Source organism: Pleurodeles waltl, chromosome 3_1 (assembly GCF_031143425.1).
Source record: "Pleurodeles waltl isolate 20211129_DDA chromosome 3_1, aPleWal1.hap1.20221129, whole genome shotgun sequence".
Lineage (NCBI taxonomy): Eukaryota > Metazoa > Chordata > Amphibia > Caudata > Salamandridae > Pleurodeles > Pleurodeles waltl.
Window position 1 is genome coordinate 2,006,297,552 of NC_090440.1, and position 132,296 is coordinate 2,006,429,847.

General features: G+C 45.0%; 1 protein-coding gene across 1 annotated transcript; it reads right to left on the reverse strand.

Annotated features, from left to right (window-relative positions):
• Nucleotides 1–24,084: 24,084 nt before the first annotated feature.
• On the reverse strand, nucleotides 24,085–116,810 carry PPM1D (protein phosphatase, Mg2+/Mn2+ dependent 1D). The gene is made up of 2 exons (XM_069226457.1): nucleotides 116,732–116,810; nucleotides 24,085–26,654 (listed from the first exon to the last, which is right to left on the reverse strand). Exons 1-2 carry the CDS (start codon nucleotides 116,741–116,743, stop codon nucleotides 26,133–26,135), a joined length of 534 nt encoding a protein of 177 aa, XP_069082558.1. The 5' UTR covers nucleotides 116,744–116,810; the 3' UTR covers nucleotides 24,085–26,132.
• Nucleotides 116,811–132,296: the final 15,486 nt, after the last annotated feature.

Sequence of the window (132,296 nt, forward strand, 5' to 3'; positions counted from 1 at the left end):
GCATCACAGAGCTCTGCCTCCATGCCAGGACTCAACCATAGGGAACAAGTTTCTTAGAAGTAGAGCAAATGTTTTAACCAGAAGATCCTTTAGCTCGTGAGTAGGATTCAATCCAACTTCTAGCCAGATTCAAGGAGAGAAATTGTTGCTCAACCAGTTTCTTTCATCGAGCCTAGGGTTGCAAGCAGCTGTAGCATGTGCCCTGAATCGGAAAAAGATTGACCCAGGATAAGGTTTTTCAGTGCCGGTCTTAGGCCCCTATTTATACTTTTTTAGCGCCGCATTTGCGCCACTTTTTGACGCAAAACAGGCACAAACTTACAAAATACAATTTGTAAGTTTACGCCTATTTTGCGTCAAAAAGCGGCGCAAATGCGGCGCTAAAAAAGTATAAATATGGGCCTTAGTTTTTAACTTACTGTACTGTTAAAAGCTACTTCTTCCACTTTGAAGCAAAGTCAAACATTGTCTACAGAATGTCACTTCTGCTTAACATAAGTGACAAGAAATTCTTCAATGACTATTTGTGATGGTAGCATCCAGCCAGCATGAAAAGGATAACTGTCACAGACTCAAGATAGACAGTACGTGTGTGGTCCACAAGCAGCAAACTGCTTGTGGCACCAGGTCCACTGCTGAAAGCCAGGCCTTTGAAGCATAAGCGTCTGAGCTGAGGAAGTAAAAAAAATAGCTACAGAAAACTATCAGAAGCACGAGAGAAGCTGGTTAAAGTTCACACTCAATTGTTGGGGGGGTAGGCATGCAAGAGAACTCGTAAAGGTGCATATGCACGTAAGGGAAGGAATATGGCAACATAAGAAGGCACACATGGTTGTCGGCGGCCCACAACTTGATAGAAAACTGCTAAGTGTATTTTGCAATCCCTCTGCCGCACATTGGAGTACTAAAATTTGTAGACAGGAGGACCAGGAAGAACAGTTCATAGTTTTATATTTTAAGTCAAAAAATCAGTACCTACTACGAACTACATTTCTTTAGCACTCTAGACCGTGTACGTCTATTTAATGGTTTAATGACAGATGCCAGGGCAATTTTGAGGAAATTACAGGAAGAGGTGATATTTTACCTAAAGTAAGTATGAGAGCATCAATGTTTTGTAAGTTAGGAGTGAGCTTATTCCTCATTATGAAAGAGTGACTATCCAATCTCCATCCACCCTTAAAATGGGTGTGTGGGAAGCCCCTGTATATGCCCATGCAGGAGATTTTAATGATCTCTGTATTGTGTAGTCTCCCAATAAAGGTAGTGAGAATAATTTCTGGAATTTGAATTGATCAAGTCCAGGGCTGATGTAGTTAAATCTTGCACACTAGCTAGGCTCTAGTTTAAAAAATGCAGGTAAATAGTTAAGGGTGGGTCTGGATTGTACACTAGAATTTAGGGAATGGCCTGAATATAGTACATCACACCTTTAGCCTTTGAGAGCATAAGGCTAGTAATGGTTTATTAGGTCGAGCATAACAGCGTGAAAGTGCTGCTTTTCTGAGGTGTTGGTATTTATCTGGGCTTTTAACCATGCCCACCGCATGCCCATCACTATCACTCGTTCATGGGCTTGCCTTTCTAAAAATCCTTTGTTAGCATTAGTAAACGCTTTACGTTAGTCCCTCCTAGGGGCGGTTTTGTTAACGCCTTGGCCATCAAACTTGTTACATGGTTAATTACTCGTTTGCTGATAACTTTGCCTGCGAGTGAACTTCTTTTTCCTTTTGTCTCCTTTGCGCTCAGGACGGCTGTGGCGCTTTGAATCGGCTCGCATATACCAACTGTTTTACCATCTATTTTCAGTTTGTATGGCAAGAAAAGTCGTTAGCAATTTACAACGCTAATTGCTGTAACTCGAGCAAACGCGAGACCTATTGCATTGCAAATGCTTGTAATGTATTATGTTCTCTCTGGCACTGTGCCCCACTGATCCTGGCTGCACGAAAGAGACACTGCAAAACGTGGCTCTCATTTGGAAGGTCAAATTCTCATTTACCATGTGGTAGCCAAAAGAGTTGTCTCTTCCTTTAACCACACCGCGCCTCGTTACATATGCAGCCGAGCTCTGTGTCAGGTGTACATCACGAGACCAACTATCTGGCAGGTAAGCAATGCTCGCAGCCCTGCGCAGCGCGTGCTCGTGGTGATCAGCGTCCTCCTTCCCTCAGTGTGGGCTGGTGAAAGGCAGATCCCATTCACCCCGCTCTCTCGAAAGTGCCTATTTTGTTTTTAAAAAAACGTCCAATCAGAAAACAGAGGCAAAGAGAGACCGAAAGGATGAGTTTTCTGTAAAATAAAATACGACGACGTGATCAATGCGACTGGAAGACCGGGCAGAACAGGAGGGGCTGTCTGGACTAGCAGCAGGGGGCGTGATGGCAGGGCGGAACAAATAGACGCATGCAAATGTATTTTGTGATAAATAGTCAGGTGCAGGTCATTTTAGTCGCGTATGGTGAGGTGTCTGTCGGATTTCAACAGGAATTTTTACACACAGAAAAAACGAACATTCACGCTCTCCCCCCTCTCCCTTTCCACTGCCTCTTAATCCCCTCTCCTGCGCTTTACTTGTCCTATCATATATTTACCATCCTGTGTCAGCGTGATTGTCGGGAAATCTGAAGCTAACCCCTCCCTCCACAAACTATATATGTATGTGCACATATATATATATACACACACACACACCTCTCTAGGATTATTACTCAATTTGAGCACAAGGTGTTCAAATGGTGTAAATTAACAGCTTTCATCCCCACTGAGTAAGCTTCCCTTCAGAACTATGGGGGGTCATTATGACCCCGGCGGTCGGTGTAAATGTGGCGGTATATACCGCCACATTATGACATAGGCAGGTTGGCTTTATTTGCCAATACACTACGACGACAGCCATGGCGGTAGCAGCCACTGGGCCAGATAATCTCCAACCTGGCAGCCGCTAATGTACCGCCAGTGGTATTTTGACCCTGCCTACTGCCATGGGAACACCACAAAAACATGGTAGTAGGTCCTACCAGTGACAGGGAATTTCCTCCCTGTCACTGGTAGGAGGCCCACCCACCCCCTTTACACTCCCCAGACACCCCCCCCTCTATCCACACTCCCCCTCTTCCAATCCCCCCACACACACACACTCGCAGGCACACACCATGCATTCATACACTCACTCACACATGCATACACATTCATTAACGCATACACACATTCATTAACGCATGCATTAATTCATGCACGTATCCATACTCACATTCATACTGACAGACACGCATTCACATTTCCATTCATACACGTATTCACACACATGCGAACACTAAACACACATTCACATTCACGCAAACACACCCCCCCCCCCCCCACACATACACACACCCACAACCTCCTCCCCCTATCGGAAACCTGACTTACCTGCATACAAGAGGTCTTCCGGCAGGGGACGGGACAGGGCACTGCTACCACCAGCAGAACACCGCCAGGCCGTATTATTTGACAAAATACGACTGGCGCGGCTGGTGGTAGCAGCGCAACCTTAACACCGTCCGCCAGTATGGCCACAGACAGATTTCCGCCCTTCTTGTGGCAGATATCAAGCTGTGGTCATATTATGGCGGACGGATGTTAGCCATGGCGGACGGATGTTAGCCGCGGCAACGGTCTTTTGGCAGCCATCGCCACGGTGTTAGGCGGCACTTAACGCCAATGTTATAGTTAGAGCCTATGTCTGGATTTCACTGTGAGTTTGACTGACACTTCCACAGACAATGCTGCAAAGCTTCATAAACCTTTCCTTAAGGAGAAGTTGCCTAGTAGGAAGATGGATAAATAGGCCACCTGTGTTATATGAAAACTATTATGACTTCCACTGCTTTATCTGAGTGCTATAACCAATCATTTATTTAATAAAATCAGAATATATATATATTTTTTGCTTTAAAATTGTGCCCATTGTGCAAAATCGACCCCCTACATATGTAAAAAGCTAGCTATGCATTTAAAAAGTCTGTCATATCTGGGGATGTCCCCCAAGTGTGCCCCTCGATCAATGTTTCCACCACTGCCGTTTTAACAGCATTGAATAGGTCGAACAAGCCTATTCAGATTGTCCACACTTTGCCAAGGTTTTAATGTTTTCATGTTGTTCATGAAACAACACACATTATTATAATCAGCACATCATAAAATTAAAAAAAATATATATACATACATACATACATATAATGTCACTTACCCAGTGTACATCTGTTCGTGGCATGTAGTGCTGCAGATTCACATGCTATGCATTATTCTGCCGTCTAGTGTTGGGGGGGTCAGAGTGTTACAAGTTGTTCTTTGAAGAAGTGTATTCGGAGTCACGGGATCGAGTGACTCCTCTTCTCGGTCATACTGTGCAAGGGCATCGAATCCGTTGTTAGATTGTTTTCCCACAAAAGGGTGTATGAAGGAGTGATAGAGTGTAATAATATAAGTGTTGTAAGTAAGAATAGATGTCCATGCAAATGTAAATGTATCTACATATGTACAAAAGAGAGAAGACTACAGGCTTCCGGGGAGGAGGGAGGGTGCATGTTAATCTGCAGTACTACATGCCATGAACAGATGTACACTGGGTAAGTGACATTTTTGTTGGATGGCACGTGTAGCTGCAGATACAAATGCTATGCATAGACTACAAAGCAGTTACTCTCCCCAAAAATTGCGGTGGCCAGCCTATAGGAGTTGGAGTTGTTTGAAATAATGTTCTTAAGACAGCTTGACCAACATTGACCTGTTGCTTTGAAAACACATCTATACAATAATGTTTTGTAAATGTATGTGGAGTAGTCCATGTGGCAGCTTTACATATGTCTGCCATTGGTATATTTCCTAAGAATGCCATAGATACACCTTTCTTCCTAGTGGAATGTGCTTTAGGTGTGATTAAAAGTTGTTTTTTTGCCTTAATGTAACATGTTTGTATACATTTAACAATCCATATTGCCAACCCTTGCTTAGAGATCGGATTCCTTTTATATGGTTGTAGAAAGGCAACCAAAAGTTGTTTTGTTTTTCTGATTTCTTTGGTTCTATCTACATAGTAAATTAGAGGTCTTTTAAGGTCAAGAATGTGAAGGGCTCTTTCTGCAATTGAATTTGGCTGTGGAAAGAAGACTGGCAAATTTCACTGTTTGGTTTATGTGAAAAGGTGATACCACTTTTGGCAGAAATTTGGGATTTGTTCTAAGTACAACTTTGTGTACTTGGAAAAAAGGTTCTTCAAGAGTGAATGCTTGCATTTCACTAACTCTTCGCAATGAAGTAATGGCCACTAGGAAGGCAACTTTCCATGTTAAGAATTGAATCTCACAAGAATGCATGGGTGCAAAACGTTGGTGAGTACAATATTTAGATTCCAAGTTGGAACAGGTGGTGTTCTAGGGGGAATAATACGTTTTATTCCTTCCATGAAGGCTTTTATAACTGGAACTCTAAAGAGAGAGGTATGTTGAATAGTTTGCAAGTATGCTGATATTGCAGTAAGATGGATTTTAATGGATGAGAAAGCTAGGTTTGACTTCTGCAAATGAAGTAGATAGCGTACAATATCTTGTATTGATGCTGTAAGTGGATCAGTATTTTTAGATTGACAGTAGTAAACAAATCTTTTCCATTTGCTAGCATAGCATTGCCTAGCTGTAGGGGTTACATGCTTGTTTGAGAACTTCCATGCATTCTTATGGAAGTTTTAGGTATCCAAATTATATGACTTCAGGAGCCAAATCGCTAAGTTGAGAGCACTGGGATTTGGATGTCCCTTGTTTTGTGTTAACAAATCCGGTCTGTTTGGAAGTTTGGAGTGAGGTACTACTGACAGGTCTAGGAGTGTTGTGTACCAATGTTGTCGTGCCCACGTTGGGGCTATGAGTATCATGGTGAGAGATGTCTGATGTAGTTTGTTGACCAGAAAGGGAAGTAGTGGGAGAGGGGGAAGAGCATAAGCAAATATCCCTGACCAGTTGATCCAGAGAGCATTGCCCTTGGATAGAGGATGTGAGTGTCTGGATGCGAAGTTTTGGCATTTTGCGTTTTCGCTTGTTGCGAATAGATCTATTTCTGGGGTTCCCTACTTTTGAAAGTACTGTTGAAGTACCTGAAAGGGAATCTCCCATTCATGTGTCTGTTGGTGTGTCCTGCTTAGGAGATCCACTAGCTGACTGGGTATTCCTGGAATGTATTCTGCTAATAGATTAATGTGATTGTAAACTGCCCATTTCCATATTGTTTGGGCTAGAAGGGACAGTCGAGATGAATGTGTTCCGCCTTGTTTCTTTAGGTAATACATGGTCGTCATATTGTCTGTTTTTATCAGAACAATTTTGTGTTTGAGAAGGGGCTGAAACGCTTTTAGGGCAAGGAACACAGCTAATAATTCGAAATGGTTTATGTGAAAATTTCGCTGTTTTGAATCCCATTCCCCTTGAATGGAAAGGTTGTTGAGATGAGCTCCCCAGCCTGTCAACGATGCATCTGTTGTTACTGTGGTCTGAGCCACAGGGTCTAGAAATTACTGCCCCTTCATTAAATTGCTGAGATTCCACCATTGAAGGGACTTGTGAGTTTGGCGTTCCAACAAAACTAGATCTTGCAATCGGCCCTGTGCTTGAGACCATTGCTTTGAGAGGCACTGTTGTATTGTCCTCATGTTTAATCTTGCATGCGGTACTATTGCTGTGCAGGATGCCATCATTCCTAATAGTTTCATGATACATCTTACAGTGTATTTTTTTAAAAACTTTATTTATTGCTTTTATAATAACACAAAAACTGCACTGTTCATATGATACACAGTAGCATATCAGCATTCCAGACCAAATTGACAATTATAGTGTCCGTAACATGTCACCAGCAAGAACTGTGGTGGCGCCCGAAGAAATACCCATACAGAAGACAGAAGATCAGACCAGTCGATGTGCCTGCAAAAAACAATTGCAGTCAGACAAGCACCAACTGAACAACGGTATGATATCTCACCAAGCACCACATGACCTGCAACATGGAGTCACGTCAGGGACAACCCAGTGTGTAATACTGTCGCTGAGGCAGTGTGAACTTGTGAGTCAGAAGGATATGAACAAACCTGGGCTAAACCTACCCCGCCTATAAAACACACCACGGAGAAACCATCCAGCCCCACAACAACTCCGAGCATCACATACAGTTGCTAACATACAGGCAGGCGGGGGGACAGGCATCTACCCTCCAGCGACAGCCTATCAGCGGAGAAAAAAAGGGTGGAGGGGAGTGGTGCAGGAGGAGGGGGGTGGGGAGTTTGGTGCGAGGGTATACCAGACCCCAAATAGCTACGAACAATCGTACAATCGATGCAAAAGTATGTCAGTCATAAAATGGTATCACCCAGTCTCAACAAACAGAAGTCGCCTCCGAGGAGTTGGAAAGCTTGTATCCTTTGTGTATTTGGATAGGCTAAGGCTCTTTGCGTATTTAAAATAGCACCTAGGTAAGGTTGCACCTGTGCTGGCTGAAGATGGGATTTTTGGTACTTAAGAGCGAACCCTAGTGTATGTAGGATCTCTATTACCTATTGAGTGTGTTGTTGGCATTGTATAAAATTGCTTGATTTTATTAGCCAATCGTCTAGATATGGAAACACATGTATGTGTTGCCTTCTTAGGTAGGGGCTGCCACTACTGCTAGACATTTGGTGAATACCCTTGGAGCTGTTATGCCGAATGGTAGAACTTTGAATTGATAATGTTTTCCTGCTATCACAAACCTTAGGTATTTTCTGTGAGCTGGATGGATGAGTATATGGAAATACCCATCTTTGAGGTCTAATGCAGTCATGTAATATTGTTTTTGTAGTAGTGGGATGACGTCCTGCAGAGTTACCATGGGAAAGTGTTCCGACAGGATATATAGATTTAGGGATCTGAGGTCTAGGATGGGCCTGAGAGAGCCATCTTTTTGGGGAATGAGGTAGTATAGGGAGTATACTCCTGTCCCTTGTTGAGAATGTGGGACCAATTCTATCGCCTGTTTTAGTAGTAGCGATTGTACTTCTTGCTGTAATAGAACAGTGTGTTCTGGGGGCAGCTTGTGGTAACGTGGAGGAATGTATTGAGGGGTAGAAATCAATTCTAGGCACTAGCCATTGCAGATAATTGACAATACTCAATGGTCTATGGTGATATTTTGTCAATGGGAGTGAAATTGCTGCAGACTGCCCGACACGAAGTGTGTGGGGTTGAGGGATGGTAAATAAGTCAGTGTTTAGATGGGGTAGTGGCTTGTTTTGAAGTCTGGAACTTGCCTCTTGTTCTAAAGTATTGGCCTCTATAAGACCCTCTAAATGCCCCTCTCTGGTACTGCAGTTGCCCTTGTTTTGCCTGGGAGGTAGAAACCTCTGTGGATTGTGGCTTGAATCTTCCTCTGAATTGTTGTCTGCGAAAGGAGCCTCTATAGCAGTGGTCTTCAAACTTTTTAAGGCCGCGCCCCCCCCCAGTTGAAAAATAAAAATCTTTGCACCCCCCCCTTAGAATTTTTCACAATTATTTTAGAAAGATAGAAAAAGGAAGAACCACAGCACATCGTAGATTCGTTGATAAGTCCGTTTATTCTTTTGCGCAAGAACAGAAAATAAATTTCATAGCCCAGTAAGACAAATGGGCGTGAGGTCAATAGGCCAGCATATTTCTCAAAATCAGGAAAAAACAGCAGACACGTGTTTCGTCACAAGTGACTTTTTCAAGGCTGTGAACATAATGGCATACAGATGGAAAGCATCAATCATATGTACTGCAAATATAGCATGTAAAAACAACTAATGCGATGTCTGTTATACAACATGGTGAGAAATGTAAGTAAGAAACAGAGGCCCGATGCCTCAAGTTGGTGAAGTGCCAAAATTGTGACATGTATAAAAGATGACAAATCATATCACTTATTAGTGAATGTGAGCAACATTCCGTAGATTAATACAAACCTATTAATAGCACCGATGTGCCAGTGCCCACATGCAAAGAATGTGGTGATAGAGAGAGACCCGTGCTTGACAAGTGCTGTAGTTAAGTATATAGGTGCGAATAGTGATACATGCTGCATGTTAAGATACCAAAAGCAACCAGTTCCAATTCAAATGAAGATATAAAAGGTTGTGAAATCAGACACGGGATGCATGTGCCTGTGGCCGGAAAGAATCACACATACCTCTAATCTTTTTGGAAGTGTTGATATTTAACCTGAAATTCCGTAGAGTACTGTATATATTCAGGTAGAGTGAAGTATGGTCCATAGACCATGATACGTCTACAAATGAAAAAGGAAAGAGTGGGCCAACGAGACACTAAAGAGGTATAATTAGAAGGTGGGCTCACAAGGTTAAAAAAAGGAAACAGGGACGGTAAACTGCCAGTTATTCACCAGTAAATGGGTGTGGGAATATGTGGAAATCTTTATCTGAAGTCGTAGTGAAAAACGGTTAATGACTAGCACTTAAACCGTCTGAGAAAAAAGACAAATTGCACTTGATGTCTACGAATAAAGAACAAAGAGACGTTACCGCTCAATACGTGTGTGAGCTATTTAATGAAATGAAGACAAACTCAATAAGTATGGAGTTTCTACCGCGAGGCATCGTAACGCACATAGTTAGCAAGGACAAAAGGTAAGTCATGCTTTGAAAACATGAATTAAGCATTGTTAAGAGAGAAATCTTCTAGTATGGAAAAAAACAAATAAGTAAAATGTCATACGGATGAGCTAGTGCATTTTGTCTCGTGTCCCAAAAAAGAAAATGAGGAAAAACGGCCCGCTGGCACGCTGGTGCGCCATTTAAGAAAATAGAAACATAACCCATTAAGGGTATTATAAGAAAGTAGGAGTATGTGGACCCACGACTAGGGAATGGGGGGTTAAATACGGATAAACAAGTGTGTTAGCGGACCTGTAACAACCGGCTGTGTCCTGAAACTACGGGATCGAATGAGTACACCAAAGGCCCGCTCGTGGAGTCAAGGGCTGTATCTAAACACTGGCAGCAATCTGCTAATGGGCGGCATGTCTCCTGGCATAAGATAGGGCATCTTACCTGTAGGGTATTAGGATGAAGTCTCCAAGAGCTGCTAAAGGTGTCGCATGGTGCCTGAAATGCGTGCCGGTAGACAGTTTCTGTTTATGTAAATGAAGGATGAAGTGAAAGAGAAAAAGGACGGACAGGGATTTCTGTGAAAGGCGGCCATATTGGGAAAGAAAGGAAGAGGGAGAGGGAGAAAAAGTAAAGAGTGCATATACCTGGAGATTTGTAAGAGAAGAACCATGCATGTGATTTGAAAAGAAGGCACAGTACGCAGGAAAAAAAAAAAAAAATTGAGCTGCACTAGTCCGCATATAGGGTTAGTAATATTCATTGATAAATAATAGGAGAATACAAACATTTTTGGTTACCAGAACAGGGTTTTGGAATACATAACATCATGTAGATGCCCCACAGTGATGTGGCACAGTATGCAATGATTGGCAGTGTAGAAATTCAGAATAGAGCAAATAGCAAGCTTTGTCCTGGTCATAGTCATGATTCTAACCTGGTAAGTTTAAGGGAAAGGGAGTTACAAGAAAGATGGCAATGTTTAAATATGTCTAAACCTATTTAAACATTGCAGTTAAATTAAATTTGTTACCTTTTTAAAACTGCAATAGCATGCTTCTGCTTAAAACAAAAGCATGTTATCTGTATAATATTTCTTTTGGCCAGAGTTTGGCGCAGGTAGCGTTGGAAGGCATTGATATTTTGAGTGCGTGGAGGATAATGGGTTAAAGAGAAAATTCTCTTCTAAGAGTTCAGTGTGCATAAGCACCCCATGGTACGCTGCTGCCCTAGAAATAACCTGCGTGTGTGCAGTAGTGTCCTCTGGTGGAGAAGGCTTAGAAGGGTCTAAGTTTGGGTCATTATCAGAATAGGATCTGGATCGTAGAGATCCCAAGGATCAACCGTATCACCATGAGAATATTGTGAATGAATTGGTGAAGGGAAAGGTGGTGGGCTAGTGGGTGGTGACGAAAAAAAAGTTGTGGTGAATGAGGAGAAGTATGGATAGGTAATGGCTTCTCCTGTTTATAAACGTTTTGCTGGTGGTGGAGCAGTGTCTAAATGTTATTGAAAGGCCAACTTTCTCTTGGTCTGAAGAGGAGGTGCAGTAATTATTCTGCCAGTGTCTTTATGGATGTGAATCCTTGATTGTCTTTCATCCATAATCTCAAGGATAGGTTGGATCTCAGTGTCCTCAGAAACATGATCAGAAGGTCTATAAGACTGTTCATCTAGGGATTTTGAGCTCTGTTTAAGATGGCTCAAAAGTCCTTCCTCTTCTGAATAAGACTTTTTCGGCTCCGAAGATGGTAGGTTTTTTGGGCCAGAAAATACAGCCAGTTGTTTCGGCTCCGAAGCAGGGCGTCGAGGTTTCGACTCAGAGGAGTGAGGACGCTTGCTCGAGTCAGAAGTTGAACTCTTGATGGACTTACTCGACTCAGATACCGACGGAGTGGCCTTTTTCAAAGCCAAACCCGAAGATTAGTCGACAAGAGTCTTTTTTCGGGTCAAACTGTGGCTCTCTGGCAGTGGTGTACCCAAGGTCTTCAAGGACTTTTTATAAGTGGGCGTAGGGGCAGACGTACTCACGTGCTGACCAGTAGTGATAGGCCTATCTTCTTCTGATTCTTCTTTGGAGTCGGTGTATGATGGAAACCGCCGTCTGCGCCTGTTCTTCCTCCATGGTGTCGGGATGTTCCATACTCTTCAACACCATTTCCAATCTTCTGGCTCTCCGATCACGCAGGGTCTTCTTGGATTGAAACGATCAACAGGCCTCGCAATTCTCTTCTTTGTGATGGGAGAAAAACACAGATTACATACAAGGTGTTGATCTGTGTAGGGAAATTGCGTGTGGCATCGGGGACAAAATCGAAATGGAGTCCGATCCATCAGGCTTCAACGCGATAGGCCCGAACAGGCCAGAGTCGGGCGCACACGCCCCAAAGGGCGAAATTTATTTGACTGTACTATCGGTTCGAGGCTAGGTGGAAACGCGATTGAAACAACACCGACGATTAAGGGAGTTTTCTAAAGTTTCCAATTCAAAATCTCAGAGCAAGAGGAAACACGTCTGAACCTGACAGTGGAAAGAAAACAATCTAACAACAGAGTCGATGCCCATGCGCAGTATGACCGAGAGGAGTCATCATTCGATCCTGTGACTCCGAAAACACTTCTTCAAAGAACAACAACTTGTAACACTCCAAGCCCAAAACTAGATGGCAGAATAATACATAGCATGTGTATCTGCAGCTACACATGCCATTGTGTATGTGTGTAGGAACCCCAGGCACCATTGTTGTGTATTGGAGGGGGGGGGGAGGAGGAGGAACAGGACACAGCAGCCATAGAAGGGGGTACTGAACGGGAAATAGGCGAGCACAGAGTGGGGCGAAGGAGGCTGCTGACAGGACATAGACAGAGAAGGGAAGATTAAGGAAAAAGAGCCCCACCTTCCGGAGGAATAAGGAGACAGTGCTGAGAGAGTATGAAGTACTTAGCCAGCAGCATCCATTCATCTCTGCACCATGCCAGTATCTTCTGCAGCACCACTTCTGAACGCAGTCCTTGAACCAGAACGACATTGGGGATAACTGTGGTCTCTCTCACTTTAGGTGAAGAATCAGGTGCCACTCTAAGGTACCAAAGCAGCTATTAGCATAAAGGTATTGCAGAGCTACAAACAACCAAAGTCCATTTCCTGCAACATCACTCCATTCACGCATCCCCATCAAACAAAACAAATTCAAATAAAAATATCAAATGTAGAGATCTTCAGCATGACTGCCTCCAAACATCTGCAAGTTCTCATCCCTATCTTGGTATTTCTGCCTTCCTTAGTCGTGCCCCAGCCATCATCGCAACAAAGCAGGGAGTAATTTCTCCGTTCAGGCTTTTGGGGCTGTTCATCTACATGCAGGTAAGCTGTCATGTGCTTCGCTACTCCCTGCCCCTTTCCATTCCTCCCAAAGTCAAACACCCCTTCAGATGTGAACACTCCTGCTAACCTCAATCACATGAACACCAATGACAGAAAAAGGCACTTCCCTTCCGTAACAATATTTCTGGTGGATACATGGTCTCTGCAGATTCTTGACCTTGTGAATACCATCCATGCACCAGAGTGGTCTGCAAAATGTTTGCCATCAATAGCTCTCTAATACAATACAATATGGATTTGTAAAGCACACGGCTGCCTCTAAAGAGTTTGTTCAGGCGCTAGCAGCTTTAAGGTGCACTAAAAGAAAGAATTGCAGCTGATGCAGAAAGCCGAACTGTCAAATATGTCTTCAGAAGTTTTCGAAAGAGTGACTCAGGGTACGAAGAGTTGAAGGCAAAGAATTTAATAGTTTGGTGGTAAGATACGAAAATGAACGACCACCTCTTCTTGCCTTGCTGACCCTTGAAACCTGAAGATTTTGTCCATTGGAGCGAAGTGCTCCTTCCTGATGGTAGGGAAACACTCTTTTCTGGTCACATGCTCAGTAAGCAATGTTATGACTTTGAATTTAATACGGCAAGCAATGGGCAACCAATGAAGACTGCACAAAGAAGCTGTGACAGAGGCACGGGCTGGAATCTTCAGAATCAGCCAAGCACCCGCGTTCTGAATAATCTGGAGGCAGTGAAGCAAATAAAATGGTAGACCTAAATACAGGCTATTTGCATAATCTAGTTTTGATGTGACCAGAGCGTGAATGACAGATTTGTGGTTTTCCTCCAGGACCAAGTGGATCATCTTCTAGACCAATTTCAACGTCAGAAAACAGCTGAAAGACACAGCTGTAACCTGGGGTTCAAAGGATAGATTAGCATCAAATTTGACCAAGGTTCCTCACCACCGATGCTGTGAAAGTAGGTGGAAGGCTAGCTCAGAGGGTCACTAGTTGCAGGTGTCTGGGTGGCAGTCAATGCCGAAAAAAAGAGTCTCTGTTTTATCAGAGTTTAATTTGAGGCAGCTTGCGCTCATCCATTCTCAGACAGCCCACCAAGAACCCTTAAACCCAGCCTATCCACTCACCTCCTTTTCCTGAAATGTGATCAACTGCGTGTCATCTTTATAAGAGATTAACTCCGTTCCCCATGCCTCCACTAGCTTCGCCAAAGGGGCCAAGTAAATATTAAGAAGCGTTGGGCTCAAGGCAGAGCCCTTAGGTACCGCGCAATCAAGAGGTTTAGCTGTGGGAGAACCCCTTTGTGAACAGTCCTCCAGATACGAGGATACCCACATCCCATATTCTATCTAAGAGAATGGAGTGGGAGACTATTGAAGGGCGCTGACAAATCAAGGACAGCCATTGCTACAGAGCCCTGATCGAGATTGACATTAATGAATTCAGCAACCTCCAGAAAAGCAAAGTTTGTGCTGTAACCCGCATGGAAGCCAGACTGAGTGTCATATAGAAGGTTATTTTCCCAAATAAAAAATCTGGAGATTTGATAGCTGACCCACTTCTCCAACATTTTGACGACAGTCGATAGCAAGGAGATAGGCCAGAAATGACTATGCACTTTGGGGTCCACATTAGCTTTCTTCAGCAGTGGTAGAAGCATAGCCTGCTTCCAACTCAGTGCCACTATGGCTGCCTCGAGCACCGCATTCATCTGCTTATTAAAAATGGGGTTAATTATTGGAGCTGCCAGCTTGAGACTATCTGGGGGCAACGGGTCTACTGGGAGCGCAGATTTACAGCTGACCCGTAGGCTGGAAGAATACTTAAGCATGAGGGGATCTATATTGGATAAGTGATACGAAATGGGACATACTGTCCGCAGTGGGGACTGGAGACGCTTGCGGGGAAAACTTGTCATAAGTTATTGGATTTACTATATAAATAGTCTGAAAGTTCCTTGCACATTGTAGCTGACAAATCAAAATGTTTTGTGAAGCACTTGGTGACAGAAAAGAGTTCACCACTTTAAAAAGTTCACATGGTTTCTTGGTGGCGACGAGAATAGGGGATAAAAGTTTTACATGCCTTGTACACTGCACTATGCAAATTAACCACTTTTTTGTAAGTTGCTTTTGCGTCAGCCTCATAAGCTTTCCTCCAACTACATTCAAGGATTTTAGAGCGTGATCTCTCTCCTTTTTTTTTTTTTTTTAAACTGGCCAGTAAACCAGGGAGCAGACAAAGTTAATCTCTGTTGGGTTACTGCTTTTAGAGGAGCAATACAACCAAAGGCGCAGTACATCCAGTTAACAACAAAGGCCTATCAGGGCATATTGCCCATGCAAGTTCAAGCGGCTTTGCCTGTAGTGCCTTCAAGAACACAGAATTAAGAGATTTGTTTCCACAACCTGGAGGTTTCTGCAGAGGGAGCGTTTTCCTAGGGCAGACCATTTTAAAAGGCACTAAGAAGTGATCCAACCATGTTAACTTAAGGATCAGGACCATCTGAATATTCAAGGAGCGCGAGAAAAGAAAGTCAAGTGTGTGACTGACTTTATGGGTCAGTCCTATCACATGTTGCTTGAGGTTAAATCCCTCTAAAGTGACAAGGAAATGCTTGGCCCAGGAGCAATTGAAATCATCGATGTGAAGGTTTTAGTCGCCGAGCACCAGAAAATTTGAGCAGAGGATGGAAAGTTGACCTATCAAGTCTGTTAGTCTGAATAAAGAGTCGGCGATTCCAACCTCTAGAGCCCGACCTAACAAAAATGCCACCTCTGTGGTGCAATCACGTATGTGTCAAGTACACCCCCCTTACCCACAAATTGCACAAGTCCTAAAGATTCAAAAGTAAAAAGTTTTTAGCTGCTACCAAATTCTAGAACCCAGATTACAAATTCATACGGTCACTAAAAGATTCTAAAATGCACAATTTCTAGGCAATTTAAAAACAGCAGTTTAGGCATCTCGCACTTTTTATCTGAATAAGGAGCCCAAGATTCCAACCACTAGAGCACGAGCTGACAAAAATGGCACCTCTGTGGTGGAATCACATATAAGTCAAGTAATGCTCACCCAAAGTTGTACAAGCCTCAAAGGTTAAAAAAAAAAAAGTTTTTAGGTGCTCCCAAATTCCAAAACACAAATTACAAATTCATAGTCATTAAAAGATTCTAAAATGCACAGTTTGTAGGCAATTTAAAAACAGCAATTTACATGCAGAAAAGAGCTGCTAACTAACATCAGTAGATGGAGGAGAAGCTCCTCCATTAGAGAAGGGGGAACGTCGCTCCACTAATATAAATGCCCCGACCTGAAAAATAAAAAGGTAATAAATTTAATTTATCACCATTTTATTTTTCACTAACCCGAGTCAAGTCACGGGGTAAGGTGGGGCCACTGCTGCTGAGTGGCAGCAGCAGGGAGGTGTGGTGGACTGGGCACTTAAGTTTAAAGTGCACATTTCACCTTGGCCGGATGTCTTGTGACAGCCAGCCAGGCGTGCGCGCTCTAAACCGCTTCAGTGAAGCTGTCTTAGAAAGCTGGCTGGGGGGCAAGCATAGGCCTCCCAGTGTCCTTAGGAGCACTGAGAGAGCCTGCTGCATCCAAACCAGGCACTTCTCGGATGCTGGTTAACATAAGAGCAGCACCAGTATTAGTCAGGGGAGATGGCTGGGACCCGCGCTGGACAAAAGAAAAACAGTCCGACCCGGAGCTACAACGTGCAAGCAAGGTAAGTGAATATTTTATTTTACTTTTTAAATGTATTTAATGTGCACTAAATCGCCGACATGCATTACATTACTGTTTCAATGTTAAACATTTTAACTTTAGAACAATGATGTAATGAATGCATGCCAGCAATTTAGTTAATGTAATTGCATGCATGCACCCACCCATTTGTGGTTGCAGTTGCCATTGAGTAGATGGTGTTATGCGGCTCTAGTTGTGGCCCAGCCCACCAGGTGTGACTACATAAGAGAGCAGTAGGTGCCAGCAGGTATGCTGGCAATAGTTCCCAGTACTTTGTTAGTGCTACATTGAGGCCTGCGGAGAGGAACCCCAAAGAGTATCAGTGACGGCAAAAATAACAGTACATAACGTGTGCATACCTGGAACCGTTTTAATCCTGGCCCCGACTTAAGAGGAGTACCGTTTTCTGCTGATGGATATTGATAGCTACCTGCCTTAGATAGATAGGTAGATTTCCAGTTTCCAAATTTAAGGTAATTAGCTAGCCTTCGGCTTAAAAGCAGCTAATCGATGCACCAGTCATGAATTGTGAGAAAGAAGTTAAAATGGGCCAAGTGTCCCTGAGTTCAAGTTGTGTTAGAGCAGACTCAACATTTCGAACCTATTAGTTAGATGCAGATGGATCCCTTTGTTTTATGCACCTCCAAATACGCTGCTTCATTTTCATGTGGGGGATGCTGCACACTAAGTATTCTTTTAAGAAGCCAAATTAAGGGAGGCAGAATGGTGACGGAGTAGGTATCAGCTTCCCCCGTCCCTCCATCTGATGCCTTGAGAAAAGGCCTGCGACCCATGTGGAACTGCGGGGTTTCTGGATACACACTTCTCCTGTCGACTGAATGACGGCCTGGTTTTGTGTCGTTCCACAGGGAAAGAAAGATGCAGTCAAATTAAAGAGGCGTCATGAGAAGGCCACAAATGGAGAACAGCAGTTGGAAAAAGATGGACAGAGAAGAGGCTGGCTCTGTGGCTCACCTAGCGTGTGGTACACATACGTTTTGGGCCTCTGTGGAGGGGTGCCCCTCCTTGAACAGCAGAACTACAGAGCCCCATTGATAAAGATAAGACAGTGGAGCAGAATGGTCTTTTTTTGCTGCCACTCAGAGGTGGGGAGGCATGAGGGAGAAGTCTTGGTGACCAATTCACTGCATCTCTACTGGATGACCTCAACAGTGGTTGGAGCACCGCATAGTTTTGGGGAGCACCAAAATGTACACCCAGCAATGGGGACACAGGGCCTAAGAGGAACCAAGGCGAAGGGCCCTCATAGGGGAAAACTGAAGAGGGCTGAGGATTATCTAGTGACGTTCTCATCATCACTGGATAAACCAAGGTCTTTAATCAACACCTGTGTCATCTGAGTGCTCGGCATTATATAGTGCCCTAGTCTGTCAGCATTGTACCCTTAAGTGTCTTTGGTACAAACTAGGCACAGGCATCGCAGTCCTTGTAGCCTTTTAGCAGACAAAGGTTGCAGACCTGGGGGGTGGGGTCACTTTTCAAAAACTTGTGATGGCAGTTGGGGCAGAACTTAAAAGGACTTTTTCCATGACCCTCTTCTGCCTCTCCTCTTCATTCTGCGGCCATGTGGATGGTATCAGCAGTGTCGCATGTCGGGATTATAAACAATCTGTCATGTCTTTCGAGGTTTTCCTGTAAATCTCGGATTACTCATCTCTGCTCAAAAATTCTTCAGAGCTCCTCCATCATGCTTTCAGGCACAACAGCAGGAAAAAGAATCTGAAGATGGCTACTACACATAGGAAGTTCCAGGGCATCATCTGTCGTCACAAAGGGGACGCACTTGCCCCACCACAAACAATGGTCGACAATACCCACACAAAAAAAAAAAAGAACAAGCGTCTGCAATGCAATGAGTCTCTTGTTTGCTCGAGTTAGAGCCATTTGCGATGTAAATTCCTAACTGGACGTTTCTTGCCACACATTGAAAATGAAAAGTAAAACAGCTGACATAAGCAAGTCAATTCAAAGCACCACAGGCGCCGTGAGCGCAAAGCAGAGACGAGACACAAAATGAAAAAGAAGGGGGTCGGTCCCCAAGGTTGTAACAAAACCGTCCCAAGGCGGGAAAAACAAAGCATTTACCAATCTCAAAGGAATTTTTAAAGGAAAGCCCACAAACGAGTGAAAGTGATGGATGTGAGGTGGACGTGGTTAAAAACGCTCAAAGATACCAGCACGTCAGAAAAGCAGCACATCAGAAAAGCAGTACTTGTGCGCTGCTATGCTCAACCTAAAAAAGAAAAACAGTTTATGAACCCAACCATTAGATGGCGGAATAATGCACAGCATGCAAATCCAGAAGAGAGTTCATGCTGCAAAACTTTATTTGTGGACACCTGTTTCACCAAACCTTCAGGTGCAGGAAAATCAGGATAAGGTGGGTCTATGTCATCTGGCCACAAGTCAACTGACAGACTAGAGCACAGCTTTGAAAGCGTCTGTGAAGAGCTGCCAGAGTAGCAATAGCAGCTCAGAAGAGGAAGGACCGGATTGTAGATCATTAAATATTTACCTTCATTTCAACAGCAAGCAATTGCAAATCTAGCATTGCTGCCTTTCGCACAACTACCGTGAAAGAGGCACTTTCTTCTGTTGGCAGCCCTTTTAGTGAATCCAGCTCAGTTTCTGGAGATCTAGTTTAGTGCATTTTGAAAATCTAGATATAGTCCATCATCAGTATGATGCAGAGAAAGTAGGCTTTCTGCCTCCTTACCAGGGTTGTGTCAAACATTTTGCTTACCCTGAACTGCATCGGGGTCAGATCCAAAGAAGCCCTTAGCTTCTGATAAGCAAGGCAGTGACCTAGGTTTAGAGTCTGCTTGCAGACTAGCTGCATGATTTTTTAAATCTTGTAGCACGACACAGGCCTGTAGATGGCAAACATCATCTCTGGGTCAGACTGCTGTTTGAGTTGGGTCCGGGCTTTGTGCAGTGGAGGTCATATCAGTGCCAGCATGAAACTAACAGATATGCACCCCAAGGACAGGGTGAAAGTGTGAACCAGTGTTGTTACATTATGTGTATTTGTGAAAGCGCACAGACTCTTGAGTGTATCATGGCACTGGGTAAATGTGTGACTTGCTCTGTGTAAGATAGGTTGGTTAATTGAAAACCCAGGTCTTTGGCTTCTTGCAGGATAAGAGGAAGCTCTGATGTGGAGTGGGAGGCGCTCCACACTTCAAACGCAAGGTAAAAGAATGTGTCTTAATATGGTTCTGTGTACACAAGAGATATATGCGAGTAGGAGTGCTCTGGAGGTGTCTAGGTGGGGGGCACAAGGAGGTGCAACTGCTCAGGCAGATGGGGCCTAAGTTGTGTAGTGCCTTGATTGTCTGTGCATGTGTAAGGAGTCTGATATGAGTTTGGGAAGGAGGATGTTGATTTTTCTGCGGATGACTTGTCAGAGATAAGGTATGCGTTGAAGAGGGTGTGGCTGAGTGATTAACCTTGAGGAACTCTGCAGATGAATTTGCAGGCTTCACAGTAGTAAAGTGGCAGGCTGACAAGCTTGTGTTCTATCCGCTAAGGATCAAATCCAGCATAGAGTAGGTCCTTGGATACCAATTTTGTGCACGTCCCTTTGAGGAAGATGGGGTGTCAGACATTGCAAATGCTGCAGAGTTGTCGAGGAGGAGGGCCGCCACACCTCGTCTCAAAAATCATGCAAATGCAGTCCCTGTTACTGAGTGCTGTTTCTGTATTGTGGACCTGAATCTTGAGTGTGTGGTGTCGAATATAAGGTTGCTTCTGTGGGGTGGGGGAGTCAGTGAAGCTTTTGCAGATTAGTTTGTCTAAGAACTTGGCCAAGTATGGTAAGAGGGACATTGGTTTGTAGTTGGAAAGCGCAGCCGAGTCAGCTAATGGTTTTGTGAGCAGAGGTGTGACAGTGGCATGTTTCCAGGTGTCCCGGAAAGTGACTGAGTTGATGGAGGCGTTGAGAATCTGTGATCGTGCTTCACTGATTAGAGTCCTTTGGTGAAACGGTGGTTGGAGCAAGGGTCAGACAGGATCCTCTCCTCCAAGTAAGTGGTCTCCACTGTAGCAGTGATTTTGACAGTGGTGGTGATGGGCCACAAGGTCAGAGTTAATTTGTCAGCTATGATGGGAAGTTGAGTTGCAACAGTGATGGGGTTCAGTTTAAGTTGCTATACATGGAGGTGATCGAGAGCTGTTGTAAAGGTCTTGCAAGGGCGTTGAGGAGCGTGCATTGCATGGGTGGTGGTTGGTCTGTGTGAACGTATGGCTGGTTTGAGTGAGTGGAGTGCTGTTGATGTGGTAGAGTGCAGGAGAACTTGCAGGAGGTGTACGTAATGAACACTTCTGTGCAGTGTGGTAGGAGCACTGCGAGTGGGGACCAGGTTTGAGAGGAGAACAGCAGAGTAGCGGTGTGTAACAAGAGGACCAGAGTTACTGGCACTGGGCAGTGTGCAGAACGAGGATTGATATCCTGCTTTTAAAGACCGTTGTGGCTGGAAACCAGTGGTCACTTCCTGCACAGAAAGATGATGGGAAATTCAGTGGTCCGTTCCTGCGCAGATGGATAATAATAAATTAAGCCCTCTTGCTTGGCTTCTTTTGAAGAACATGTCCAGGTATGGGCCCCCGACATGGTAAATTGGCATTGTGTGAGGGATCCACATCAGAAATCCAACTGAATCCCTTAGCATTTCTCTTGAGGCATGAAAGCATGAAGAGCTGCAGCATGCCCTCCTTGAAGGACACTACTTACTGTAGGGTTGACGAGAGCCTGTGGATTTTGGGCCAGGCTGGAACCAGACGTGGTAACAGATTTTAATCAGAAGACTCTTGCTAGGTATGATTTTGATTGCCACTCATGCATCTTCTCACTTGATTTCCAGCGGGAGTGGGGGCTGGAGATTAGTCCTGCTTACATTTTATGCACTTAGGGCGTGCCTTCCTCTTACCAGAAGACAGAGAAGGAATGGAACGTAAAAAAAAAAAAAAAACAGCTTCATGAGCAAGACTGCTAGCAGCACCACAATTTGGAGTGGGATCCATGTTTCTACTGTAAACTCTTTTTATGTTTGGCAACACAAACTGCCATGCCCAGATTGCCCTCTGGTGCAAGAGGGCATATTTATCACACAACTTTGAGTTGTGACAGGAACTCAAGCATATTGTGTGGACACTGTGTGGGTCCGTGACAGACATCTACTTCTTGCACTCTGAGCACTACTTGAATCCTGTCATTTTTGGGGGAAGACCCTGGCAAACTGAGGTGAAGCCTTTAATCATCAGAAATCCGAAAACGAAGATCTAAGACCCAATCATCGGAGAAAAAGCGGTGAAATGTTGTCAGTGATGAACTGAGTATGTGCCGGACGTCTATTAATGAGGCACAATAAATCAGAAACTGATGCTTGTCCATAAGTCTAGTTACTTTGATGATGTTACATCCAGTGGGCAGAGTCGTGGCTGAAGCGCTACTGCTGTGGAAAAGTTTAAACATGCTTGGAGTATATTCACAAAATGAGGAATCTGCACAATAATGTAGCCATCAGAACTGGTCCACCTCTCAGTCCCGTTGTAAACAAAACACATCTCACACCAAATTTAGGTGTAGAGCACAGGAATCTTGCCACTCTCCTATGATACTCATCTGAATGCTTCTCAGGTGGTCTCATTCTTCCTTCACTAACTTCACAAGCTGACAGAGCCCTGACATTTCACAATTCCTGGATAACTAGTCCAATCTCATTTTTCATGCACCCATCTCCAACACGGACAACACCTAGCTTAGTGGTTTCACCTTCCCTGACTCATGAAAAAACTAGATTTGATTTCTGCCAGGTCCCACCAATTGGGAACACAAGAATCTCCAGCCGGGTTTCTGCATCATTAGGCTAGATATGAATCCTGTGCCAACAGTGCCATATGGCTGAAGCTATATCACCCCAACAAGTCATGAGCAGGCCCAAACCTGTGTGGAATTATTTGTATTCCTGCCTGGAAGAAATCAAGCTTGGGAACTTCGGCAGGTCTGTTCCTACTTGAACAGGATCAAAACTGGTATGGATATAATTGATCTTGGTACAGAGAGGCATATGGTGGGAATAACTATGGACTGGAATGCTGCCTAGAGCGATCACCAATGGCAGAGATTAATTTAACCATTCCTTCCATCACCATGTTTATTGCAGTGATCTCCTTCAAAGAGCATTGAAAAACAAAAGAAGGAGATGCTTTGCTGGCAAAGCAGCCTCAGACACAACCCTTTCCTCAAGTCCACATATTCTAGTCTAGTTGTACTAACCACTACTCACCCCTCTAAATGTCAGTTTCAATCAAGCTGACTGCTGCATCACTAGACCGTGCAAAATTCAGACAGATTTTCTTTAGGAACTACACAGGCTGATGAAATATTACATTTAAATCACTAAGTCAGTGACATGGCCAATTGCACAAACAAGCAGAATACTTGGCCGGCAATCTAGAATTTTCTGGCCACATTTATGCATAAACCTGATAGCACTGGAGAAAATAAACCCCAAACCAAATATGATTTTTTCTTCTTTAGCCCATTCCAAGTGGAATCATCGCCTACCAGGACTGCCCTTGGTCACTTTTTTTATAAGCCCATTTACCATTCACCTTCCCCTTCTGCCAACAGCTCCAAACTTTTATGAACTGTTCATCCTGAATTATGGATGTCCCAGCATATCTAGGTAATGTTATGCCTCTAGATAACCAATACTATGTGAAATAATCCCAGTTACTGTCAGTAGTATGCCTTGACGTGCGAGTCTTACATGATGGTTCTCTAATACTAAGCCCCTAATTCCCTGTTTTAACATTTTCTGTTCTGCCGCCCAAAGTTTTACACCATATAAATTGTCCATATAAAAAAAAAAAAAAGAATGTACAACTTCATTTATGTTCATGTGCTAGATGTACTTCAGCTGGCCAAACCACATTGATGTCACCAGTTATATGGTGCATATTTTGTGAACTAGCACTTTGATAACAGACCCAGACCTGGACCTAGAAACTTGTCACTAACAACCAGTGATAGCCAAATTCAATGTTGATAAATTCCAGCAAATAAAACCTGTTTTCTTCCAAGACGTAATTAATGAGTAAGCAGGTCAGTTTCAGGTTTCTTTTTGTGACCCATGGGCCTGCTTGCCTTCAGAATAAGTGCACTCTGTTACATTTATTCTTTTTACAGACGTATGCTCAAACTGTGGCTGCAGTCCATTTGAAGCTGTAAAAGACGGTATCCAAAGTGCATAAAAGATAGTGGGAAGCAGTGGAGAAAAATCACCCATTTCGTAGTTTTAGACCAATGAAGAGGAAAGAAAAAACAAGAGTTTACCAGTTTTATTTAGGTGAACAAACTTAATAGAAGGTCCACAAACTCGTAATGCTATTTCAAATATAAAATAATTTAAGAAATTATAGTGGTAAAAATTAGCAGCACCATGTCTCTATTGTAATCTAATAAAACAAGATCGTGATGCTTCTAAACTAATAAAAGTAAAATAAATAAAAAAAACACAAGTCCAAGAGTTAATGTGTTTCAATCCCAATGTTTTGAATGCCCTGGTTAACTTCTGGATGCTGGACAACACGAATATGACATTAGCAGGAACAGACTGGTGGCAGATTAAACAATTAATTTTTAGATCCAACTAGCACATTACTCCAGCTATGCTTACATCAAGCTATGTATACAGAAGTGTATGACTGAGGTAACAATGAACTGTTGATTTCCACCAAGTTTTCATGCTTCATCCACACTAACAATTTAACGTAATCTAACTTAATCCGTAATGCCTACCTAGGACACTGATTAGTACCTACCCTCGTGACATCTCTAATGTGAAAAGACAGTGATTTCCATGAGTGAATTGACGGCAGTGATAGGAAAGGCTTTCCGGGTATTTGGACATTAAAATATGTTGCACTAAAAAAACAGAAACTGTTCACCCACTGACAGATCAAAATCCAGATTTTACTTGCATTTTTTAGAAGAAGAAAAAAAAAAAAAAAAAGAAGTCGAGGGTAAAGAAAAAGAGAAGCTCGGGAGCCCTCCGCTATCACTTGAAATTAATGTATATTATACTAAAGTGTTTAAACACTTTCACAGTAACGGAGGGAGGGAAAAAAAGAGAAAAAATATACACTTGATATACATAATGGGTGATTCGTCAAGACTATTGAACCATAAGTTCTGATGAAGCATACAGTATGCTCTTCGATCTCAGGCATAAATATGTATTACTTTGGATGGATCTATTAGGTGAAGGGAGAACAATAAGCCCTCCTAAAAGAGGGAACACATTCAGGCATGGGCCTCTTCATGAAAACGAAATATTAGAAGTGTTAAAGATTAAGAGGTCTATTGTGGCCAAAATGAAAATTATGTGGCTCATGGTCAGGCAGATTCCTCAAGTAAGCAAGAAACAAGGATTCGCAAATTAAACTCTACAGTGCATAAAACATTTTTATAATTTCTGTCCCAACATACTAAGGGAGGTTCTGCAGCCAAAAAATATGCAGTATTAATTTTAACATTAAAAGAAAACCACCATCACAAGGGTGACCTTTTTTGCATTTATTTAAATGCAGATGTTGGGTGGTGAGACTTCGTTAAGAGATCAAGAAAGCTATGTATGTGCATATCCTTTCGAATACAAAATTCAGAATTTCACACAAAATATTTGCAAGTAAACCGTTTGTGAGGGGAATGGCAGAAGAGTTAATCTCAACAAAGGCCTGTTTTTTTCTTTAAATCCAGATATCTTTCTTGGTAATCGTGCCACAGTTTACTTAAAGGGAATCCCACTGAAACATGATGGCTAAGCGGTCATTAAAGGACAACTGTAGTATCAAATGGAAAAAACTACTATGAATGTTGAACATCCCAACTTCTGTGTTTGCCGGAATATTAGAACATAGCTGAGAAAAACTAAATGCAGATGGTGTGGTCTTAAAATCGACAGTAGCTCCATTCTTCTAGTTTGTTTTACTATGAAAATACATCCCATCATCTGTTCAATAATTTAAATAAAACGTTAGATTCAGCTGCCAAGCAAATACGAATTAATAAATTCATGTATAACACTAAAATAGCGCAAAGATTTGCAATGGAGAACGAATAAAATGTTTAGCTCAATTGTGACATTTACACAATAAAAGGTGTTCAAATTTGTACACATTTTTACAAATAATGTACCCTAGGTCTATAAAATTCACAGTTATAATACACAAATAAACCTGATGAGTATGTTTTATCACCCCACCTCATTCCATGTCACCAGAGTAAAATATTCCCTACATTAAAACAGTTTTGAGACGACCGCAACAAATCCAAATGTATGTCACCAAGAGAGTGGTTTTATTGCCACTGCCTAGCAAACACAAATAGTTTTCCTGTGCTGCTGTATCAACGGGTTCTCCAATTTCTTCTGCCCCCTTAGGCTGCGCCTCATTATAAGCTTGCCCGAGGTTCTTCGTTTTGGTGTGACTGATAGGTTTCTGGATTGTTCAGTGCTTGTTCTGCTGGGACTGCGTTTAGGCTTCTTAACGAGAGGTGCAGAGTTGGACTCTTCCAACGTCCTTTTGAAGCTGCGTGTTGGTGTCCGCTCCACTTCAGCTGTAGAATTCTTTAGGCTTTTTGGGTCAGCAGTAGCGTTTATGGTACCAGAAGGCGAGATGCCAACTGACAATCCACAGCTAATAGGGCTATACGTTCGTGTAGCTTTGCTGTTATCAAACAAGTCTGACTCAAGTGAGAAGGTGGAAGGCATGGTACCACTTTTGCTCATCTCCCCAAAGCAACGTACGTTTCTTTCAGAGTAAGCATTTCTACGGACAAGAGAAGGAACTGGTTCAGAGCAAGAAAATCTTTGCCAGGGATCCTCATCAAGAATCTAAAAAGAAAGAGAAAACGATTATACAAATACAGCTTTACAAATAACAAAAACGTTTAAAACATGGACTGGTCTTCTGCACACAAATAAGTCCAACTAAAATGTGAGAAAAATATAATTAAGTTAAAACCCTAGAAGTTCAGTATCTTCTTCATGCAGATAGGTTTGGAATTGAAGCGCACACAATTGCACCAAACTGCATGCACTGGAAAGTTATTAGCAAAGACTTCCATCAAACAGAAACAAGGCCCGAGGCAAGGGGAATTACTTGGTTAGAGAGCCCAGGCTTGACAAGGCAATAGAGCTGGGAATGACAGATGAGCCAGTTCCATCTGTACAGACTTCTGAACACACCAGGCTGTGGGAAGGCCTAACAAGTTAGTTAAAGTGCTGCATTCAAATTTTGAATCAAAGGAATATTCTTTGATAGTGTTATTACAATATGACAATGTATCCTGCACGATATGATCAAGCCCTACCATTTTGAATGTTTTGCTTCCTGAGTAAGCAAGGTCAAGGTTCGAACAAATCCTCTCCACGCCCAAACCCTCCTGGGAATGAAATACCTGGAACAACATTTACTAGAACACTGAATAGGGGGCTATCTTTTGACAGAATTTGTCTTCAAAATAATGATCTTAACTAACAACCTTTGTGCGAGCTTGAGGGTACAGAGGACGGGTGGAAGCTTTCTGCATAGTGGCTGTAGTACGTGAATTTTATGGTCCAAAGGACCCTTCACTAACAGAAATATCACTCAAACAGCCATCAAAAATTCAGGGATTACACACTGATTTTTTTTTCTTTTGTCTGCCACTGTTGCAGCTATCTTCCTTTAATCTACCTTCTGTTGTAGTACTGCGTATTTCTGTTTGAGTTGCAGCTGTCACGGATGTCAATCGATGAAAATCTAGACAACTGCATCCCATGAACTTACATGAGTGCCAATATAGCTGCTTCATTGGTACCCATACAGTCCATCTTTCCAAATTTACTATCTGGGAAGGTACAACAGTAATTTGCTAGGTGTATTCTTCAAAGAAATTGAGGCCATGATAACGCCAATCTGTGCTTGTCTAAGGTAGTGTGGCAGCAAAGGATTATTTTACCTACCCTGTAAGCATATGTTCATATTCACATGCTCTGCATTCTCCTGCCATCTAGTGTTGGGGCAGCATATGCACAAGTAGTATTTCTCTGAAGAAGCTTTTCGAGTCACGAGGCAAAATGACTCCTCCTCACGTTGATATTGCACATGGGCATCAACTCCACTGTTAGACAGTCAGGTGAGAATGCAGTATAAGTGTTTGTAACAGATGTCCATGCATATGTCTACAATAAAAATACTGCAATAGACTCAATTGGGATGAGGGCGGATGCATGTGAATTTACAGCACTACATCCCATGAACTGACGCTTACAGGTCAAGTAACTTAATCCGTTCAATGGCACATATAGCTGTAGATACACATGCTCTGCATAGACAGTAAAGCAGTGCTCTCCAGAAAACGGTGGCTAACCTGTAGGTGTTGGAGTGGTCTGAAAAAGGGTACATAACTGTGCTTGTTCTACACTTAGTTGCTGTTGTGCTAAGACATCCACATAGCAGTGTTTATTGAAAGTGTGGGGAGTGGACAATGTAGCTGCTTTGCAAAATCCAGCTATTGGTATATTGCCCAGGAAAGCCACAGATGCTCTCATCTTACGTGTACAATGTGCTCCAGGATGCGAAGGTAAAGTTTTTAGCTTTTGCAAAACAAGCCTGAATGCATTTGACTATCCATCTTGAGATGCCAGATTTAGTTATAGGCTGCTGTGTGTGTGGTGAAAAAGCAGTAAGTTGTTTGGTTTTTACGAAATAGATTGGCTTGGTCAATATACATTAATGCTCTTTTTACGTCAAATGTATGTAGGGCACTTTCCGCAAGTTTATCAGGTTGTGGAAAGAAGACTTGTAGTTCAACTGATTGATTTAGGTGGAAAGCTGAAACTACCTTTGGGAGAAATTTTGGTTAAGAACATAGGACTACCCTATCTTTGTGAAGTTGGAAGAAAGTTTCTTCCAAGATTAGTGCCTGAAGCTCACTAACATGTCTAAGTGAAGTGATTGCAACTAAAAAAAGGCTACTTTCCAGGATAAAAACTACAAGGGCCAGTTATGCATAGGTTCAAATGGTGGGGCCATAAGTCTGATGAGTACTATGTTTAGATTCCAAACTGGTGCAGGAGAAATCCTGCGTGGAATTACCCTTCCATAAATACCTTGATTACTGGTACTTTATTGATAAGTATTGGCAGTTTTGTAGCTAGGCAGCAACTGCGGCAAAGTGCAGCCTTACTGAAGTATACAATAGACCACAGGTGTGCAAAAGAATTAAGTAGCAAACAATACATTGAACAGTTGCACTGAAAGGGTCAATGTGTTTGTCACAGCAGTAGAACACATATTTTCCACTTAGCTGCATAACACGCTCTGGCTGTAGGTTTATGTGCCTCCTTGAAAATGGTCATACATTCTTTGTGGGAGGTGGAAATAACTAAGCTCTATGACCTCAGGAGCCAAATCGTAAAGCTGAGTTACTTTGTATTTGGGTGCCTGATTTCACCATGGTTCTGAGTGAGAAGCCCTGGGTTGAGGGAATGCTTCTTGTGTGGCATTACTGAGCTCAAGTAGAGTGGTGAACCATGGTTGTCGAGCATAAGTATGAGCTACTATAATGTGGGTGAGAGATGTTTACCGGAGCTTCCAAACCCCAAATGGAAGAAGAGGGAGAGGTGGAAAAGCAGAGGCAAATATCCCTGACAAGTTCATCCATAGAACATTGCCCTTCGATAGGGCTTGTGGGTGCCTGGCAGTGAAGTTTGGGCATTCTGCATTGTTTGCAGTGGCAAACAGCTTTGTGTGTGAAAACCCCATTTGTGGATGTATGAGAGGAGGAATCAGGGGGTGGAGTTCTCATTCATGGACTTGCTGCCACATCCTCCTGAGAAGGTCAGCAAGGCTGCTGTCCATGCCTGGGAGGTGTTCCCCTAATATGTTAAAATGTTGTGACGTATTGCCCAATGCCAAATTTTGAGACATGCGTGATAACTGTGGATTTGCCCGCCCCGTGTTTGTAGATAAAACAAGGCTGTTGTGTTGTCCATCCGGACAATTACACCTAATACAACTTTGCCTGTTAGAAAAGCTTTCAATGCCATACGAATGGCTTGAAGCTCCAAGTTGATGTGTAGGATACAACAAACAAGAGGTGGTAAATGCCATAAGCTCGCACATCCAATCGTGTATACAGTATTCTGGGACTAAGTCGTGTGTTGCTGGGTGCCAACCTGGTGCAACAACCAACTACCAAGGATGTTAGAAATGCTCACTAGAATAGTCAGTAATGATAATTGTCAATGTAGACCAGGGCACACCAAAAAGTAGTTCGGCATAGTTCATCCAAGTGGAAAACAACTGAAAGTCCAAAGCCACGTAGTTGGTGAGGATAAAGTTTATTCTTATCAAGAAGGAATAGGTCCAATACATGTTTTGTCACATTGACTTTATCAACGCTAATGTAGATTAGGTCATCAAAAAAGATGTCTAGTAGTACAGGACAATCTACATATTCACAATTGATGTGTAGATCGGTATTTAAGCCATCTTGGGGCAAATAGAGTCTGTAAAGACAAACCAATGAGGTCAATGATGATTTCGAAGTATATATCTTGGATAAATGGCCATGGTAAGCCTTATTGTGTAGTTAACCGTGCTCCAAAGCGTTGGTTCAGATCGTATCTTGATAAAGTCAATGTGACGAGAAACAGTTTTCCACTTGGATGAACTATGCTGGACTACTTTTTGGTGTGCCCTGGTCTACCTTGACAAGTTGATGTGTAGGCTTTGATGTTTGGAATCCTAGAGTCCCTGGATTGTGAGATTCTGCAAGTGAGCACCCCAATCTGTAAGGGATGCGTCCGGTGTGAAAATGATCTGGGGAACAAAGCAGAGAAATGACTGATCATTGGATAGGTTTTGTGTGGTTTCACCATTGCAGAGAGCGGTAAGTGAGGCTGCTTACCAACACTACCTCTTGGAACTGACCCTACCACTACGACCATCGAGTCGCCATACATTCTTGCAGTGGACTCGTATGTAGTGTGGCACGTGGTACTACTGCCATCAGATCTAGGAGTCACTGAACTGTTCTGACTTGTGCACTGATTGGGATTAATCTGTTTCATTAATGTTATGTTCTGAATTCTGACCAAATTTGGATAATCTAACCCCAGCTGTGTGTTGATAGCCCCTAGGTACGGCTGAATCCGTGAAGGGGGACAGTGAGACATCTATAAGTTGATTGTGAACCCCAACTAACTGAGAGGAAGAGTTGTCTGTGTGTTGGAAACGTACTGACTTTGATAAGCCAGTCGTTAGGTATGGGAAGACATGAATGGTCTGTCTGCAGAGATGTGCTGTGACTACTGCCAGGCATTTCGTGAACAATCAAGGTGCTGTAGTGACCCCGGAAAGAAGCACTTTGAACTAGTAATGTATACCCTGTATGATGAACCTGAGGTTTTAGTGGTGAGTTGGATGGATTGGAATGTGACAATAGGCATCCTTTAAGTCTAGTGCAGACAAAGTTGCTCTGTTGTAACAGAGGGATCACATCTTTGAGGATTACCATATGAAAAAGTTGTTGAAGAAAGTAATGATTTAGCAGTCAGATCTAGGATAGGTAGAAGTGATCAATCTTTTTTGGGAATGAGGGAGTATAGACATCAGTGGCGGCTTGTGGGTGAGAAAAGGGGTGAGGTGGCGCGTGGCAGGGGAGGAGGCAGAAATAAAAAAATTACCTTAGTTCCATGCCGCACTGCTCCGCTCCTCCGTCCTCAAATGGACTGCAGCAGGCACAGGCTCACAGCCTGCCCTGCAGCCAATCCTGGGAGATCCCAGGCAGACTAGGAGCCTCTGCATGCTTTTCCAGCCCGGCAACAGTGCGGGCTGCGGAGAGCACACTGCGCACATCGGCCCAAGAGGGCGGGCCAAACATGTGCTCTGAGGAGAATGCACAGTGCACTCCACTCAGTGCTCGTTACAGTCTGTGGTCCTCCCCTTTTAATATAAAACGATAAACAGTTTATCGTTTCCGATTAAAGGGTATGCAGCTGCTGCTTCTGGCAGGAGTATTGGGGTGGTGGTGGTGGGGGAATGGAGCTGCCCCAGATAGACTGTATACTTCTATGCCCGGTCACAGGTTCTATAGCTCCTTTTTGAAAGAGCCTGCACTTCCTCTTTCAGGAAAGTTAAATGTTCTATGGAAAGTTTGAGTTTGCGTGGTGGGATGTTTGGAAGTGTTTTGATGAGCTGCAGACAATAACCATGTTGGATAATATACAGCTGTTATGTTTTTCCAAGTGGTAACAATTGTTGTAGACATCCCCCAACAGGCGTTAGATGGTCGGGGGGAATGGGAAGAGTCATTGCTGAGAGGTGGAGGGAGTGGCAACTGTTTACTCTATATGTGCCTCTGTGTAAAAAAAAAAAAAAAATACACACCCTTGAAGGGGAGGCTGCTGTATAAAAGAAGTGGAGACATCTGATGATTTTGCTTTGGTTCCGGTTTGTACATGGAGTGTGAAAGGAGCTGCGAAGAGTGGGAGTTTGAAATGCCCCCATAGACTTGGCAACTTCATTATCTTTTTTTAAATTTTTTCTAGAGTCTGGTCCACTTGTGGGCCAAATAAAAGTTTCTGGTCAAATCGAACATTTAGAAGTGTTTGTTGCACTTCTGCCTTAAAGCCAGATATATGTAACTAGCCAAGTCTACGTAATAAAATGCTTGTATTAACACTCCTAGCCACTGTGTCTGCTGCGTCATGGGCACATTTAATGGAATTGTTGGAGATTAATTTACCCTCCTGAACAATCTGCTGACCTTTTTTTTCCTATACTCCTCAGGGAGATGCAGTAGGAATTCCTTCTTCCCAATGGACTCTGTCATACATAGCCAACAGCCCTTTGGTATTATATTAGCTATGTGCCAATAACAGGATGCTTGTGCTGCAAAAAGATGCATCACTCAACTTAGATTCTTTATCAGGTGGAGGGGCATCTGCTGATGTGTGGGAGTTAGTTCTTTCCCTCGCAATTGATACTACTAAAGAATCTGGAGGAAGTTGGCCCTTAGTCCGAGGGTGCAGCATTATATTTCTTGTCCACCCTTGGTGTTATAATGCATGCATGTACAGGATCTTTAAACATCTCTTCTGCATGACGTGCCATCTTTTAACATAGGCAGATGTTGACATGCCCTTGTGGTAGAAGATAATGTCTGAAAAAGAAAGTCATCCTTTATATGATCTTTATGCAATGGGACCTGGTGGTATGTCACTGCACCCTAGTTATAAGTTCTTGGAATGATGCTGCATCATTCGCGGGTGAGAGCTTAACTGGGCAGAGGTGTGGATCCTCAAGAGGGTCAATAGTGCCCAATGGATCTGTGGCTGCTGTTTGTTAACCCCTTCTTCCTGGTGACCTATGTAATATTGTGGGGAGCCTAGGGGAGTAACATCACCTAGGTCAGTAAAAGAGTGATGTGGTGGTGGTTGTGAGGGAGGAAGTGGAGATGGTGGAGAAGCAGGCAAAGGTGGATGTAGAGGACTAGTGGCAATGATTTCTTTTGTCTTTTTAGGAGGTATAGGCAGTTCAATGGCCTCAATGAAATTAAGCTGGCGCTTTGATGGAGTAGGCACTGACTGAACTGCCTTTGCCATAATGCGTCCAGTAGAAAGCTGCATGTGTATTTTCTTTTGGGTCGATCTTCTCTGCAAGTCTCTAGGATCGGATCCAGTCCAGAGTCTGTAGTTTTCTGTACCTAGATTGGACTGTGTTTCGGTACTGAGGTGGTCGGGCCGAAGTGTTGTCAGTTGGATTGATAGGAGCAGGAGGTTGATGGTCGGCTCGGCACAAAGATTGGTCAACTCAGTACAACAGAGGTGTGGTTTTCGTTGTTGGGTCCCAGGGTGGGGCATCCTTAGCTGATATTCATGCCTTCCATGGCCTGTTGGCAGTGGTAGCCTCGAAGCCATTATTTCGGTCGGAACAGAATGTTTTTTAGTCAGCTGGACAGCGGCATTTGTACTCCCTGCACGCTGTCCCGGCCCAAGATCTTGGGCCTGCATAACGAACTCTAATTTGGAGTGATTCAGAGTCCAGGATAGAAAGGGCTTCCTCTTCTGCTGCTGAGTCCTTGTGCAGTTCCTCTTCCTGTTTGATGTGATGGAGAACAAATATGTTGAGGGGTTTCCGAGGTCTTTACGCCGCATCTCCTTTCGCTGAGCTCTGCGTCCCACGTTGTCATCTTCGATTGAAAAGATAGACAGGCCTCTCAGTTCTCCGTCGTGGTCGGGAGACAGGGACAGGTTACAAACCTGATGGTCTGTGTGTGGATATTTTGTGTGGCAGCTGGGACAGAACCGAAATGGAGTCCGTTCCATTAGCAGAGCATCTTAGGACGAGTCCAATGAGAAAGAAGAAGGGTGAGGTCTGAAGGCCGCAAGTATAAAACATCGATTTGATGAGTGACTGTTTCCTTGTATTTTTCCAAGACGGAGATGGGAACACAAACAAAAAACACATTTGGTAATCAGTATGCAAAACGAACTGAAGCCTGGGGGGAAAAAAAAAAGTCCAAACCCAATGGCGGCAAAAAAACAATCTAACAATGGAGTTGATGCCCATGCACAATATCACCGAGAGGAGTCACTCTGCCTTGTGACATGAGAAGTTTCTTGAAAGAAAAACAACTTGCACACATCCAGACCCAGCACTAGATGGCATGTGTATGCAGAGCATGTGTATCTACAGCCACACGTGCCATCAAACACATAGTTTCTGCCATACTAATAGAACAGAATCTATGAGGGCCACATTAAAAGACAGCAGGTAAACTACTGTTTACTCAAAAGGCAGACAATTTTCGTTTTTTTCTGTGCAACAAAGCTGTCATTCTAGGTTTGGTAAGCTTTAACTCCTGCAAGGTGTTGATTCTACAGGAATTAAAATTAAGATGCAGATTTGTCAGTCTCCATCTTAAAGAAAAACATGAAAATTGCAGGTAAGACCAAGACCTACAACCTCTGGTATTTCGGTGCTGTGAACACCTTCGTACTATGCTACTCATCCGAGTTTAGTCCAATCACTCATTCTGTCAGTTTTCAAAATGAGAACAGCAATTGGTTTTAAAGAAAGCAGCAGGACCAAGCTCTGTAGAGTTGAAGCTACCACTCATGATACACCTGATGCTAGTCCATTTCTAAGGGGAACATCACAAAGGACTGGACTTCAATTCAACTGCAGTCAAGGAGCTGACGATGTGGCTGGAATATATACAAAGTTGCTATAAGTGCACAGAGGTGGTATTACGACCACAGATGATAAACAAAGGGCTTTATATATGGCAGTGTACAACGCCTCCATCTGCATGTAAAGTCGAGGTGTTGTGAGCATTGTTAGCTGGATTTGCAATGTTTGAAGGAAGTTGAGTTCCTATGCCCTGACCAATGATGGGACAACTCGTCTCAAAGAGGTGATTAACTCCAAAAAAAAAAAAAGTCTCAGGTGGCCTATGAAAGAGGAGTGTAGCTTGGTGGCACTGAGTGAGAGTGAAGCTTCTGACTGCTATGCATTACAAAAGTGCAGAACGCATCATTCTCTGTTTGTTTTAGACATAGCCTACTTACCAACTGCACTTGGCTTAAGCCAGAAGCCTTCAAAGGGCAAAACAAAATACATTTGAAAAAGGTGTGCAAAACATTTAATGAACACACCCAGAAATTGTTTGGGTACTGGCATCTTTGATGCAAGAAAAAAATGAAGTAATACGGCAGGGCAGAATGCCATTAATTAAGTGAACATCATGCTGATGATGCTGCTTTGATGAACTGCAGCAAACATTCATATGAAGTTCTATGCCCAAAAATAAGAAATACGTGGGCAAAACATTTAATTATAAAATAGTAAATAATTTCAATGTTATCAACTAGGGCCTATCCATCACGGCTCCACAGACCAGCAAAACATATGTTTGACCCTGTGTCATCCTGGGGTCGCACAATAACAATAGTCCGTCAACTCCACAAAATATCCAATTCGATTTCAGAGCTCAAGTTAAACCAATTTATGAATTCCCTGCCTCAGTAAAGACTGAGAGCGTGGCCAACACAACTATCACTTTAAAAATCAATCTGTCTCTCTCTGATTTATCAGTCCATTTTACAACTTTGCGGTGGGACGGAAATCCTCTTACCGAATGTTTGAGAAGAGATCCTAACTTCCCTAATCAGTGTTACAGACACACCTCTATTCGATGGGTCCCTTTGGTGGCTTTTGATACCACAGCATTGTGCTTGGCTTGTTAGCAAAGGCCATGAAAACCAGAGAAACAGTCCTAACCTGCCTCACTACATTCATAACAAAATACACTAAAGTACAACTGAATGTATTCTTATACAAGTATACCACACAAATCAACTATTTGATCCTACTGGCCTACATCACAGAAGGCTGTACAACTGACTATCAAATGCGTCCTGATTCAATGAGTGTTCGTAGAACTACCATCAAATGGCCGGCACTGGATTCAGCATCAAATCAGCACCTCAATGATGAAAATACAAATTACATACCTTCAGTAACCCCAGGCATTGTCTAGATCTGGGGATTTTTCTTGAGCAGTACCCCTGCTCGCCGTTAGGTGGCGTCAATCAGCTCTGCATCCGTCGTTAGTGTCGTGCGCATCGGATAGGACATTGTGGGTCCTAAATAGGGTCTTCCCTGGCAGGCTGACTTCAGTTTCTTTTCAAAAACTTTCAGACCAGAAGGTCTGAACCAAGAACACGGACCACTGGTGCATCAAAACTAGAGCCATGAAAGGGAAGTCCCTGTCCCTAGAAATCAGTTTGCAGAACAGAGAGGATGGTTGGGTCAGTAAGGAATCTGCAACTAGATATTTTCTCTACCAGATAAGGTGTTACCGAAGGTAAGTAACTTGTTCAAATAACAGAGACAGCTAGTTGCAGATTCTTTACCTTCAAATAGATTCCCAAATAATACTATCCCCGGAGGTGGGTCTGCGAATCACGATCACACCAGAAAGCCCTGCAGGACTGAACGGGCAAAGTGCCCGCCCTTATGGACCTGACTGTCCAGGCAGTAGTGTTTGGTAAATGTGTGCAGAGATGCCCACGTTGCCACCTGACAGATGTCCAGGAGTGGAATTCCAGGTGCTAATGCAGTGGTTGCAGCTTTTCCCCTGGTGGAATGAGCATGCAAACCCTCCAGGGGTTGCTTTTTTAGGCAATACCTAGCACATTTTAATGCAGAGTATGACCCATCTGGAGATGGTTCTCTTCTGCACTGCCTGACTTTTCTTCACAACCACATAACCAACAATGAGTTGATCATCCACCCGGTATTCTTTGGTATGAGCAAGGTAGAAAGACAATGCTCTTTTTGGGTTCAGGCAGTGGAGTCTCTCCTCTTTCTTAGAAGGATGTGGAGGTGCATAAAAAGTAGGCAAGGGAATGGATTGGCCTGCATTCAAGGGCATAACCACTTTCTGAAGAAAGAAGGCCCATGTCCAAAGCACCACTTTGTCAGGAAACACGGAAAAAATAGGCAGCTAGAGGACAATGCCTGCAGCTCAATCACCCTGCAGGCAGATGTAATGGCCAGAAGCAAGGCTGTATTAAAAGTGAGAAGCCTGAGAGGACAATTGAGGGCTTGAAAGGAGCACACATCAGGAACATTCGAACCATATTCAAAGTCACATTGGGACACAATGAATGTGGATGGAAGAAACATGAGTAAGGCCTTTATGGAACCTATTTACAACACAGGATTTAAACAAAAAAGGTTGATCAGGCAGCCTCCAAAGAGCAGAGATTGCAAACAAATAACCTTCAAGAGTGCCAATGTAGAGGTCTGTTGGGCCAAAAACGAGGGGCAGAAAGAAAGGGGTAGAAGGGGGAAGAAGAGGGTCAGTCTTCTCTGTGCATCCTGCCATGATTTATTCGAATGGTAGGTGTACACCGTTTTGGAGGAGGGACGCCTGGCTGGCAAGATTCCATTACAGACTTTTGGGGAGGGGGGTATCAAAAGCTGTCCATTGCCGCCGCCCAATCTCCCCGCAAGAAGGCATAGACTGGACAGGTTTGATTGGAGTAACCTCCCCTGCGACAGAAGATCCTCCCAAAGGGGCAGTCTTATCGGAGGACCGATGGCCATGCTTAAAAGCTCAGGAACCCAGACTCTTTGTCCCCAGAATGGAGCCACAAGGATTATCTGGGAAGATAGTTCTTGATCTTCATGAGAACTCTGGGGAGCAATGGTATGGTGGAAAGGTGCACAGGAAGCCTGAGCTCCACTCCAGACGAAAAGCATCATAGTAACTGTCGCCTTGGAAACTCTAGTACGCAAAACTGCTGTCAAGGCGAACAGATCTAACCAAGGCGAACAGATCTAACCAAGGCGAACAGATCTAACCAAGGCGAACAGATCTAACCAAGGCGAACAGATCTAACCAAGGCGAACAGATCTAACCAAGGCTCTCCCACTGCTGAAAGAGACCTTGTGTCACCTCCGGATGGAGACACCATTCGTGATCGACTAAGCATTGTCAGCAGAGTTTCTCTGCTCTGACATTCAGAGCCAGCCAGATGTTGAACCGCCAGGGAAATGCCCTGCTGTTCCAGCCACATCCAGAGGCGCAGAGCCTCTTGAAAGAGAAGTCACAACCAGACTCTGCCCTGCTTGTTGCACTATCTCATGGCGGTAGTGTTGTCCGTGAACACCTGCACTACTTCTCTTTGAAAGAGGGAAGAAATGCTTTCAATGCTAGTCTGATTGCACAGAGCTCCAACAGACTGATATGGAGTCTAGACTTTTCTGGAGACCAGATGCCTCTGATGTCCGCCTCTCCCACGTGGCTGCTCCATCCCAGAAGCAATGCATCTGTCACTACTGTTAGATTAGATTGTGGAAGGGAGAGGGATCTGCCTCGGATCCAATTGCAGTTCCTAGCCACCACTGTAGATCTTGTGCAGTTCCCTCAGAGATCTGGACCATGTTGGAGATTCCCCTGACAACGCGCCCACTGGAACTTCAGGTCCCATTGCAGAGCCCGCATATGCCATCTGGCATGTGTCACCAGCAGGATGCAGGAGGCCATGAGGCCCAGCAGCCTCAGAGACATTCTCATCGAAAACCAGGCTAGAGGTTGAAACATCTGTATCATAGTCGGAATATCTTGGACTCGTCACTTGGGAGCGTAAGCCCAAAACTGCACTGTGTCCAGAACAGCTTTGATGAAAGGGAAACGTCTGAGGGAGTCAGGTGTGACTTTGGCACGTTTATAGAGAACCCCAGCAAAGTCCACCATAGTCTGGAGGTGGGAGATGACAGCTTGGGGTGAGTCCACAGTCAACAGCCAGTCATCGACATACAGGAAGACTGGAACCCCTCATCTGCGCAGATGAGCTGTGACCACAGCCATCACCTGGGTGAACACCTGAGTGTCACATGTAAGGCCAAAGGGGAGCACTGAACTGAAAGTGCTCATGGCCCACAGTGAACCACAAGTAACATCTGTGGGCAGGCAGGACAGGAATGTGTAAGTAAGCATCCTCAAAGTCAAACGCTACCATTCAGTCTGCTGGGTCCAGGGCAGACAGAACCTGTGCCAGAGCAAGCACTTTGAACTTCTTGAGGACGGGATTGAGGGACAAAGGTCTAGGATAGGGTGAGGCCCTTGTTCTTTTTGGGCACCAGAAAGTAGTGGGAATAAAAACTACGACCTACATCTGGCACAGGCACCCTTTCTATGGCTCCGCTGGCCAGGAGTGCCGTAACCACCTCGCGGAGAAGTGTCAAGTGCTCCTCCGTCATCTGATTGTGGATGGTGGGATGGATGGATGGAGGGGTAGTGTAGGAAGTTGGCTCTGTATGTGCTATTTCAAAGTAAGGAATAGCATGCACAGAGTCCAAGGGTTCCCCTTAGAGGTAAAATAGTGGTAAAAGAGATAATACTAATGCTCTATTTTGTGGTAGTGTGGTCGAGCAGTAGGCTTATCCAAGGAGTAGTGTTAAGCATTTGTTGTACATACACATAGACAATAAATGAGGTACACACACAGAGACAAATCCAGCCAATAGGTTTTGTTATAGAAAAATATCTTTTCTTAGTTTATTTTAGGAACCACAGGTTCAAATTTAACATGTAATATCTTGTTTGAAAGGTATTGCAGGTAAGTACATTAGGAACTTTGAATCATTTCAATTGCATGTATACTTTTCAAGTTATTGACAAATAGCTACTTTAAAAGTGGACACTTAGTGCAATTTTCACAGTTCCTGGGGGAGGTAAGTTTTTGTTAGTTTTACCAGGTAAGTAAGACACTTACAGGGTTCAGTTCTTGGTCCAAGGTAGCCCACCGTTGGGGGTTCAGAGCAACCCCAAAGTCACCACACCAGCAGCTCAGGGCCGGTCAGGTGCAGAGTTCAAAGTGGTGCCCAAAACGCATAGGCTAGAATGGAGAGAAGGGGGTGCCCCGGTTCCGGTCTGCTTGCAGGTAAGTACCCGCGTCTTCGGAGGGCAGACCAGGGGGGTTTTGTAGGGCACCGGGGGGGACACAAGCCCACACAGAAATTTCACCCTCAGCAGCGCGGGGGCGGCCGGGTGCAGTGTAGGAACAAGCGTCGGGTTCGCAATGTTAGTCTATGAGAGATCAACGGATCTCTTCAGCGCTGCAGGCAGACAAGGGGGGGCTTCCTCGGGGAAACCTCCACTTGGGCAAGGGAGAGGGACTCCTGGGGGTCACTTCTCCTAGTGAAAGTCCGGTCCTTCAGGTCCTGGGGGCTGCGGGTGCAGGGTCTTTTCCAGGCGTCGGGACTTAGGTTTCAGAGAGTCGCGGTCAGGGGAAGCCTCGGGATTCCCTCTGCAGGCGGCGCTGTGGGGGCTCAGGGGGGACAGGTTTTGGTACTCACAGTCGGAGAGTAGTCCGGGGGTCCTCCCTGAGGTGTTGGTTCTCCACCAGCCGAGTCGGGGTCGCCGGGTGCAGTGTTGCAAGTCTCACGCTTCTTGCGGGGAGATTGCAGGGTCTTTAAAGCTGCTCCTCGAAACAAAGTTGCAGTCTTTTTGGAGCAGGTCCGCTGTCCTCGGGAGTTTCTTGTCTTTTTCGAAGCAGGGCAGTCCTCAGAGGATTCAGAGGTCGCTGGTCCCTTGGAAGGCGTCGCTGGAGCAGAGTTCTTTGGAAGGCAGGAGACAGGCCGGTGAGTTTCTGGAGCCAAGGCAGTTGTCGTCTTCTGGTCTTCCTCTGCAGGGGTTTTCAGCTAGGCAGTCCTTCTTCTTGTAGTTTGCAGGAATCTAATTTTCTAGGGTTCAGGGTAGCCCTTAAATACTAAATTTAAGGGCGTGTTTAGGTCTGGGGGGTTAGTAGCCAATGGCTACTAGCCCTGAGGGTGGGTACACCCTCTTTGTGCCTCCTCCCAAGGGGAGGGGGTCACAATCCTAACCCTATTGGGGGAATCCTCCATCTGCAAGATGGAGGATTTCTAAAAGTTAGAGTCACCTCAGCTCAGGACACCTTAGGGGCTGTCCTGACTGGCCAGTGACTCCTCCTTGTTATTCTCATTATTTTCTCCGGCCTTGCCGCCAAAAGTGGGGGCCGGGCCGGAGGGGGCGGGCAACTCCACTAGCTGGAGTGTCCTGCGGTGCTGTGACAAAGGGTTGAGCCTTTGAGGCTCACCGCCAGGTGTTACAGCTCCTGCCTGGGGGAGGTGTTAGCATCTCCACCCAGTGCAGGCTTTGTTACTGGCCTCAGAGTGACAAAGGCACTCTCCCCATGGGGCCAGCAACATGTCTCTAGTGTGGCAGGCTGCTGGAACTAGTCAGCCTACACAGATAGTCGGTTAAGTTTCAGGGGGCACCTCTAAGGTGCCCTCTGGGGTGTATTTTGCAATAAAATGTACACTGGCATCAGTGTGCATTTATTGTGCTGAGAAGTTTGATACCAAACTTCCCAGTTTTCAGTGCAGCCATTATGGTGCTGTGGAGTTCGTGTTTGACAGACTCCTAGACCATATACTCTTATGGCTACCCTGCACTTACAATGTCTAAGGTTTTGTTTAGACACTGTAGGGGTACCATGCTCATGCACTGGTACCCTCACCTATGGTATAGTGCACCCTGCTTTAGGGCTGTAAGGCCTGCTAGAGGGGTGTCTTACTTATACTGCATAGGCAGTGAGAGGCTGGCATGGCACCCTGAGGGGAGTGCCATGTCGACTTACTCGTTTTGTCCTCACTAGCACACACAAGCTGGCAAGCAGTGTGTCTGTGCTGAGTGAGAGGTCTCCAGGGTGGCATAAGACATGCTGCAGCCCTTAGAGACCTTCCTTGGCATCAGGGCCCTTGGTACTAGAAGTACCAGTTACAAGGGACTTATCTGGATGCCAGGGTCTGCCAATTGTGGATACAAAAGTACAGGTTAGGGAAAGAACACTGGTGCTGGGGCCTGGTTAGCAGGCCTCAGCACACTTTCAATTGTAAACATAGCATCAGCAAAGGCAAAAAGTCAGGGGGCAACCATGCCAAGGAGGCATTTCCTTACAGGTAGTTTCAATGGGAAGAGCATAGCCCCTTCAGACGATCTGCAAAGCCCACCTCTGACGTAATGGACTGCCAGCAGAGCACGTGAAGGCCAATCCTGCCTCCAACTGGTCCCTGGTGGGGAATCGTCAGACTAGGTAGGTTTGGAGGCTGCTACAGAGAGGGCTGGGCTGGCCGGACCATCGACTCCCTGCTCCATGAAAATAATGGCTCCCACGTCCACGCAGAGGCTGGACAGCATGAGCAGCACAGTGGCTGGAAGGGAAAGGACATGGTGGGATGCCCCTCCTGTAGCCACAAAAGGGGCGAAAAGCTGAGGTGCACGAGAGGCCATCGCAAAGCCCAAGGGCCTGGCCGTAGAATAAGAATCCTTGAAGCGCTCTAATGCAGAGTCTGCTTGCTCTCCATTGAGATGGGTGCCATCAAACGGGCATGTCCAGAAGGTTGGCTAGGACATTCCCTAAAAAGCCAGATGTCCTTATCTAGGCACAAGTGTATCCCACAGTGTGTGGGAATAACTGCCCAAAAGGCATGGTGTCCACAGACTACAATGCCAGGCTGGCGGAAGAAAACAGTCTTCCCAAGTTGGCCCTGCCTTTTGGATTTCCTATCTAGGGGTGCGGAAGGAGTCACGCCCTAGGACTCAGAGGCCTAGATAACCAAGCTCTCAGGGGAAGGGTGTTGCATCAGGAACGCTGGGTCAGATTGATGGTGGTGGTGGGTGATAGTATGTTCACAGGAGCTCCTGTGCTGGGTTTGGAGCAGGTACCCAGCAGGAAATCAGTAAAGGCTTCATTAAAGGCCAATAGGGGTTCAGAGGATGAAGCCCTAGGCTGAAGAACCTCTGCCAGGAGGTTAGCCCTAACTGCCACTAAAGGCAGCTTGAGGTCCAGGATCTTGGCTGCTCTTCACACCACCATGGAATAGAACGAGAGCGAACGAACGAGTGTGTGTGTGTGTTTTAAGCACACTAGTGTCAGGGAAAGTATCTAGACCACTGGCTCCAACCAGGTCTGTACGCCAGTGCATAGGGTCCTGTAGCTGGTATTTTGGAGGGTCCAGTGACCCCCATCACTCCTCACTGTACCCGCTCCATAAGATAAAGGGTTAATATGACATGGGGGGGGGGGGTTTCACCTGCTGTGGAAGTCTGAACTGGCATCGCATGACGCTGGTCAGGCACTGTCGGGAGTCTGAAGTGTGGTCGGGGCGCTTCAACACCATTTGGGTGTACAAGCCACATCAGGAGTGATGTCTAAACTGGCATTGGGGGAGGTTAAGGTGGTCCGACTGACGAAGGTTCTGATCCAGGAACTGATCTCCATGGGTGCATTGCAGGGCCAAAGCAGCCAACATGGGACCAGAGAGGGCCCCTTTCGACCACACAGAGCCAGAGGGCGTCCTAGCGGAGTGGGACTTTCCAAAAATGAGGTGCCGAGTTAGGCAGGAGTTGCTCAGGCTTCCAGATCCCCTAGGAGCTGTGGAGTCGACACAGGTTCAGATGACTGAGCCCTTGAACGACAACACTCCTACCTTGTCTATTAGTCGACTGACGGTGAAGTTGACAAACGCTTGTTTTTCCTCAACTTCTTTTTGTGCCTCAACTTATGTGAGGACTTGCAGAGGAACGACTAAGAATGGGGACTCTGTGACCGTTCTCTGGACCTTCTTCTTGAATGAAATCGGGAGCAACGAGGAGCCGAATGCCGGGCTGCAAACAGCTTTAGGGACCGCTCTCTCAACCTTTCGGATTCATAACCTGGCACTCAGAGCACAACTTCGGGTCATGGTCGAACTCCAGACACCACAGTCACACAAGGTGCGGCTTCGGCATATACATCATTGATACGAGGATCCACAGGGTTGAACCTGGTATTAAAACTTGGACAAAAAGTTAAAAAAAAATTATATATAAATAAATAATAATAATTAAAAAAACAATAAAAAAAACAACTGAGTAGCAGCTCTTTTTAAGATCAGGTCTAAGCTGGCACAGAAAGAAAAGAACTAACAGCACACCAGGGTGGTCCCTATATAGGATCTATGTAGGATCTGCAGCATATCCAGCACACACAATGCAGACAATGGACATGGAGCCAATCAATGTCACCTAATGGTGTTCAGGAGTTCTGCTCAAGCAAAATCTCTGGATCCAGACGGACACCTGGGGTAAATTCTAAGGTAAGGAATTTGCAACCAGATTTCTGTATCAGATATACTGCGTATGTGTTAAGGAGTCATCATTTCCTTATTTCAACAGAGGTGACCACGGAAACGCATTTAACACGTTAATGAAATCCGCAAACCAAAGCACACTGTGATCTGTTTTTCAAATTAATTGACATTAAAATGTTTATCACGGTTGCGTGCTACTACGCACTTTTTCTATCCCTTTTTTAAAGCTTCTGCTTAAGCTCGTCCTGATCTATAGATAGACCTTTACAGGACTGCGAAGATAATTTCCAAGCTCTAAATGGTATAAATACTTGTAGCTAGGCTCATTCTCTGTCCACTATGCTTTTGCCACACAATTCCTGCAATGAAGGACTTCTAGTAGCTGAAGACCAAAGAATGCTTACAGTTTAGATCTCTGCACTTTACACGGGCTGTACAAAGCCAAACCTTGAACTAGCTCTCAAATGGTTTACAACTCTACTGAATGTAAATGAGATGGTTCAAGCAACCGCCACTCAGATGTACATACAATTAAACTGCTTCAAAGCCAGGTGATTTAATCTGCAAGGTTCAACTAGCAACTCAGTGGCACTCACAGTACCTAAATACATGTAGTCAACTTCTAAACCACAACTAGTACCCAAATAGGTTGCTCAGGTACTCCCACATCAACCCAGCAAACCGCTGTACTGCTGCAGGTGCCATGTAGGCTGATCAGATGCCTAAGACTAAGCCATCCTCCACTGGCATTCATCAGAAGTTGGATACATCACTAAGCTGTCCTCCTGACATCAATGTATCTACATTGTGACTATCTTGTACTGCAAGAAGGTCTATTGGCAAAACCGGCAATTGTTTTCATTTGGTATCCTTGCTTGGCTTTGGGACATAACCACATAACAGACTATTTGTCACCCTTCTCCCCCTTAATTTTCCCCTGAAAAACTATAGGAAGCAAAACGTATTACTTCACAATCTTTCAGGGTTCTCCACATGAAGTTAAAGAAACCATATTTTCAGCATACCTACCATGTAATTTAGTTTTATGTTAATTGTATGTATACCCATTGTGGTAGAGGTACTGCTCCAAGAAGAACGAATCCAGAAGGAGTAGGTAGAGTTATAGTCACTTTTATTACATGAACGGTACATCAAGGAAACTTCACCCACACCTGCACAAAGCTCTCCATTTAGGACAAAAACTACAACAGTTATATGACAAAGAGAAAAATAATAAAGAGAAACTATAAACAGATATCACACCCATTTTCTGTGATGTCACAAATCTGGCCGTGAATCAAGCCTACTGAAATTAAGCTTGATGCATTGCAATAAACAAAATAATATTTGACTGAGTGAGGATACTCAAAGTAGTGTAGTTTCATCCAACTGGAGATTTTGCTCTACAGATGTCTGCATTTCATCCCGCAGTTTAGGCTGCCATAAGCATTCTACAAAGCAATAAAAGTTGAGCTATTCTTTAACACGATTAATCCAGCCTAGCTTACGTAACAGAATGACACCAATGGGTAAACTGGGATCCTATGTTTCAATCACTTCCTTTATTGTCAGCAATGGGCACTGCTACGAGCCAGATGCAACATGAATAGATTACAATTTCAAACCATCAACAACAACAAAATTCTACACACACAAGTATAAACGAGAGCTCTATCAAATGTGCATAGGAAACTTAATAGCTACTTATCCGAACATCAATAATATGTTTTGGGACTCAAGCAGGAGCATGAAGCGCTATACAAATGCTATGCTACAATGTAGAAGTATAACACTTAAGGACAAGTACCATGAAAGACTATAAATAAGGTATCTTAACACCACTTAAGATTAGTAACAAAACTATTTCTTGATGGTCTCAAAGCTCAGAAGCTCATGACAGTTTTGAAAATAAGTACTATAAACAGTGGTTCCCAACCTGTGGTCCTAGGACCTTGGGGGTCCGAGACTCCACAGAAAATTAAACAGTATTAACAGATTAGGTCCCCAGTTTTCAGTAATGGCTTGGGGTGGGGGCTGCCTCCAGTAATGATAAAGGGGGGACCCACAGAAGTCAAAATGTTGGGAACCACTGCTTTAAAATATTTGCCCAAAACAGGCATTCTTCATCCACAGCGACCGCCTTAATTTAGTTCATTTTACACAATTACAAAGGTTTTTTTTTTTTTGCATAAAACAAACACTGAAAAAGCTCAATTGTTGAGGGAAAGGAGATTCGGTGTTAAAGCAAGTACCAAACCAAGAACTTAAGATGGTGGAACACCAGGTCAAAGATTAAAAAAAGGAAGGTGTATTCCCTTAAGATTATAGAGATGAGCCCATAGTCAGAGAGTCTGCATAGTTCTCATCTCTTATTCTGTTACTAGGATCATCATAAATCTCTTTGGTCGTACAGCTTTAGCTTAAGTAAAGATTATGAGAAATAGTCTGTTAAGGGTACGAAAAGGATAGAGAAACCATTTATCATAAACATTAAATTGCAAGTCTGGTTATATCTGTGATTGCCATCTTAGTCTTTAAATCTATCTTGTGTTTGTAAATTAATATTCTAGTGGCTGGCAAACGCCAGTTGGGGCATCAGCAATTTGAGGGAGAACAAATCATTCATGAATATTTTGTATTTGACCTCCTAAGCCCCCACTTTACATATAGGTTCTTTCCCCATGCTGGCCAAGTATTAAAAATTGAAAATCCCCCCCAAAAGAAACTGAACCTGGAGAGCTAAGCTATGTTCTATTATACTTAGAGCTTAACCTTTGTAACGGTGTTAATGTCTTGAAAGGACTGAAGGACGATCAATGTCTTATCAGGATATGGGTCATCTATTGCAAGCATGTCCATGAGTAGCAAGGATAATAGTCGCTTTTTGAGTGCTTCACAGAATAAATATTTTTCACAGGATTCAGATATTTTAAATTAATCCACAACATTTGACTGGGAAACCATTGCATGTTAATAAATACAGATTTCAAAATAGGAATATCAATTCCTTGTTATTGTCAGAAACTACAACCATCTTGCAATTTCATGCTCAACACAAATGTTCTTTGAAAGACTAATCGGGTGCAACTCACTATCCGTTTTGGAGGTACTCATCCTGAAAAAAGACTTGCACACATACTAATAGCTATAAGGAAAACTTTTTTTAACTGTATCTGAATGACACTGTACATACCTCATCACAAATGATTCCCTCAAAATTCACCAACACACCTCCTTATAGGACTAACAAGTCACTCAACACCAGTTGATCAATGGTTAAAAAGACGCAGTTAAGAGTTTTGCAATGAAGGTGCTGAAATTCTGATCAAGCATTTAATGTCTAACAGAGGTGGCTAAATAATGGCTTGTCCACAGATCTTCCATGTCTGGTGATAATGGACAAATGCACTTCAACCAATACAGTCTGTGGGCCAGAAGCATGTCTGAGTAAATTGTAAGGTTAGATTTCGACGAGAAAGATTGTAACATACGGATAACCTCATAAGTGCAAACTCAACTTTTTATTCCATATACTTCTCTTGTATAACAAGCTTGAGATTCTGGCAGAATATTTTTACAGTTATCTGAAGTGTCAAGGTGAATAAAGAACCAAGACGACATGTGGTGGGAATTTGGGGGGGGGGGGGTCGCAAAAAAGATGACTGCTCTGGCTAGTTAAATATGTGCTACCAACACCCAAAGATTTGAAACATGAAGCAATTAGTTTAGAGCTCGAAGACTGAATGTACAATCAGTGGAAGTGTGTATAAACAGCTTAAGTGTAGAATCTAAAAATATTAAGTCCCACCAGGACTTAGGCTGGATTAACCAGACAATTTAGGCATTGCTTACTGGTGCTCATAGCAAACAGGTCAAACAGCAGGTACACCAGCAGTTGGTATTGAACAGTCACTTGTAAAAATTCTATTCCGGCCCATTCTGGGGATCCAGCATCAGTGAGATGAATTATGTATACCAAGGATTGATTGATAATACTTTATTCTGGCATACTGCCATAAAAGTATCATTAAAAAGAAACTATACATTCCAACTCCTCATAAAAATAATACATATACTCTAATAAAAAGGAATAAATGGAACAGTTTAAAATCCATTAGCAGAACCAATTCTCCTCCCCATCAATGATTAATTCTAGGAACCCAAATCAAAATAATTTAGCAGCACTCTAATGCCACCCTTTCCGAAGAAAAGGGTCTGGCTAAATACACTAAGGTGACAAATTCGCAATAATTAAACAATAGAAACCTGGAGATAGACTGTAGGCACATGCTTTTAAAAACCCATTACCATATAGCAAACCTAACCTAGTATTTAAACTAGTGAATGGGCCTGACTTAGCTTAACCCTCCACACTGTCAACAAAAAGCATTCAACATGACAATGACTAGACATTGCCTAGAATCACATTTCAAGGTAAGAAGTGCAGTTTGATAGTTCCTTACCCCAAACATCCGACAAATGTGAATTATCAGTCTTCTGCTCTGGGTGAAGGCCGCACAAAAACAAAACATGCTCCTCCATCTTTTTGGTTGCCACACACATGACTTATTCAAACTTGGCAAGTACTTCCTTAGTAGCCCAAGTAACCCATGAACATATCTAAAATCATCCTTGAACTTGAGGAATCTTTTGTCAGGGTGCCAGAAACCGAGTGAAAATACATAAGACCCTTTTTTGTGCTGCCAATACAACTATACTTAAAGTTAATTTGCTAAAATCAGCAGCAACCTCTGGTTCAGACCAAAGATCACCAGATCCCATATTACAGTCTCTTTTGCATATGTTAACCAATGGATGATTCTTGAACCTGGAAGGCTTATCACTTCCTTGAGACCCTTTTGAAAACAGACAAGCTCTAGAGAAGCCCACAACCTTCTCCAAAACAGACAGGTCTCAGGCCCGCTTCCATTGTGATAGGTTTCATGCCCAAATCAAATCTGAGTGAGGTTAGTGGAGTACTAATTGGGAGGCTATCTGGCAGAGAAAAGAGTTCGCAACATGAAGTTCTGACAAATCCTTATAACTACAAAGCTCAGTCACATAGAACGCCGCCCCAAAGCCTGCAATTTGTGTATTTGGGAGACAAGTGGAAATTAGGTGAAAACAAGACTTATTAGCCCTCGCAAGCACCTGCATACACTGCACCAATTTAAGCCTTTGATATGCCAGCTGATGACACCAATCTAAATTAGCAGTTAAAGTCAGCCCCAAATAATCAAATCCATACACACGATCCAGATGTACTCCAGACAGTTTGGGATTGGGTCTGGAGGTGCGACCCAAATTCAGTATCATGAATTTGGTTTTGACTACATTCACTTCAAGGCACTTCACCACACAGAATCCCTCAAAACTATGCAGGATTCATTGCAAATCCAGTGACTCAGACATCAAGAGAGTATCAGCAGCAAAAAAGTGCAGGGATCTTACAATTGGCCAACCGGGGAACATCCCCATCACACAGGTTCAGGTGGCTAATCGAATCATTTACATAAAGTAAAATAAGTGCGGGGGCAAGCACACAAGTCTGTCTAACCCCACGAGCTACAGAAAAGGGGTCAGTGAGCTTCCCACGTGATCCACACCGGACTTGTGCAAAATTATCGCTATGAAACCCGATTAGCATGTTAAAAAGAACAGCAGGAACCCCCATGTTAGCCAGTGTGTGCAAAAGCTTTGCGCTGGGAAGTAGGTCAAAAGCGGAACACAAGTCAACAAAGGAAAATAGAGGCTACCACTACCACCGTTTTCCAATAGATTAGCTGGAATCTAAACACCTGGTCAATAGTGCTTACTCCTTCTCTAAAGCTTGCTTGATTGTGCACTGGAATTTCATTTTCGGCCATCCATAGACACGATTGTTCCAAAAGAATGGAACTAAATTACTGGGAACCAGCAAGCCGGCCAATTGGCCTATAGTTGCATGGGTCCTCCACCCTTTTTATGAATAGGGATAATCTCGGCACCAGCCATAATGGTGTTGAAAGTAACCATAAAGTACGGACTCCAGACATCTGAGGCGTTAAGAAAAATATCCCCTGAATCTGTGTCCAACCCAAGGGCTTTGTTGGGGGCTGCTTCAACAAGTGCTGATCTCATCTCCTGATTGCGTACAACACCTGTGAGTTCTCCACACCAACCACGCCATCCTCTGGTTTCTCATCCAGTAAAGGTTGTTTTAGTAGTAATTCCCCCTAATTAAGTATTCAAGAAGTAGAGGTTAGAAAAATGTCAGATCCGATCAGTTGCTACAACTGTTGAGCCTGCCCTCTCCTTCTTGCCTACTGAGACCAGATTTCAGGACCCACAGTGATCCCACTTCCTGACACTAACAGATTCCACTGATCTCTAGGGGTTTAAACTGACAGTTAAAGTCACCTCCAACAATCTTGAGAAAACCGTCTGGAGCTTCTGACATATAAGAGTTTAATCTCACAAATGTAGGGGACTTATAAGTAGTTCCACCCCGCTTATGATACACATTTTAAATATAAAGAGTCTGAGAGGCAGAGCTTAGAGAAACACAACATATCCAAACAGGGAACAACAACTTTCTCTTGGCAAGACAAACTAGTACGCACTCAAGTTGTTATGCCCCTCGAGGGGAGCCTCCTTCCACTAGAGATGGTTTCCATACTTAAATATACAAATCCGGGACAACAGAGTGGGCTACCGCGTCAGGTTTCCTGGGAAAGGCAAACAGTGTGTAGATCAATAAATGAAGCATACTCAGGAATATCAAGTTTAGAACCAAGATTGCGTTGTTCCAGGACAGCACTTTAAAAACAGAGGCATGGGACCTGAATGCGACTGCTCATTATTTGTCATGCAGTCAGCAGAAACACTGCTCCTCATGGGAGCTGGAGAACACAGACGTTCAAGTGAAGCGCCACTAACTGAGGTCTGTAGGTCATTAAATACATTGGCAGGGGGTAAAGGCCACTAAGGAATAGCTGGTTATTACAGAACCCAACCATCGGTGGGCTGGAACTCACTGGCAAAGAAACAGGTAGTAGTGAATGTAAGGAAATGCCTCCTTGGCATGGTTATCCCCTGACTTTTTGCCTTTGCTGATGCCAAGTTATGATTTGAAAGTGTGCTGAGGCCTGCTAATCAGGCCCCAGCACAAGTGTTCTTTCCTTAACCTGTACTTTTGTTTCCACAATTGGCACACCCTGGCATCCAGGTAAGTCCCTTGTAACTGGTACCCCTGGTTCCAAGGGCCCTGATGCCAGGGAAGGTCTCTAAGGGATGCAGCATGTCTTATGCCACCCTGGGGACCCCTCACTCACCACAGACACACTGCTTGCCAGCTTGTGTGTGCTAGTGGGGATAAAAAGACTAAGTCGACATGGCACTCCCCTCAGGGTGCCATGCCAACCTCACACTGCCTACAGGTATAGATAAATCACCCCTCTAGCAGGCCTTACAGCCCTAAGGCAGGGTGCACTATACCATAGGTGAGGGAATAAGTGCATGAGCACTGTGCCCCTACAGTGTCTAAGCAAAACCTTAGACATTGTAAGTGCAGGGTAGCCATAAGAGTATATGGTCTGGGAGTCTGTCAAAAACGAACTCCACAGCACCATAATGGCTACACTGAAAACTGGGAAGTTTGGTATCAAACTTCTCAGCACAATAAATGCACACTGATGCCAGTGTACATTTTATTGTAACATACACACCAGAGGGCACCTTAGAGGTGCCCCCTGAAACCTTAACCGACTACCCGTGTAGGCCGACTGGTTTTTAGCAGCCTGCCACACACCAGACATGTTGCTGGCCACATGGGGAGAGTGCCTTTGTCACTCTGTGGCTAGTAACAAAGCCTGTACTGGGTGGAGGTGCTTCTCACCTCCCCCTGCAGGAACTGTAACACCTGGCGGTGAGCCTCAAAGGCTCACCCCCTTTGTTACAGCACCCCAGGGCACTCCAGCTAGTGGAGTTGCCTGCCCCATCCGGCCACGGCCCCACTTTTGGCGGCAAGGCCGGAGGAGATAATGAGAAAAACAAGGAGGAGTCACTGGCCAGTCAAGACAGCCCCTAAGGTGTCCTGAGCTGAGGTGACTGACTTTTAGAAATCCTCCATCTTGCAGATGGAGGATTCCCCCAATAGGATTAGGGATGTGCCCCCCTACCCTCAGGGAGGAGGCACAAAGAGGGTGTAGCCACCCTCAGGGCTAGTAGCCGTTGGCTACTAACCCCCCCCAGACCTAAACACACCCCTAAATTCAGTATTTAGGGGCTCCCGAGAACCTAGGAAACTAGATTCCTGCAACCTCAGAAGAGGACTGCTGAACTGAAAACCTGCAGAGAAGACAGACACCAACTGCTTTGGCCCCAGCTCTACCGGCCTGTCTCCCCACTTCTAAAGACACTGCTCTAGTGACGCTTTCCCAGGGTCCAGCAACCTCTGAAGCCTCAGAGGACTACCCTTCATCTAGAAGGACCAAGAACTCCAGAGGACAGCGGCTCTGTTCCCCAAAGACTGCAACTTTGCAACAAAGAAGCAACTTTGAAACAACACACGTTTCCCGCCGGAAGCGTGAGACTTTGCACTCTGCACCCAACGTCACCAGGCTCGACTTGTGGAGAACAAACACCACAGGGAGGACTCCCCGGCGACTACGGGACCGTGAGTAGCCAGAGTTGACCCCCCTGATCCCCCACAGCGACGCCTGCAGAGGGAATCCAGAGGCTCCCCCTGACCGCGACTGCCTGCTTCAAAAACCCGACACCTGGTAAAGACTCTGCATCCACAGCCCCCAGGACCTGAAGGACCCGACCTCCAGTGCAGGAGCGACCCCCAGGTGGCCCTCTCCCTTGCCCAGGTGGTGGCTACCCCGAGGAGCTCCCCCCCCTTGCCTGCATCACTGAAGAGACCCCTTGGTCTCCCATTGAATCCTATTGCGAACCCGACGCTTGTTTGCACACTGCACCCGGCCGCCCCCGTGCCGCTGAGGGTGTACTTTGTGTGGACTTGTGTCCCCCCCGGTGCCCTACAAAACCCCCCTGGTCTGCCCTCCGAAGATGCGGGTACTTACCTGCTGGCAGACTGGAACCGGGGCACCCCCTTCTCCATTGAAGCCTGTGTGTTTTGGGCACCACTTTGACCTCTGCACCTGACCGGCCCTGAGCTGCTGGTGTGGTAACTTTGGGGTTGCCCTGAACCCCCAACGGTGGGCTACCTTGGACCCAATTTTGAACCCCGTAGGTGGTTTACTTACCTGCAAAAACTAAAACACTTACCTCCCCCAGGAACTGTTGAAAATTGCACTGTTTTAAAAAAAAAAGCTATATGTCATTTATGTGAAAACTGTATATGCTATTTTGCCAATTCAAAGTTCCTAAGTGAAGTACCATTCATTTAAAGCATCACTTGTAAATCTTGAACCCGTGGTTCTTAAAATAAACTAAGAAAATATATTTTTCTATACAAAAACCTATTGGCCTGGAATTGTCTTTGAGTGTGTGTGTAGGAAGTTGGCTCTGTATGCACTATTTCAAAGTAAGGAATAGTATGCACAGAGTCCAAGGGTTCCCCTTAGAGGTAAGATAGTGGCAAAAAGAGATAATACTAATGCTCTATTTTGTGGTAGTGTGGTCGAGCAGTAGGCTTATCAAAGGAGTAGTGTTAAGCATTTGTTGTACATACACACAGGCAATAAATGAGGAACACACACTCAGACAAATCCAGGCCAATAGGTTTTGTTATAGAAAAATATATTTTCTTAGTTTATTTTAAGAACCACAGGTTCAAATTCTACATGTAATATCTCATTTGAAAGGTATTGCAGGTAAGTACTTTAGGAACTTTGAATAATTACAGTAGCATATATACTTTTCACATAAAACACAAATAGCTGTTTTAAAAGTGGACACAGTGCAATTTTCACAGTTCCTGGGGGAGGTAAGTTATTGTTAGTTTTAGCAGGTAAGTAAATCACTTACAAGTCCCAGGTTTGGGTCCAAGGTAGCCCACCGTTGGGGGTTCAGAGCAACCCCAAAGTTACCACACCAGCAGCTCAGGGCCGGTCAGGTGCAGAGGTCAAAGAGGTGCCCAAAACACATAGGCATCAATGGAGAGAAGGGGGTGCCCCGGTTCCAGTCTGCCAGCAGGTAAGTACCCGCGTCTTCGGAGGGCAGACCAGGGGGGTTTTGTACGGCACCGGGGGGGGGGACAAGTCCACACAAAGTACACCCTCAGCAGCGCGGGGGCGGCCGGGTGCAGTGTGCAAACAAGCGTCGGGTTCTCTGTAGAGTTCAATGGGAGACCAAGGGGTCTCTTCAGCGGTGCAGGCAGGCAAGGGGGGGCTCCTCGGGGTAGCCACCACCTGGGCAAGGGAGAGGGCCTCCTGGGGGTCACTCCTGCACAGAAGTTCCGTTCCTTCAGGTGCTGGGGGCTGCGGGTGCAGGGTCTTTTCCAGCCATCCGGACTTTAGGTTCAGGCAGTCGCGGTCAGGGGGAGCCTCGGGATTCCCTCTGCAGGCGTCGCTGTGGGGGCTCAGGGGGGACAACTGTGGTTACTCACGGTCTCGGAGTCGCCGGAGGGTCCTCCCTGAGGTGTTGGTTCTCCACCAGTCGAGTCGGGGTCGCCGGGTGCAGTGTTGCAAGTCTCACGCTTCTTGCGGGGAGTTGCAGGGGTCTTTAAATCTGCTCCTTTGAAACAAAGTTGCAGTCTTTTGGAGCAGGGCCGCTGTTCTCGGGAGTTCCTTGTCTTTCTTGAAGCAGAGCAGTCCTCTGAGGATTCAGAGGTCGCTGGTCCTTTGGAAAGCGTCGCTGGAGCAGGTTTCTTTGGAAGGCAGGAGACAGGCCGGTAGGACTGGGGCCAAAGCAGTTGGTGTCTTCTGTTCTTCCTCTGCAGGGGTTTTTCAGCTCAGCAGTCTTCTTCTTGTAGGTTTCAGGAATCTAAATTCTTAGGTTCAGGGGAGCTCTTAAATACTAAATTTAACCCCTTCGCTGCCAGGCCTTTTCCCCCTCCTGTGCCAGGCCTTTTTTTGCCTATTTGGGGCAGTTCGCGCTTAGGCCCTCATAACTTTTTGTTCACATAAGCTAACCAAGCCAAATTTGCGTCCTTTTTTTCCAACATCCTAGGGATTCTAGAGGTACCCAGACTTTGTGGGTTCCCTTGAAGGAGGCCAAGAAATTGGCCAAAATACAGTGAAAATTTCGTTTTTTTTAAAAAAAAATGGAAAAAGTGGCTGCAGAAGAAGGCTTGTGGATTTCCCCCTGAAAATGGAATCAACAAAGGGTTTGTAGTGCTAAACTCAGCAGCTTCCTAGCTTTCAGGAACAGGCAGACTTGAATCAGAAAACCCAATTTTTCAACACAATTTTGGCATTTTACTGGGGCATACCCCATTTTTGCAATTTTTTGTGCTTTCAGCCTCCTTCCAGTCAGTGACAGGAATGGGCATGAAACCAATGCTGGATCCCAGAAACCTAACCATTTCTGAAAAGTAGACAAAATTCTGAATTCAGCAAGGGGTCATTTGTGTAGATCCTACAAGGGTTTCCTACAGAAAATAACAGCTGAAAAAGAAAAATATTGAAATTGAGGTAAAAAAACATCAATTTTTCTCTACGTTTTACTCTGTAACTTTTCCCTGCAATGTCAGATTATGGAAAGCAATATACCGTTACGTCTGCTGGACTCCTCTGGGTGCGGGGATATATAGGGCTTGTAGGTTCATCAAGAACCCGAGGAACCCAGAGCCAATAAATGAGCTGCACCCTGCAGTGCGTTTTCATTCTATACCGGGTATACAGCAATTCATCTGCTGAAATATAAAGAGTAAAAAATTGCTATCAAGAAAACCTTTGCATTTCCAAAAAGGGCACAAGATAAGGTGCTGAGGAGCAGTGGTTATTTGCACATCTCTGAATTCCGGGGTGACCATACAAGCATGTGAATTATAGGGAATTTCTCAAATAGATGTCTTTTTTACACACTCTCCTATATTTGGAAGGAAAAAATGTAGAGAAAGACAAGGGGCAATAACACTTGTTTTGCTAATCTATGTTCCCCCAAGTCTCCCGATAAAAATGATACCTCACTTGCGTGGGTAGGCCTAGCGCCGGCGACAGGAAACACCCCAAAGCGCAACGTGGACACATCCTAAATTTTGGAAAAAAACAGAGGTGTTTTTTGCGAAGTGCCTACCTGTAGATTTTGGCCTCTAGCTCAGCCGGCACCTAGGGAAACCTACCAAACCTGTACATTTATGAAAACTAGAGACCTAGGGGAATCCAAGGAGGGGTGACTTGCGGGGCTCGGACCAGGTTCTGTTACCCAGAATCCTTTGCAAACCTCACAATTTGGCTAAAAAAACACATGTCCCTCACATTTCTGTGGCAGAAAGTTCTGGAATCTGAGAGGAGCTACAAATTTCCTTCCACCCAGCGTTCCCCCAAGTCTCACGATAAAAATGATACCTCACTTGCGTGGGTAGGCCTAGCGCCGGCGACAGGAAACACCCCAAAGCGCAACGTGGACACATCCTAAATTTTGGAAAAAAACAGGTGTTTTTTGCGAAGTGCCTACCTGTAGATTTTGGCCTCTAGCTCAGCCGGCACCTAGGGAAACCTACCAAACCTGTGCATTTCTGAAAACTAGAGACCTAGGGGAATCCAAGGAGGGGTGACTTGCGGGGCTCGGACCAGGTTCTGTTACCCAGAATCCTTTGCAAACCTCAAAATTTGGCTAAAAAAACACGTCCCTCACATTTCTGTGGCAGAAAGTTCTGGAATCTGAGAGGAGCTACAAATTTCCTTCCACCCAGCGTTCCCCCAAGTCTCCCGATAAAAATGATACCTCACTTGCGTGGGTAGGCCTAGAGCCCACGAAAGGAAAGGGCCCATAACACAACGTGGACACATCACATTTTTTTTATAAAAAGCAGTGCCTACCTGTGGATTTTGGCCTGTAGCTCAGCCGACACCTGAGGAAACCTAGCAAACCAGTGCATTTTTGAAAACTAGAAACCCAGGGGAATCCAAGATGGGGTGACTTGCGGGGCTCTGACCAGGTTATGTTACCCAGAATCCTTTGCAAACCTCAAAATTTGGCCCAAAAAACACTTTTTCCTCTCATTTCGGTGACAGAAAGTTCTGGAATCTGAGAGGAGCCACAAATTTCCTTCCACCCAGCGTTCCCCTAAGTCTCTCGATAAAAATGGTACGTCACTTCTGTGGGTAGGCCTAGCGCCCACAAAAGGAAATGACCCAAAACACAACGTGGACACAACATATTTTTTCACAGAAAACAGAGGTGTTTTTTGCAAGGTACCTACCTACCTGTGGTGTTTGGCCTGTAGCTCAGCCGGCCCCAGGGGGTGGGCAGAAATGCCTTAAAATAAATTTGCCCCCCCACCCTCCCCCGCCGGGAGCGACCCTTGCCTACGGGGTCGCTCCCCCTGCGTGACATTGGCACCAAAAAACAAATCCCCGGTGCCTAGTGGTTTCTGCCCCCTTGGGGGCAGATTGACCTAAACTCTGCCAATCTGCCCCCAGGGGGGGGGCAGAAATGGTCTAAATACAATTTGCCCTCCTGGGGATCAACCCTTGCCTGATGGGTCACTCCCCATCTCTAAAAAAACAAACAAACAAAAAACAAAAACAAAAAAACAAAATTTGCCATGGTGCCTAGAGGTTTCTGACCCCCCCGGGGGCAGATCGCCCTAATAATAGGCCGATCTGCCCCCAGGGGGGGCAGAAATGGCCTAAAATAAATTTCTCTCCCCCCAACCTCCACCCCCCCCCCCCGGGAGCGACCCTTGCCTACGGGGTCGCTCCCCCTGCGTGACATTGGCACCAAAAAACAAATCCCCGGTGCCTAGTGGTTTCTGCCCCCTTGGGGGCAGGTTGACCTAAACTCAGCCAATCTGCCCCCAAGGGGGGCAGAAATGGCCTAAATACAATTTGTCCCCCAGGGGAGCGACTTTTGCCTGAAACCACTAGGCACCAGGCACCGGGGATTTGTTTTTTGGTGCCAATGTCACGCAGGGGGAGCGACCCCGTAGGCAAGGTGGGTGGAGGTTGGGGGGAGAGAAATTTATTTTAGGCCATTTCTGCCCCCCCTGGGGGCAGATCGGCCTATTATTAGGGCGATCTGCCCCCGGGGGGGGTCAGAAACCTCTAGGCACCATGGCAAATTTTGTTTTTTGTTTGTTTGTGTTTTTAGAGATGGGGAGTGACCCTGGGGGCAGAAAAGGCCTTTTCAAAAAAATGCCCCCCCCTGGGAGCGACCCTTGCCCAAGGGGTCGCTCCTTTTGTCAATTTCAATAAAAAAAAAAAATCCCTGGTGTCTAGTGGGGTTTCAAAAGCCGGATTGCAAGCAATCCGGCTTTTGAAACCCTCGGAGGGACTTCAAAGGGAAGGAAATACTTTTCCTTCCCTTTGAAGCCCCTCCGGGCCTCCCATCGATTGAAAGAGAAATGCTTTTGCATTTCTTTTTCAACCGCGCTGGAAGCAGAGCTTCCAGCGCGACGAGGGAGGCCCCTGTGACACATCAGCGCGCGCTGACGTCACAGGGGGGGGTGGGGGGGGTCGGGGGTGGAAGGGGAAGGTCTTCCCCTTCCATCCCCGACTTGGGGGGGGAGGGGGGTGCACGGGGGGCGCGCTAGCACGCCCCCAAGTTCCCCTGTGCCATGGACGAGATGATCTCGTCCAAGGCACAGGGGAACTGTAGCCTTGGACGAGATCATCTCGTCCAAGGCACAGAAGCGGTTAAGGGCGTGTTTAGGTCTGGGGGGTTAGTAGCCAATGGCTACTAGCCCTGAGGGTGGGTACACCCTCTTTGTGCCTCCTCCCAAGGGGAGGGCGTCACATTCCTATCCCTATTGGGGGAAACCTCCATCTGCAAGAAAAAGAAAAAGTGGGGGGTAACTGCAACAGGGAGCCATTTCTTTACAGTGTTCCTTGTTTATTGCCTGTGTGTGTACAACAAATGCTTAAGACTACCCTCTGATAGGCCTACTGCTCGACCACACTACCAAAAAATAGAGCATTAGAATTCTCTTTTTGCCGCTATCTTACCTCTAAGGGGAACCCTTGGACTCGGTGCATACTATTCCTTACTTTGAAATAGTGCATACAGAGCCAACTTCCTACAGTGAAGAAGTAACCCCTGCCCTCACCAAGAGCTTGGAATTCCCCACTACAGGCACCCCCAACTCTAAGATGCTTGACAGACGATAACCTTGACAGGTCACCTTCCACCAAGCCACCCCCTGAACCTCATTCCTTCCTTGTGTCCCTAGGGGTTCTCCTTCAAAGAGATGGCCACCCTACCACCAAGTCAATCCACTTTGTCAAGTCTCTCAAGACCCTCACACCAATTTGCAGTAGGGAAGACAAGGCCAACATCCCTAGGTACCTGGTTCACATTGGCATTATACAACAGAGGGGCATTGTGGCTGCCATTACCTAAAACTGGGTGCCTGCCGCCACCCCACTGCCCTCCAAGAGAAGCTACGTTTTAGTAATAACCTGATAAGGGGTGGGGGGGAGGGGGAGGGGGACCAAATTGTTTTGTTTTTTTGTGTTCCAATGGTGTAAAAATCAACCTTTGTACAACATGCAGGGACTTTTTAGTTCATGATAATACGGTCATCCTTAATAGTCTTGGGACCACAACCCAACCAATCCACACAGCATGTAATGAGAAGATCATCCACCAGAGAGAAGGAAAAGTCCCTTTGGTGGACCAACCAGTTGATACATTTATTGGTAATACCTCCTTGGCTTTCCTTCTCTCCCACTTGTAGCTCCGATACTCCAGCCAAAATTGCCATATAAAAGGTATGAGGCTGTCATGAGATGTATTAATGGTTGACCCGGGCCAAAGACCAGGCTGTAGATCCTTGAACAAAGCCCTCTACACGATCTTCAAGCCAGACCACTGAGGCCCTCTTAGACCTATCCGGGGCAAGTCCACCCATTCCTTGTACGATGGTGTGGTGCTGGAATCCTCACCAGCCAGATGTGCAACACAAAGAGGGCCAGCAACCACCTCAGAACTAACTCCTGGGATGAAGTCATGGACAGCCACCTGGGATTTAGGCATGGTTCTAACAAATGGAGAGTTACCGTGCGATGCAATCAAAGAGAAGCTTTTTTTCAATAGCTCCCAGCCGATCGTGTATAGATTCAAACTCTTTGGAAATAATGTTCTGGATTTTCCCAAGTAATGATTTAATCAAAGTCTCTGCCCAATAGAGACCATAACCATGCTCCCCCAGGTTGGGCTTATCACGTGTCAGAGCCCACACTCGTGCTGGATCTCGCATCCACAGACCCCACCCCCACCATCCTATCATTGCAACCTAAGCCTCTTTGGGTCTGAGAAGGAGCTTTAGGGTGCAAACCAGCAGGAGTAGAAACAGGTCCAAAATCATCCTCCCTACCCAGCTGCTGACCATCAGGCACAATTTCAGTAGATGCGTGTGAGGGACAGGGTGGACTACCTGATGTGCTCCCATCCAGCAAAGGGTCATTGGGACTACCAAATGACAGACACCTTTCCGGCAGTTGAATTGCTGTTGAGATGATACCCATATCCCTCTGGAGCATTTTGTCTATGCGGATTGATTTGGGTGAAGACTGTGCACTTGAGGGATATCCTGTGTTTTTTTCTGTTCCCCATTGCCCTTGTGGGGTTGGAGGACAGACACACAAACACAAAGTTGGCCAGCAAACACAAATACCGAAAAGGGGGAAGCACTTAACCCGGGTGCAGAGTCAGAGGGTGGGCCAAGCCCATGATCCTGGCCACTGCATGTTAGGGTTTTTTTTATTGGGGGGGGGGGGGGGGGGAGAGAGGAGATTGTGATTAGGTGCTAGATCTGGGCCGACAAGATGGGGGGGGGGGGGGGAGGTATGTGGTGGGTTATTCACACTGAGAATATTCTTGCCACTGATCAGACTTAAAAGAAAACAAAAAAGGGAGGACATATTCTGTTTTGAACAGTAAGTGTACAGTTGGTCTAGACTGTCATAGGGGACACAGGTATCTTTTAGATCTAAGCAGCAAAGCAGGCTCCTTGGACAGTGATACTGTAACCAATCTGCTTTTTAACTATTTGTTCTGAACTACTAAATACACAGGTCACCAGCCCCAACACTTTGTTTAGAACAGAGAAGGTGTAAACAAGTCAAATCGCCTATAATTTGTAAACAAATGCTTTAGAGCTTTGTCTCACCTGTGCTTCTGTTTATCTGTACATCAATGCAAAAATGTTTTGTGAACGTATGTAAATAACCATGTGTTCACTATACAAATATTGAACGGTGTGTTATCTTAAAAAAAAAAAAAAGCAATTGCTATTCCCTTCATTGTAGAGTGCTGTGTGCCCCTGGTTTTCCTTCTAGCTGGAAGCCAGCCTTATTGTGACATATTTCAATAGTCTGCGTTATATAACTGGTTCTCTTGTGTTATTTCTAAAGCAAACAAACACTTGTTTCGCTTTTCTGATGTTATCTGTCTTTGTTATGCAATACATTATTGCTCTGCGTGCATCTAGAGTGTGCAGAGCCCATTCCACTTGAGTTTTTGGGAAAAAAACTTGGTATTTTGATAGTCTGGTTTATGTGAAAATGTCCTTATGTATCTTTAGAAGAGTTACCTGTAACTGCAGTTCCTCAGTATCGTATCTTTCATAGATTCACATGCTTGAATCACTCCCAGTCATTGAATTAAGAGTCTCACGGTACCATAAAGAAGCAGTATGCATCATTATCATAGGCCAAAATGGCAATGAACAGTCACTTTAATATCTATGTCCATTTTTAAAAAAGTACCAAACACGAACTATGATAAATCAGGTGATGGCACTCTATAGAACACTAAGACCTAAAGTGGCTGCATCTCCAGCACAAGTGGAAATAGAAATATATATATATATATATATATATATATACACACACACACACACACACACACACACACACACACACACACACACACACACACACACACACACACACCCATTGTACATCTGTTTGCGGTATGTAGTGCTGCAGATTCACATGTTGTGCATATATCGCCATCTAGTGTTGGGCTCAGAGTGTTCCAAGTTGTTTTTCTTCAAAGAAGCTTTTTTCGAGTCACGACTCCTCCTCTCGGTAATAGTGCGCATGGGCGTCCAGTCCTTCATTAGAACCTACCACTAGACATTGTTATGCAAATAAGTGGAAAAGATTCGTTTATTACTGCCATAATAATCAAATTCAACCCTTACACGTATCTGCCAAAGACATCGTAAAATACTTACTACGTTTGCAGAAGTCAAAGCTAGCTTTTTCTTCCATTAAGATACATTTTACCGCAATTTCAGCTTACCTGCAAATTACGCACTCAACTTTACTATTTAGGATACCAGTCATAAAAGTGTTTATGGAAGGCCTAAAGAGAATTATACCACCAAGGACACCACCAGTTCCTTCATGGAACCTCAACATTGTCTTAACACGACTCATGGGTCCACCTTTTGAGCTCATGCACTCTTGTGAAATGCAATACTTAACATGGAAAGTTGCATTTCTAATTGCCATCACAAACATAAAGTAGTTCTACGGACAAATCCTACATTTTTACCAAAAGTCATATCACCGTTCCACTTGAATCAAACAGTAGAATTACCAGTGTTCTTTCCACAACCAGATTCTGTAGCTGAAAGAGCACTACATACATTAGACATCAAAAGAGCGTTAATGTACTACATTGACATAACAAAACAAATTCGGAAAACAAAACAATTATTTGTTGCTTTCCAAAAACCTCATGCAGGAAATCCGATTTCCAAACAAGGCATTGCTAGATGGATAGTTAAATGCATTCAAACTTGCTATATCAAAGCAAAAAGAGAACTGCCTATTACACCAAAGGCACACTCGACTAGAAAGAAAGGTGCTACCATGGCCTTTCTAGGAAATATTCCTATGACTGAAATATGTAAGGCAGCCACATTGTCTACGCCTCATACGTTTACCAAACACTACTGCATGGATGTGTTAACAGCACAACAAGCCACAGTAGGCCAAGCAGTATTACGAACTTTGTTTCAAACAACTTCAACTCCTACAGGCTGAACCACCGCTTTTGGGGAGATAACTGCTTACTAGTCTATGCAAAGCATGTGTATCTGCAGCTACACATGCCATCGAACGGAAAATGTCACTTACCCAGTGTACATCTGTTCGTGGCATGAGTCGCTGCAGATTCACATGCGCCCACCCGCCTCCCCGGGAGCCTGTAGCCGTTTCGAAGTTGATCTTGAACATTTGCAAATTTGTAAATATATCACTTTAAACTACATTATGTACATACATATTCACTCCATTGCATGGGCACTATTACTATAATACACAACTCCTACCTCACCCTCTGCGGGGAAAACAATCTAAGATGGAGTCAACGCCCATGTGCAATGGAGCCGAAAGGGGAGGAGTCCCTTGATCTCGTGACTCGAAAAGACTTCTTCGAAGAAAAACAACTTGTAACACTCCGAGCCCAGCACTAGATGGCGGGATGTGCAAAGCATGTGTATCTGCAGCTACACATGCCATCGAACATATATATATATGGAAAATGTCACTTACCCAGTGTATATCTGTTTGTGGCATTAGTTGCTGCAGATTCACATGCTTTGCACATCCCGCCATCTAGTGTTGGGCTCGGAGTGTTACAAGTTGTTTTTCTTCGAAGAAGTCTGAGTCACGAGATCGAGGGACTCCTCCCATTTCGGCTCCATTGCGCATGGGCGTCGACTCCATCTTAGATTGTTTTCCCCGCAGAGGGTGAGGTAGGAGTTGTGTATTATAGTAATAGTGCCCATGCAATGGAGTCAATATGTATGTACATAATGTAGTTTAAAGTGATATATTTACAAATTTACAAATGTTCAAGATCAACTTCGAAACGGCTACAGGCTCCCGGGGAAGGCACATGTGAATCTGCAGCGACTAATGCCACGAACAGATGTACACTGGGTAAGTGACATTTTCCGTTTGATGGCATGTGTAGCTGCAGATACACATGCTTTGCATAGACTAGTAAGCAGTTATCTCCCCAAAAGCGGTGGTTCAGCCTGTAGGAGTTGAAGTTGTTTGAAACAATGTTCGTAGTACTGCTTGGCCTACTGTGGCTTGTTGTGCCGTTAACACATCCACGCAGTAGTGTTTGGTAAACGTATGAGGCGTAGACCATGTGGCTGCCTTACATATTTCAGTCATTGGAATATTTCCTAGAAAGGCCATGGTAGCACCTTTCTTTCTAGTCGAGTGTGCCTTTGGTGTAATAGGCAGTTCTCTTTTTGCTTTGAGATAACAAGTTTGAATGCACTTAACTATCCATCTAGCCTTGTTTTGAAATTGGATTTCCTGTATGAGGTTTTTGGAAAGCAATAAATAATTGTTTTGTTTTCCGAATTTGTTTTGTTCTGTCAATGTAGTACATTAACGCTCTTTTGATGTCTAATGTATGTAGTGCTCTTTCAGCTACCGAATCTGGCTGTGGGAAGAACACTGGTAGTTCGACTGTTTGATTCAAGTGGAACGGTGATATGACTTTTGGTAAGAATTTAGGATTTGTTCGTAAGACTACCTTATGCTTGTGTATCTGAATAAATGGTTCTTGTATGGTAAATGCTTGTATCTCACTTACTCTTCTTAGAGATGTGATAGCAATTAGAAATGCAACTTTCCATGTTAAGTATTGCATTTCACATGAGTGCATAGGTTCGAAAGGTGGACCCATGAGTCGAGTTAAGACAATGTTGAGGTTCCACGAAGGAACTGGTGGTGTTCTTGGTGGTATAATTCTCTTCAGGCATTCCATAAACGCTTTTATGACTGGTATCTTAAATAATGAAGTTGAGTGCGTAAATTGCAGATAAGCTGAAATTGCGGTAAGATGTATTTTAATGGATGAAAAAGCTAGCTTTGACTTTTGCAAATGTAGTAAGTAGCTTACAATGTCTTTAGCAGATAAGTGTAATGGCTGGATTTGATTATTATGGCAATAACAAACAAATCTTTTCCACTTATTTGCATAGCAATGTCTAGTGGTTGGTTTCCTAGCTTGTCTTATGACCTCCATACATTCCTGTGTAAGGTCTAAGTGTCCGAATTCTAAGATTTCAGGAGCCAAATTGCTAGATTCAGCGATGCTGGATTTGGGTGTCTGATCTGTTGTTTGTGTTGAGTTAACAGATCTGGTTTGTTTGGTAGTTTGACATGAGGCACTACTGAGAGGTCTAGTAGTGTTGTGTACCAAGGTTGTCTTGCCCAAGTTGGTGCTATTAGTATGAGTTTGTTTTGACTCAATTTGTTTACAAGATATGGAAGGAGTGGGAGAGGGGGAAAAGCGTATGCAAATATCCCTGACCAACTCATCCATAACGCATTGCCCTGAGACTGATCCTGTGGGTATCTGGATGCGAAGTTTTGGCATTTTGCGTTTTCTTTTGTTGCAAATAGGTCTGTTTGTGGTGTTCCCCATCTTTGGAAGTGTTTAGTATTTGGGGGAGAATCTCCCATTCGTGGATCTGTTGGTGATCCAGAGAAAGATTGTCTGCTAACTGATTCTGAATCCCTGGAATAAACTGTGCTATTAGGCGAATGTGGTTGTGAATCGCCCAATGCCATATTCTCTGTGCCAGGAGACACAACTGTGTTAAGTGTGTTCCTCCCTGTTTGTTCAGATAATACATCGTTGTCATGTTGTCTGCTTTGATAAGGATGTGTTTGTGGCTTATTATGTGTTGAAATGCTTTTAACGCTAGAAATACTGCCAGTAGTTCTAAGTGATTTATGTGAAACTGTCTTTGCTGAGTGTCCCATTGTCCCTGGATGCTGTGTTGATTGAGGTGTGCTCCCCACCCTATCATGGAGGCATCTGTAGTTATTACGTATTGAGGCACTGGGTCTTGGAAAGGCCGCCCTTGGTTTAAATTTATATTGTTCCACAATTGAAGCAAGGTGTATGTTTGGCGGTCTATCAACACTAGATCTAGAAGTTGACCCTGTGCCTGTGACCATTGTGATGCTAGGCACTGTTGTAAGGGCCGCATGTGCAATCTGGCGTTTGGGACAATGGCTATGCATGAGGACATCATGCCTAGTAGTTTCATCACCATCTTGACCTGTATTCTTTGTTTTGGATACATGGCCTGTTTTACATTGTGAAATGCTTGTACCTTTTGTGGACTTGGAGTGGCAACCCCTTTTGTTGTGTTGATTGTCGCCCCTAAGTATTGCTGTGTTTGACACGGCAGAAGGTGTGACTGTGTAGTTTAGTGAGAAACCTAGTTTGTGGAGGGTTTCGATGACATACTTTGTGTGTTGTGAACACCGTTCTTGCGTGTTGGTTTTGATTAACCAATCGTCTAGGTACAGGAACACGTGTATTTGCTGTCTTCTGATATGCGCAGCTACTACTGCCAGGCATTTTGTAAAAACTCTTTTCGCAGTTGTTATCCCAAATGGCAACACTTTGAATTGGTAATGTACCCCTTGGAATACAAACCTTAGGTACTTTGTGTGTGAAGGATGTGTCGGTATATGGAAGTATGCATCCTTTAGGTCTAGTGTTGTCATGGAGTCTTGTTGTTTGAGCAATGGGATTACGTCCTGTAATGTCACCATATGAAAGTGATCTGATTTGATGTAGGTATTTAACGTTCTGAGATCTAATATAGGTCTTAGAGTTTTGTCCTTTTTGGGTATGAGAAAGTACAGAGAGTAAACTCCTGTTCCTTTCTGATGAATTGGTACTAATTCTATTGCTTCTTTTTGAAACAACGCTTGGACCTCCAGTTGTAGAAGATCCATGTGTTGTTTTGACATAGTGTGTTTTCGGTGGGACATTTGGAGGGAAATTGAGAAATTCTATGCAATAACCATGCTGGATAATTGCTAGGACCCAAGTATCTGTTATTTCCTCCCATTGTTTATAGAACTTGGTTAGCCTCCCCCCACAGGTGTTGTGTTGGGGATTTGTGACGTGTATGTCACTGCTTGTTTTGTGGAGTTTTGGGACTTTGTAACTTCCCTCCACTTTTTTGGAACTGTCCCCCTCTATATTGTCCCCGAAAACTTCCCCGCTGATATTGGCTCTGATAAGTGGGCCTTGTTTGTGAGGTTGTGGGTTCCGTGCTTTGTCCTCGAAAACCCCCTCAAAACTGTTTTACGAAATGTGCCTCGGCTCTGTGGGGAGTAGAGTGCGCCCATGGCTTTGGCCGTATCAGTGTCCTTTTTAAGCTTTTCGATGGCAGTGTCCACCTCCGGCCCAAACAACTGCTGTCCGTTAAATGGCATATTCAGCACGGCTTGTTGTATTTCCAGCTTGAATCCCGATGTACGCAGCCATGCATGTCCCCTTATTGTCACTGCTGTGTTCACAGTTCTAGCAGCTGTTTCTGCTGCATCCATTGCTGACCGTATCTGATTGTTTGAGATACTCTGTCCTTCTTCCACCACTTGCTGTGCTCTCTTTTGGAACTCCTTGGGCAAATGTTCTATAAAGTGTTGCATTTCGTCCCAATGAGCCCTATCGTATCTGGCCAACAAAGCCTGTGATTTTGCAATACGCCACTGGTTTGCTGCCTGTGCCACCACCCTTTTCCCTGCCGCGTCGAACTTACGACTCTTTATCTGGAGGTGGTGCATCTCCTGAAGTGTGTGAGTTCGCCCTCTTGCGAGCTGCCCCTACTACCACTGAGTCCGGTGTTAACTGTTGTGTTATGTACACGGGGTCTGTTGGTGGCGGTTTATATTTTTTCTCCACTCTTGGAGTAATGGCCCTTCCTTTTACAGGCTCCTCAAACACTTGTTTGGAGTGTTTTAGCATTCCAGGTAGCATGGGGAGACTCTGGTACTGGCTGTGTGTGGACGACAGTGTATTAAATAGAAAGTCGTTGTAGGAAGTTGGCTCTGTATGCACTATTTCAAAGTAAGGAATAGTATGCACAGAGTCCAAGGGTTCCCCTTAGAGGTAAGATAGTGGCAAAAAGAGATAATACTAATGCTCTATTTTGTGGTAGTGTGGTCAAGCAGTAGGCTTATCAAAGGAGTAGTGTTAAGCATTTGTTGTACATACACACAGGCAATAAATGAGGAACACACACTCAGACAAATCCAGGCCAATAGGTTTTGTTATAGAAAAATCTCTTTTCTTAGTTTATTTTAAGAACCACAGGTTCAAATTCGACATGTAATATCTCATTTGAAAGGTATTGCAGGTAAGTACTTTAGGAACTTTGAATAATCACAATAGCATATATACTTTTTACATAAAACACATTTAGCTGTTTTAAAAGTGGACACAGTGCAATTTTCACAGTTCCTGGGGAGGTAAAGTAAGGTTAGTTCTTGCAGGTAAGTAAACCACCTACGGGGTTCAAATTGGGGTCCAAGGTAGCCCACCGTTGGGGGTTCATAGCAACCCCAAAGTCACCACACCAGCAGCTCAGGGCCGGTCAGGTGCAGAGTTCAAAGTGGTGCCCAAAACGCATAGGCTTCAATGGAGAGAAGGGGGTTTCCCCCGGTTCCAGTCTGCCAGCAGGTAAGTACCCGCGTCTTCGGAGGGTAGACCAGGGGGATTTTGTAGGGCACCGGGGGGGACACAAGTCAGCACAAAAAGTACACCCTCAGCAGCGCGGGGGCGGCCGGGTGCAGTGTGCAAACACGCGTCGGGTTTTCAATGGGAGACCAAGGGATCTCTTCAGTGGTGCAGACAGGCAAGGGGGGGGGGGGGGGGGCTCCTCGGGGTAGCCACCACCTGGGCACGGGAGAGGGCCTCCTGGGGGTCACTCCTGCACTGAAGTTCTGTTCCTTCAGGTGCTGGGGGCTGCGGGTGCAGGGTCTTTTCCAGCCGTCAGGATTTTAGAGTCAGGCAGTCGTGGTCAGGGGGAGCCTGGGGATTCCCTCTGCAGGCGTCACTGTGGGGGCTCAGGGGGGACAACTTTGGTTACTCACGTTCTCGGAGTCGCCGGAGGGTCCTCCCTGAGGTGTTGGTTCTCCACCAGTCGAGTCGGGGTCGCCGGGTGCAGTGTTGCAAGTCTCACGCTTCTTGCGGGGATTGCAGGGGTCTTTAAATCTGCTCCTCTGTAACAAAGTTGCAGTCTTTTTGGAGCAGGTCCGCTGTCCTCAGGAGTTTGTCTTTCTTGAAGCAGGGCAGTCCTCTGAGGATTCAGAGGTCGCTGGTCCTGGGGAAAGCGTCGCTAGAGCAGGTTTCTTTAGAAGGCAGGAGACAGGCCGGTAGGTCTGGGGCCAAAGCAGTTGGTGTCTTTTCTTCTTCTGCAGGGGGTCTTTCAGCTCAGCAGTCCTCTTCTTCTTGTAGTTTCAGGAATCTAATTCTTTAGGTTCAGGGAAGCCCTTAAATACTAAATTTAAGGGCGTGTTTAGGTCTGGGGGGGTTAGTAGCCAATGACTACTAGCCCTGAGGGTGGGTACACCCTCTTCGTGCCTCCTCCCAAGGGGAGGGGGTCACATTCCTTCCCCATTGATTTCTAAAAGTTAGAGTCACTTCAGCTCAGGACACCTTAGGGGCTGTCCTGACTGGCCAGTGACGACTCCTTGTTATTCTCATTATCTCTCCTGGACTTGCCGCCAAAAGTGGGGGCTGTGTCCAGGGGGCTGGCATCTCCACTAGCTGGAGTGCCCTGGGGCATTGTAACACGAAGCTTGAGCCTTTGAAGCTCACTGCTAGGTGTTACAGTTCCTGCAGGGGGGAGGTGTGAAGCACCTCCACCCAGAGCAGTCTTTGTTTCTGTCCTCGGAGAGCACAAAGGCTCTCACCGCATGAGGTCAGAAACTCGTCTCTCAGCAGCAGGCTGGCACAGACCAGTCAGTCCTGCACTGAACAATTGGGTAAAATACAGGGGGTATCTCTAAGATGCCCTCTGTGTGCATTTTTTAATAAATCCAACACTGGCATCAGTGTGGGTTTATTATTCTGAGAAGTTTGATACTAAACTTCCCAGTATTCAGTGTAGCCATTATGGAGCTGTGGAGTTCGTTTTTGACAGACTCCCAGCCCATATACTCTTATGGCTACCCTGCACTTACAATGTCTAAGGTTTTGCTTAGACACTGTAGGGGCATAGTGCTCATGCACATATGCCCCCACCTGTGGTATAGTGCACCCTGCCTTAGGGCTGTAAGGCCTGCTAGAGGGGTGACTTAACTATGCCACAGGCAGTGTGAGGTTGGCATGGCACCCTGAGGGGAGTGCCATGTCGACTTAGTCATTTTCTCCCCACCAGCACACACAAGCTGGCAAGCAGTGTGTCTGTGCTGAGTGAGGGGTCCCTAGGGTGGCATAAGTCATGCTGCAGCCCTTAGAGACCTTCCCTGGCATCAGGGCCCTTGGTACCAGGGGTACCAGTTACAAGGGACTTACCTGGGTGCCAGGGTTGTGCCAATTGTGGAGACAATGGTACATTTTAGGTGAAAGAACACTGGTGCTGGGGCCTGGTTAGCAGGGTCCCAGCACACTTCTCAGTCAAGTCAGCATCAGTATCAGGCAAAAAGTGGGGGGTAACTGCAACAGGGAGCCATTTCTTTACAGTCGTCTTCAATTGGCTCTGCATGCAGGCTGACATTATGAAACGCCGCTGCCCTTGACACCACCTGTGCGTAGGCTGTACTATCTTCTGGTGGTGACGGTCTAGCTGGATAACAGTCAGGACTGTTATCTGACACTGGCGCATCATAAAGATCCCACGCGTCTGGATCATCCCGACTCATCCCTGTATGAGTTGGGGATTGCATCATTGGTGGAGTGGCTACCGGTGATGGTTGCGGAGAGCGTTGTGGAGACGGTGGCGGGGTTACTTGTTTAGCCACCTTTGCCTGTGGCTGCTTGTCTTTCTCCTGGAAGGCAAGTTTGCGTTTCATTTGAATCGGAGGGAGGGTGCTGATCTTCCCAGTTTCCTTTTGGATGTGGAGCCTTCTTTGGGTGTAGTCTGGCTCCATTGTCTCCAGTTCCTGTCCAAATCTATGTGTTTTCATTTGTGAGGACAGGCCTTGGTCCTCTGTGTAGGAACTTGATTTCAGTTCCAAGGCCGGATGTTTCGGCATCGAAACCTTTTCGGCTGCTTTTTTCTGTTCCGACGACACTTTTTTGCTCTTCGGCGTACAGATTTCTCGGTGCCGACTTGCTTCGGTGCCGCTGTCTCGGTGCCGAGATTGCTCTGACTCGGCGTCGAGTCTGTTCTAACCTGGTGTCTCCGAGTCGAGTGTGCTCTGTGCCGGTATCTCGACTGGAGTCTGATGACTTCGACACATGCAAGCCCTTTTTCGGTGCCGATGCCCGGTCACCTATTTTTTGGGTTAAGCCATGGCCTGTTGGCGTGGCGTCCCCTGGGCTTTACTGGTTTTTACGCGAGTCTTGTGTATCGACGTCTTACTCACGGTTTTCAGCGTCTGTTCAGGATCGACCTCTTCAGAGTCCGAATCCTCGATGGAGAAGGCTTCCTCTTCTTCCTCCATGTGTTTTAGTCCTGTCGGCACCGACGCCATCTGTAATCTTCTTGCTCTTCGGTCCCTTAAAGTCTTTCTGGACCGAAATGCTCGACAGGCCTCACAGGTATCCTCTTTGTATTCTGGCGACAAACACAAATTACAGACCAGATGCTGATCTGTGTAAGGATACTTGTTGTGGCATTCGGGGCAGAAGCGGAATGGGGTCCGTTCCATTAGCCTTGAAGACGCATACGGTCCGGCCTACCAGGCCCCGGCGGGGAAACGAAAACCCCGAAGGGTCGCCGGAGCTCTTCCGAATTTGGTGTCGATCTGTTGTAGCTAACCCGATACCAAACGCAAACAATACCCTAGAATTTTCCGAGTTTTTCACTAACTTTCCAAACCGAAGTGCGGAGTGAAAAGGAACATGTCTGAACCCGATGGCGGAAAAAAAAAAAAAAAACAATCTAAGATGGAGTCGACGCCCATGCGCAATGGAGCCGAAATGGGAGGAGTCCCTCGATCTCGTGACTCGAAAAGACTTCTTAGAAGAAAAACAACTTGTAACACTCCGAGCCCAACACTAGGTGGCGGGATGTGCAAAGCATGTGTATCTGCAGCTACACATGCCATCGAACACATATATATATACATACATACATATATATATATATAGAGAGAGAGAGCGAGAGCGCGAGTGTAAGTAATGAAGATGTCCATGCAATGTATATACATTTACACAAAGTACTACAATGGCTAGAGGAGGGAGGGAGGGAGCACTTTAATCTGCAGCACTACATGCCACAAACAGATGCACACTGGGTAAGTGACATTTTCTGTTCGATGGCATGTACAGCTTCAGATACACATGCTGCGCATAAACTGAAAAGCAGTCCCTCTCCTAAATATGAGGTGGCTAGCCTGTAGGAGTTGGATAGTTTGAAATTGTGTTTTAAGCACTGCTTGACCAAAATTTGCTTGTCGTCAAGATAACACATCAACACAGTAGTGTTTAGTAAATGTATGTGGTGTGGACCATGTGGCTGCTTCGCATATGTCTGCCATTGGTATATTTCCTAAGAATGCCATTGAAGCTCCTTTCTATCTAGTAGAATGTGAATTAAGAGTTACTAATTGTTGCTTTTTAGCTTTAAGGTAGCAAGTTTGAATACACTTTACTATCCATCTGGCCAATCCTTGTTTGGAAATTGGATTACCCTTATGAGACTGTTGGAAAGCCACAAAAAGTTGTATAGATTTTCTAAAGTCTTTCGTTCCATCTATATAATACATGAGAGCTCTTTTAGCAACTGAATCTGACTGGAAAGAAGAATGGCAATTCCACTGACTGATTAATGTGAAATGGTGATACCACTTTGGGTAAACATTTTGGATTTGTCTCAAGTACTATTTTGTGTACTTCGAAGAAGGGTTCTTCTAAAGTGAATGCTTGGATTTCACTTACTCTTCTTAAACAAGTAATTGCTACCAGGAAGGCAACCTTCCATGTGAGAAGTTGAAAAACGCAAGAGTGCATGGGTTCAAATGGTGGACCCATAAGCCTTGTGAGTACAATGTTAAGTTTCCATGCAAGAGCTGGTGGAGCTGTAGGTGGAATAACTAGGCCTTCCATAAAAGCTTTCTAAACAGAGGTCTGTTGTCTGTTTTGAGGGTAGGTTGATATTGCTGTTAAATGAATTTTAATATATGAATATGCAAGATTTGCTTTCTGTAAATGAAGCAAATAACATAGAATATCCTGCACTGATGCTTCAAGTTGATCAATGTTTTTAGGTTGGCAGATATATAAAAAACGTTTCCATTTATTTGCGCAGCACTGCCTGGTAGTAGGTTTGCATGTTTGTTTTATAATGTCCATACATTCGGATGGAAGCTGTAGGTATCCAAATTCTATGACCTCAGGAGCCAAATTGCCAGGTCGAGTATACTGGGATTGGGATGCCTGATGTGACCCTTGTTTTGAGTAAATAGGTCTGGTCTGTTTGGGAGCTTGTGATGTGGTACTACCGACAAATCCATAGTGTTGTGCACCAGTGATGACGTTACCACGTGGGAGCTATGGGTATCATAGTGAGGTTAGTGTGATGGATTTTGTTGACCAGATATTGAATGGGGGGGGGGGGGGGGTTAATGCAAATATCCCTGACCAACTGATCCATAGAGCATTGCCCTTGGATTGAGGGTGTGGGTACCTGGACACAAATTTTTGGCATTTTGAGTTTTCACTTGTTGCGAAAAGATCTAGGTTTGGTGTTCCCCACATGTGAAAGTAATATTGAATGACTTGTTGATGAATCTCCCATTCGTGTATTTGTTGCTGCGTCCTGCTTAAGAGGTCCGCTAGCTGGTTGCATATCTCTGGGATGTATTCTGCTAGCAGGTGAATGTGTGTGACTGAACTGCCCACTTCCAAATTGTTTGTGCTAGAAGGGACAATTGGGATGAGTGTGTGTCCCCCTTGTTTTTTCACAAAATACATTGTTGTCAGTCCTTATTAAGACTGTTTTGTGCATGATTTGTGGTTGGAATGCTTTGATCGCTAAGAACACAGCCAGCAATTCCAAGTGGTTTATGTCGTAAGTTTGCTGGATTGAGTCCCATTACCCCTGTATTGTACGTTTGAGATGGGCTCCCCAACCGGTCTGATGCATCTGTGGTGATTATGTCTGTGGGACAGGGTCTTGAAATGGCCGCCCTTTTGATAAGTTGGTTTGATTCCACCATTGCAGAGATTTGTAAGTTCGGCAGTCCACCAGCACTAGATCCTGTAGTTGACCCTCTGCCTGAGGCCATTGTTGCGAGAGACACTGTTGCAATGGTCAGAAATTGCATTGGGCACTATTGCTGTGCATGATGCCGTCATTCCCAATAGCCTCATGACATACCTTACTATGTCAGTTTGATTGACTTGTAATTGGGATATGAGAGTGTGAAACGCTTGGATTTGTTGTGGATTTGGGTAGGCTAATGCTGACAGTGTTCAGAATTGCTCCTAGATATGGTTGAATTTGTGCTAGCTAAAGGTGAGATTTCTGGTAACTGATTGTGAACCCTAATCTGTGTAGGGTATCTATTGTGTAGTTTGTGTGCTGTTGACAGTTTCGAATAGTGCTGGCTTTTATTAGCCCAGTGGTTCCCAACCTTTTAACTTCTGTGGACCCCCACTTTATCATGACTGGAACCATGGCCCCCCCCCCCCCCCCCCCGAATCATTATTGGAATCCGGGGACCCCCCACTAAGTCATTACGAAAAGCTGGGGACCTAATCTATTGATGTTATTTAATTTTCTAAGCAGTCGCAGACCCTCTGAGGAGGCTTTGCGGACCTCCAGGGGTCCCTGGACCACAGGTTGGGAACCACTGTATTAGCCAGTCATCCAGATATGGGAAGACATGTATGTACTGCCTTCTGAGGTATGCTGCAACTACTGCTAGACATTTTGTGAATACCCTTGATGCTGTTACTCCAAGGGGTAGTACTTTGAATTGAAAGTGCTTGCCTGCTATCGCAAACCTTAAGTACTTGCTGTGTGCTGGATGTATAGGAATGTGGAAGTAAGCATGCTTTAGCTCTAATGCTGTCATGTTATCTTGTTTTTTGTAAAAAAGGGGATGACATCCTGTACAGTGACAATGTGAAAATGCTCTGATAGGCTGAGGTCCGAGATCGAGAATTGGCCTGAGTACCATCCTTTTCTGGTATGAGGAAGTATAGGTAATATACCCATGCCCCCTGCTGACTGATGGGAACCATCTCTATTTCACCTTTGAGTAGAAGAGATTAGACCTATGTTTTAACAAAGCAATGTGTTTGAGAGAAAGCCTGTGTGAACGGGGAGGAATGTTTGGTGGAGTGGAGTTAAGTTCTAGGCTATAACTATTGTGGATAATTGACAGTACCCACTGATCTTTTGTAATCTTTTGCCAGTGAGGATGGAAATATTGCAGTCTTCCTCCTACAAGAGATGTACGCTGTGTGGGGATGAAGGTAAAGTAACTGCTTTGATGAGGTGGAGGCACCTTCTTACGGTAGCCGATTTGCCTCTAGATCTGAAAGTGAGTCCTCAATAAGAGCCCCTGAAAGATCCCTTGGGATAGTATTGTTGTCCCTGTTTTTGTTGTGACGTAGAGGCCTCTGAGGCTTGTGGCTTAAACCCTCCTCTAAATTGAGCCCCAAATTGGTGTTGTGTAAAGCACTCCCATGGCCTTTGCTGTTTCAGAGTCCTTTTTTAATTTGTCAATGTTTGAATCCACCTCTGGTCCAAAAAGTTGCAGTTTATTAGAAGGCATATGAAGGACTGCTTGTAGTATTTCAGGCTTAAAGCCTGAGAACCTCAACCAAGCATGTCTTCTAATGGTGATGGTAGTGTTTATTCCCCTAGCTACCGTATCAGCTGCATCAAGTGCTGATTGGATCTGTTTATTAGCAATGGCTTGTCCTCCTTCCACTACTTGTTGTGCTCTTTGCTGGTGTTCCTCTGGGAGGTATTGAAGGAATTCTTGCATCTCGTCCCAATGTGCCCTATCACACCTGGCCAAAAGGGCTTGGTAGTTAGCATTCCCCACTGATTTGCAGCCTGAATTGCCACTCTCGAACTTGCGGCTCTCTAACAGCAGGAGGAGCATCCCCTCTGGACTGGCTATTTGCCCGTTTCCTGACTGCACTCACCACAATGGAATCTGGGGGCAACTGCTGTGAAATAAAGGCTGGATCAGATGGTGCCGCTTTATATTTTTTGTCTATCCTAGGTATTAATACCCTAGCCTTTACTGGTTCTTTGAAAATGTCATCAGTATGTTTTAACATACCCGGTAACATTGGCAAATACTGATTGTGAGTTGAGTAAAGTGTTAAATAGAAAATCCTCTTCTATCGGCTCAGAGTGCATCTGGAAATTAACTGATTATAGGCTGTGGTATCCTCCGGTGGAGATGGTCCTGTGGGATACAAATCAAGATCATTGGATGGGACTGGGTCAGAGTCATACACATCCCATGGATCCATGTTGTAAATACTATCACCCATATAGTCCAGTTGCGAAGAAGCATGAGATTGTGTGGGTGAAATTGGTAGAGGAGAGGGAAGAGAAGGCGAATGCGGTGGAGAAAGCTGTACAGTCTTTGGCTTCTCTTTGTGTTTAAAGATGTTCGCTGGTGAAGGGCCAGTTTCCAAGCTTTCTTTGAAACCTAGTTTCCTCTTTGTAATTGGAGGAGGAGAGGCAATAATCTTTCCAGTCTCTTTCTGGATTTGAATCCTCCTTTGTTTTAGGTCGATGACTCAAGAATGGGTCTAAAGTCTGTTTGGTCTGCTTCCTGTTCTGAAGATGAAACTAGTTTGCTGCCCACTAATGAATGCTCCAAAAACTTGGTGGAAGCATGCTTTGCACGGGCCGAAAAAGTGGTCTGATCGTTAGGGGGAAACTTATTCAGCTCCGAAGAGGGGCTTTGATGTTTCAACTCCGAAGAGGAGTGCGAATGTTTCGGCTCCGATGTGGTATGCAGCAGTCTTGGTTCCGAAGTGGAAGCCTCCATCTTTTGACTCGATGCCGAAACAAGTGTGACAGTCTGTTCGTGAGAGTGAGTCTTGGCCTTTATTGGCACTGAACCAGAGGGTCGGTCGATGATTTGTTGTTTTCAGGTCAAACCATGTCCAGCAAGCAGTGGTAGAACCAAGGCCTTTTGTGATGTTTTAGTTTGTTTCTGATGGGAAGGGGCTGGTGTACTCACGTACTGGGCCACAATGAGCATGTGGCTGTCCTCATCTGAATCTTGGTCGTCTGTACCTGTTACCCACCATAGATGTTTGGCATTTGTTCTGTGAACTTCAATGCCATCTCTAACCGTCTTGCTCTTCGATCATGTAAGGTCGTCTTAGATCGAAAGGACCAACACGTCTCGCAGGTCTCCTCTTTGTGGTCGGGAGAAAGGCAGAGGTTGCACACTGAATGCTGGTCTGTGTAGGGGAACTTGGCGTGGTACCGAGGACAGAACTGAAATGGAGTCTGATCCATGAGCCCGTGACGCAGTAGGCCCAAAAAGGTTGCGGGCGCCTGAAAGGGCATTTAATCAATCCCGGTGTTTAATTAATCCCAACGCTACAATCGGATCGGGTGTAGTCAGAAACGCGTTAGAAAGCGATAGACGTTGAGGAAAGAAACAAGTTCAGATAGTACCGAATCAAAAACTAGCGAGAGGGAATATGTCCGAACCAGACGGCGGAAAGAAAATCTAACAAAGGACTCGATGCCCATGCGCACTATCACTAAGGAGGAGTCGTCACTCGATCTTGTGACTCGAAAAAAGCTTATTTGAATAAAAACAACTTGTAACACTGAGCCCAACACTAGATGGCGATATATGCACAGCATGTGCATCTGCAGCTACACATGCCATCGAACATTTATATTCAAATATATGGAAAATGTCACTTACCCAGTGTACATCTGTTTGTGGCATGTTCCGCTGCAGATTTACATGCTATGCACAGGTCCTGCCATCTAGTGTTGGGCTCTGAGTGTTACAAGTTGTTTTTCTTCGAAGAAGTCTTTTGAAGTCATGGGACCGAGTGACTCCTCCTTTCCGGCTCCATTGCGCATGGGCATCAACTCCATCTTAGATTGTTTTCCCGCAGAGGGTAAGGTAGGAGTGATAGAGTGTAAAGAGAGAGATGTCCATGCAATGGAATAAAGATGTATCTACAAAGTTTAAATAAAGGAATGTTTATATACATATGTACAAATTTTAATTATAACTGACACGGCTACAGGCTCACAGGGAGGAGGGAGGGTGCATGTGAATCTGCAGCAGAACATGCCACGAACAGATGTACACTGGGTAAGTGACATTTTCCGTTCGGTGGCATGTGTAGCTGCAGATACACATGCTATGCATAGACTACAAAGCAGTAATCCTCCCTTAAGTGGTGGTAAACCTCTAGGAGTTGTTGTCTGAAATAATTTTCTTAGTACAGCTTGTCCTACTGTGGCTTGTTGTGTTGCTAGTACATCTACACAGTAATGCTTGGTAAAAGTATGAGGTGTGGACCAAGTGGCTGCCTTAAAATTTCGGTCATTGGTATGTTTCCCGGAAATGCCATTGTTGCTCCCTTTTTTCTAGGAGTGTGCCTTTGGCGTAATGAGCAGTTGTCTTTTAGCTTTCAGGTAACAAGTTTGTATACATTTCACTATACATCTGGCTATGCCTTGTTTGGATATAGGATTACCAGTATGGGGTTTTTGGAATGCGACGAACAACGGTTTAGTTTTACGAAATGATTTTGTTCTGTCGATGTAATACATTAGAGCTCTTTTAATATCTAATGTATGCAGTGCTCTTTCTGCCACCGAGTCTGGCTGTGGGAAGAAGACTGGGAGTTCCACTGTTTGGTTTAAATGAAACGGTGAGATGACTTTTGGTAGAAATTTAGGGTTTGTGCGGAGTACAACTTTGTATACGTGTATAAAGGGTTCTTCAATAGTAAATGCTTGTATTTCACTAACTCTTCGTAATTAAGTCATTGCCACTAGAAATGCTACTTTCCAAGTTAAGAATCGGATCTGACAAGAGTGCATGGGTTCAAATGGTGGACCCATGGGTCGTGTAAGTACAATATTAAGATTCCACGAGGGTACTGGTGGAGTTCTTGGAGGTATGATTCATTTTAGGCCCTCCATGAAGGTTTTAATGAATGGTACCCTAAATAGGGATTTGGTTTGTTTATTTTGCAAATAAGCATAAATTGCTGTAAGATGTATTTTGATGGATGAAAAAGCTAGATTTGCTTTTTGTAAGTGGAGTAAATAACCTACAATGTCTTGTATGGACGCATTCAAAGGTGTTATGTGTTTTGATTGACAGTAGAAAGCAAATCTTTTCCATTTGTTAGCATAACACTGCCTGGTGGTAGGTTTTCGTGCCTGTTTAATGACTTCCATACACTCTGGTGGAAGATTTAGACAGCCAAACTAAGATTTCAGAAGCCAGATTGCTAGACTGAGCATCGCTGGATTGGGGTGTCTGATCTGTTAGTGTTGCGTCAGCAGATCTGGCCTGTTTGGGAGTTTGACATGTGGTACTATTGACAGGTCTAGCAGTGTGGTGTACCATGGTTGGCGTGCCCACGTTGGTGCTGTAAGTATGAGTTTGTTTTGACACATTTTGTTGACCAAAAATGTAATGAGTGGGAGAGGGGGGAAAGTGTAAGCAAATATCCCTGACCAGTTGATCCATAGAGCATTGCCCTTGGACTGAGGGTGTGGGTGCCTGGACGTGAAGTTTTGGCATTTTGCGTTGTGGTTGGTGGCGAACAGATCTATGTCTGGTGTCCCCCACTGACAAGTATTTGTGGAGTACCTGGGGGTGAATTTCCCACTTGCGAGTTTGCTGGTGATCTTGACTAAGGTTGTCTGCCAACTGATTGTGAATCCCTGGAATGTATTGAGCTATCATGTGAATGTTGTTGTGAATTGCCCAATGCCAATCTTTTTGTGCTAGGAGGCAAAGTTGTGATGAGTGGGTTCCTCCTTGTTTGTTTAAGTAGTACATTGTTGTCATATTGTCTGTTCTGACAAGAATGTGTTTGTGAGCAAGAAGAGGTTGAAAGGCTCTTAGTGCTAGAGAGACTGTTAGCAGTTCTAAGTGATTTATATGTAGCTGCTTCTGTTTGCTGTCCCATTGCCCCTGATGTAGGAGGCTGGCCTGGTTTGTAGTGGGTACCAAGTGGTACTTACACTCTGCACCAGGTCCAGTTATCCCTTATTAGTGTAGAAGAGGTGTCTAGCAGCTTAGGCTGATAGAAAAGGTAGCTTAGCAGAGCAGCTTACGCTGAACTAGGAGACGTGTGAAGCTCCCACTATACCACTGGTGTCATATGCACAATATCATAAGAAAACACAATACACAGATATACTAAAAATAAGGTACTTTATTTTTATGACAATATGCCAAAGTATCTCAGTGAGTACCCTCAGTATGAGGATAGCAAATATACACAAGATATATGTACACAATACCAAAATATGCAGTAATAGCAATAGAAAACAGTGCAAGCAATGTATAGTCACAATAGAATGCAATGGGAGCACATAGGTATAGGGGCAACACAAACCATATACTCTAGAAGTGGAATGCGAACCACGAATGGACCCCAAACCTATGTGAGCTCGTAGAGGGTCGCTGAGACTGTAAGAAAACAGTGAGGGTTAGAAAAATAGCCCACCCCAAGACCCTGAAAAGTGGGTGCAAAGTGCACCTAAGTTCCCCAGAGAGCACAGAAGTCGTGATAGGGGAATTCTGCAAGGAAGACCAACACCAGCAATACAACAACGATGGATTTCCAGACGAGAGTATCTGTGGAACAAGGGGACCAAGTCCAAGAGTCACGATCAAGTCTGGAGTGGGAAGATGCCATGGAAATGCCAGCTGTTGGTGCAAAGAAGCTGCCACCGAATGGTAGAAGCTGTGGATTCTGCAAGAACGAAGAGGGCTAGAAACTTCCCTTTTGGAGGATGGATGTCCCACGTCGTGAAGAAGCTTGCAGAGGTGTTTCCGTGCAAAAAGACCGCAAACAAGCCTTGCTAGCTGCAAGGGTCGCGGTTAGGGTTTTTGGATGCTGCTGTGGCCCAGGAGGGACCAGGATGTCGCCAATTGCGTGAGGAGACAGAGGGGGCGTCCAGCAAGACAAAGAGCCCACTCAGAAGCAAGCAGCACCCACAGAAGTGCCGGAACAGGCACTTCGAAGTGGAGTGAACCAGAGCTCACCCGAAGTCACAAAAGAAGGTCCCACGACGCCGGAGGACAACTCAGGAGGTCGTGCACTGCAGGTTAGAGTGTCGGGGACCCAGGCTTGGCTGTGCACAAAGGAAATCCTGGAAGAGTGCACAGGAGCCGGAGGAGCTGCAAATCACGCAGTACCCAGCAATGCAGTCTAGCGTGGGGAGGCAAGGACTTACCTCCACCAAACTTGGACTGAAGAGTCACTGGACAGTGGGAGTCACTTGGACAGAGTTGCTGAGTTCCAGGGACCTCGCTCGCCGTGCTGAGAGGGGACCCAGAGGACCAGTGATGCAGTCTTTTGGTGCATGTGGTTGCAGGGGGAAGATTCAGTCGACCCACAGGAGATTTCTTCGGAGCTTCTAGTGCAGAGAGGAGGCAGACTACCCCCACAGCATGCACCACCACGAAAACAGTCGAGAAGGCGGCAGGATCAGCGTTACAAGGTCGCAGTAGTCGTCTTTGCTACTTTGTTGCAGTTTTGCAGGCTTCCAGAGCAGTCAGCGGTCGATTCCTTGGCAGAAGGTGAAGAGAGAGATGCAGAGGAACTCTGATGAGCTCTTGCATTTGTTATCTAAAGAATTCCCCAAAGCAGAGACCCTAAATAGGCAGAAAAGGAGGTTTGGCTACTTAGGAAGGAGGATAGGCTAGCAACACAGGTAAGAGCCTATCAGAAGGAGTCTCTGACGTCACCTGCTGGCCCTGGCCACTCAGAGCAGTCCAGTGTGCCAGCAGCACCTCTGTTTCCAAGATGGCAGAGGTCTGGAGCACACTGGAGGAGCTCTGGGCACCTCCCAAGGGAGGTGCAGGTCAGGGGAGTGGTCACTCCCCTTTCCTTTGTCCAGTTTCGCACCAGAGCAGGGCTGGGGGATCCCTGAACCGGTGTAGACTGGCTTATGCAGAAATGGGCACAATCTGTGCCCATGAAAGCATTTCCAGAGGCTGGGGGAGGCTACTCCTCCCCAGCCCTGACACCTTTTTCCAAAGGGAGAGGGTGTAACACCCTCTCTCTGAGGAAGTCCTTTGTTCTGCCTTCCTGGGCCAAGCCTGGCTGGACCCCAGGAGGGCAGAAACCTGTCTGAGGGGTTGGCAGCAGCAGCTGCAGTGAAACCCCGGGAAAGGTAGTTTGGCAGTACCCGGGTCTGTGCTAGAGACTCGGGGATCATGGAATTGTCACCCCCTGTTCCTTTTTGATGATGAGGCACTAGATCTATGGCTTGTTTGAGCAATAGTGAGTGTACCTCTGTTTGTAACGTTGCAAGATGTTGCGATGAGAGTTTGAGAGCTTTTGGGGGAATGTCCGGAGGAAATTGTATGAACTTGATGCAGTTACCATGCTGGATAATGGATAGTACCCATGTGTCTGTTGGGATGTCTAACCATTGCTCGTGGAACATTTTCAGTCTTCTTCCCACAGGGGAAGTGTATTGAGGGAAGGTGATAAGTCATTGTTTGTAGTTAGTGGCTTGCTTTGAGGATTGGAATTTTCCCCTAGACTTGGGAAATTGTCCTCTGTAGGATCCCAGAAATCCCCCTCTTTGATATTGTGTTTGGTATGAGGGCTTGGATTGTGAGGTGGATGGCTCGGAGGGCTGGGGCCTGAAGCCTCCCCTATATTGAGGCTTCCGAAATGTGCCTCTGTATTGGAATTAATAAAGCGCTCCCATCGCTTTAGCAGTGTCGGCATCCTCTTTTATTTTATCTATGGATGTGTCCACCTGTGTGCCGAATAATTGCTGTTGGTTAAAAGGCATGTTGAGGACAGCCTGTTGGATTTCAGGTTTAAAACCTGATGATCTGAGCCATGCACGCCGCCTAATGGTGACAGCCGTATTTATAGTCCTTGCGGCTGTATCAGCTCAGTCTAGTGCTGATCTTATCTGGTGGTTTGTTATCGCCTGTCCCTCCTCTACTACCTGCTGAGCTCTCTTTTGGTGTTCTTTGGGGAGATGTTGAATAATGTCCTTCATCTCATCCCAATGAGCCCTATCGTATCTAGCAAGGAGGGGCTGTGAATTAGCTATGTGCCACTGATTGGCTGCTTGTGATGCCACCCTTTCCCCTGCAGCATCACATTTTATGCTTTCCTTATCTGAAGGGGGTGCCTCTCCAGAGGATTGCAAGCTAGCTCTTTTCCTCGCTGCGCTGACCACTACTGAATCGGGGGGCAGCTGTGTGATATACACCGGGTCAGAGGGTGGTGGTATGTACTTTTTTTCTACCCTTGGGGTTATAGCTCTTCCTTTAACCGGCTCCTGGAAAATCTGCTGGGCATGTTTGAGCATACCTGGGAGCATCGGTAGGCTTTGGTATGTGGCGTGGGTTGAGGACAATGTATTGAATAAAAAGTCGTCCTCTAGTGGTTCTGTGTGCATGCTTACGTAATGGAAAGCTGCTGCCCTAGCTAAAACTTGTGTATAAGAGGTGCTATCCTCAGGTGGAGAGGGCTTAGATGGGTAGCACTCTGGGCTGTTGTCTGATACAGGGTCATCATAAAGATCCCATCGATCTGTGTCTTGATGTGACTGCATAGTGTGTGTAGGAGACTGTGCAGTGGGTGTAGCAGGTTGAGAGACAGTTCGTTGAGGAGAGTGAGGAGGAGACTGGTGAGGAGGAGACTGGTGAGGAGAAAACTGGTGAGGTGGAGATTTCTCTCTTGGCACTTTAGCTGTTTGCTGATCAGTGTCCAAACGTCCATGGAAGGCCAGTTTTCTTTTAATTTTGAGGAGAGGTGCTGTGAGGATCTTGCCAGTGTCCTTGTGGATCTCTATCCTGGCTTGTTTGTCATTGAATTCCTCCATTTGTTGTAGCTCTTCCTCAAATCTATGGCTTTCTTTAAGCTGTTTCGAAAGTCCATGCTCCTCTGTGTAGAGCTGTCTTTTCAGCTCCGAAGCTGGTTTCTTCTGCACTGAAGGGCCCGGGGTTGTAGTTGGCCGAAAGTGACTTTCGGGGTCTCGACTTGATGGGTTGGTGCCGTATGGTTTCGGTGCCTGTGTCTCGACTCCGAAGACTTCGGAGCAGGTGTTGCCTTTTTCGGTGCCGAAGGTGTTGCTTGGTCACTGGTCAATTTTTTACAGGTGGAGCCATGGCCTTCTGGCAGTGGCGTCCTGAGGCCTTATGTTTGGTCTTGGTCTGGGCAAGTGTACTCACATGCTGGCCTGCTGTCGGTGGTCGGTCGAAGTCTGATTCGGAACCTTGAACAGAACAGAGATGGCAGTGTGAATAATCTCCTCTTCTCCCACGTCGAGGCGTTCGGTGCTCTTGGATGCCATCTGTAACCTTCTCGCAAGGTCTTTTTGGAACGGAAGGATCTGCAGGCTTCACAAGTATCCTCTCGGTGATCTGGAGACAAACACAGATTACAGACCAGATGTTGATCTGTGTAGGGATACTTGGCGTGGCACCGAGGGCAGAATCTGAACGGGGTCCGACCCATGAGGCTTCGATGCTTCTTGCGGTCAGGCCGACCAGGCCCAAGTTGGGCGCGGGTGCCCCGAAGAGCAGCCGAAGATGTGTGTCCGCCGGTACTCAGGTGTCGATGCTAGATAGGATGCGATCGAGAACAATACCGATGAATTTCAATGAATTCTAAGTTTTTCCGACTCGAACAACCAGAGTGAAGAGGAACACATCAGAACCCAATGGCGGAAAGAAAACAATCTAAGATGGAGTCGATGCCCATGCGCAATGGAGCCGAAAAGGAGGAGTCACTCGGTCCAGTGACTCGAAAAGATTTCTTCGAAGAAAAACAACTTGTAACACTCCGAGCCCAACACTATAAGGCAGGACCCGATATGCTCATTGATATAAAATCGAGATAGGACTGTGGGTATGAATCATAGGTTTGTTCTGTGAAATACATAAGTCAGTGAAACGTAAGAAGGGTGGTGGCGGGAGTGTATGCATAAATCCCTGACCATTGATCAAAAGGGCATTCCCCCATGACCCTGGAATCGGGTACAGACTGGTGTAGAACTGGCATTTGGTGTTCCTGTCTATTGCAAAGATACCCAATGATGGTTTGCCCCAGCATGAGAATAATCTTGTTTAGTTGAGTTTGATCCAGTTGCCACTTGTGGTAACTGCCATGTGCCCTGCTGAGTGTATCTGTTACAATGTTGTTGCCTCCAGGCACATGCTCGGCTCTCAGTAAAATCTTGAGTTGTGAGCCAACTCCACAGATACTGGTCTTGCGAGTTAGTGGTTGTGTACCCCCTTGTTTGTTAAAGTATTGGATGCTGGTCATCTTGTCCAGATGAGCCAGCACTGAAGCACCTGCTATCCTCAGAACAAAAGCTTGCAGAGAGTTATAGACATATGGTTGCTGAATGACTCCTCTGCTTTTGCAATTCTTCGTGCAATTGTCTAATTTTTAGTCATGCAAGAGGTACTAGTTTGATCAAAGAAGACATCATGCCTAGCAATGACTTGTACAGACTAACTGAAGCAGACCATCTTGACAGTTTGACTACCAGGGTTTTTAGCTTCTTTTGTCTGTTCGGAGATAAAAACACCTTGTTTTGTATCCATAATAGATCCTAAGAACTTTATCTTTTGTTTGGGAATAGTTTCAGATTTCTGATAACTGAAAGCGAGACTCAGTTTGTCAAATAGTTTGACAAAGTCTTGTGTTGCTATGGACGCTTGCAGCAGTGTTGGGCCTTTGAGTAGCCAATCGTCCAAGTAGGGAAAATCCTGTTGACCTCGGCTTCTGAGAGTGGCTGCTACTGGAGCCAAGCACTTGGTGCAATGTGCTAACCTGAGTCCGAGGGGAGGATTTTAAATAGATAATGGGTACCAGCTACGGTGAAGTGAAGATATTTTTTGTGTTTAGGATGTAGAAATATGCATCCTGCCAGTCGGGAGTCGTCATGAAATCTCCACTGCTCGAGAGATGAAGGCTATCAGAGGAGCTGGCCATACAAAATGATTGCTTGCTTAAGAATTTGTTCAGTTTTCTTAAGTCTAGGATGGTCCTCCATTCACCTGATTTAATTTCTATCAGGAATAATCTGGAGTGGAAGCCTATGTGCTCCTGTGAAAATGGAACTTTATTGCTCCCTTAGCGGGCATGGTGAGGGCGTCTTTTTTCCAATAAGTGTAGATAAGAGGGGTGCGTTGGTGGTCTCTGTACAACTTCTAGGGTATGACTAAGTGACCAGGGCTAATACCCATTTGTTCAAAGTTATTTTTTCCCCATTGGCACAGATAGTTGGAGATCTTCGCACCCAGTGCATGTTATGCACTGTCTGTAGCCGGCACCTGGTGCAGGTCACTGCTTACAACCCGTCTCTCTACTCTGGGTGGGTTGCTTTCGGCGGGGACCTTGTTTGGTACAGGCTGCTGCAGGAGGCTGGCGGTACTGTTGCCAGTAAACAGGTCTCTAGCTGGAACTGCTGATTGTTGGTATAACCTTCTGTAAATGGAAAAATCCCTTCCACAAGCTCCAAAAAAGGGCAATTTCTTATATTGAAGTGTGAAGATGGACCTAGCTGTATCAGTGTCCATCTTTATTGCTAGCAGTGAATCAAAGATGTGTTTTCCAAAAAGCACTTCCCAGTCATAGGCCATATCTAAAACCCTGAACTGGACCTCTGGCCTGAAAGATGTTGGTTTAAGCTGTCCTGGGCATCTGAGGACTGATGCTCCACCCAGTTGATGAAAGCCTGTGAAGATGTCCAATTTATCATCTCATAGGAGGTGCGCTCTCCTTGCAGAATCTTTGCTAGTTCTGCTTTCTTGTCCTCGGGTACCAACTCTATGAAGTTGCCGATATCAGACCACACCTGCCTATCGTAGCAACTGTGGATCGCCAGAGAAATTGCTGCTCTTACCACGATGGCAGGCATGAGTGAAAACATCTTGCCTATATTATGTATACGTCTGCCCTCTCTATTTGGTGGTGTAGAGATGGGAGCAGAACGTTTTTTAGAGAGACGTTGCACAGCTTTTATCATCACAGAGCCTGGCTTGGAATTACCTGTAAGACTAGCAGGGAAATCTTCCATAGCCTTGTACTTTTTGTCTACAAGGAGTGGCACTGCAGCCACTGTAGCTGGGTTCTACATTATGTTTAGCCCCTCCTCCTAAATAAAGTCTATGATGAGGATAGCCCTGACTGATTTTCGTGCCTGTCCCTTAAAATCATAAAAGAAACAGTCAGACTGTCTGAAGGAAGTTGGAATCTTGCTGCCGCTCTGTCCATCGTTATTAACCCACCCCCAATTTCCTCTGGAGGCTAATCTGACAGGTGTGGTGGAGGTGTTGGGATGAGGTAATCATCCCACTCATTCTCTGGAGGGGGAGGTCCCGGGATCGCTCCTTCTGCTTTCATCCTCCGATGAAGATGGGTCCTCCCCTTGGTGGTGCCGCTACGTTTGGTACAGCCATCATCCTGGGAATTATAGGTGGAGGGATATATTGTGGTGTAGATGGAGCAGGCGGTTGAGGTGGTATGACCTGCTGTTCCTGTTGTGGTTCAGGAAACCTTTTCCCATAATCCTGCAATATAACTTGCAAGTCCTGGACTAGGACTTGGATTAGGTAACTGCACCTAATCTACCCTTTGATGTGGGTGATAATGGTGGTGTTCATAATGTCTCTTTGGTGGAGGTGCATAGTACTGGTGATTGTATTGCTCCTCTTTCTACAATGTTGTCATCGCCCTGACATTTAATAATTCAGATGGACTGTATGCAGGTCCAAAGGCCCCATCACCTGACTCCTCTATATCCAGCAGATGGAATGGGGGAAAAAGGTTAAACCTTACTGGGAGATGTAAATACTGGAGTCAATGTCCTTGTTGCAACTTTATCATCATTGTCGACAATGCCACCGTAAACTATGGCATAGTTGACGCAAGGGCTGGATCGGGAGTGGTCAATGTTGATGGATGGTGTATCGTCATGACGGTGTTGTCTTTGGTGTTGCCTGTGTCGACGGTGCTGCAATTGATGGTGGTGTTGACAAACGTAGACGGTGGAATCCTCGATGAGATTGGCAATGGCCTCAGACTGGATGGTGATGACCGGTCAATGGGACTGCCTTCGACAGTGATGTTGACATTGGTTTTTTTTAACAATCTTGGATTTTCTCATTGATGGTTCCCCAGACTTTAGAGATGGGGGAGTGGGCTGAGAAGAGGCCTCCTCTGTGGAGATGTGTTTTTTTTTCTTCTCCTTTTTCAGAGGTGATTTTTCAAAGCCTATCTGCTCTCTTCAGATGTCCCTTGATAAGAACTTGCTCTTTTATGTGACCTCTCTGAAGTGTCACTGTCTTCCTCAGTGGTGAATTTCTGAGTTTTGGACTTCTGTAGCCACAAAAGTAGTCTCTCCTTTCTGTGCTTCAAAGGCTTAGTAGAGAAAGTATGACAAATGTTACAATCCTTTACCTGATTTATGGGGTAGAGGCAATAAAAGTCCTTATGTGGTTCTCCACACAGTTTTCTTCTACCGGACTTGCATGATTGATTGATTTGAAGAGTCCTGTCTATTTTTTTGACTGTGTTCACTAGGATCCTGCTAACCAGGACCCCAGTGACTATGCTCTCACCTTCTAGATGTGGTTGTTATGAACTTTTTACACCCCACAATTGGCACACTGGTGCCCTCATGTAAGTCCCCAGTATATGGTACCCAGGGCACTGGGGCACCAGGGGTTCCCCATGGGCTGCAGCATATATTGCACCACTCATGGGAGCTCATGAAAAATGTACCTGCAGGCCTGCCACTGCAGCCTGTGTGAAAAGACACATGCATCCCTTCACTACACCAGGTCACAGTAAGTCACCCCATGACAGGCCCTCCAAGCCCAGAGGGCAGGGTGCAGGTACCTGTGTGTGAGGGCACTCCTGCATGAGCAGAGGTGCCCCCAAAGAACTCCAGGTCCATTTTCCTGGACTTTGTGAGTGCGAAGAAGTCATTTTATCCATGTACTAGACATAAATCACTACCTATGTCCAGCTACAGAATGGTAACTCCGATCGTGGGCATGTCAGAATCATACCACAATACTGTTGCCAGTATTGGTTCCATGATTCCTGGAGGCTCTTTAGAGTACCCGTAGCTGCGCTCCTACCAGTGTCTTCCCGGGTAGCCCGCGCTGCTGCCATCCTACAGGTGGGTTTCTGTCCTCCTACTGCTTGAACAGCTCAAGCCCAGGAAGGCAGAACAAAGGGTTTCCTTTGGGAGAGGGAGGTAACACCATCTCCCTTTGGAATTAGGGGTTACATTGCTTGGAAGGGTAGCCGCCGCTGGGTCCTCTCTCCTTCAACTCTGCATGGATCCTACAACACAAGTGGTGGTCCTGAGTGGTCCCCTTGGTTCCCTCTACCAGCTGTCCAACTTTGGAGGTGGCAAGTCTTTGCCTCTCCTTGCAGGACGGTACCCCTGTACACCCCGACTCTTGCAGCTACCAAGGTTTGTTGGCTCTTCTTCCAAGGGATCTTCAGGCTCTGTTTAGCCCCGGGCTCCAGCACTCCTCCCTGCAACGCATGGTCTCCTGCCTCTGCTCCAGCGACGTGGGACTCCTTTTCAGGTGTGCCGAGTGGGCCTCACTGCAACTCCTGGACCTGCTGCCTGCGAGTTGCCTGTGGGGGCTACATCCATGATTTCTTGCTCTCCAGCAGCTCTGCAACTCCTCTTCTGCAAATCTTGCCTTTGCCAAGGCTTGTTGGTGGTTTTTCCACACCACTGACGGACTGCATCTCTTCTTCTGATGTGGGCCATTAACTGCATCACTTCTGGAACTCTTTCTCTGCTCCTGTGTGCATAGCCGACTCCTGCCAGAAGGGGGGCTAGTGGCTCCTGGCCCAACCAGACACTCCAACTGAAATTGGACTTGGTCTCCTTCATTTGCAGGTCCTCTTCTGTCAGGATCCATCTTCTGTTTCTTGCAGTCTTGCTTGGGTCTTATGGAGTTCATTCACAAAGTTTCTCTGTGGGTTTGGGAAAAAACAGGTACTTACCTCTTCTCTCTCCTGGTCGTGGGGCAGTCTGCTAGTTACCTTTTGGGGTACCTACTTCCTCCAGCTCCCCTCTACAGATTCCACTAACCTGGGTGGGGGGTCTATCATTTGCATTCAATTTTTTTAGTATATGGTTTGAGCTCCTACTATGGTCACTAATGCCTATGGTTACTGCAATGCTTTCTATTACTTTCTATGCTCATTCCTGACAATTAAGGTGTATTTAATAGTGTGTTTACTCACCGGCTAATCAAGTATTGCCTATATAGTATTTTAGTATTTGTGTCACTCAAATAAAGTACCTTTATTTTTGTAACACTGTGTGGTCCTTTAATGTGTGTAAGTGCTGTGTGACTAAGTGGTATTGCATGAGCTTTGCAGGTCTCCTAGATAAGCCTTAGCTGCTCAGCCACAGCTACCTCCAGAAAGCCTGGCTTCCTAGACTACACCTCACTATTAGGACCTGGTATAGGGTGATAACACCACACACCAGGCCAGCTCCCTCCATGAAACAGCTTCTCTTGGGAGTGTTCTAGAGGGTGCGGTCGCCTGATTGGTCATAGTTCAAGTTTGGTCCTGTTTGAAAAAGGACATACATAAGCTACTGAAGTGACTGTTCAATGCCACTAGGGCCTATGGTAATGATGCATTCTGCTTTATATTGGTACAGAGGGACTCCCTCTTAGACGATGGGGAATGATTCAAGCATGTGAACCTATGAAAGATCCAATACTGGATAATATATGGTTCCTGTATGGTGAGTGCCTGTAGTTCACTGACTGCGTAGTCATGTCATTGCAGTTAGAAAGGCGGTTTTAAACGTTATGAATTTTAAACCTGCTTTGCTTATTGGTTCAAAAGGATCCTTCATTAGTTGTGTGAGAAACATATTGAGATTACATGTAGGTGCATGTCTACTCCTTTTTGCTCCTCCTAAGAATCTGACCGCTGTCGACAAACTTCTTCGTATGTATCAACTCGTGTAAGCTACTGTAAGGTGTACTTTCTGTGAAGCTTAAGTTAGTCCCTCTTCTTACAAATGTGTTCGATAACTAATTGTAGTTTTATTTGTTCAGTGGTAAGTTGTATTTGCTGCACCAATATGTAAATCTTTTCCATTAGTTAGTGCAACATTTACTTGTTGTTGCTTTCCTTGCTTCTCGGAGAATGACACTTGACTTCTCTGGGAGTTCTGAATGACCAAATTCTATGTCTACAGGTAAACTCAATGTGTTTGGTTCTGGATGTAGAACCCTTCTCTCTTGCATGGACAATAGGTCTTGCGTCAGTCTTGTCCACTGTAGTGGTATTGAGGGGGAAAAAGCATAGGCAAATTTCTTTGACCAAATTATCATAGTGCATTCACTATGGACTGGGGGGTATGGATGTCTGGAAGCAAAGTACTGGCGTTTTGCAATATGTGGTGTTGCAAATAAATTTCTTGGGTTGCCCACCTTTGTAACACTGCCTCCTATTCATGTGAAATGGATGCTTGCCTCCTCAGTTTGTCTGCTAGCATGTTGTCCACTCCTGGCAGATGGATCCCAGTTAGCGTTAACGGTCTTTGAAAGGCCTATTTCCATATCTGTTTAACAGTCTTTGATAGGGCAAATTACTTTGTACCCACCTGTTTGTTTATGTATTTACATTTGTAAAACGCATTATTCCCAATGACAAAGTGACAGCACTGGTGAAGAAATACTGCAGAGAAAAAAAAAAAAAAAAAAGACCAGACTGCTACAATCACAGGATGGAGAAGGTTTCAGGGAAGGCCAAGTTTTCAGTTGCTTGTGGAAGGCTACATAAAAGTTACAATTTGGAATGTAGTGAGCAACTTATTCCACAGTTTGGCTGCTGCTACTGAAAAAGAGCAACAGCCTCACCTAGACGCCTGAAATCTGAATGCTCACCTTCCAAAGAGAGGATGTTTCTTAGAGGTATACCAACGAAATTCAGTTTTCAGGCACATCAGCCCTGATGGTGGACAGCCATATGGACCATGCAAAGATTTTTAAAAGTCACATGCTTCCTAACTGGCAGCTAGTGAAGAGAAGGCATGCCTCTCCTCAACTGAAAGACTTCTATGTACATTCATTAACAGGTGGGCTGCCGCATTTTGGATGACCCGCAGCCTGTTAAGCGAGGACTTGCATATGTTCAAGTATAAAGTGTTGCAATAGTCAAGGTGCCATGTAACTATTGAAATAACCACTGCTACTCTGTTAGGAAAAGGAAAATCTTGTTTAAGAATTAAATAATGAGGACGCAGGAGCTCACTGTCCCTAGTGACGTGAGTGTCAAAGGTAAAAGTATTATCTCCCGCCATCAAAGTTCTGACCACACTGTTGTATTTGTATTAAATTTGTTCCACAACTGCAGTTAAAAGGCTTTTAAGGTTATAAAACACTGTTTTTACCTCCAGCAAGTTTGTGTTGAACTGCCTCTCTGAGACTATATTCCTCTCACCTTACGCTTCTCCTAAGTGTGCTCCCATCCAATATGTGAGGCATCTGTAGCAATGGTCACTGTGGGAGCTATGGTCATAAATGGTCTTCCTGCTGGTATATATTTAGTTTTTCCAACAGCACATCTCTACCTGTATCCTTTACCTAACAACCACTAGATGCCCCTAGCTCCCTGTTGCTTGTAAGCATCAACTAACCACTCTTTAATGGATCTCATGAAGCCTCGCATGTGGTATTAGTGGTATGCATAACTCATCACTTCCTCACTTTCCTCACTGTCAGAGACTGATCCTTCTGAGAACGGTGAGCTTCTCGTGTTAGCGCTTGTACCTTGTCGCAAGGAAACACTTTCCTATAAATCGTGTCCATCTTCGCTCCGAGAAACGTTTGTTGTTCTGGTTTTGCGATGACTTATCCATGTTTATTGTGAATCCTAGTCTGTGTAGTATTGTCATTATTGTATTAATGTACTTTTTGCATTTCTGCTCCGAGTGTGCTTTTACCATCCAGTCATGTAAGTATGTGTAGATATGCATTTCTTTTCTTCTCAAATGTGCAGCTTCTACCACTAGGCACTTTATGAATACCCTTGGTACCAACGTTATGCCAAAGGGTAGTACTTTGAACTGGTAGTGTTTTTTTTTTTTTTTTTAATCAAACAGTTCAGGTATTTTGGGGTTTCAGGGTTAATTGGAATATGAATATATGCATTCTTAGATCTACAGTTGACATGAAATCTCCCTGTTGGATTTGAGGAATAACCTCTTGTAACATTGTCATCTTTAATTTTTGCATCTTAATTTGCTTAGAAAGTGAAGGTCTAGTATAGGTTGCAGTGTCTTGTCTGATTTTGGAATCAGAAAACGTTGAGACTTCTTGATTTTACTCTATGGAGGGTACCTCCTCTGATACATGTTTATGTAGCAGCTCCTTCACCTCCTTCTGTAGTTATGTTTTTTCTTTTGGGTAAAGTGTTGGTGGATGTTTCTCCAACTCTATGCGATATCCTTATTGTATTTTAACAATCAACAGTCCTTGATGCCAATATAGTCCATCTTCTCTGTTGTCACCTCCTCTTTCTTCACTGCTCGTGCAGCTGAGCTAAGTGTCTCTGGCCTTTGTGCCTGTTACTATCTGAATATGTTTTATGATCATTATTGATTGTTCTTTCAATGCTGTAGGTACCGCGGCTGCGGGAATGCTTGCCGCTCCTCTGCAGCCGTTCCTTCAATAACTTGTGCCGATGTGTGCCTGGGGGGGGAGGGGGTCGAGGCAGTGAGATCTTCTGACCTCTAGAGAGCACCGCTCATTAAGTGTGATTCTATATCAGGACCGGAGGCTCGGATTATGCTTTCTCTTTCTTTACTGAGAAATTCACAGCAGCCAATTAAAACACATTTAAACAAAAAAACAACATTTCCCAAAGTGCTCTAGTGTATAAGTCACATGCACCAATCAACCATAGTGACCTTAGTGCATAAAGTCCATAACCTCGAACTTCATATCCTCTTTCTTTGCTGCTTCGCAGCAGATAAGTAACTTTTCACTTTATCTAAATCTAATGTCTATTTTACTGGTGTATTGAAGTTGAATTTCTTAAATGTAGCAGGGGCCGCGAGTCTGCGTGCCTTTTACAAGCTTTTTAATCTTTATTCTTCGGCTTCCAGCCGAGTTAATTGCCTTTTAATTGATTTTTTCTAAAGCACTCGATTTACTCTGTACATTTCGGCCTCCTGCCGAGTTAATCCCTTTTATTGATTTTCCTGTGTTGAGGGAACTCTCCTGTTATTGATTTTTTCATTAGGAGCGCGTTACACGCTACAGCTTGGTTTCCCTGCCGAGTTAATATTTATATTGATTTTCCCTCGTGGAGGGACCTCGGGAGAGGACTGCACGCCCTGCGCGCGCAGTCTATTTTCACTGGCAACCGGTGTTGCCAAGCGTGCACGCCCATTACGAACTGATCTCATTTCCCTTTGCCATTTTATGAGATCGGTTCGTTTCTGGACAGCGTGAGAGGCATCGGGGCTTGCCTGGAATCATTAACTCACCTCCTCCCTGACGCCCAGTTAAGAAAAGATTCCACTGGGTTGTAAAATTTAAAAAAAAGGCTTGGCCTAGGGGAAATACCTTTTATTGATGCAGGCACCTTCCTCCTCAAGCACAGTTGTTTTTTCATTGATATATATATTGAAAATGTCACTTACCCAGTGTACATCTGTTCGTGGCATCAGTCGCTGTAGATTCGCATGTTTTGCATAGCTCGCCATCTGGTGTTGGGTCGGAGTGTTACAAGTTGTTTTTCTTCGAAGAAGTCTTTCGAGTCACGGGACCGAGTGACTCCTCCTTTTGTCTCCATTGCGCATGGGCGTCGACTCCATCTTCGATTGTTTTTCCCCGCAGAGGTTGAGGTAGGAGTTGTATTGTAGTAATAGTGGCCATGCAATGGAGTGACTAAGTATGTACCTATTTAAGGTTAAAATAATATATATACAAATAGTTGAAGGTACCTTCCGAACTGCTACAGGCTCCCGGGGAGGCGGGTGGGCACAAGCGAATCTACAGCGACTGATGCCACGAACAGATGTACACTGGGTAAGTGACATTTTCAGTTCGATGGCATCTGTCGCTGTAGATATGCATGTTTTGCATAGACTAGTAAGCAGTTATCTCCCCAAAGCGGTGGCTCAGCCTGTAGGAGTGGGAGTAGTCTGAAACAATGTTCTTAATACGGCTTGACCTACTGTGGCTTGTTGTGCGGATAACACGTCTACACAGTAGTGCTTGGTGAATGTGTGAGGCGTAGACCATGTGGCTGCCTTACATATTTCTTGCATTGGGATGTTTCCTAGAAAGGCCATGGTAGCACCTTTCTTTCTGGTTGAGTGTGCCCTTGGTGTAATGGGCAGTTGTCGTTTAGCTTTAAGGTAGCAGATTTGGATGCATTTAACTATCCATCTGGCTATACCTTGTTTTGATATTGGGTTTCCTGCATGAGGTTTTTGGAATGCAATAAACAGCTGTTTAGTTTTCCTGATGCTCTTTGTTCTGTCAATGTAATACATTAATGCTCTTTTGACATCTAAAGTATGTAGTGCCCTCTCAGCTACGGAATCTGGCTGTGGGAAGAACACTGGAAGTTCCACTGTTAGATTTAGATGGAACGGTGAAATAACTTTTGGTAGAAATTTAGGATTAGTCCTTAGGACGACCTTATTTTTGTGTAGTTGTATAAAAGGTTCTTGTATTGTAAACGCCTGAATCTCGCTTACTCTTCTTAGAGAGGTAATGGCGATGAGAAATGCAACCTTCCATGTTAGGAACTGTATGTCGCAGGAGTGCATGGGTTCAAAAGGTGGACCCATAAGTCTAGTTAAGACAACATTTAGGTTCCATGAAGGAACAGGTGGTGTTCTTGGTGGAATAATTCTTTTAAGGCCCTCCATGAATGCTTTAATGACTGGTATCCTATATAGGGAAGTTGAATAGGTAGGCTGCAGGTATGCAGATATTGCTGCAAGGTGTATTTTAATGGAAGAGAAAGCTAGGTTAGATTTTTGTAAGTGAAGCAAGTAACCCACTACATGTTTTGGGGTTGCGTGTAATGGTTGGATTTGATTAATATGGCAGTAGCAAACAAACCTTTTCCATTTACTGGCATAGCAGTGCCTGGTGGAAGGCCTTCTGGCTTGCTTTATGACTTCCATACATTCTTGGGTAAGTTGTAAGTGTCCGAATTCTAGGATTTGAGGAGCCAGATTGCTAGATTCAGCGATGCTGGATCTGGGTGTCTGATCGTTTGGTTGTGTTGTGTTAACAGATCCGGCCTGTTGGGCAGTTTGATGTGGGGTACTACTGATAGGTCTAGCAGCGTTGTGTACCAGGGTTGCCTTGCCCAAGTTGGTGCTATTAATATGAGTTTGAGTTTGTTTTGACTGAGTTTGTTTACCAGATAAGGAAGGAGAGGGAGAGGAGGAAAAGCGTAGGCAAATATCCCTGACCAGTTGATCCATAGGGCATTGCCGTGGGACTGCCTGTGTGGGTATCTGGATGCGAAGTTTTGGCATTTTGCGTTCTCTTTTGTCGTAAACAAGTCTATTTGAGGTGTTCCCCAGAGCGTGAAGTAAGTGTTCAGAATTTGGGGGTGAATTTCCCATTCGTGGACCTGTTGGTGATCTCGAGAGAGATTGTCTGCGAGTTGATTCTGAATTCCTGGGATAAATTGTGCTATTAGGCGAATTTGGTTGTGAATTGCCCAACGCCATATCTTTTGTGCCAGCAGGCTCAATTGCGTTGAGTGCGTTTAGATAATACATTGTTGTCATGTTGTCTGTTTTGACGAGAATGTATTTGTGAACTATTATTGGTTGAAAAGCCTTTAGTGCTTGAAAAACTGCTAGCAGTTCTAGGTGATTTATATGCAGTTTTGTTTGATGTACGTTCCATTGTCCTTGTATGCTGTGTTGATCGAGGTGTGCTCCCCACCCTGTCATGGAAGCATCTGTTGTTATTACGTATTGTGGCACTGGGTCTTGGAAAGGCCGCCCTTTGTTTAAATTTATATTGTTCCACCATAGAAGCGAGAGGTAAGTTTGGCGGTCTATTAACACCAGATCTGTAAGGTGACCCTGTGCTTGTGACCACTGTGATGCTAGGCACTGTTGTAAGGGCCTCATGTGCAGTCTTGCGTTTGGGACAATGGCTATGCATGAAGACATCATGCCTAGGAGTTGTAATATCATCTTTGCTTGTATTTTTTGTGTTGGATACATGCGTTGTATGATGTTGTTGAAATTTTGAATTCTTTGTGGGCTTGGAGTGGCTACTCCTATTGTGTTTATTATGGCTCCTAGGTATTGTTGTACCTTGCGCAGCAGAATGTTGGATTTTGCGAAGTTGACTGTGAACCCTAGTTTGTAGAGGGTTTGTATGATTTGATTTGTGTGTTGTGAGCACGTTATTAACGAATGGGTCTTGATTAGCCAGTCGTCTAGATACGGGAATACATGTATTTGCTGCCTTCTGATGTGTGCAGCGACTACTGCTAGACATTTAGTAAAGACTCTTGGTGCGGTTGTTAAACCGAAAGGCAGTACCTTGAATTGGTAGTGTATTCCTTTGAATACAAACCTTAGGTATTTCCTGTGCGATGGATGTATTGGTATATGGAAATACGCGTCTTTGAGGTCTAATGTTGTCATGTAGTCGTGTAGTTTCAGCAATGGTAACACTTCTTGTAGTGTGACCATGTGAAAGTGGTCTGATTTGATGTATGTGTTTAGTATTCTTAGGTCTAGGATTGGTCTTAGCGTTTTGTCCTTTGGTATTAAGAAGTACAGTGAATAAACTCCTGTGTTTATTTGTGTGTTTGGTACTAACTCGATTGCGTTCTTTTGCAATAGTGCTTGAACTTCTATCTCCAGGAGCTCGGAATGATGTTTTGACAAATTTTGTGCTCTTGGTGGTATGTTTGGAGGGAATTGTAGAAATTCTATGCAATAACCATTTTGGATAATTGCTAGAACCCAAGTGTCTGTAGTGATTTCCTCCCATGCTTTGTAATAATGACCTATTCTTCCCCCCACTGGTGTTGTGTGGAGGGGGTGAGTGACATGTGAGTCACTGCTTAGTTGTAGGGGTTTTGGGGCTTTGAAATTTTCCCCTATTCCTAGGGAATTGCCCTCCTCTAGATTGGCCCCGAAAGCCTCCCCTGTACTGTCCCTGGTAACTGGATGGTGTTGCCTGTGAGGTGCTGGCTTGTGTGGCCTGACCCCGAAACCCCCCTCTAAAGGGTGTTTTGCGGAAGGTGCTGTAATTTCCTCTGCTCTGCGGGGAGTAGAGTGCGCCCATGGCTTTAGCAGTGTCCGTGTCCTTTTTAAGTTTCTCAATCGCCGTGTCCACTTCTGGACCGAACAGTTCTTTTTCGTTGAATGGCATATTGAGAACTGCCTGCTGAATCTCTGGTTTAAACCCAGACGTTCGTAGCCATGCATGCCTTCTGATGGTCACAGATGTATTTATTGTTCTTGCAGCTGTGTCTGCTGCGTCCATGGAGGAGCGTATCTGGTTGTTTGAAATGTTCTGTCCTTCTTCAACCACTTGCTTTGCCCCCTTTTGTAGGTCTTTGGGTAGATGTTCAATGAGATGTTGCATCTCATCCCAATGGGCTCTGTCATAGCGCGCAAGAAGTGCCTGTGAGTTAGCGATGCGCCACTGGTTTGCAGCTTGTGCTGCGACTCTCTTTCCAGCTGCATCGAACTTGCGGCTTTCCTTATCTGGGGGTGGTGCGTCCCCAGATGTGTGGGAGTTGGCCCTTTTCCTAGCTGCTCCTACAACGACAGAATCTGGTGGCAGCTGCGAAGTTATGAAAATAGGGTCTGTAGGAGGCGCTTTATACTTTTTTTCCACCCTTGGTGTGATTGCCCTACTCTTGACCGGCTCCTTAAAGATGTCTTTTGCGTGCCGATGCATACCAGGGAGCATAGGCAGGCTTTGGTAGGAGCTGTGGGTGGCAGAGAAGGTGTTGAATAGAAAGTCATCCTCGACTTGTTCTGAGTGGAGGCTTACATTGTGGAATTGTGCTGCTCTAGCCACCACCTGAGAATATGCAGTACTGTCCTCTGGTGGTGATGGCTTTGTAGGGTATGCCTCCGGACTGTTATCTGACACAGGGGCGTCGTATAAGTCCCATGCGTCCTGATCCTGGTCACCTTGGCTCATGGTGGTGTGAGCCGGGGAATGTGATGGAGTTTGTGCTGGCGAGACGTGAATTATAGGTGGAGGAGAGGGTGGCGGAGTAACCCTTTTCACCATTTTTGTTTGTGGTGTTTGGTCAGTTTGAAATTCCAGTCTTCTCTTTCTCCTAATAGGGGGAAGGGTGCTTCTCTTTCCTGTCCCCTGCTGTATAAAAATACGTTTCTGCGTATGGTCTACATCAGTGGATTGCAGGTCTTCCTCAAACCTATGCTTTCGCATTTGGGAGGTCATTGATTGCTCTTCGGTACAAGAGCCTGAAACTGGGTCGGTTGCAGGTTGTTTCGGCACCGAAACCCTGTCTGCATCTTTTTTCGGCTCCGAGGTGGCTTTTTTCTTTTTCGGAGTCGAAACATCTCGGCGTCGATCTTCATCGGTGCCGCTGTCTCGGCGTCGAGCCGTGTCTACACCGCTATCTCGGTGTCGATGTATGTCTCCAGCACTTTCTCGGTCCCGAGAAGGCTGCGTGCCGGTGTCTCGACCGGAGTCGGACGGTCTCGGCACTGATTGGGCCTTTTTCGGTGCCGACGGTCGGTCACCGAATTTATGGGTGGAGCCATGGCCTGGTGGCAGTGGCGTCCCCTGGGCCTGGACAATCTTCTTATGCGTGGTTTTCGACGTCTTACTCACGGTTCGTGGATCGTCGAATTCCTCGGAGTCCGATTCGTGTATCGAAAAGGTTTCTTCCTCTTCCTGTACCTCGAACTCTCGGTGCGCTGTCGGCGTGGACGCCATTTGAAGTCTTCTGGCTCGACGGTCTCGGAGTGTTTTTCGGGACCAGAACGCACGACAGGCCTCGCAAGTGTCTTCACCGTGCTCAGGTGACAGGCACAGGTTACAGACCAAGTGTTGGTCTGAATAGGGGTATTTTTTGTGGCATTTGGGACAGAAACGGAACGGGGTCCGTTCCATCGGCGTTCTTCTACACGCGGTCGGGCCGAGTAGGCCCCGACGGGGATCGAAAACTACCCCGAAGGGCTCCGGAGCTCTTCGATCTTCGATGCGGTGTTGATTCTAACTACGCCAATCCCGAACGCAACAATACCGACAAAAATCTTCCGAAATTTAGCTGTTTTTCCGTTCCGAAACTCGGAGCGACAGGAACACGTCCGAACCCAATGACGGAAAAAAAACAATCGAAGATGGAGTCGACGCCCATGCGCAATGGAGACAAAAGGAGGAGTCACTCGGTCCCGTGACTCGAAAGACTTCTTCGAAGAAAAACAACTTGTAACACTCCGACCCAACACCAGATGGCGAGCTATGCAAAACATGCGTATCTACAGCGACAGATGCCATCGAACACTTATTTTTCACTGGTTGTGGTTTTTAGGTATATATATATATATTTATTTTGTTCTGCTAATTCGCCTGCTGAGGTTTATCCACTCACTCCTTTATTATTCTGGTCTCTGGTTCTATATATTATTATTTTGGCTCAATGGAGCGACCAGGATGCAGGGTTCTACCCTGATGATACTGACAACCAACTGGAGTTAAATCTGGTTGAGGCACTAGATTCCAGGGTGCAACAGTCGGTGAATGATGCTCTAGCAAGAGCTTTGGGCCCCTTCTCAGGTCAATTATTAGATTATGCCCAAACGCAGGGCTGGATGACCGGGGACCCCACCCCTTCCTCGGAGGACACTGCTACACCTGTCCCTACAAAATCCAAGTCAAAATCTAAGAACATTTCAAAGGAGGACCCTGTTGGAGAATTACATGCTGACATGTTTGACAAGTTACGCAGAAAGAGAAGCGCAGAGCATAATTATAGCTCCCATCGTAATTCCTCTTCTTCGGAAGACTCAGATGATCCAGATTCAGACGACATTACCACCCCTAACCTTAGTAAAAAAATCAGAAACTACTTCCACTACGCCTCAAATTTAAGATTTTAATCCTTCAGAGATTATACACCCTAGATCGTCGAGTTGGCGCCCAACTCCTGAGGTAGCTCTCTATGTTCACACGAACTTAAGGAAGAGTTTTGATAAAGAGGTGCGTTCCAGACTCAAGGCGGAATGCCCCAGGCCTGAGCTAGATAATAATGTAGCAGAAACTCCCGAGATTGACCCCACTATGATTACCTTCATGAAGAAGTACGCAAAAGATCCTAAGAAGGGTCTCGACAGATGCTGGCGCCTCTGCCAAGACAAATTATTAGACATGGCAGGCCCATTAACAAAAATCTTAGATTTGGCTACCACTTCCAAGGAATCAAACACCCCAGTGAACACTGATGTTTTATTGGGATGGGCCCAGAGAGTAGAATGCCTTTTAGGCAACACAAATTGTGCTATTTCCACTGAGCGCAGGAAATCCATACTGATGCGAATGGACCCTAAACTAGTAGACTTGGCTGCCTCCGAAGCGGGACCAGCAGCTGAAGGTCTCCTCTTTGGCTCATTCTTCATAAAGGAATTGGCCAAATTTTGCTCTACTTTTTCGACACTGGACAAGGCCCAACTGTCCCTTAAAAAAGTTTTTAGAAGGGGCCTTTTTATCAGGGCTGGGCGTTACGGCGGACGAATGCCCGGCCGAGGTGGCTTTGTCAGTCCCCAAAATTACTACCCGAGGGGTAGAGGTAACTGGTCTGGAGATCAAGCAGACACCACGTTCTATCCCTCACGGCCCCGTAGAGGAAGACCCAGGTTCCGCAGAGGGTACCGTAGGAGCCAGCAAGGAGCTATACAAGACGCCTCCTTTACCGGTAAGAATTATTCTACATTCACAAGTCATTCTAGGGGGAAGAGTCAGTCTGTTTGTACACAAATGGAGGGAGATTTCAGGAGATCCTTGGGTTATTCAGACAGTGTCGAGATTTCACCTGGAGTTCCTCAACACTCCGTTTCAGCATGCCCCTCCGATAAACAAGTGTTTTTCCCAATCAAATCAGAATTTTATAGATATAGAGGTACAAGCGTTGTTAGACAAAGGTGCAGTAACATTTTCAACCCGCACCCTACCGGTTTCTGCAATCCTATTTTTGTGGTAGACAAAAAAGGAGGTGGTCATCGGTTAGTATTAAATCTGAAGGACTTCAATTCTTGGATTGTTTACAGACACTTCAAGATGGAAGGGATCCACATGTTGCGAGACATCCTTCTAGAAGGGGATTGGATGGTTCGCTTAGATCTGAAGGATGCGTACCTCTCAATCCCGATTTTTGTCCCCCACAGGAAGTATCTTCAGTTCCAGTGGAAGGGGTATTGCCTAGAATTCACGGCTCTCCCATTCGGCCTATCCTCGGCCCCTTGGTGCTTCACAAAGCTTTTGAGACCATTAGTGGAATGGCTGAGAACCAAGGGGGTTCGTCTTATCATATACCTGGACGACATCTTACTGATGGCGCAAGATGCAACGACGTTGCTGACACATCTGAATTGGACAATCACTTTACTACAGGAATTAGGTTTCCTTATCAATGCGCAGAAGTCATTGTTGAAACCATCCCAAACAATAGAATTCTTGGGTTTCAAGATAGATTCCATTCTCTCCCTCTTGATACTTCCAGCTGCAAAAATTCGCAATATCAAAAGAGAATTGAGAGCGGCATTACTCAGGCCGAATATTTCTCTAAGGAGCATTGCTCGATTGGTGGGACTATTAGCCTCCTCCATTCAAGCAATATTTCCTGCCCCCTTACACTATCGTGCCCTCCAGCGATTGAAGATTCAATATTTGAGGCAAGGTCTGAGTTACTCGGCCCTTGTTCCTCTGACTTCAGAGGTCAAAGAGGAAATTCAGTGGTGGCTTCACCACATGGAAGCATGGAATGGCAGGGCCATTTTCGGATCTCACCCAGAGGTGGTCATAGAATCGGACGCCAGCCAGTGGGGCTGGGGAGCTCGTTGCGGCTCAATGACGACAGGGGGTCGTTGGTCATCAACAGAGAAAGATTTGCACATAAATTGCTTAGAACTCTTGGCGGGGTCGTTCGCAATAAAGAGTTTATCCCCGATCAGGACAGATTGTTGCATTCTTCTGAGAATGGACAATATTTCGGCAACGGATGCTTTTCTACAGAATTGGAGCTCGTTCCAGTGCTATGCATTCCCTCCATTCCTATTGATACCCAGAGTCTTGGCTCAAGTGAGGAGACAGAAGGTAGAATTGATTTTAGTAACCCCGTTGTGGAGGTCTCAGCCGTGGTTCCCTATTGCCCTTCAATTAGCATGTGCTCCTCCACTGCTCATTCCTCCTCGTCGGGACATCTTACTCAGTCCGGAGGGCCATCAACATCCCTTAATTGTCTCGGGGACTAACTCTGATGGCTTGGAGGGTTTCAGGGCAAGATAGAAAGCCCCGGGAATTTCGCAACAGGCTGAAGGTTTTATCAAGCGAGCATGGGCAAAGAGTACCCACAAGAGATATGCTTCGGCATGGCGTAAATGGGTTAGTTGGTGCAATGGAAGAGACCTTAATCCCATGGGGTCAGGTATTGATATGATTATTAATTTCCTGGCTGAGTTAGCCTCTTCAGGTTTGGCTTATAGGACAATCAATTTTAGATCAGCAATTTCTTCAGGACATCCACCTATTGATGGCAAACAGGTAGGTGAACATCCGCTAGTATGTAAACTGTTGAGGGGTATCAGATTTTCGAATCCTCCTCAGCCTAAGTACTCTGTACTTTGGGATGTGAATATTGTGTTGAGATTTCTGGATTCTTGGCCCAGTAACAAATACTTGTCTCGGAAACAATTGTCAGCTAAATTAACTATGTTACTATGTTTAGTCTCATGCAAGAGAGTCTCAGATGTGAGAGCCCTAGATCTATTGGGGAGACTTTATTCTCCGGAGGGAGTAACCTTTATTATCTCCAGAAGAACCAAGAACAATTGCAGGTCAGTTACGTACCCTTGTTTTCCAGATAATTCAAAATTATGTGTGGTACAATGTCTTAAAGATTATTAAATATCTACAGAAGAACAGACAGGACATGAATGGGCAAGTATTAATTGCACTTCCGAAACCCTTGAAACCTGTTGCTTCGGCCACTATGGCGAGATGGTTAAGATGGCTTATGAACGAAGCAGGCATTGATACTAGCCATTTTGGAGCTCATTCAGTAAGAGGAGCAATGGCATCTAAGTCTTTTACGTTAGGTTCCAGTTTAACGGATATTATGAAATCTGCAGACTGTTTGTCTGAAAGTACTTTTCGTAAGTTTTATTTTAAACCCGTTTTGGATGTGGCCTCTGTGGTTATGGGTCAGCTTTGAACTAGCATAATCCGAGCCTCCGGTCCTGATATAGAATGAAAATTTTTCTAGCTTACGCGTTAAGAATTTTCAATTCTATTAAGGACACGGAGGCGAGGATTATCCCACCCTTTTATGAATATTAATAATTTTATTACTCTTGAAAATCTTAATTCATTGTTACCCTCCCACGTTTATAGAGTGTATTAAGATGTGAAAGATTTTAAAATGGTTTGTACCATTAGTTTGAAAATATTACCGGCTGGTTTTTTATTATTATTTCTTAGGAACGGATCACAAGAATTCCGAAGTTCTTTCCATCCAGATGTCTACGTTCTTGGAAAACCGACTTGTTCAGTCTGGTCTCCTTCGTTGGTTTCTTCCTTCCTAGATGAGAGTTGGTATCATCTAAAGACTTTGAGGTCGTGAGAAAGGAATTTACTGTTTTCGGTTGAAGCAAAGAAAGAGGATATGACGTTCGAGGTTAAGGACTTTATGGACTAAGGTCACTATGGCTGATTGGTGCATGTGACTTATACACTAGAGCACTTTGGGAAATGTTTTTTTGTTTAAATGTGTTTTAATTGGCTGCTGTGAATTTCTCAGTAAAGAAAGAGAAAGCATAATCCTTGCCTCCGTGTCCTTAATAGAATTGAAAATTCTTAACGCGTAAGCTAGAAAATATTTCATTCTCTCTCTCTCTTTGGTCCTGGTCAGCACGCAGTGTGAAAACGAAACACTGCCGAAATCACACCACCGTGGCCGACCGAGCTCCCGTTGATGTTTTCTGTGCCCCCACCCCCCACACTTGGAGCGAGACACCCCTGCTTCAGGGGTCTGATTTCAACAATACATCGGACATACTCATGCATCTCTTCAGACACCTGCCCAGGTGGTTAAGGGCCCTCTGGAGCAAACAGGCATGCAAGGTGCTGCAGAAACTTTCTCCCAGTAATTAGCCCTGTGTGGCTTTAACAGCTGGTTTGGAGATCCCCTACTTATCCCTGTTAATACCTTCTATACTACCTGGTATCACCAGGCCTGCCTTCAGACGCAGGTACTCCCAGGAGATGCTGCCCTCTCACTGTGCGCCTCCTGCTTAAAGAAAGCATTATGATTGACACTGAAGATACCTACACGGAGGAGGAACAGATGACTTACCTCCCCATATATGATAATTTTTGCAGGATTATGGATGCCTCGATCTGGTGGCCTCCCTGGAGCAGAAACTTATGCAGGAAAACTGCCAATGCATTCCCGACCACCCAAAGCGGGAAAATTCGGGGCCTAAACTTGCCCTACCTCTGGGACCAGCCAACCCCCCTTCACCATATAACCCAAGACATAAGAGGGCCCTTCACGCGGGCAACAACTTGGAAACATTTGACCACATGAAAAGGCCTTTATGGCACACACTCTCCTGACAGGATTGGATGCCTTGGTACCAGTGGCTTCAGGGGTGCAATTCCTTCCTCCCTCCCTCTCCAGCCCCAGACTCTTCCCTCTCCCCTGGATACAGATTCTCCATCCACGGATGGAAACAGGACACAGGGTCTCATCCCTTGTGCCCTTTCCCCAAAGCTCAGGCCCCTGAGCCCCCAGCCAAAGACCCTCCTCAAAGGGAATCGGACATGCTCGACCTGAACCTCCTGTTACACCCCCTTTCGGCTGAATGGACGCCAGCACACAAGGTAGCAACTTATGCTACGGGATGCCTGTACAAGTGGTTTGACAAAGTAGCTATGACCACCTCCCACCAAAATTGATGAATGCATGGCCACCTTCCTGGAAATATCTATGTGTGACCCGAAAAAAAATAAAAAATTGATCTATAGGACAAGCTTCTGGATAGCTCAGGTCCTTTGACTCGTATCCTAGACATTGTGGAGGATGCCAAAGCCTCCAGCACACTTATCTTCCCAGATGTCCTGTCCGACTAGGCCCAAAGAGCCCTCATCTTCCTAGGAAACACAAACTGCACCATCTCCACGGAAAGGCGCCGTTCACTCCTCAAATATTGACCCCAAAATGGGTGACCTCGCCACATCCGAGGCGAAAGAGGTTTGTTTGGTCATCCATTTGTTAGCGAGCTGGACAAATTGTGCAGACCTTTACATCGATAGACAAGGTTCTACGTAGCTTTAAGCCACGGGATTGTCTCCGGGGCTGGTGGCACTCAGTTGGTCACTTGCAATCCCAGGCCCTTGGCTTCGCAAAAAATACTAGCACGCCTCAAAATGTGGATCCTTCTACCCGTCCGGACCCTATCCCAGGCACAGAGGATCACGGAGCAGCCACAGGGGCCAAACGGTACAGGTGTTCCAGAGTTTTTTTTACTAACCCACTCAATGCAGGCCCCCCCACCCCTCCTCCTCCTCTAGTGTTTTCAGCATCAGACATGGCTCTGGTGGATGTGGAGGTGGCCGAACTACTGCACAAAGGTGCGATCATGGAGACTCGTCCCCCATCCAGAAGGTTTCATCAGCAATATTTTTATGATGGACAAGGGCGACAGCAGTCAACAGCCAGTAATCAACTTGAAGGAATTCAAAGAGTGACTGATCTAACACCAGTTAAAGGGGATCCATTCCATCCAGGACATCCTTCAACTAAATGACTGGATGGTGCGTCTGGACCTAAAGGAGGCCCTATTTAACAGTACCAATCTTTGTCCCCCCCCACTGCCACGTTCTCCAAGTCCAATGGAGGGGGCAGACAACCCTCCATTTTAGCCTCTCATCTGCGCCCCCTCGTGCTTCAACAAGGTGATGCGCCCTATAGTGGAATTTCTCCTAGCTAGCGCCCGTCTCCTTGTCTGCCTGGATGATCTCCTCTCTATGGGGCAATGCCCCTAGATTCTGTTGTCACACCTGCATACGTCGATCCTGGAGTCGCTTGGGCTCAGCGTCAACGGGCAGAAATCCATCCTTACCTCTATCCAGTCCCTGGTGTTCCCAGGCTTTGTAGTGCATTCGGTACAGGCCATTCTCAGCCTTCCCTCACAGAAAGTCAACAAGATCAGACCTGAGCAGAATGGTGACCAAACCTTCCACCTACCTCCAGCAGACTGCCAGGGTTGTGGGCCTATTGTCCTCCATTCAGGCCATATTCCCAAGCCCTCTCCACTACCAAGCCCTGCAGGGTCTCAAAGCGGACCATCTCAGGAAGGGACTTACATACCACAAGTGGGCCCCTCTGTCAGTGGAAGCACGCAAGGATACAATGGTGACTCGCCCACATGGAGGTCTTGAATGGCCGGGAGATTTTCGGCTCCTCCCCTTACCTGGTTATCAAATCTGATGCCAGCGGTTCGGGTTGGAAAGCAACCTGTGAACCCTTTACCACCAAAGGACAATGGTCATCTCAAGTACGGTGTAGGAAGTTGGCTCTGTATGTGCTATTTCAAAGTAAGGAATAGCATGCACAGAGTCCAAGGGTTCCCCTTAGAGGTAAAATAGTGGTAAAAATAGATAATACTAATGCTCTATTTTGTGCTAGTGTGGTCGAGCAGTAGGCTTATCCAAGGAGTAGTGTTAAGCATTTGTTGTACATACACATAGACAATAAATGAGGTACACACACTCAGAGACAAATCCAGCCAATAGGTTTTGTTATAGAAAAATATATTTTCTTAGTTTATTTTAAGAACCACAGGTTCAAATTTAACATGTAATATCTTGTTTGAAAGGTATTGCAGGTAAGTACATTAGGAACTTTGAATCATTTCAATTGCATGTATACTTTTCAAGTTATTCACAAATAGCTATTTCAAAAGTGGACACAGTGCAATTTTCACAGTTCCTGGGGGAGGTAAGTTTTTGTTAGTTTTACCAGGTAAGTAAGACACTTACAGGGTTCAGTTCTTGGTCCAAGGTAGCCCACCGTTGGGGGTTCAGAGCAACCCCAAAGTCACCACACCAGCAGCTCAGGGCCGGTCAGGTGCAGAGTTCAAAGTGGTGCCCAAAACGCATAGGCTAGAATGGAGAGAAGGGGGTGCCCCGGTTCCGGTCTGCTTGCAGGTAAGTACCCGCGTCTTCGGAGGGCAGACCAGGGGGGTTTTGTAGGGCACCGGGGGGGGGACACAAGCCCACACAGAAATTTCACCCTCAGCAGCGCGGGGGCGGCCGGGTGCAGTGTAGAAACAAGCGTCGGGTTTTCAATGTTAGTCTATGAGAGATCAAGGGATCTCTTTAGCGCTGCAGGCAGGCAAGGGGGGACTCCTGGGGGTCACTTCTCCAGTGAAAGTCCGGTCCTTCAGGTCCTGGGGGCTGCGGGTGCAGGGTCTTTTCCAGGCGTCGGGACTTAGGTTTCAGAGAGTCGCGGTCAGGGGAAGCCTCGGGATTCCCTCTGCAGGCGGCGCTGTGGGGGCTCAGGGGGGACAGGTTTTGGTACTCACAGTCGTAGAGTAGTCCGGGGGTCCTCCCTGAGGTGTTGGTTCTCCACCAGCCGAGTCGGGGTCGCCGGGTGCAGTGTTGCAAGTCTCACGCTTCTTGCAGGGAGTTGCAGGGTTCTTTAAAGCTGCTTCTGGAAACAAAGTTGCAGTCTTTTTGGAGCAGGTCCGCTGTCCTCGGGAGTTTCTTGTCGTCGTCGAAGCAGGGCAGTCCTCAGAGGATTCAGAGGTCGCTGGTCCCTTTGGAAGGCGTCGCTGGAGCAGAGTTCTTTGGAAGGCAGGAGACAGGCCGGTGAGTTTCTGGAGCCAAGGCAGTTGTCGTCTTCTGGTCTTCCTCTGCAGGGGTTTTCAGCTAGGCAGTCCTTCTTGTAGTTGCAGGAATCTGATTTTCTAGGGTTCAGGGTAGCCCTTAAATACTAAATTTAAGGGCGTGTTTAGGTCTGGGGGGTTAGTAGCCAATGGCTACTAGCCCTGAGGGTGGGTACACCCTCTTTGTGCCTCCTCCCAAGGGGAGGGGGTCACAATCCTAACCCTATTGGGGGAATCCTCCATCTGCAAGATGGAGGATTTCTAAAAGTTAGAGTCACCTCAGCTCAGGACACCTTAGGGGCTGTCCTGACTGGCCAGTGACTCCTCCTTGTTGCTTTCTTTGTTCCCTCCAGCCTTGCCGCCAAAAGTGGGGGCCGTGGCCGGAGGGGGCGGGCAACTCCACTAAGCTGGAGTGCCCTGCTTGGCTGTGACAAAGGGGTGAGCCTTTGAGGCTCACCGCCAGGTGTTACAGCTCCTGCCTGGGGGAGGTGTTAGCATCTCCACCCAGTGCAGGCTTTGTTACTGGCCTCAGAGTGACAAAGGCACTCTCCCCATGAGGGTAGCAACATGTCTAGTGTGGCAGGCTGCTGGAACTAGTCAGCCTACACAGACAGTCGGTTAAGTTTCAGGGGGCACCTCTAAGGTGCCCTCTGGGGTGTATTTTGCAATAAAATGTACACTGGCATCAGTGTGCATTTATTGTGCTGAGAAGTTTGATACCAAACTTCCCAGTTTTCAGTGTAGCCATTATGGTGCTGTGGAGTTCGTGTTTGACAAACTCCCAGACCATATACTCTTATGGCTACCCTGCACTTACAATGTCTAAGGTTTTGTTTAGACACTGTAGGGGTACCATGCTCATGCAGTGGTACCCTCACCTATGGTATAGTGCACCCTGCCTTAGGGCTGTAAGGCCTGCTAGAGGGGTGACTGACCTATACTTGCATAGGCAGTGAGAGGCTGGCATGGCACCCTGAGGGGAGTGCCATGTCGACTTACTCGTTTTGTTCTCACTAGCACACACAAGCTGGCAAGCAGTGTGTCTGTGCTGAGTGAGAGGTCTCCAGGGTGGCATAAGTCATGCTGCAGCCCTCAGAGACCTTCCTTGGCATCAGGGCCCTTGGTACTAGAAGTACCAGTTACAAGGGACTTATCTGGATGCCAGGGTCTGCCAATTGTGGATACAAAAGTACAGGTTAGGGAAAGAACACTGGTGCTGGGGCCTGGTTAGCAGGCCTCAGCACACTTTCAATTGAAAACATAGCATCAGCAAAGGCAAAAAGTCAGGGGGCAACCATGCCAAGGAGGCATTTCCTTACATACGGTCAATGAAACACCATCTGCCTTGAGCTCCTCACAGGCTCATTCTGGGTCCAGTGTTGGCCCAAATCTTGGGCAAAGTGATATGACCTCCTAAAAATGGACAATGTCGCAGCAGTGCAGTACATGAACAATCTTGGAGGTACTTGCGCCAAAGCTCTGCCTGAGCTGGAGAGGCCCTTATGGGAGTATTGCCTTGCGAACCAGATTTCAGCGACGGTGGAGCACCTCCTGAGGCAATCCAACTAAAGTGACCAACTGGCACTCCAGACATCGGAGGGACGCGAGTCTCTGGCAGATGCACCCTCTTCTCTTCCATGCTCTCCAGGGCCCTTGGGGTCCTTGCTTGGTAGATCTTTGCCTCTCAGCTCGATCATCAGATCTCCAGATACTTCAGCTGGAGACTGGACCCGGGAACAACCGCCATGGATACATTGCTGCAGGACTGGCACCTGAAGCAGGAATGTGAGTCCCCCCCCCCCCCCCCCCTAAAAGTTGCAAACCCGGTGGCTGTGTCTGTGCAAACTTGTGGTGACACTTCAGGCAGAAAAGGAATGGTGTGTTCTCCATCCCAGATCAAACAGTAAGACCCTTGTTCGAGACGTCTCTCTTTTTCAAAGAAAAGAACGAAAAATCTGCCTAATTAGTCTTGTCCATATGGCCTTCTTTGACTTCTGTTTTTTCGGCTACCTTCTGAAAAGGAGCAAAACCTCCTCCTTGTTCTAATACTCTTCAAGTTTGGAAATCTTCCCGCTGCTTCCAGACCCAACGGAGGAAGAAAAAGAAAAAAAGTCTGAAAAGGGCGATCAAAAGGAAGGCTTCAGGGGAGGGTGTAAGATGTCACAAGAGGATGCCTAAGCATCAAATGGTGGAAGTCGCCAATGCCCAAAAAAACCACACACAAAAAAAAAAACAAGACCGTAGGACTACTACTAAACACAAGACCCAGCTACTAGATGGAAGAATAGTAGACCCAACCACTAGATGGAGGAATAATGCAGAGCATGTGAATCTATAAAAGATTCACACTGCAAATCGGATTTTTTTTTTTTTTTTTTTTTTTTTTAAGATGAAGAGTTGCTTGGTGGACTGGATCATGAGAGTGCGTCTTTCAGCACATTTGTATTGTTGTAGCCATTCAAACTGTATTCATTAAATGGTAGTACTATTGGTTTGGTTGGCAACAAAATACCAATAGTTTTAGTTTGCACTGGGGTAACCCCAGGTCTTACCAGTATCAATTGTGATTGTTGTTAGAATACTTTACCAAGCAGCAACACTTTCAACAGTAAGTCAAAAGCCAAAAATTCCCAAAGTTCTTGTTTGAAAAGGCAGTTGAAATGTTGTTGACCTTAGACAGCCCTGTCCACAAACGCTGTCCCCTTTTGTATCTGCCATAATTCAGCAAGTTCTACTGAAATGTTCGTTCTGAGAAAGGAAAGTAAGGATAATGTTACTTTAAACAATCTGTAGCTTGTTGTGCTGTAAATTCACATTTTGTGCATACTCATGATAACTAGTGTTTGGCTTGGGCATTTACAAGCTAATTTTCTGAGAAAATAAGTCACATGATGCACTGTCACGTCCCCCTTTTTTTTTTTATAATGCACATGTGCACTCACTACTTTTTAGACTATTTTGCACAATAGATTTTTTTGCAGTGAGTGAAGCTTGGAGTACCATATGTATTGTGCAGGCAGTGTTAACTGGGCGATAAAGGAAGAGATATGCAATGATCACAAGCTTCCAAGGAGGAGGGAGCGCGCTTATAAATCTACATCACTACACACTAGAATAGATGCTTACAGGGGAAGAAGTATTTTTAGTTCGTAGTACTAAAACCTGTAGATACAAATGCTCTGCACAAACATTAAAGCAGTGCCCTCCGTAAACAACTGCTAACAAGTAGAAGATGGAGATGTCTAGAACAAAGTCCTTAAAACTAACCGCAGCCTGATGGCAGCTTAAGATATCTATATTAGTTGTGCCTCACAAAAGTGTATGGCCATCACCAGGTGGCTGCTTTGTAGCTATCAGCAAGCAGGATTTTCCTTAAAATGGCTGCCTCTTTCTTACAGGTGGAGGGCACCCTATGCAGAACAGTAGGGCTCTTAACTGTGTGGCTGCAAGTCTGGATGCACTTAACTATCTAGCTACACCGGTCTTTTGGAGGGAAGGGGGGGGGGGCGGTGGTAACCCTCGCAAGGTTTCACAAAGGCAAAGAGCTGGTGGCGTTTACAAAATGGCTAGGTCCAGTGTATGTAAAATATAAGAGCACTTTTTAACATCTAACATGTTTAGAGCTCTTTCGGCTACTGAATCTGGCTGCAGAAAGATGACATGGAGCTCTTTCTGATAGAGGTGATAAGATGACATCACACTGTAGGGAGAAATTTAGGATTGGCCCTGAAAATAAGCCCATCTTTGTGAAACTGAAAGACTTTTTTGAAAGTTAAGTGCTTGAAGCTCCTAAAGCGCGTGAGGTAAATTCTAGCCAGTAGAAAGTCAATCTTCCAGTAAAGTAACTGTAGGGGGCATGCTGTAAAGTTCAACAGGTGGTCCCATGAGCCTTATTAGGACTACGTTAAGGTTCCATACAGGGGGGGGGGGGGGGGGGGGGGGGGGGGCAAGATGTATTCTGGAAGGTATGACCCACCTAAGACCCTCCACGAAATCCTCAACTATTGGGGTTCTAAAAAGAGATGACTTACCTGTTTTGCAGGTTAACTACTACAGCAGCTAAGCAAAGGCGTATTGGTGTATAGGCTGAGGTCTGACTTTTACAGCTGAAAACTTTTTTGGCATCCAGTCTGGCGCCCGGAGAGAATTTTTAAGTAAGTAATCTGCGGCTAGTTGTCTATCAGATTGGGCCATGAAGTAGACCTCAGCACAAGTCTCATGCATTCCTTGGGGTGGTTTAGATTTGTTAGATGTCAGGTGTCAGATCGCTAAGTTTAGCTGTCTGGGGTCTTACGTTGGCCTGTGTGTGAGAAGTTGAAGCCAGAGCTGGAGCCTCCCCACAGGGCTGATGGACATCGCCAGGAGCAGGGCTGCCTGGTTCATGTGGAAGCCACCAGGATGAGCGTCAGGAATGCTCGTCTCATGTTCCTCATCACGTACAGGGGGTGAGGGAGAAGAGGGAAAGAAAGCATAGGCAAACATCAGTGATCAGCTCATCAATACTGAACTGCCCGTGGACTGGAGAGATATTTGTTCTTTTGTGTATTTAGGGGTCGACGAGTAGGATCCACCTTCGCTGGAAGAACCTGTGCGTTTTCTGCTCTCATCAGGATGGGGAATGTCACATGTGGATTGGACAGAGGCTCTTGTGGGCAGTGTCAACAATCAAGGAGTGAAGCTAGAGGCTGAGGAACCTGTCCCATGATGTAATTAGAGCTGCTAGGTGCAGGTTTATATTTTCCCCTCAACCCTAGGTGTTACTAATCTAGCTTTTACTGGTTCCTTGAAATATTTCTGGGCCAAATTTAAGCATGCCTTTAAGCACTGGTAAGAAATAGACTGATTGTTTAGATTCAGAAAGAGTCTCCACTAGTACGTTCTCTTACTCCTGGATGACATGCACGTCAACTTTGTGCGTAGCACAAAAAGGTGGACCCTCATGGTAAGCTTTGATATCATCCAGTGGGGATGCCATAACCTGGTAGAGTCCAATTCAGGATTGCTCTGCGTGGTTGACTTTATAATCATCCCAAGCAGGATCAGTAGGCCCTGGTGCAAAGTACTGGTCTCACGGGTGGGTGGGATCATATAGACTGACTGAAAATTGAGGCATTCTGGACGAATGTCAATATTTGCCCTCATTGGCACCAAAGGGATCTTCTCTGGACGTTTGGAGGATGCCTGTTCATGCATTTTGCAGTAAGCTCAGCGCCCCCATTGGGGACCTTAAGATCTCAGAGCAAAAGCAGAGGCAGGGCTCACAGGTGGAGTCAAGCTCAATGAGAGATACAGGTTGCAGATGTGGTGTCTGACTACATATAGTCTGGTCTTCGGTAATAATGGTAGAGGTAGGACACAACCCCGGAAAGACATCGGGTGATCACTGGCATCTGTGGTGTCTAGAGTAGTTGTTTGAAAGTGTCTGGTGAAGGAGCACAACAGTCACTGGGATGCAGACTGTGCTTCGAATGGTGTCTAAATTGAACCACACCGCCCAAAAAACAAGAAAGCAACACCACAAGTTTAGAGCTCTCTCAGTTCATGCCCGAACCAGATGAGGAGACTAAACAATCTAAGATGGAGTCGGTGCTCACATGCATGGTGAACCAAGGAAAGAGTCACAGCATAGCCTCTGACCTGAACAAAGTCTTCTAAGAAAAAACAACTGGCAAACGTTCACATTTAACAGACATCAGAAAGATGCACAGAGAACACGTATATCTACAGCCTCACGTTACACACACTTTGTTTTATCTAGATTAGGGATGCCTTCACATTCGAGGTGGTGAAATATGTTTGCGCAGCTTAGGTCAAAGTAAATGGCAAGTTTGATGCCAAGGTGTAAATTACGTAGGGCGAGAAGAATCTTTGGCTGAAATGAAGGTTACAGCTAGAGGCATGTGACCATAGCTTCTTTAGTCCCCAACCTGGCTCTGTATATCAGCTTCCAAGTCCAAACGATCTGCATGGGAAAGTTTCCTCTTGGGATACCCTAAATAACAATTTCCCTGGGGATTTTTTCAGCATCCAAAAAGACTGCTTGTAATTTTAGCCATTTAAGTGCTGTTAATGATCTTCAAAGGCTTACCACATTTTTTCAAGGGTACCCTTTCATCAATGATGCAACCCACAAAGCGTTTTGCGAATGGAGCACTTGCTGTTAAAGTCTGCAAGTAAAAGGAAGCGCTAGGGGCAAATTAAAGTGGCCACTTTGAAAGTGTTAAAATGAACTGCCTTTACGAGAATTTCAATTTTTCTTGTTAGCTCCATTTTGGGAGCGAAAATGCCAACACACGGCTGTCAAGATCATCTTACGTAAGGTGCAGAGTGTTGATCTTCCACATAGACACTGCCCGGTCTGCAGTTTGTACATCCCTTACATTTCAGGAATTGTGTAGAGCAATCATGTCAAAGCATTCTGGAGATAGACGAAAGGATAGGTTGAATGAATAATTAAGATGTGGTAAAGTTGGCTGGTAGTAGTTAATCAAGTTTGGTCACGGGGACGAAAGCTGCTAAGAGGGAGATTTGCAATCTACATCACAATCAAAGAGACATTCTTGAGCACGAGATTCCCAAGAAACATATCTTGGAGCTGAAATGATCACTCGCCACAAACCTTTTGTAGGTTTAGGTGGAGTAAGGGCTGTGCAATGCAGGCTATAGAGCATCCACAAGTAATTTGTTTCACAAAAGAAGAACAGTTTACATTCACAGAGCACAATGTACCTAAGGAAATTACCTCACCATCTAACAGCATCAACAGAAACATGCTGTAGCCTCGCTAACAACCATTCAGCAACGGTAAACGTAACAAAAACATTCTGAATTGTAAATGAAGTGAAAAAAATGAAGTGTATGGAGAGCTCAGCTAATGATTACCTCACTCGACATGTAGTGAAAGAATCTGAAGATGGGGTCCGTGGGCAGGTCTAAGTTCCCATTCACTTACTGGCTGAAGGTGAAAAGAAAAAAAAATGATGTGGGTGAACTACTGTTTTAATGTGGTTGAGAAATTACTTTAGACCGAGGACTCCCTTTCAGGTGACTGTCAATATTCCAAAAAAAATGTATTTAAAAGGCAATTACAGCTGCTCAACTAGTTTTGGACAACAAGGTGACGCAGGTCACACCAGCTCAAAATGTATATACAGCCAAAAGTAACATGTAGAATTGTGATTTATAATATGTTAACTTCTCAACAACCTGAATGGTTGTGTGTACAGTTGGTTTAAGTAATCAAACCGAGAAATATACTGAACAGAACAACAACTTTCCACAGACAACTAAAAAGAACCATCAACTTTTTTATCCCACTGGAAAACAATTGTGGCAAACTAACAGAGGTAACAGCTAAAGTGCATGCTAGTTTTGAGACACACAAAAACCCATAAATCAGTTGGGTAAAGTAACAAAAGATGGAGTTTATAAAATAATACCAAGAGCTCATATAAGTGCAGAATACTGCTTCACATCATAAAATTAATTTAAATAAATAAATAAATTAAAAAAATTCTACTTAATTCACAAATAAACGTGGCTCTGTAAAGAGACAAATTAGAATAGACAGGAAGCCAGATATTTTACAATATGAAACTACATTGAATGTGCCTAAGGACTCCCACTCACCAAATTAAAAACCCCAAACCTTTCAAAATCAGTGCAGTGGATTATTATTTTTCGTGAAACTCAAACTGTGTTTCTAACTGAAGCCATTACAGTTTCTGGAGAAAGGTATATTGTCTGCATTAGTTGTCTCCGTGCAGTCTGAAAGAAGATTAGGATCTTGATATGCCAAAATTTCAGAAGCCATGTTGCCAAATTCAGTGACAACATTCTTAAACTGTTTGGGTATGTCATGATAATCGCCCAGAATATGTGAATCAGGTCAAACCACCAGCTCCAATAGGCCATCTTGAAGTTCAGTGTATGTCGGAAGTTTGTCACAGAGAGGCAAACAGGGAATATCTGAACCAGGTTTTTGGGCTGACATTTCCAAGCGATTTTCCATCATAAAACACAGAACCGTCATTTGTTACTTTCTGGAAATGCGAAAAGATTGAGTTCCCCTCCCCCATGACAAAAACATCTTCTACCACTTGCCAATTTAGTTCTGATTTGTGACGAGTTTGGGCATCCACTAAAATTTATCCAGCTGAGAAGACACTGCCGTCAATTTATTCTTTCACTGACAATTAAGAAGCTCAAAAGAAATGACATAACATTTTATAGACAAACCTACTGGGAGACACTGAATTTCAATAAATTACTGATAGGAAGGTGCCCTGGCTACAAAACAACCAGAGTAAAATAAGAAGAGGAAATGGCATGAAACATTTGCTCCATAAGGAGTGTTTCATAACATTACAGGTCTAAATCAAATATGCATGCCTTTATCGTGTTTACAACTGCCAAGATATTACTGCAGGATGTTGGGAGCACTTACAATTATATTTGTGAATAAATACAGATGATGTATTCTATTGTCACATTCAGGCTGACCAGGAATGGGCAGCTCCATAAAGGTACCAATAACTCCGGTACATACAATATGCACTAACATTTAAATTTCAAATGTAGGAGAGAGAATTATTTTACATGTTCAAGGGAGATTAGGTTGGTTGCTTAAAATATAAATACAGAAGGCATGACTGAGGACTACAAATACAGGTAAGCACTATTATAACCTCCATCATGGGGTCTTCGATATTTATAACTGCTATAATCCAAAAGCAGTGCGATATACAAATGTCAATTAACAAGGACTCTCCTGATCTGAGGTTACGAGTGATTACATCAAAGAACGTTTTAAGACCCAAGTTAAGTAATGGGTCACAAAAATAACACGTCAAGTAAGGTAAAAAGATTAATTTGCTGCTTCAGAATGAAAATACTGCAACCATCTTTCAAATTATCATATTACAAAGTATGACAACTATTTTTCTATATTACAAATTAAAACTCAAAGAAGAAAAGACAACATCTTGTTACATGCAGGAAAGGGACACACTATATATTTCCTATATCGACCAGTATTCACGTTCTATGTGACGCACATCAATTTGTAAATGTAGCACTTCATTACGAGTGATATTTTAGACTTCTTTAAAATTTGAAAGAACTTTGAGGAAAGTTTAAATGTCCTTACTGAAAAATTTCAGAACCCAGACTTAATCTCTAGATCAGTACAAATATTTTAACATGCAGCCTGGAAAACAAGGTTGTGTTCGTATGGCAAACTTCAATGTAATGGGCAGCAACCAGACAAACTGGCTTGGGGGCGGGCGAAAGGGGCTTAATCAGGACCTGAATAGGATAGATGTGTTCTCCACTCTTTAAAAAAAAAAAAAAAAAAAAAAAAAAAAAAAAAAACAAGCGTATGAGCTACTACACAACCCGAATGCATGCAGAAAACTCTGGAAATTAAGACCTAATTTAATGGAGAAGCATGTTAAAGGCATTCCAGCTATTTTGATCAGATCAGATCTCTCAGCAACATGGAACTGCTAAGTGGGATAAGCACTCCAAACTTTTGAGACGCAGAGAAAGTAGAACCAACGCTCTTCATTTGGGAGGAAAGCTGGGAAATGGCCGCGCCTCTAGAGTATGATAAGAGTTAAAGTACAAAGCTAACTGTCATATGTTGCATACTGGAGAACATATAAACCTGGATGTCCATTCGGGTCAGAAAGAAGACTGCACAAATGGTGGCTGGACTGTCCCTCTGTGGACGATATGAGGAAGGGGAACAGTCCATCTGAGTCAGAGTTCAGGGAATTTAGTAAAGGGTTTAAAGGAATGTCTTGTCACTAACACAGGCGGTGATATGAGCCAAAGAAAATCTCATTATTGCTCATGCTGAGCTAATGGTGATATCTGTACGAAAGGCAAAAAACATTTGTCACATTTCACATGGAATTGAAACCAGCATTTCAGTTGGCAGCAAAATTTCACAACTATGAGAGCTCTGATGAAAAAGTGCACTGTAGGGACCAGCGAAACAATATGCGACTGGCCTGGAAGCAGAGACAGCATTGAATCAACAACTAAAAGATGAGATGCATGGAGGAGAAAATGAATATATACACAATCTAAGTGGAACTCCGGGACTGCAGTAGGCAGCACCACAAGAGAAGGACAGTTCATGGGCAGAAGAAACATAGGAGACACAGGTAGAAGTCACCAGATCTGACAATGTAATCCACCCTGCCAAACATCTAAAAAATATCATAGGGAAGGAAAACGCTAGAGAGATCGTTTAAGTGAACTAGAGACTCATTCAAAACTTCATTGGTGAAAGGTGAAAGACTTCTGAAGGTAGCACACTACTAGCACTTACCCTGCTCCCTCCTCAGTTTGTGACAACTATAATCCCAGAATTCAATGTTGGAAAATACTGGGCGAATTTTAGAATCCTTAACACTAAGATGACTTGTGGAAGTACTCTGTTCCTGCAATAGGATTTGATCAAACCAGGGCCCAGGCAAAGCCAATATGGCAGGCACATGATCCCTTATTTGATCTGTTACCAGCAATAGGCCCAGTCACACAAATGGGGTACTATTTTCAGCGTGTGGAGTGTGAGAAAGTTAGGTGGTAGGATATGTGAAGATCTTCGAGGTTTCCAGAACTCTTCCTGACAAATGTGAGGGAAATTAATGGTTCTATCCAAAACTGGAGGATTGCAGGGCTTTTGGGTTAGGAAAGGTAGTGGGATCCTTGCAAATTAGACCACCCTTGACTTCACTGTGTATCTAGTTTTCAGAAAGGTCTATTTAGTCCTTTTTCTCTGTGCGACACCAGAGTACGGGCCCAAATTCTGTAGCAAAGTGCATTGCAAAAAAATGGATGGTTTTGATGGAGAAAGTTTAGCTTCATGTTGCATTGTGGGGCCTTTCCCGTTGCAAGCCCTACGCTCAGCCACTTAAAATGTGCAGGATTTTTAATCAATAGAGATATCATAACAGTAGACCGTTTATTATTGACAACTAGATTTCTCTCCTTTTTTGGCTTTCAAATGTCACTGTCCATTGAATCCCGACAGTATACGTAACCCCATATTGGGAGCTGTAACACATAAGCTACTGTTACTAAACTCAGTACAGGGAGTGCAGAATTATTAGGCAAGTTGTATTTTTGAGGATTAATTTTATTATTGAACAACAACCATGTTCTCAATGAACCCAAAAAACTCATTAATATCAAAACTGAATATTTTTGGAAGTAGTTTTTAGTTTGTTTTTAGTTTTAGCTATGTTAGGGGGATATCTGTGTGTGCAGGTGACTATCACTGTGCATAATTATTAGGCAACTTAACAAAAAAAAATATATACCCATTTCAATTATTTTTCATTACCAGTGAAACCAATATAACATCTCAACATTCACAAATATACATTTCTGACATTCAAAAACAAAACAAAAACAAATCAGTGACCAATATAGCCACCTTTCTTTGCAAGGACACTCAAAAGCCTGCCATCCATGGATTCTGTCAGTGTTTTGATCTGTTCACCATCAACATTGCGTGCAGCAGCAACCACAGCCTCCCAGACACTGTTCAGAGAGGTGTACTGTTTTCCCTCCTTCTAAATCTCACATTTGATGATGGACCACAGGTTCTCAATGGGGTTCAGATCAGGTGAACAAGGAGGCCATGTCATTAGATTTCCTTCTTTTATACCCTTTCTTGCCAGCCACGCTGTGGAGTACTTGGACGCGTGTGATGGAGCATTGTCCTGCATGAAAATCATGTTTTTCTTGAAGGATGCAGACTTCTTCCTGTACCACTGCTTGAAGAAGGTGTCTTCCAGGAACTGGCAGTAGGACTGGGAGTTGAGCTTGACTCCATCCTCAACCCGAAAAGGCCCCACAAGCTCATCTTTGATGATACCAGCCCAAACCAGTACTCCACCTCCACCTTGCTGGCGTCTGAGTCGGACTGGAGCTCTCTGCCCTTTACCAATCCAGCCATGGGCCCATCCATCTGGCCCATCAAGACTCACTCATTTCATCAGTCCATAAAACCTTAGAAAAATCAGTCTTGAGATATTTCTTGGCCCAGTCTTGACGTTTCAGCTTGTGTGTCTTGTTCAGTGGTGGTCGTCTTTCAGCCTTTCTTACCTTGGCCATGTCTCGGAGTATTGCACACCTTGTGCTTTTGGGCACTCCAGTGATGTTGCGGCTCTGAAAAATGGCCAAACTGGTGGCAAGTGGCATCGTGGCAGCTGCACGCTTGACTTTTCTCAGTTCATGGGCAGTTATCTTGCGCCTTGGTTTTTCCACACGCTTCTTGCGACCCTGTTGACTATTTTGAATGAAACGCTTGATTGTTCGATGATCACGCTTCAGAAGCTTTGCAATTTTAAGAGTGCTGCATCCCTCTGCAATATATCTCACTATTTTTGACTTTTCTGAGCCTGTCAAGTCCTTCTTTTGACCCATTTTGCCAAAGGAAAGGAAGTTGCCTAATAATTATGCACACCTGATATAGGGTGTTGATGTCATTAGACCACACCCCTTCTCATTACAGAGATGCACATCACCTAATATGCTTAATTGGTACTAGGCTTTCGAGCCTATACAGCTTGGAGTAAGACAACATGCATAAAGAGGATGATGTGGTCAAAATACTCATTTGCCTAATAATTCTGCACTTCCTGTATAGTGCACATTTAAAAAATACAGGTTTTGACAAATTTGATCTTTTGTGATTTTTTTTTATTTTTATGAAGTGTTATGATGTGTCCTGAACATAAAATAGGGCTGAGCACTGCAGTAGGAAACGCCTCGGCAAATAAGGGGTTTTGACCGGACACAAATGCATCTTACAACGTAGCTTTCCTGAACATAAGAAACTAGTTTTAGAGTCATTCAAGATTCTTATCATGGAAAAGTTCCAGCAATATTTGCACTTTTCAAGAGGAACAGCAAAAACAAATTTTTTGTTTCAAATCACAGATTTTAAAGTTTTGGATTAGATTTTCTGGCTCTTGATTGAGGTTATTCCAACAAGGAAGAGAGAGAAAACCAACTCTAAGAACTGGAGAATAGAATGATACATCGGAAGGAGAGGCTAAACAACTTCTGTTCTCCACAAGCAGCAGCAGGAGAGCAACCTGAGAAGTGTACATTGTATTGTATTTATAGAGCGCATTTCGGCCGTAGCATCGAAGCGCTAAGGAATGAGTGAAGCAGGGGGAGCCCTAAAGCAAACAAAGAAGATCAATGTGACTGCAAAAACACATCGTCCCTAATTAGAAAAGAGCCAAGTTTTTAGCTGCTTCAGGAAACAGTGGTACATGTCTTCCTTCCTAATGGGCAACGGTAGAGAGTTCCAGAAAAGGCTTTGTCCCCCCCCATCTGGCATTTCCACAGCAGGGCAGCAAAATAGATTTAGAGCAAAAGACTGAGAGGACGACAAGGCGAATATTGCTGCAAGGAAGAGCCCAGGTATTTACAGCCTTCTGAGTGGAGAGCTTTGTGTAGGAGGCAGAGTGTCTTAATAATAATGCGCTTTTCCACCGGTAACCAGTGCAGCTGCCTCAAGCTGCTAATGGCAGATGCTGAGCATGAGAGATCCAAAAAGAGGCGAGCCGTGGCATTCAGAATCAACTGTAATCTATAAAGGGAGCCCTTGCTGATATTTAACATCAGAGCAGTGCAGTAGTCAAGTTTAGAGATAACTAAGGCTAAAATCACAGAGATTCTGAGTTCCTCCTGAAGAAAAGGAAAGATTTTCTTGAGTATTTTTAGAGACCAGTAACAACATTTAACGGTATGGTTCACTTGTTGCTCAAAACATAGTGCCTTATCAAATAAAATTCAGAGGTTTCTGGCCGTTGAACTCTAGACTGGATGCTCATTGCAGGACTGCAGCCACCATCAGGAGCTCCATAAATCAGTGTCTAAAACAAAGAAAATGTCCTTCTTGTCTCCGTTCATTTGAATCCAATTATGGCTTATGCATTTGTTAATCTCACTCATGCAATAATTAAATCTGTCTGCCACCTTCTACCAATTCTGGTTGACAGGGATGATCAGCTCAGTGTCATCAGCATAAGAGACCACGTGAAAACCGAACGAGCGGATCAGTGTGGCCAGTGGGGCAACAGAGAAGGGCTGAGAGAAGACCCTTGTGGAACCCCAAATGGGAGTTGTAACGGGGTAGCCTTGTAGTCACCACAGCTTACCGTGATGGATGTATCCAACAAAAAGGATTTTAAAATATCTAGGGCCTTCTCTCAAAGTCTTGCTTGATAGAGGCGTTGGATCAACAATTGAGGGGAGATGGTATCAAAAGCCGCTGAGAGATCTAGCAGAACAAGAATTGTGCACTCCCCCTGATCCACTCGCCTCCGAATAATGTAAGCTGTCGAGACAAGAGCAGATTCTGTACTATGTGCTTTGCAGAACCCGTGTTGGGAAGGGTCTAGGCCACCACTGGCCTGTAGAAAGCTAGCCAGTTCGATATTTAGATGTTTTTTTCAAAATTATGGCTGTGGAGAGAAGGAAAGAAATGGGTCAAATTGTTTGGCGCGCCGCCAGGTTTCTTTGTAACCGTGTATCACAATGGACTACTTCCAGGAGGGAGGAAAGCACCCCTCTTTCAAGATGTCATGGTTAACCAGTTCAAGCGCAGCAGAGACGAGGTCAGGTACTAGCTTTAATATCTTAGAAGGGCAAGGGTCGTTAGGAGACCCTGACTTAACTCCACACAACAGTTCTTTAATTCTATTTGCCTGTAAAGATTGAAAACAGGTGAGCTTAGGTCCAATATCTAGGGCCAGAGTTCCCCCCTGAGCTTCAACGCTCAGCTCCGGTGGGGGCTGCACGAAGTTGGCATGTAACTGGAGTTTTTCTTTTTTTTCTTTTTCTTAATTTGCGACCCTTTGGCAGAAAGCAAGAGAATTCTCCAACTCCGGGGATGAGGGAGGGGAGGTCAGGGAGCGGACCACCTTTAAAAAGTTCCTTGGGTCCATTATTCGCTTCCTTAATTTTGCGGGAGAAATAATCAGATTTAGCTTTTTTTTTTATGGCTAATTTGTAGTCCTCAAGAGTGGACCTAAGCTTGGCGCTCTCTGCATCATTCTGGTGAAACTTCCATCTCGTTCCTGCCGTCTGTAAAGTCTCTGCAAGTTTTTGAGTTCCTTCTGAGTACCAAGGAGAAATTAGATTCCTCCCTGGCTTAGAAACTTAATTTAACAAAAGGAGCGAGAGAATAAATGGCTGCCCTGAGCCCAAACTCAAAGCTCTCCTGCATGGAAATACCCTGTTCTCTAGCCTGATCCCAGCCCAACTTAAGGGCTCTGCTTCTCCACCCTATGCCATTGCTGGATAGCCTCTAGGCCAGTGGAGCAGTGGTAGAGAATATTGTACTTGCTACCTTAAAGGTCAGCAAGTGATTATCTGTGTAATCCAAGGCCATGTTTTCCAATCGGATACAATTATCGTGGCAGATAAATATACTGTCTAGAACGTGTCCCTGCGCGATGTGTGGCAGACACACCTGTAAAGTCCCAATCAAGGCTTGACATGAGATCCAGAAACTCACCCGTGGCCGAATCATGTTATCTTCGAGATGTATATTAAATTCTACCAACACTATGGCCTTGGGGGCCATGTCAATTGGTGAAGTACTACTCCAGATAACAAAAGAAGTGTCTGCACTGCAAGAGGAGCTTCTGTTGTACTTTTCTAATTCTGCTACACATCAGGTGCGTCACTCAATACCATCAGCACTAGGTTAGAAAACTTACAAGCACATAACGTGAAGCATAGATCTGACTAGGTAAAATGGGGGCAGTGGTTGCACATAGAACAGTCCAAACGAGAAGATGAATAGGACATTTATGTCTTTCATATTGCTGTGCTGAAGGATTCAGAGTCTGACACGAGGAAATAATGTACAAGAAGCAAAGCTATGAAAGATAAATCCCCTCTAGAAGCAAGCAGTGTGATTTTGTCACAAAGCATTAATTACCATTTTAGAAGGCCCATTCTGGACAGTTCTACATCTACCCTTGCAGCTAACAGACAGCCACAAGATCACTGCAAAGAATGTGTATTTAGGTAGGCCTGATGGTAATCCACAAACTAGAGACTTGTTCCATATTTTCACTAGGGATGCACAAGTTAGTAAATTATCAAACTAGATACTATAGTGCGGTACGACACCTGCATTTGAAGACCGAAGATTTCAAGCAGGGGAGTGGTTAATCCTATTAAGTCAAACAGTGAAAAAACTGATGGACAGTCAATGGTTTGCAGGACCTTTGCTAGTAATGGTGCTATAATCAGTGTATGGGAGATCGAACAGCTTTTATATGTATAATAATATGCTTCAATAAACAACAGCCGTTTTCTTCATCAATAATTAGACTTGGTGCTGGAGCTTTCAGCAACACTCCAGTGGGTATGCTAATTCCGTGCATGCCACACCAGATCAAAAACAACTGAAGTTCAATTCACCACTTAAAAAACAAGTATCTTCATCTAAATGTGTTTTTCTACCTCAGAGTGCCTAAAACAGTTATTCAAAACATTAGTAACATCAAAGACCTTCAGTGCTTCAATCCCACAACCAGCAATTACTGAAACAGAGCCATCCACTAGCATCATCTTGTGTATTCTACAACAAATGACCAATGATGTCAAACATACCTCTCCACCTTAATGGACTGGGTTTCTCATTTGAATCAAGTTGTCTGAAATGTATGTGAGTGCTACGGTCACACTACTTGTACATTTATGTATTGCTAGGAAACCAAGCCACTGGACAAAGGTCCATGATCTCACTGGTTCGATCAAAGGTCCCTCTCTTTCAGTGAGAGGCTTTAATGAACAGGTTAATGCTGTATTTTTCCAACATAATGGAACACGAAAAGTCTGGAAACATGCCCTCTGAATTAAAGCTATGAAAGATTAGTAGTAGCAGCAAAGAACCACCGTACAGCTGGTAGTGACATTCTCAGTGGAGAATCACAATACTTGCTAAGACTCCAATATACTCAAATATTTTTGATAATAAATCACATTTTGTGCAGCCAGTTGGCCTAGTTCTTAGTCTTGGAAAGTGCAATAGTGCAAGCCACAACGTGAATTGTGCTGCCTCTTTATTCACTCTTTGTAGCAAATAACCCAGACTTTAGCTATTCAACACAACTTCAATCTGGCAATTGAAGATTACAATGGGGATTGACAATCTCGAGTCTATTAAGTAATAAAAAGAAATTGCTTACATTGATATCTTTGTTTATCTTCACATTTGAGAGTTTAAACTGATTAGTAAACAAAGTCAAATGCAGATGTGAACACAACTGAACGTCAAGTAAGTCTTGTAGCAAAATAGTGACAGTGTAGGCAGCTACATTTGCATCAGCTCTGGGACAGACTTAAAAGAAGGCATGTGACGAGAGGGAGTGGAATTCCTACCGCCAGACGTGTTGTTTGCGTTAGAAAGACAATACATTTTATGTTTATTTTTTTCCCCAATGGACAAGTAGGCCCAAACCTCCCAACTCCCCCCTAAAGCCCCACTCAGCACACTTTAGCTGTCAGTTCTCAGTATCATTATCAGTCTGCATTTTTATTTAAGAAATGTATCCATAGGTCAAAAACGTATCCATATATATTTAAACAAAGATGTATAGTTCATCAATGCAAAGCCTGTATCATTGGAGTGATTAAGTTGATAATGAGACAGGCTTGCATTACCTGACAGTGGTTCTAGAGCAAAAATGTGTACACGTTGGCAAAGTTTAACACTTAGAGGCTACTCATAATGCTATGAGAATACTTGCTGATTAAATGCATATGTATTAAGAAACTTTAAAGCAAGATTAGTTAATCTTTGGTTTCAAACAAAATATACACAAAAATGCATATGGGAAGGAAAACAAAAAAAAAAAAGAAAAAAAAGAACTTGTGCTAACCATTGTGCAATTTTAAGTATCAGTTCTTTAAATCATCATGAAATAAAACATGTTTGATGCATACCAATATTCACAAAAGAGATAATAATGGAGAGTAAGTATAAAAACTATTTTGACAAGATTATGGGAAACATGAAAACCCAATAGGTGCTGTGTAGAATATCGTCAGTTTGGATTTGCCAGATCTTGTTTTGAAAAGGGTTTTGAGCAATTTTACTGTTTGGGGAGCTGCCTAACCCTTATCAATAGAAAAATAAATGGCTAAAAGTAAAAATATTTTCTGGTGTCTAAAAGCATACTGTCATATCAGTCTAGCACTGAAGGGAACTACTTTATGAGTGGATGTGTTCCTTGTGTACGAGAACAGTATTGTTAGTCAGTTTAGTTAGCCAATGGATGATCCACTGACTCGTGTTATATGCGGTATGTAGTAGGTGTAAACAAAATGTGAATACATGAATAGTGTGACTAGAATTTGAAAGCCCAAAACCACGAAATTTCACAAAAATAGGACTACAATTTCACTTCAACCAAGGGCATAGAATGAAGGCGCTCATCAGCATACAAAAACAGAAGAGGCACAAAGAAAATAAATAAAATGCAATTTTTAAAGGCAGTATTATGCCTGTTAAATTTCTTTCTTATAAAAGCTGCCAACTATCCCTGCTTTGGAAAGATAGAACTGCACCTTCCATCGTTTTCCTGAAATCTGCCGAGACAGCTGGTGAAAAACCGAACTGCCCCGACGAAATCCAGGTCGCCTGGTCATCCTATCCGTGAATGATTAAAGGCCAATGGTTTACGAGCAGGCTGGAAACTGATGCAAATAAAATTAAATATACATTATAATAATAAAATCAAAGGGCCTCAAGTAGGGGTCCAATTCACCTTGCCTGTGGTATATCTTATTTAGTGCAGAATTATGACTCCTTTATAAAAAATAAAAGTGTGTAAATTGCATCTTCGCGTAAACAAATATGCACGTTTATTTGCTCATGGGAAAATCTGCCCTTGCCAGAAGAAAAACTCCCGACCTTTCGCCACAATGCGTAAAAGTCAGAGTTGGTATAATCCATTAAAATTTTTATTTTTTAGATGTGCACACACTGAAAGGTCATTCCAACCCTGGAACTAACACGTTCTACTACTTCCTATCCCCTTAAGTAGATTTTTAGGAAAGTAGCAATTGAGATCATTGGTAAAATCCACATCCTTATATCACGTGTCCTGACATAATTGGAGATGTTGCTAGATTTTAAAGCTCTGATAATAAGAATGCTGCCATAATGTGTCACTTCACTGCACCAAAAAAAAAGTGAATTTTAGAAGCACCCTTTCCATGCGCAAGTAGGTTTTTAACGAAATCTTACACCCAATGTAGAATAATATAGCCTGCCAAGAATACCAACGACCCTGCCATATCTCCTGTAGAATGCACCCTTGTTTTCGCAGGGGTTTTGGAAACTTGAGTTAAAAAAAAATGTAGGCAAATCAAGGCTTTCAAATCAACAGTGCACAGGCAATAACTATCAATTAACAGTCAACATTCGGCAAGACAAAAAATTAAAATCCATTTGAAAAAAGTGGGCCATCAGCAGTGAGAAGGCAGACGACTTTGGGATCCTGAAGCATGTCTGCGGGCCTGGCTGGCACCTTTAAAGGTGACTGCGATGTCCCATCCAACGCCAATGACGCCTCACGGAACAGAACAAAGCCACCTGACAGCACACACATCGGTGCTGCTCACGCAAACATTTCCAGACGTCTGTGGAAATTCAAAGGTAAAGTGTAAAGAAATGGCTCCCTGTTGCAGTTACCCCCCACTTTTTGCCCGATACTGATGCTGACTGGACTGAAGTGTGCTGGGACCCTGCTAACCAGGCCCCAGCACCAGTGTTCTTTCACCTAAAATCTCCACAATTGGCACAACCCTGGCACCCAGGTAAGTCCCTTGTAACTGGTACCCCTGGTACCAAGGGCCCTGATGCCAGGGAAGGTCTCGAAGGGCTGCAGCATGTTTTATGCCACCCTAGGGACCCCTCACTCAGCACAGACACACTGCTTGCCAGCTTGTGTGTGCTGGTGGGGAGAAAATGACTAAGTCGACATGGCACTCCCCTCAGGGTGCCATGCCAACCTCACACTGCCTGTGGCATAGTTAAGTCACCCCTCTAGCAGGCCTTACAGCCCTAAGGCAGGGTGCACTATACCACGGGTGAGGGTATAGGTGCATGAGCACTATGCCCCTACAGTGTCTAAGCAAAACCTTAGACATTGTAAGTGCAGGGTAGCCATAAGAGTATATGGTCTGGGAGTCTGTCAAAAACGAACTCCACAGCTCCATAATGGCTACACTGAATACTGGGAAGTTTAGTATCAAACTTCTCAGAATAATAAACCCACACTGATGCCAGTGTTGGATTTATTAGAAAATGCACACAGAGTGCATCTTAGAGATGCCCCCTGTATTTTACCCAATTGTTCAGTGCGGGACTGACTGGTCTGTGCCAGCCTGCTGCCGAGAGACGAGTTTCTGACCCTATGTGGGGAGGGCCTTTGTGCTCTCTGAGGACAGAAACAAAAGCCTGCTCTGGGTGGAGGTGCTTCACACTTCCCCGCCTGCAGGAACTGTAACACCTAGCAGTGAGCCTCAAAGGCTCAGGCTTCGTGTTACAATGCCCCAGGGCACTCCAGATAGTGGAGACCCCCCACCCCCTGGACACAGCCCCCACTTTTGGCGGCAAGTACAGGGAGATAATGAGAAAAACAAGGAGGAGTCACTGGCCAGTCAGGACAACCCCTAAGGTGTCCTGAGCTGAGGTGACTGACTTTTAGAAATCCTCCATCTTGCAGATGGAGGATTCCCCCAATAGGATTAGGGATGTGCCCCCCTTTCCTCAGGGAGGAGGCACAAAGAGGGTGTAGCCACCCTCAGGGCTAGTAGCCATTGGCTACTAACCCCCCAGACCTAAACACACCCCTAAATTGAGTATTTAGGGGCTCCCAGAACATAGCAATATAGATTGCTGCAACCTAAGAAGAAGAGGACTGCTAAGCTGAAAAACCCTGCAGAGAAGACGGAGACACCAACTGCTTTGGCCCCAGCCCTACCGGCCTGTCTCCCCACTTCTAAAGATACTGCTCCAGCGACACTTTCCCCAGGGACCAGCGACCTCTGAAGCCTCAGAGGACTGCCCTGCATCTAGAAGGACCAAGAACTCCCGAGGACAGCGGCTCTGTTCACCAAAGACTGCAACTTTGCACCGTGAGTAGCCAGAGTTGCTGCCCCCCCTCCCCCTTGAGTCCCCACAGCGACACCTGCAGAGGGAATCCCGAGGCTCCCCCTGACCGCGACTGCCTGTTCCTCAGATCCCGATGCCTGGTAAAGACTCTGCACCCGCAGCCCCCAGGACCTGAAGGATCTGAACTCCAGTGCAGGAGTGACCCCCAGGAGGCCCTCTCCCTTGCCCAGGTGGTGGCTACCCCGAGGACCCCCCCCCCCGCATCGCTGAAGAGACCCCTTGGTCCTCCCATTGAAACCTATTGAAAACCCGATGCTTGTTTGCACACTGCACCCGGCTGCCCCCGTGCTGCTGAGGGTGTACTTTCTGTGCTAACTTTTGTCCCCCCCCGGTGCCCTACAAAACCCCCCTGGTCTGCCCTCCGAAGACGCGGGTACTTTCCTGCTGGCAGACTGGAACCGGGGAACCCCCTTCTCCATTGAAGCCTATGTGTTTTGGGCACCACTTTGAACTCTGCACCTGACCGGCCCCCTGAGGCCAAAATAAAGTGGCTTGAAGGCTGACGCTGCAGGGGCAGAGGACTGGGTGGACTAATGTCCCTGGAGACCTACACAAGGCCTGCTTGATCCCCATTGCTGGCAACAAAAAAGGCTGGGGTGACTGATACAGCAAAGGAGGAGCCTGGGGGTATCTATAAGCCAACCCCCTGAAGCAGCTTCAGGAAGATCGTGGCTGCTGAGGGAAACTGTCAGGCAGGGAGTGAAGTCCCAACAAATGCACTTTTGCTTTGCTTCCTTTAAAACTTTTGAAGGCAGGATCAGCTGTTTCACCAAAGAGACAAGACCCATCAAATGGTATATCTGGACATCTGCACATCCCCAGAAAATCCAGCAGCTTGTATCCACATGTGGCAGCAGAGCACCTCACTAGTGCCCACTGCATGCCCTAAGAAGTCAATATTATCTAGGCTAATCTGGCTGTCGAATGGTTTGATTGTAAGAGGCCTGAAGGTCCCCACAGACTGCTGGCAAGATATTACTGGCCATGACCCAAAGGCTGTGTGCAAAAACTACCTAAAAGGTGGACCGCAGTGATTGTTGTTAACGTCAAGGTCACGGAAAAGAAATGCCATTTAAAAAATGGCTCAAACCCCCTTTAGGCTCCCTGTCTGAAGGAGTCATGAGGGATGCATCAGGGTTACTTTTGCTGGTCAAAGCTTGGAATATATATACGTCATTATCAAGTTGATGATAATCTAAGCCAGAAATGTAA